We start from the raw sequence: 102,704 nt of genomic DNA, 5'->3' as shown, positions 1-102,704 counted from the left end.
GTGGTAGGTCTGATGACTGACAATGATGAAAGAGCCTACAGAGAGGAGGTGCACACTCTGACACACTGGTGTCAGGAGTACAACCTCTCCCTCAACGTCAGTAAGACCAAGGAGCTTGTAGTGGACTTCAGGAGGAAAGACAGAGAACACAGCCCCATCACCATTAATGGAGCACTGGTGGAGAGAGTCAGCAGCTTCAAGTTCCTCGGTGTCCACATCACTGAGGAACTCACATGGTCCGTCCACACTGAGGCCGTTGTGAAGAAGGCTCACCAGTGCCTCTTCTTCCTGAGATGGCTGAGGAAGTTTGGAATGAACCACCACATCCTCACACGGTTCTACACCAGCACTGTACCACCCACAACCGCAAAGACCTGAAAAGGGTGGTGTGAACTGCCAGAAATATCATCGGAGGTGAGCTTCCCTCCTTCCAGGACATCTATAACAGGCGGTGTGTGAAAAAAGCTTGGAGGATCATCAGAGACTCCAGCCAACCGAGTCATGGTCTGCTCTCACTGCTACCATCAGGCAGGCGGTATCGCAGCATCAGGACCCGCACCAGCCGATTAAATGACAGTTTCTTCCCCCAAGCAATCAGACTTCTGAGCACTTGATCTCTCATGATCAATATACACTAGCACTGCACTTTATTAATCTATTATCTCACACTGGACTGACATAATTATATTCTCCACAATAGAACAACTGCTATGTTGTTTGGAACATATACTTGCGTATATGGTCGTGTGACAATAAAAGTGATTTGATTTTGATTTGACATTAGTCATTAATCTTACAGTTCATACAAAATCTTTGTTTAAACACTGACCCTTAACACTTACTTAATTTAATAATGTTAGACAACGACTTGCACTATACATAAGTAATATTGGCATTACAGTATATTCATAATGTTAGCCAGAACTGGCCCCAACAGTGAGCCTGGTTACTCCCAAGGTTATTTTTCTCTAATCTTTTGGAGTTTTGTGTTCCTTGCCACAGTCGCCTTCGGTTTGCTCACTGGGGTTTTAAATACAATTATTATTTAATTACTTATTTTGAAACACATAATTTTTATCAAACTACACAATGATGACTCTAAGACATCATAGATATTACATTTGATAGTTTTACAGTATCTTCTGTTAATGCCTGATCTTCTGTAAAGCTGCTTTGAAACGATGTGTGTTGTGAAAGGTGCTATACAAATAAAATTGACTTGACTTGTCAAGGACCAAAGAAAAACATTTAGCACATTATGAAAAATGGTAGCATCTAGTTGCCCATGTTAACGTGGGATGTTGGTTTGAATGGGATCTGGTGATTACACTTGTCAAGAACAGTAAATCACATGTTGAATTCTTTAATTTGCAACCCTAAATTATCATATGCTGATATGTGTCAATAATATACTGTGGCAGGGCGGAGGTCGGGGCCAGGTTGTGATTATACACACCCGGTCCCTTATCAGGCTAATTAAGCCTCCGAGAGGGATAAAGGCTGATTGCTTTTGTTTAAGTTGTTCATTAAAATATTTTTTATATTGACAAGCCGGTTCTCGCCTCCTTTCCATTGAATTACGTTACACTGGCACCACCGGCCGCAATCGGCCTTTATCCCTCTCGGAAGCTTAATTAGCCTGATAAGGGACCATGTGTATATAATCACGACCCACCCCCGCCCTCCGCCCTGCCACATATACATTACATTTATTTAATTTCTTGATAATGAATAATGGCTTGATGAACTAATAGTTTGAGGGGTTTTGTCCGACAACGAGATGGGATAAGTCATATTGGCAGTAAACAAAACGACCTGGGTTCAAATCCTGATCAATTAGGACAAAGGTGATGCTTTGCTGCAGAATATGATGTATGTTTAACAAGTCTATTAAACACAATTTTGTAAATCACATACACATACACAATTTATTACATTGTTTTAAATAAATAAATCAAAATTGCAACTGAATCTAGCAGCCAGTAATTACAGTATACTCTACTGAATTATCTGAGAATTGTTGAATTACTGAGCAAACAATATTTTCAAAAGTTTACAGGCTTTTTAAAATTGTCAAAAATTTTAAGATTTAAGATTGCAAATCTCCGTTCCCTCTCGCCTTTCCACTGATGTCTCTACCTCTCTTCCCACAATACATTTTTTTTTCCACGCTGGATGTAAACACTGCCACAGACACACTTAACTCTACTTTAACAACCTGTCTAGACAACATTTGTTCTCTCTCTTCTAGACCAGCTCGTACTACACCACCCAGCCCCTGGCTGTCTGATGTTCTTAGTGAACATCAGACTGATCTCAGAGCAGCTGAGAGGAGATGGCGTAAATCTAGAGATCCAGCAGATCTAGGTAAATATCAACTTCTGCTTGCAACTTTTTCAGATAACATTAAAGCTGCAAAAACCTCCTATTACCAGACCAAGATCAACAGCACCACAGACACTCGTAGCTTATTTAGAACAATCAACACACTTCTCTGTCCTCCCCATCCACCACCTGACACATCACTGACAGCAGATAACTTTGCCACATTTTTTACAAATAAGGTTACAACCATCAGCAATACATTCACTGCACCACACCCTGTCAAACACCTGGCTCCTATGCAACCATTCTTTCTCTATGTTCTCTCCCCTGACTGACACTGAGGTCTCAAAACTCCTCTTCTCCAACCACCACACCACATGTTCCCTTGACCCCATTCCATCACACCTTCTCCAGGCCATCTCTCCGTCCATCCTACCAGCACTTACACACATAAATAACATGTAGCCCTCCTGCCGGGTAGAGTATTGTGGCTCACAAAGTATGAGTCTGTCTAGGGGATCTTAAATTTACCCACTACCCCGGTAAAGGCACATTTCTCTTCAGTTACAGTATCAACACATAACCCAGATGTCAGATCTTCACCTGATAGTGTCAGATTTGTGTTTCGATTTATATATAAGAAATACACTTCTGTGTTTACCTTTAAATTTGAAAATACAAATCCCTCAAAGAAAAAAACAAATTAACAAAACAGTTCTTTCCACAGGAAATCACACAAAATTATGACAGGTTAATAAACATGTATTTATTCTTCTCAATACTCTTTGGTTTTTGAAGACCCAAATAATTAAATTCACAAAGTCACAGCAATGAAACCTAAAAATCACTCAAATTTTACCCAGCTGGGATTTTCAGTACACAGAGGGTGCGCTAGTTGGAGCTCTTTGAGGCAAAACCAGTGTACTCACGAATCAGGAAAAATAAGAATTCTAATTGCAGAACAAGATGATAAACAGCATCCGTGACTCAACCCACAACGACATTGAGTAGATCTTGATGAACTCCTCCCTCATCGAACTGGGTAGATGCATCCACAAAAATCCACACAGATCTCCTGATCTCGATGATCTCTCAGTGTTAAAGATAGTAAACACGCACTTGACATGACCTCCCAGCTACATACACCACTGCGATACTTTTACCCAAAATGAATAACCAAAAATAAAAAAACACGGGTGTATTCTTCCGGATTTCAAACGAATTACACAAATTATTACAGCTTAAACTACAACACTGAACTTTATAAACACGGGAATATTCTTCCGGATTTCACAATCTAAAACTAATAAACCAAATCAACGTGAGGGGGAAAAAAAACACACAGATTCTCTCACATGAAATCTCCGTGCTAGATCTCCTCCATCTATCTGATTGACGCGAAACTGAAGTGCCCAGTCTCTCACCAAACTCTCTCGCAATAATAATTTTTTTCCCGTGCTGCACACTACAAACTTATGCATGAACGTTTCCAGTTCACACCATACTTTCGCGCAAACTTGGCTGCAGCTAAAAAAAATGAATCCGCGAACGATGACTGCGGTCAGCTTTCTCAGCGCCGAACTTTACTCATTCATCACGTTGCTTTTTTTTCTTTCTCTCTTTTTCTTGCACCTTGAACTTCCGAGGTCAAAGTACCCAGTTCTCATCATCAGACTGATGCTAACAGAAAACACAATAAAAAAACAGGCATTGTATGATTTGTTTTCCCTTACACACACGTCTGAAAAAAAACCCTTTTATAAACAGGTCTCATATATGAACATGAAAAAAAAACAAAGTCCATCAACACTTTGATTGCATAGGTATCTTTTCAGACACAAATACAAATAATAAAATTCTCTTCTCCAAAAAAAATGACAGTTATACATTTAGAAACCCTAACATTTATCCAGGTGTCTACAAACACATCTCTACTTACAGGCACTTTTCCCACTATATTTAAGCAGGCTCGAGTAACCCCACTGCTTAAAAAACCTGCACTTAACCCCACACAGATAGAACACTACAGACCAGTCTCTCTCATCCTATTCATGGCAAAAACACTTGAAAGGGCAGTTTTCAATCTCTCACAGAACAAGCTGCTGGATGACAATCAGTCAGGCTTCAAAAGTGGAGACTCCACCGAGACTGCCCTGCTGTCACTGAGTCGCTGAGACAGGCAAAAGCTGAATCCAAATCATCCATTCTGATTCTGCTGAACCTTTCTGCAGCCTTTGACACAGTCAACCATCAGATCCTTCACTCCACCCTCTCTACTCTGGGCATCAGAGGAACTGTGCTGGACTGGTTGACCTCCTATCTCTCAGATAGGTCTTTCAAGGCAGCCTGGAGAGTGAAGGTATCCAAGCCACATCAGTTACTTACTGGGGTACCCCAGGGATCAGTGCTTGGACCACTTTTCTTCTCCATATACACAACATCACTGGGACCCATCATTCAGTCACATGGTTTCTCTTACCACTGCTACGCTAACGACACGCAACTCTACTTGTCTTTTCAGCCCATCGACACCACAGTGACTGCTCGAATCGCTGACTGTCTGGCAGACATCTCGGCCTGGATGAAGGAACACCACCTGCAACTCAATCCAGCCAAGACCGAATTCCTTGTCTTTCCAGCCAACCCTGCTGTTGAACACAACATCACCATGAAGCTGGGTTCAACTGCAGTATTGCCTTTCAAAATGGTCAGAAATCTAGGGGTCACCATCGATAACAAGCTAAATTTCACAGACCACATCTCAAAAATTGCAAGATCATATAGATTTACACTCTACAACATCAGGAAGATAAGACCCTTCCTCTCTGAACATGCCACACAACTGCTTGTTCAGTCACTTGTCATAACTAGACTGGACTACTGTAACTCTCTCATTGCAGGCCTTCCTGCATGTGCAATTAGACCTCTGCAAATGATCCAGAAAGCAGCAGCACGTCTGGTTTTTAATGAACCAAAGAGAGCGCATGTTACACCACTCTTTGTCTCTCTCCACTGGCTGCTGGTTGAAAGCTCCACTTTGTTAGTATTTGGTAGCATTGCCTTTAAATTGTTTAACTTGGTTCAAACATTTTGGGTAGCCTTCCACAAGCATCTCTCAATAATTTGCTGGAAGTTTGGCCCATTACTCCAGACAGAACTGGTGTAACTGAGTCAGGTTTTAGGCCTCCTTGCTCGCACAGGCTTTTTCAGTTCTGCCCACAAATTTTCTATCAGATTGAGGTCAGGGCTTTGTGATGGCCACTCAATACCTTGACTTTGTTGTCCTTAAGCCATTTTGCCACAACTTTGGAGGTATGCTTGGGGAAGGCATTTGGAAGATGCCATTTGGAAGATCCATTTGCGACTGAGCTTAAACTTTCTGGCTGATGTCTTGAGATGTTGATTAAATATATAAACATAATTGTCCTTCCTCATGATGCCATCATTTGTGAAGTGCACCAGTCCAGGGCTCCAGACTGGAGCCATTGGCTCCTAAACTGAAACATTAAGGAGCTAAATGACAGATTTTCTCAATTTAGATTTAGAATTTAGAAAAGGAAGTCAGCTGATAACCCAAACATCAAAGGTTAATAAACAGTATATAGTTGAGAAGATAAGTTTGCATTCCCTTTTGCCTCATAAATGTTCAAACCCCTTTAATAATTTATACAAATATAAGAGAGAAAATATTTTTTTATTTAGTACTGCTCTTCAGAATCTACATTACAGATATTTATATAAAGTATAGTATGCATATAGTAGTGTGTTGTCTTCTTGAGCATCAATGAATGTTTGCACCTTGTGTAATAGTTGTGTACAAGTCCCAAAATGATATATATATATATATATATATATATATATATATATATATATATATATATATATATATATATATATATATATCAATATATCACATATATCAAGCTTTTGACACTCTATACTGTATATGGATTTGTATAACTCTGTCAATGTTAGCTAGATGTATTGCTGGCTCCAATTTCTGCATCGCACTGTATTTCCCCGCCAACTTGTTTCAAATCTGGCAACCCCGGGTGTCGGAATACTATTGTGAAATGGGAAGTGGCTAAAACACAAACAGAAGTTCCAGCCTTGAACGGACATTTCAAAGTATAATATACTGGCTGTAGCATTGTTATCGGAGAAGCGGATAACTTTCAACTTAGCATATTTCAGAAATCTCTGACAACATATTATGGTAATTGTATGCTTTAGTACAGTAAATACATTACATATTGCACCTTAAAAAAAAGGAGCAAAAACTGGGAGTGGGATCCAGCCTGTTCACATGGTTAAACTACACCAACAGACCTTATACATGAAAAGTAACAACTGCTTTATCAACTTTATCAAGCTATTGTTTTTTGTTTTTGTTTTTTTACATAAAAGTAATTTAAGAGTATAGGCCTATTGACACACATCAGCCAATGATACTTTAGTGCTGCAAATAAAAGTCTTCCACATGCGATTTACTACTTTGACAAATGTATTCGCCAATTCCCATTCAATACAATGTCTCACTTTAACATGGGCAACCAGCAACTGTTACAATGTGAAACCATGTTAAAATCACTCTTAAACTGTCAAATTTATTGGAACAGACATCGATCATACAAAGCAGATTAATAATGATACCAACATGTTTTATGATATGTAAAACGCCTTTTCTTGCTCCTTGGCAATTCACATTGAACGAATCTGCTGAAAAGGCAAGTCAAATTATTCACGTGCATGCGCACATTCTCAGTTACACAATCCCCAGTTGATCCATAACACCATTGAGAAACTAAACATGGAAAGCGGTTTGTTTGTCTATATAGCTGCTGTAATGAAGAAACTTGTGTCGCGTGTTGTGCTCATCGGCCCGTGACACTAACAACAGTTGTAAACTCTCTTACCTTGAACTACTATACAATGTGTCATCTTTAGACTTTGTGCAATAACATGATACCAGTTTTAAATTGTACTTTATTACACCATCGCTGTCCTGTGGTGTTGCCATAGAAATAGAAGGCGTTTTGCGCTTCAAGTTGAAAATGGTTAATGTTGATGACGGATGCCTGCACGAAAGTTCTGTTTGGTTGTTTTTCTCATCGGGTTAAATCGTGATTGGTTTGTCTCGTAATGCTGAGTTTACACTACACGAATTTAAGCCCGATTTTCCCTCGCCGACAGTTTTGTGGAGATCGCCGACAAAAGGCTGAAATCATAGGCAAATTGGAGCTCGCTCTTGTGAGCAACGATCGCAATATATGAACTATCAAATACGGGATTTGAGAGAAGTGCTGATGCGTCGCCGATGTCAGCAAGATATATAGAATGTTAAATATCTGGACCTGTCTGCGATACTAAATCGTGAAATTTGAAATATGTTTTGACTGAATACAACTGCAGCGTTGACCTACAGCCAATGAGAGAGCAAGAAACGGGGCACAAGAAGTTTCAGTGGCAGGAGTCCTGATGTACCTGCAACAGAACATCAACTAGCATGGCTGCGATATCAAGAAAGTCTCATTGGACCGAAGAAATGGAGGAAACATTTGTGGAAAATTGGCAGGAGCACCAGTGCCTGTTTGATGTTTCATCTGAACTGTACCACAACCGGTGGAGAAAGACAAGAGTTGGAGAGAAATTGCCAATTCTCTTGGACAGTCAGGTAAGCAAATAGGTAGATTTTTCAGTAGGAGGTACTTATTCATATTGTAACCAACAAAATTGCACATCATATTCTGAAATTCATAACATATGATCATGCATTTGTTTTCGTATCTCGTATCACTTCTCACATGTACTCTGCTGTGAAATGTAATTTGGAGTCCAGGCAGAGTCGTCGAGGATTCGTCAATAGTGAAATGTTTTGTAATGTGTTCACCCCTGTCACCGATTCCTCGTGTAATTTGAAAATGCTACGACTTATATGACAAGACAGACAGTTGTGTAATATGAACGGTACCAGGATCCGACGTCTTTGAAAATCATGTAGTGCGTAAGAGGCATTATCCTCTGTGCGGTTGTTTTTCTCATCACTTTAAATTGTTGATTTGTTTGTCTCGTGTAAGAACATTTTCCACTTCTCACAGTTTTATTTATACTTTCCGAACTCCTTACATTTATTAACTACTTCCAACCTGTATCAAACGTTTGTTGTAAATGTTTTCATGGTCAATAATAATTAAAAAATTCTGTTTTGTTTCACTGTTCTTGTTGTCCGCATTACGGAGTGTGTGATTTGACGCTTGAAAGAATTGAAAGATTTTTGCAGTCTTTCCATCTTTACACCCATTTTTCAATTACTTCACATACAGATAATATAATACAAATATAAGGGGGAAAAAAATCAGCTTTATTAAAGACGTAACGTAGCAGAAAATCATCAAATAGTCAGATAAAGCAGTGAGGAGTGAAGAAATTAATTCACCTGATATACGCATGACAGAAAAGTCTGTGGCGATGTTGGAAATAGTGTATTAACATACTACTCTTACTAATTCTGCACTATAGTGGTATGTATACAGTGCACAGTAAGCACATTTTCTGTATGGATTTACAGTACCAGGATAACCTACATTTGCAAAATGTACAGTGCAATGTGCTTCACTTGAACTTCAATATCTCATGTGAGTGAATCACAAATAGTTACAGCCACGACTTTAGCCATTGAAAGAATTTCATAAATTTTTAATGCAAACAGTTTCTATTTCCAAGTTGATAACTGGATGTGGATGTGATGAGGTCATGTGACAACAATGTAGCATATTACTGTTTGAAATTTTGATCATGGAAAAATAACTGTTTCACTTATTTTATTTGGTTAAATAGTAGGCAGTATTCAGTCTTACTGTATGGCTTAGTTATTTTATGCAACGTTTTGTTGACAACAGACCTTATATTGGACCTTTACCTTAATTTAAGATCTTTTAGTGTCATGTTATATAATTATTGCATTACTTACGTTTGCAGTACATTAGTAATGGCATATTTAATAGTGATAAAATAGCTTTAAATCAAGCTAAAGTAGCATGTTAGAGACATTGACAATGCTGCTTTATACTTAATTGGTTCATAAGCATTGACAAGAGTTTCAGTTCTGTTGCTGTGGAGACCCAGAGTGGCAGTTGCTTAGGCAGCAGGACAGGTGCCCACACCAACTGCACCGCTGACGAAGGCCGCTTTACTGAAGCTCACAGGAAATTCATTCACAGACAGGTTCCTTATGCAGCCTGTGTAGCCTCTCCCGCTGAGGAGGCTCTCAGGTAGCAAGGAGTCTGGAGCAGAGAAAAAGTAAAAGGGTTAATAAACGTATGTTGTAATACAAATGTATGTAATACAATACAGCTTCAAAATTCATGTTTCAGGTATGACTGTGTGTTATTTATGTTGTAGAACAAAACGTCCACATTTCGTCAAGTAATGTATACCACAGACCATATTTTTCTCATAAGTTCAAAAACCCCATTATCCATGGCAAATTATCTTCTGGGTTTGAGGTCTACAAGATGAACAGCTCTATATTCCTTCCATAAAAGCAATTCAAGCTTGTAGTACCACCTGTTTTCTCCAGGGGACAGTAAGCAAAAATTGCTGTATAGGCAATGTGTAGCTTTAATAGACAGAGAACAAACCACACTATTCGAGAGCAGACAACACAAGATGAAGATGCAGCGCAAATCCGAAGGCAGGTATCTCAAGACATGATTTTACAGTGACCTAAAGATGTTATGTTTATGAAGCATGGATTGTAAAATGGATTGCTCTGAACTGTAGGTCATTGATAGGCTTATGTTCAATTGCATGCCCCACCAGAGACAGAAATATACTGGATCACTGCTACACAGCATTAAAGGATGCATATCACCCTGTCCCTAGAGCAGCTTTGATCAGCTAAACCTGTGGTAAAGACTGGAAAATGATGAACCAATGAAGCAGAGCTGGAACTACAAGCCTGCTTTGACTGCACTGATTGGAGTGTTTTTGAAGCTACAGACACCAGTCTTGATGAGCTCACAGATATTGTGACATCATATATCAGTTTTTGTGAGGATATGTGCATCTCTGCTAGGACTTATTTAATATACAGCAATGACAAACCATGGTTTACAGCAAAACTCAGGCAGGTTCATCAGGCAAAAGAGGATGCTTACAGAAGTAGGGATAAAATCAAGTACAATCAGGCCAAAACCACACTGACAAAAGGGATTAGAGTGGCTAAAAGAAGCTACTCTGAGAAGCTGAAAAACTAGTTTTCAGCTAAAGACCCTGCATCAGTGTGGAGAGGCCTGAAAGTAACTACTAACTACAAGACACCATCCCACTCTAGGGAATCACCCACTTGTCTAAAATCCTGTGCTGAAAAACTGGCCCCCATCTTCACACAGATCTTCAACAGATCATTGAAGCAGTGTGAAGTTCCCCGCTGATTCAAATGCTCCACCGTGATCCCTGTCCCAAAGAAACCCAAAATCACAGGACTTAATGACTACAGACCCATCGCTCTGATGTCTGTGGTCATGAAGTCATTTGAGAGACTGGTGTTGGACCAGCTGAAGGACATCACTGGACCCTTTCTGGATTATTTTACTGGACTATTTTAATATAACTATGTCTACTTATATAATCATTATTTATTGAATTATTGTTGTTTATGGGGCATCCTCAGGAAAAATTGATTTATGCGATTAATTGCGATTAATTTGATTAATTAATCGGCATACAATTTAATACATTTTATTAAAAATGTAATCGATTGACAGCCCTAATTATCATAGTAACATATCAAGCTTTTATTTTATAATATAAACACGCTATATGTTTGCGGGAAATGCAGGAACGAACACCTTAAGAGTATTTGGTTGTAGCAGATTTCACAACATCTGTGTAATGTGCTGCTTATTTTAACATCAGTGGCATCCTAAACCGCACACTTCTGTGAATGATGGTGACTGACCTGGGGCTCCTCCAATAAACACTGGAGAGCTGGTATTCTGTGCTGTTTGATTAACAGGCCCCAAGACACGATTCACCTCTGAGTCTACGTCCAGCTGCACCATGTCACCATCTCGGGTCACTGGAAAGCACAACAATCAACCAATGCATAATGTTAGCATTGCACTGGTGAGGAGGCAATGAGCATGTAGACAGTTCGACATGTTTCACACGTGGGCTTCTGGAAGTTTGACGATTTGAAAATCACAAAGTACACAAGGGATACAAAGAAGAAACTTAAAAAGCTATTGCCAATGCATTAAACAATTTTTCAAAATAACACATTTATATGATGTTTTATAGTAAAAGTTTATTTAATTTTTGTCTCTACCTGTGATCTTGTGCCAGTTTCCATCACAGATTCCCTGTCTAGGAAACACGTATGTGGAGAACTCACGAATACCATTATTTACCACCACAACCACCTACAAGTATATATAATTCAGTGTTAGCACTCACTTTGGCAGCCCTAAAATAACTAGGAAAAAACTAAATATATTGAAAACTAAACTGAAACACCTAACACTAACAACCAGTTAGTTTTATAACAATAAGTTAGTAGCGATAACAAATGAAAATTAATGGGGGAAAACTATAAATAAAAAAATTATTAAAAACTTAATTAAAAATTAAAAGCTATAATAACCCTGGTACAAGTTTTAAGTATTTGTTCTGTATTAAATTGTGTGAATAAAACACATTTGATGATATACATAAAAACTGCTGCAATTCTCTTTTTCACAGAACTTTGACCACAGTGCATAAGGTGGTTTTAATAGATCTCAGATATGATCTACAGACCTTGTTTTGATACATGTACATGGTAAAATATCTCTTCTCTTCAGTGAAGATATGCAGTAGCACTCCTGTAGCCACACGAGGGCGCACTTCCATCACTAGCTCAAATCTTTGACCAGAATTGAGGGAGTCATCTGCAGGTCAGGTGAAGAAAAGCATGGTTTACATTAGAATACTATCCCAGGTTCTGTTTGTAAATTCAAGATGACTAATGTACGGGGTTTGGGAGTTATGGAATACATGTAAAGGGATTACGTATTTAAAAGTTACATTCAAAAAGTATTTTGATTACTGAAGAGATTACTTTGCATTTTATTTTCATTTGTTTCATTTAATATTTATTCCTTTCAGATGGAAAACATTTATACATATAAATGATGCGATCCAAAGTGCATTTGAACAGCGGTGAAACACTTTCTTATGATGTGTTACATTCATACGAGCAGACAGAGAAGGAAGTTTGAAGTAAGTTTGGAGCAGAAGAAATAGAAATAAACCTTGTGTAAATTGTCAGCTTTATGCTAAGCTAAAATGCTATTTCTAGCCATTTTACATGCATGTGTTATATGATCATATTTTTTTATCAAGAAAATTCACATTTGGATCATAATTTCTTTATTCTAGTAAGACCTTTGATATTAAGGCAAAACATCATATTCTTGATAATAATTTTTGTATTGCTTTCCTGTTAAAATATCTAAAAATCCTTAAAACAAGATCAGTTTGATTTATCTTGTTTTAGAAACAACACTGCATAAAATATTCAGGTTTTTCAGAGAATGTATTTTTAACATGTGTATTTTGTCTTACTGTACTGGCAGTTTTTATAGTCAAAACAAGTGAAAAAATCTACCAGAGCTGAAGAAGTAATCCAAAGTATTTAGTATACGTTACTGACCTTGAGTAACCTAATGAAATACGTTACAAATGACATATTACAGCATGTATTCTGTAATCTGTAGTGGAATACATTACAAAAGTAACCCTCACAACCCTGCTAATATATGCCAACAACAAGATATCTGATTCTTGATTGGCAATGTTGTGATTTAATTTGGCTCTTTAGCTCACCAAGTGGATGTTGGAATTGTGCCTTTGGCTGAGCTAATTCAAGTTATGTGCACAAGTAACCCCATGACCGCCACACTGGGGTGTGAAATATCTCTATGCATATTCAATAGCTGCAACTCTGTTTCCCAAGACCTTGAGGTCTGCTTAAATCTTCCTCAAACTATGCTTCAACCAATCAGATTGCTGCACCATGGCAGTATGGGGCAAACCACATTCCTTTTCTCTCACAGAAGTCTCTGTCTGTCAGTAGCACAAGGTTATGTCAAGGGTTTCAATGTTTTATTGTTGCTTATGTTTGAAAATGTCAGCTGACACTAGTTGATATAATGCTTTGGGTTTTTTCCATGCTGCATAATGATATATATTGACTGAAAATATGAATTTCTCTATGAATCACTCTTTCATGAATGTCTCATGTAACATTGAGACATTCATGAAAGAGTGATTCATAGAGACATTCATCATTCGTCAAGAATGTAATTGAATGAAGGGGAGAGACTAATGTCTACTCTGTTTTAAAACTAAAGCATTAATTTAATTAGGGAAATATGAGAGAGTGTCACATACCTCTGTTGTCTGCCCTGTGTCTCACTGCCATTTTGTTAAAGAACTACACTTCCCAGTATCCACCTGTCATCATCACTGCCATTTTGTTCATTGTTCTCACCTGTGTCCCATTTAGTCATCACTCCCTGTGTATTTAAGCCCTGCTTCTTGTTCTCTCCTTGTCTGTCGTTGTATGTTGTCATTGGATCTAAATGCAGACTTTTATTAAAAAGGTAAACAGGCAAAGCACAACGGAAAAACCCTCGATGGGGAAACAAAACATAAACAAGTAAACTCGGGCAGGGGAAGCATTCCAGGCTTGACAACATACAACGACAGACAAGGAGAGAACAAGAAGCAGGGCTTAAATACACAGGGAGTGATGACTAAATGGGACACAGGTGAGAACAATGAACAAAATGGCAGTGATAATGACAGGTGGATACTGGGAAGTGTAGTTCTTTAACAAAATGGCAGTGAGACACAGGGCAGACAACAGAGGAACGTGACAGAGAGAGAGTAATAGAGATGCATCATATTTTACCCAGGAGAACATATCCTCCCTCTTCAGTAAAGTATGTCCCAGGTTCTGAGGGGCCCTCGTAGCAGGGTGTGACTCCAAAAGTGTTGGAGGCAGAGGTGAGCCTGCGGCCATTCAGTTGGAGACTCTGCACGCAACCAGAGAAGCCAGACACAGACGTCTTCTAAAGGAGAAAATGTGAAAATGGTTATTTGTTTGTCAGCCCTTCGAAGGTCAGGAACTTCTTAATGCTAGAACAGAGGCAAATGCTTAACTTGTGCATTGCCAGTATCAAGACCTGTAGTTCATGTGCAAAAATGTGATTTCTTAAACCTCAGTCCTTAAAGGGGTGATAAATTTACCTGCAAATGTCTGTGTGATTAAACCAGAATTTCAAGCACTATTTTGCAGAAGAAAATGTACATTCATTTGCAGGAAACTTGAAGGTGGCCAGTTTTGTGCCAGACAGGCTGACCAGGCCCTAACCCTTACATTATTGAAAAAGCATGGCCGCTAATGCCCGCTATGGTTTCCATTGGGTCAACTCTTTGATAGCAACACATTCTTGAGATATGAAATGAATTTGGACATATTTGAGAACGCAAAGGCACAGAAAGTCAAGCTAGATACATTTGCATTCTAAAGTGCATTCAGATACATTTCAGAATGCAACAACACATTCAATTTCGCTAGAATAAAGTCCCTTTCCAGGCAAATTTGTCCACTTGGTAGCTCAGTTAGCTAACAGGCGATGTCTCTATCAAAAATTGATTTGGGTGGGACTTCCTTTTCTAAACCCGCTAGATTGGGCGCTCCAATTTCCCCTAATAATTTTAATACAAGTGATCCTTCTCAGCTAAACTGTCTGTGGCTAGAAGCATTTACATTCACATACTTGTATGAGTATGTTTCAGGCCCTAAAAAAAGCCTCCATTTATGAAATCAGGTTTATGGTGTTTTTTCGAAACTTTGCCTAGTAACTAAAAACTAAAAGTATTAATCAGATAATTAATCTTAAATAGAGAGTATAAGACCCTTAATCTTAGGGTTGTGGGTTAGAGCTTAGCTGGATAATAAGCTTAACTGAACTAAAAACATAAAACCTGAAAAGATGTAACAAAACAAGGAACAGATACAATAATTTTCATAAAATATTGATTATTAATTGGCACGTTATTTTATCAAAATATTTTTTAAGGCATAGATATATTAACATTAACAGACCTTTAAATTAGAAGCCTAATTTGCATACTGTCCAATTCAGATGGTGATCCAAGGGACAGTTCACCCAAAAATGAAAATTCTCTAATCATTTACTCAACCTCATGCCATCCCAGACGTGTATGACTTTCTTTTTTCTATTGAACAAAAATGAAGGTTTTTAGGAGAATATCTCTGCTCTGTTGGTCCTCACAATGCAATTGAATGGTGATCAGGCCTTTGAAGCTCAAAAAGGAGATAAAGTCAGCATAAACATAGTCCATATGACTCCAGTGGTTTAATCAATGTCTTCTGTTATGAGTGTGTGGGAAGCAGGAGAAGGCAGACGGGTGGTTAGGATCCAAAAGCGGCTTTATTATAAATAACAAACAATTAAACACAAAGAAAAGTCCTCGATGGGAAAAAACTAACACTAACACAAAAAAGGAACACACCGCTGAAGAACATAAACGAAGAGCTGGAAACAGGGGCATAGGAACGACATGTAACCATACAACGAACGACAAAGGAAAAGGAAAACAACAGGGTTTAAATACACAGACACAATGAAGACTAAACGAGACACAGGTGAGAACAAATATTCTGTAAAGCTGCTTTGAAACGATGTGTGTTGTGAAAGGCGCTATACAAATAAAATTGACTTGACTTGATTTGACTTGCAGGCAGTGAGGGGGGCCGGAATTGTGGGAATTGTAGTTTTTTTAGACAAAGACAAGTGAAACACGGAGCGGACAACAAGGAAAACGTGACATGGAAGGGGATAAGTGACATGTGAAACAGAAAACACGGGCAGACAACACGGAATCGTGACAGTCTTCTGAAGCGATCCAGTTATTTTTGGGTGAGAACAGACCAAAATATAACTCATTTTCACTGTACATCTAGCCATAGCAGTCTCTAGACATAATCATGATTTCAAGCTTGATTACACTTCCTAGTGCTTAATGCATGCACAGAGTGCTAGATGGCGCTACAGGAAGTGTAGTAGAGCTTGAAATCATGATCGCCAAGGAGATTGCTATCAAGACATACAGTGAAAAAGTACTTACCAAAATGTCTGTTCTCACCTAAAACCAACTGGATGGCTTCAAAAGTCATTGATTAAACCACTAGATGCGTGAAAAAGGCATCAATCCCAAGCATAATTATCAGACATGTGCTATGTGTTTGGCAGTGATTTGTGAGGGTAACAGTGCTAATGATTTACTCTGGTGCAGCCGCCTGCTTTCCAGAGTGCCATATACCCCACAGGTACTACTAGATTTCTGAGTAGAAACTACACTGACCGTTTCCATGACTGTTAAATCTTTCACAAAAATTGCAGCAAACCAATACTATTTTCTTATTCTATTTCTTTACCTGCAATAACATTAAATATTACATTAGGTTTGCTGTGACAGAGTGCTAAAGGTTGAGGCATCTGGATATTTAGTGTGCTTCTATAAAGTTCATCGGGTCTGCTTGTTAAAGCCGTCTTTGTATAACAAATCTTGGACAACAGAATTTGACAGCTGAGAAGGGTTATACAGTAATAACACATAGCACTCCCTAAACATGGTTAATATAAAACTATTGACAGCTCCAGTGATGATAATTACATGCATGATTCCATTTGAATGATTTTCTGCACCTGGGGGCATGAGGGAGTAACTTTGTTTTGGATCACTATACCTGAATGTTTTTCTGAGCCTGTTCAGGTGGTACCCCACCTACATAAAGAGGATCTTGGACAAGCAGTGAGATGTTCCCGCCTGGAGATCTGTCCTCTAATATTGTTAGACTGTCAATTATCAGTCTGCCGATACTACCACCTCTGATAAAGACAACCTAAAGAGAGAGAGAGAGAGAGAGAGAGAGACAGTGACAGATATAGAGTGTCATATAAACAAGGGCAAACTAAATGTCAATGCTCAGTATTTCCTTGAGGAACACATTTTAAGACAGACAAATAAAACGAACGTCTCAGCATTGAAAGGCCGCATCCCACTTGCCAATTTGAAACAAGCCGATTTTGGTTGGGAATGTCACACCTACTTACTGTTGCTAAAATCCCACCTTCTTCTGTTGGATGTCTTGAGAAGGTAAGAAGGGTGACATTTTAAACAACTGCCTCAAACATTTCTTTCCGAGTCCCTGTGACTTTTTGCTATGCCCCATTTAGCTAGAAAATCAATAGACAAATTATCCTGTGATTTACTTTACCCTTTAAATGTGTGTGATTTTATCTTTAACCCTTAGGACTTGCTATAGAAAGCATACTGTGTTTTCACACTTCGATTTAGTGAGAAAAAGATTTAATCACAGTCTGTTATACCTTTATTTTCTTATTTTATTAGTCATTTAAGTGTAGGGAAACTCCACAATAATGATCAGTTACACATTGACCATGGACAACAATCAGCATTTTCCATATGTGCATCTGTGTTTGCAGAGGAAATCTTTGGATCAGATCTTAGCAGGATGATGGCTTCTCAGTTCTTCAGTGTAAGACGAAGCTTATTGGTCACCAGGGCTTGACATTAACTTTTGGGCTCACTGGCCACTGTGGCTAGTGATATTCCAACTCACTAGTCTCTAGCCAATCATTATTTTCAATAGTCAAAATCCCCTGCACCACATAAAGTGATAAAGGTAACTGGAGACTGTAACTGCAGACATTTGTTTGGACATTTTATTTGAACAAGAATTAAATGAGTTCAGCAGGACACAGGCCTAATGATTTAAGTCATCTATTAGAATATCTGAAGGCAAACATGACCAGTTATAACAGGAGTAGGACAGAACAAGAGCAACACTTTGTTAATAATTTATCCACGTGTCCATGGAAGTCCAGATTTGAACCCTTTTAACCATTCTTAATTGTACTTGCCCTTATGAAAGTTTACCATTGTTCTTTTATTGTTTAACAGTGGTTTTTGTGGCTCCACATTACTGTTTTTGGCTAATGTATATCATCTCTCCAAAAAAATTAACTATGGTATTTGTTATGAAAACGAATAGCCTAAACACATAAAGAAATCTTTAACTACAACTTTCACAGATAATAATACCATGGAGTACAAACGGATATTAAACCATTTACAGTCTTTTTTTCCATTCATTGAAGAAAGTCCAAAGGATTTGGATCATGATAAAGGTGAGTGAATGATGATAGAATAATTAGGCTATTAATAATAAAAAATGAAGTAGACTCGTCCTAATCAGTTTAATATGACTCGATACCAGCTAGTGTTACTGGAATAAAAACATTTAAGTGTGGGTGATGTGCATTTTAAAAACCTTGTAATCGATGCTGAAGCTTGGCACACTCATCTCATTCCCTCGTCAGGGCTGTTTAGCAGTTTGAGAGGCTCAACTTCCTCCATATAGATATTTAAACTAGAACATTCTATGTTGAATTTAAATGGGTCACATACATTTTGTGGTCTCTGCCACTAAGGTGGTTCGCACAAATGCACGCTTCATTCACCCCATAGAGATGCGCATGTCAGATATGAGATGCGTGTTTACTGCTTATAAAGCACTGAACGCGAGATGAATACATTTAAATTTGCTTCGGCTGCGGCCACCTGCCAAAGTGGCTGGTAAAAGTGACAGAGTTACCCGCCACTGCTAGCCCGCATTTGGCGGGTGTCAAGCCCTGTTGGTCACTGGCCAAGTCCACAAAAGTTCACCCCACCGACTGTCAGCCATAATATCAAACATCTTGTATATTTTAAGTGTCGGCAGAGTTATTAACTCTGTCTACAGACTCCCTCTGATTCTTGAATAACTATACAAATGAAGTTTATGACTGAAAAGCAGTTGGTGGGATTCCGGCATAAAGGGGCTTCCATGTGTTTGGAACCAATCATTATTTCAGCAGTTACTTTTGGTGAAGGTAGTGGGGCAGATATTACATGTGCCACCTTTTAAATTCATGAGTGAACCTTTTGTTAGCTTTCTTACATCATGCCACTGTCCATCGTTGTATTTCTCTTTGGTTCTGATTCTGATGCTGTTTTGGCCTGAGCCAAACATAAACACCAGTCTGCCATGAGTGAGGAACAGAGCCATGAAGTTCTCCTCATACTCGTCAGCCACGTAAAAGACAAGACCGAATGCTGAACGTGTCTTTAGAGAAAGAGAAATGTGAGATCTAAAAGAGATGGAAAAATGGAGAACAATAATACGTTTTGTCATCACCAATGGGATTACTGGAAATATCGATAGAGCATAAGACAGAGTTACAGAGTCCATATTCAACCGTGACCACTGATACTCACTCATCTCTGATAGATTTGGCAATGCTTGTGTACTCATGGTGGCTGTGGGCAGAGCCTCCATAGTGGTGAGCATAGCGAGTTACTCTTGGGCGAGAGGACAGATAACAGGAAGCAACCTCTGTCTCTGGAACATCCAAAGGATTGCTCTTCAAGCCTTGTGGCAGACTGGGCTCATCCCTGCCCACCTGAAAGCCGGCAAACTGTTTGTTTAATTATGCATATGCATAATTATACATTGTATCTATGTATTTGTGTGCATGTCTGTTGCACCTTGCGGGAGTGCCCTGGCCTTTGTCTAGAGGAGTCCCTGCTATCTTTATTGAGCAGAGAATCAGGGGGAGTCTCCAGTGGGCAGTCCTGTAGTGATACCTGCACATTCTCAGTGTATCGCTGGAAATCTTCAGGCTCTATATCTCTATCCTGCCTTCATCACAAACACACACACACACACACACACACACACACACACACACACACACACACACACACACACACACACACACACACTTCCATAAATGACCACAGACTTGTTTTTTGAAAAAAAATAAAATTATTAAATCTATGCCTAACTCTATTGGAAGGAATTTTCAGTTCTGGAAGGGAGTTCCAAATCAGTCACATATGAGGTAGGGCAGTGCCGATCCAATAGTATATTGATATATTGTGACATTTTTTCTCTTGATATTGTATTGACACTTTTGATCCCTGTATCATTATTTTTTTTTTTATCTATTTGTGAATCAAATCATGTCTAAAAGTTCAATAACAAAGGAGGTCATCTAAGGTGCAAACGCTGAGACTATTTCCCAGTGTTGTCAGAGCCGCTTCTATGAGGTATGAAATAGATTGAAACAGATTCACTTTGCTATCCATTTATGATATCATGAGGCATTGCCATAATATGAGTTAATATTTCAGTTAGGATACTCCCTAAATCACAGCTGCCTATGTAGATAGATAGCAATACAGCTCACTAGGTTTTGGAACAATCCAAATGTGTTTTGCTGTGTGTGGTATAAAATGAGTGAGGGTTGTAGGTGTGTGGAATAGTATGCATTACCTGCTAATGTATGCGTAACTGATGCAGCCAGTGAAATTCTGTATAGAACTCGTAGGAGAGCCTCCATAGTAGAAGGTATTCTGAGTGTTATCTGACTGAGACGTAGAGGTTGGCTTCTTCTTCTCCTGCTTGTCTTTGTCATCAATGACAAGTTCATACCTACCAAAATGGTTGATGTAATGAGCTTACATATAAGGATACCTGGTCAGCTGCAAAAATACATTTGATATAAAGTATTCACTAGGAAAAGGTGGGACATTGATTGTAAAATCCATCAAATTACTTTTGATTGGACACTGTGGCAACTAGGAAATGAGATCGTCCATCATTGTAATTCTTCTTATGTGATCTTACTCTGGTCCCTTTGGATTGGAGTACCACAGCACCATTCTCCAGTGAGAGCGAAAACTCATCAGACTATTATGGAGAGTAAGAGACAGACTTGAGAGACTATAACAATATGAACAAATCCACCTTTGTATCAGAGAGGCAATAACCCAGCCCCTCCCTTCCTAACAAGAACAATTTCTACTTCAGTGGGATTCCTGCAGATTGATTTGAGGGAAAAACATTTCCTATGTGCTGTATAAGAGAGGGTAAAACAAGTATGTAACTCCATGTGTTTCAAATGACACAATCAAGCCTTTGACCTCCCTGCCTTTTATGGGTTTGGGTTAGGATTAGATCGCCTGCCTGTTATAAGTTAGAGAAAGGGCAAAACTTTATAAAAAGGATTGTACCCCATCTCTGTGGTAGAACAGGAGTCCATTTGACTGTAGTGTTCTGAAGTTTAGCCCCCCCTCAAATGATTGGAATGGTGAGATTTTAGCTGTGGAGCCCAGGTAGCCTTCACCTGTGAAATATGCCTTACGGGACATCTGCAGGTAGAAGACAACAAAAATAAAAAAGTTATAATAATACAAACAAATAGTTGTTTATTGTAAGTAAGCACTTCCCTAGATACACTGTTGCGGCCAACATTCCAATGTGGCTATAATGACAATATTGCCATGCTATTATTATAGGAAGGTGTGCTACATACAAATGATTCCTCTGGGCATCCACTGCTGATCCCTATAGTTCCTGGCTCCTCCAGGAGACTGAAGTCCTTCTTCTGGAATTGGAATCCCTTCACACAACCCTTCAGCCCAACCAGGGATGACAACTCTTGCCTGGAGGACATTCATTTGGCTGAGTTGAATATTGCAAATAAGTAATGCTCTGGAAACCTGTGAATTAACCTTTGGGTACCACTTTATATCAGGTGACTTGAACTACACTGGACTAACATTAAAATACGTACAATACAATGTACTTATTGTGTAACTACATGCAACATTCTCACACGATTCACATTTGCTGCTACTGAGGTTGAGGTAGGTTTAGGGGTATGTTAGGGTTCAGATTAGGGTTAGGGGAACAACAACTTGTGTACATAATAAGTACATTGTATCAAATACTTAAGTACTGCACATAGGAGTTGAAGACACCTAATATAAAGTGGGTCCAACCTTTGTATATGAAACAAATGATGGTCTTTGACTTTGATGATGCAAAGATTCTCACCTAGAGAGCAGAATGCTAAAAGGAGCTCCTCCAATATAGATATCAGAGAATGGCAAGGGTTTCTTCTCATTTTCTATGGACTTGACATGGCTTCTGTCCACTAGCAGAATTACCTTCTTCGAGTGATGATATATTACAGACACCTGAGTGAGAAATGTAAACACTACATTGTTAAACCTGCAATGCACATCCAATATCACATTTGTATTACTAAACAACATTTAAGGGATAATTTTACATTACACAAGTTAAATATTTGAAGACAAGATTTGATAGACATATAGGAAAAGGCTTTAAGATAGAATTCACCTCGTGATATCTGGCATCATTGATCTGGAGTTTAGGTAAGTTATTCTCCATGACAACAGGGCCATCGGTGAAACCAAAGTCATACATCAGACGTAAAAACCCATTTTTCAGCTCCAGCACGAAGAAATTTGCCTGAGGATGTTCGTCATGAATTCAGCAATACACGCACTGTCATTCACTTTGAATAATCTTTAGTATGGAGAATAAATAAATATTCAAAATAATTGCAGACCAAGATTTATAATGCAACCATTTTTACCTCATTAATCATGAGGAATAGAATACCATTGTTGGCAACAGTTCGCACTTCGATATCAAACCGAGTGACAATGCCAATTTTGCCCCTTCTCTCTATGTTTTGTACTAATCCATAGCCGGTACCATCAAATAAGTAACTTGTCACATGACTCTGAGAGAAAGCCAACTTATGCCTGGAAAGATAGAGAGAACATAATGTGTAAACAGACCAAATATAAAGTGCCACCTTTGACCTCAGGCTAGCACAGAAGCACCAGCAGTTTCAGTAAGAAATAATTGAGACTGCCCTTTGATATTTAGAGTTAAGAAACATGAAAACCTTGAGAAAAAAGTTCAAGGAAGTTTTTAAACTCTTTGCATGCTGAAACCTCACCACATACCTCCAAGTACATAGATGTAGGAAAGTGTTTCTTTACCTGGAACAAGGCACTGATGCCACAACATCCATTTTATGAAGTTCTTTATAGTTGTACAAACTGATGACATCACTGTTCAAAGTCTCTAACTCTATGCAACCAACAAAAGGAGCCAAGCTCAAAGCTGGAGGAAGCTGAAAGAATGTGAAGTCATCATTAGAATTTCCAATCAACTAAAACACTTCTATATATTTTAAGTAGAATGGCACTCTAAGAAATGCTAATAAATTATGGATGTACAAAGCCAGCAAGCTGTTGACCTCTTATGCCAGAACCAACATCTGTCTCAATATGGGAGGGTCTGTACCTATGTTCTGTGTTCTACAGAATACACATTGAACTTGTGCATTATCCTAACAGAAAAGAGTTACATCTATTTCAAGCACCTTTACATCAGCTGTCACTCCTCCGACAATGAAGACAGTGTCTCTGGGGTCAAGGTCAAACAGAGAGTCAGTTCCATCTGACTCTCCTTTCTGGATAAACTTCTGCTCTGCTGTGGTGTCCTGACTTGGAACAGTCAGGAACACTTTACCATGACGACCCAACCTACCAAAGAAGAGGACAGTTGGTTAAATCCAGAGACGGTAGAGATTTACACAGTGCCCCAAAAAAGTTCTCAATTTTACCATGATGACCCAACCTACCAAAGAAGAGGAAAGATGGTTAAATCCAGTGATGGTAGAGATTTACACAGTTATATGCCTGCAAAAAGTTCTCAATTAAGAAATCTACATGGAGGACCATCTTAATTGAGAACTTCTTTGGGGCATATAACTGTGTGGCAATACTTCTGATATGCATTTGATGTACTGTATCCCAGAAGGCAAAGCAACATAAACAATCTGAGACATTCTGAAGTTTTAAGTCACTTTTCTTTTTGAAAATGTTCTAAATAAAACTTATTTGTAGAAGATCAGATAAGTTGTTCTACCTCTCCACTTTAACAAGATTGAAGACAGGAGGCCAGGAGCTGACCGGCTTTGAGCTGAGGGGAATCTCTACATCTTCTCCTCCCAGATTGTACACAAACACCAGGTTATCATTCTTTATGGCCAGTCCCATGTAGTCCTTACGTCCCTAAATGGACAAATACACACAAAAAAGTGAAATCAACATGATTCTGGACATTCCTGCACATGTATTTAAATGCCCACAGATTTGCTGAACAGAAATCAGGACCAAAGCCCCATTGAGAACATTTTCACATTGGAACTTTTGGTTTGGACCCAAGTTGGGCGTGGGATTTGATGGAAAAAAATAAATAAATGTGCAAGTGTCATTTCAGTGCAAATGTTGCTTTCCAAACTTCTTTGGTCTGGACCAAAGTTTGTTTGAAACCTGTGCTCTAGGGTACTGTAACGTTAGTAGGAGGAGGCAGACGAGGAGTGAGGATCTAAGAGCGGGTTTTGTTTGTGTTCATGCGACGAACAACCGTATAAGTCCAAAAAAACAAAAATTGAGATAACCATGTGACTTGAATGTATGTGTGCCACTTTGTATACAGAATCACTTTGGGGGGGTGTTCACGCGACCAAAACTCTGTATTTAAAATTTTAAAATAGTCTCACGCGGAAAAAACGTTTATGTCCACTAACGAAAAATGGAGACGCCGGTTGCTTTCATGTCCGCTGCGGATATTAAAAGGCAAAACCTCGGCAAAAAAAGGAGAGCGAACATGAATGAATGGAAGGACAGAGCAAGGAAGTCTTTGAGGGATGCTGGGAAACCATATGTGAACCGGAGAGGAGAGCAAAAACGAGGAAAAAGTCCACCGAAAGAGGTGAGTGAAAGAACCCTATACAAAGTATCTACCTAACTTCAGAGGGGCGTGTAGGCTACTGGGCGTCATCTACTACAGTTTTATTCATATAGCTCACTCTGTTTAACGGATCAATTCATGAATGGGTCGAAATGAATGCTGTAGGCTACTCCTTATAACCACGGAGAAATTAATCGAAACATTTTAGCTTTGATGTCCCTAATTTTAGCTGGCTGGCCAGTTACTTTGTAACGTAGCTGGTTACAGTCAGGGGGCATATTACTGGGCGTCTAACGTTACTAATGTTCATACAGCTCGGACTGTTTAGCGAATCAAGTCATTAATAGGTCGAAATGAAAGCTAAGAAAATTAGACTTTGATTGCTTTATGTCTTCACTGAAATTGGTAAAAAAAAATAAGTCATTATTTTTAATAAGTCAAACAAGTCATTGACATGTTTAAAATATTTTGATATATTTTTTGGATCCCCTGTTACCATTTAATGCAACACTTTGTTTTGTAATATTGTATGCTATGCTATGTTTGTTACTCATTAAATACAATAAATAAATAAATAAAAGGTAATAATAAAAAAAATGCATTGATTGTGTAAGCTGTTATATATTCTAGCTAGTAACCTTAATAGCTGCTAATAGCTCTAGTGTTCTATAGCTAAAAAAAAAAAAACCCAGCTAATGTGACTTTGTTTTTGTTAAGGGCAAGGTGTGCAATGACACGTGTCCCAGGCAGTGTTCAAGCCTAACAGAACAAAGAAAACTCCAGCTCTTCACAGAGTTTTATGCTGTCTCTTATGAGAGGCAGCAGGCTATCATTCTCTCTGGTTTGGAGTAGGTAGGCTAACTTAAGCAATTCATGACCATATCATGTCAACAGTATGCAATGCATCACAATGTAGGCCCATGAAATAACCAGTGAATTGAATACTGTATGCCTTCAATTCACTAAGACTGCACATGTGCCTGATCATTGTAAATGTTAAATTTTGTGAGGATGGATGAAGGATGATCGGCATCAAGTAGGCCACCAAGTGCATTACAGACCACAGCGCTTTGGTGCCCTAAAAGGCATACACATGGCTTATTCATTCTCCTAACCAAAGCCTACTCATGTACTTAATGACCTTAACTTGACAGCTCTACACTACGGCTAGCCTGCTACGCTATGGTAAATGTCTTTTTACTTGATGTCTTTTTACTTCTAGCACAAGGTGAGTCGCAGACGACCACGTGGGCCTGACACTAAGAGGAAGTACACCTTCAAGTACCATGTGCAACAAGGAGGCCAAAGACTTGCTGTTTGTAAGCTCACATTTATGTCAGTCTTTCAACTGACCAACAGTTGCCTACAGGCAAGTTTTATATAGCCTAGCGTTTTCCGTTTGTTAACTTTTTATTACATGCATGATTTTAATTAGATACATTGTCCATAACATATTTATTTAAAGTTACTTATCTTTGAAAAGGTTATTCAAGAAAAGTTAGGCAGTCAGTCTGAGGGAACAGAGCAGGTAGATAAAGTCAGGTATCCATTAGAGGACTTCAGAGGAAAACATAAGAACAGGTAAGTAAAAAAAAAAAAATCTTGATGGACCTCATGCTCTCGTCCTGTTAGTTTTTAAAGCTGCACCATTGTCAGCATCCGTTGCCCTACAACATTCCCTGGTCTAATGGTGCACTGGACGCTGGCATTATAGGGCGTCGGGTGCCTTGCCACCCTATAACGCCAGCGTGCACGTACCGTAATGGTTAGGATTCAGCTCACTGTTGTTGCCCAGTCAGGAAACATATTTTTGCACTTTGAGATCGATATCAGAGGTAAAGTGCTATGCAAATGTAATGTATGATTATTCTTTGTATCATTACAACATGTGGATCTTAAAGGGATACTTCAGCTCTGGAAAGATTAATGTGTATTTAAAATGGGTCATTTATGTAGTAGAAATGTGAAATTATTTTTGAATTTGGAGCCTTCTAGACTGAGAAAAGCCAGAAAATTTATTTTTGATTTATGGGGATGAAAGACAACAACTCCCAGATTGCAATGCTAAAACGCACACATCAATCGATCACATGTTTAGCATTCATGTAAACACTACATTCAGATTCACAAATCGGAATAAATTCAGTTAGATTGAAACAAAATGTGTGCATGTAAACAATGACGATTTTTGCGTCATCGGAGGATTTTTTCCAGACAAAAAATACATAAATCTCTCATTTCAGGGTGATATGAGGGAGGAAAGCATGGTAATTCGAAAATACTAAAAAGAATTCGGTTTTCTAATGATACAAAGCTTAATGCTATATCCTGAAGTATCCCTTTAATGACTATGTGAAAAACAAAATCCTATAGTTTAGAGGAAGGTTTAGAATTATACATTTATGGTCACAGAAACAATGCAATTGTGCAAAACAGACCAGCATAGTTTATTATATTTCCCTTGTTCATGAGTTGTGTTGTTTATTTTTTAGGCCTCATAGCATTCATCCTGCAGTGAGAGAGGGGATAAGAGAGCATATCTTGAGCTTCCCACGCCAACCGAACCACTACTCACGGATGAGGGGAGATGTGGAGAGGGAGTACCTGAGCCTGAGGGAGAACCGGAAAGCTGAAAAAGCGTACACCCAGTTGCAGGCTGACACAGCGAGGGCCAAAGCCAATGATGACTGCCATGTCATTTGTATCGACATGCAGGGGGTAGTGTTCATGCCAAACCTGACACACTCCAACGTGTACTATCAACGACAGCTGGCCAACTACAACCTCTGTATCCAGGAGATGGGCACTGACAATCCTCCTACAATGTGCCTCTGGCATGAGGGCATCGCTCACAGAGGTTCCATCGAGGTGGCAAGCTGTCTTTTGAAGTGGGCAGAAACATCTTTCGCTCCCCTAGTCCAGGCAAAGGAACGGAAGCTCGTCATCTATAGTGACCGATGCTGTGGGCAGAACAACAACTGGCGAGTCCTAAACCTCATGGCCCTGCTCGTATCTAGAGGGTACTTCAGTCAGATAGAGCAGAAGTTCATGGTGTCTGGTCACTCCTTCCTTCCCTGTGACCGTTCCTTTGCCACGCTGGACAAGAGGCGTAAGGTGTCCACACTCCACACCCCCAGCGATGTCGCCGAGATGATCCGTGGAGCAAGGCAGCAGCATCCATTCAAAGTCATTGAGATGAAATGTACGGACTTCAGGCAGCTCCCTGATGCAACATTAAAGCGTCCACCTGGCTCACATCCATGATGTGGTTGAAAGTGACAGGTAAAAAACTAAAGAGTTGGTTTTCTGAGATTAACAGTGTTGGGGATATGGGCGTGAAAGAAGTATCTTTATTGAATTTCTTGTTGAATCATGATTTCAGCTGCTGATCCATGGTGTGTCCACACAAAAGGGAGCCACAGCCTCTACGAGGGATGGAAGACCTGGCTGATCACCAAACAGAGGAAGAATCAACCACCTCCAGCTCCCTTGTTCTCCACCACGTATGCTCGTGCTTACGAGGACCCTCTGCCCGTCAAGAAGGAGAAGCACCGGGATCTTATGAAAATGCTAGCCTACATGCCAGCGGAGGCCCAAGCATTTTATGGGACATTAGAATGTGAAGAGTAGCCTGGTATGTGTAGGTCATGTGCAGGGTAAGGTGGGGTGCATTGTGTATATTGTGTAAAATTAATCATAATAGTAGTTGTAGCTTATCTTGTATGCCTTATCTTATGTTGTATAATAGGAATATATAGTTATTTATTTAGTAAATGAATGAATGGGGTGATTTATGAAATGTATTATAAAATGGTAAACTAGCATATGGAACCATAGCATGGAATGATGATGATGTATGTCTGTATTGTAAATATGTATTGTTTACAGTTATTACTGTTGTTTATTGTTTGTATGTATTGTTGATTGTATGTACGGTTTATTGTTTGTACTGACATTTATTTTCTGCACTATAAGTAGGCCTATGTATTGTTCATTGTTCGTACTGTATTGTCGTGTTTTTGTTCTGTGATATACGTTGGCAAAAAATAAAAGAAATTCTTAATATTTTCTTTAAGGTTCTGTTACTGTATTAAAACTAAGATAAAGGAATCAAATCTCCAGTGGTTTAAAGTGATATGATGAATTGGACTTATACTGTTATTCCACATTAACTGGACATATACTGTTCTTCCACATTCCAGAAACGTAAATTACTCTAACTTTTTATTTTTAAGATTGATACTAAAAAAATCTTATCTCATTAGAATTGTGAAGCTTTTGTTGTCTATCTTCAAGTCAAAAAAATAATAATAATATAATATTCAGAGTCCAAATTAAAAAAATGTTATTATTCAAAATTTGAAAATATGGACTTATATGGTTCTTCGTCTCAAGCCCTCATTTATAAAAGTGAAAACAAGACAGACAGGAACAAAGGAAACAAAAACATGAAAACATCAAAGGGTACATGAACAGGGTAAACTGGCTGACACATCGACATCCAACATCTACAAACAACGATCGACAATGACTGGGGAACAAACAGCGTTTAAATGCACAAACACAATGATGACTAAACGACATGCAGGTGAGAACAATGAAGTGCATGGGCAGTGAAGGGAATTATGGGAAGTGTAGTTAATGACAGCTGACAGGTGAAACACGGGGCAGAAAACAGGGGATCGTGACAGGTACATTTGACATGAACTCCAGGATGGTCAATAATTGGTATGAAAGCAATATTTCCTAATTTGTGAAAGTAAACTACATTCAACTTAATTTGTGACAAAAACTTAAAGTACACCCCAATGTGTCATAAGTCCTCTATGTAGCTTATATATCATACTACAAATCTTATGAAGGCATACAATAGGTTTTGGTGAGCAGGCAATCTACTATGAATGAGCTTCACTATTAGCACTCGTGAGTGCACAACAGACACTAAGCTTTTCACTGAAAAATGAATTGTGTCAGGTTGTCTTTCACCAAAAGGTATGCTTTCAGAGTTGAAAAGTGATGCATGAGCTATATGGTCTACTTTTGTGTGCTTTTTTTCATCTTTAATGTGAGTATCACTTATCAACTGCAATTTTATTGAGGAGATGGACTGGGATATATAAAATTCTTCCTTTTGTGTTTCAGGATTAGAACATTAAATCCCTTTAATAGGGCATCAGACTCATTCAGTAAGTTCTGAATTCCCATAGTTCAGAGACCAAGATTAAAGATAGATGGATCGATATGGAACAGAGACAGTGCAGATAGATATCTGGCTTCATATAGTGAATGTGATGTCTAAAGAAGCTTATGTAAATGATCTCTTGTCTTTGGAGGGTTCATTCTATTGTGGGAGTAACAGAGACAGCCTGCACTCAAAGACTTTACTGTTCACATATTCACAACAATCTATTCCTCTCGTTTCAATGGTCTGTTCCTCCTTTTCTCCTGTTCTATTTGCCATGTCTGTCTGGAAAGTCCATCTGGGAGTGTGCCAGCCCGATCTCTTTCTCATTCTGTCTGTATTCTTTATTCATTTGACCTTTTATTCACCCTTGGCCCCTCCCTTTTGCATGTTCTCTCTATTTCACTATTCAAGTGTAACAATACTTTACACATTCAAAGTTGAGCAGTTCCGCCCCTTCGGCCCCTTCCTCACTTGCTGGTGCTCACCCGCTTGTCTCCCAGGTAGAGTAGGAAGCGGTCTTCTATAGGGTCTTTGTCTGGGTCGACTCTGATGTAGAAACTGATAGACGTGACAGTCTTGAGCTCTTCTAGGTTAGAGTGAGGATGAACCTCCACGGCAGACTGACCCTTAAACTTCATGGACACTTGCACCTGCAATCATACAGCATCATGATCGTATTCCACACCAGTGTTAAATAATTATATCATTTTTGTTAACTACAATAAAAACGAACATAGTTGGAAAATACAAAAACTAAACTATAATCAATTTATATTATATTATACAATTTGACACCTTTATAAGACATGTCAATGCTACTAGATAGCAAACATATTATAATTATATTAATAAACACATAAATCAAAACACTAAACTGAAACTAGAAAAAAATTTACTAAAACTAACAACTCAATTGAAATGACTGAAAACTGAACCGTTAATTGTTTCGTTAGACATTTCCTATATAGCAATGAAAATTATATAATCAAATCAATGTGGGTTTTGTGTCTTGGCAGAAAATCCCACTACTGTATTTACTACTACCCTACTAACATTGGGTAGGTAGCTAGCTAAAGTTGGTAAAAGTTATGTAGATAGCATCTGCTAGAAATGCCACAATTCCTGTCACAATGACAACAGTGAACTTCTTTGTTTGGTGGATTTTGATACAGGAAGGGTAGTGTAATGCATCACCCAGAATTCAGCAATGAAACACAATTAAAAAAGTTGAAATCACACTGACCATTGGCTTCAACAAAAACATATACCATTGTTTATGGTATAGAATGGCTTATGGTAAAGGTTGGAAGTTGAAACTCAAGGTTGGTTTCTCTTGAAAGGTTTATATGTTATCGCTAATATCTGTTTCTCTATGGAAACTCTGAATGGGATTTTACTTCCACAACCCCAGTGTTGCACTCTATAGGAAATGAGTGGGTGTGTTTTAATTCACTCAGACAAGAGAAATTTGTATTTTTATTGCCTGATGTACCTTCTTGGCGATGCTGCGTGCCTGTGCAATGAGCTCTCTGATTTTCATGATGTTTGTGGTGACGTTATTAACAGGTCTTTTCTCTTCGACCACACGCAGCTTATTGAGAAGCTCTGGCATAATCCCTGAAAGGCCCTCCACTTGACACACACAGTGAATAAGAAAACATCAGCAACACTCTTCATAGTCCTGCACAGATTCACTGACAAAAAAAAGGCAACATACACTATACTAAAGAATGTTGGATTGTATTGTCTGGAATGGATTTTATACACTCAGGTAGTATACAGAACATTTAAATGCTACTGTTCTCTGAGGGTGGTGCTGTCATACCCGCATCGCCAGCAGACATCACAGTGCGGTCAAAAGCTGCAGGTGAATAATCTTCATTTTTCATATTGTCATTCCACTCTTCTACTCTTTTTAAAATGGGTGTCACCATCTGCAACACTTCAGCCGAGCGGTTCAGAGTGCCCTCAGCCACTTCCTGAGTAAACTGCAGACGCTTCGGAGTCCGATCTGATTCAGAAACACAATACAAATGTTAAAAAAAAGCACATCAACAAACATGTAGGGGCCTACATCTTAAATGCAGTGTTATGCATTACATCATATGCACAAAGTCATTGGTCATGGCCAAAGATGTTTTGAAATAAGGCATAAGGTAAGTTCTCCCACTCCCATCCATGCCCAGCTGCATGTGGCACTGGCATATAAATTGCACTTAAATTTAGCTTTCTCATTAAATTAGATATAACGTATCCTTCTGTTTTATTATTACCAAAATCAAGATGTTTCAACAATGTGCTCATTGCTATTTTAGTCAAGGTTCTTTGTTAACTTAACTTGCTCATGTATGTTAGGGTTTTTCCAATTCTTCAAAAGGACTGTTGAGGACTGTTTACTGTTAAAGCTGCACAGTCCCTTGTTTTAGTGCAATGGATGATTGAAAGGTGAGTATGTGGTCCTTTGATGTTGTCAGGGACACATTAGGGTGGCACTCACGTTACAAATGCGATGTGGTCAAATATGGTTTTAGCGACCTCCCAATGTTTGTAAAAAATTTATGTTAATACCAGGTGTAAACAAACAGCAAACAATAAGATGATGGGAGACAATTTATTATTCTTGCCTTTCTGAATTGCATTGATGTCATTGATGATCTTAGCTATTTTTTTAGAGGAGCTCTCCATCATTTCATTGGTCTCCTCCATGTATTTCTTATTGTCGAGCACAACTGATTCAACCTCTGCAAAGGAAATAAACAGTATGCATTAACCTCGAAACACAATGGTGGCCAAAAGTTTGGGATAATGTACAGATTTTGCTGTTTCGGAAGGAAATTGGTACTTTAATTCACCAAAGTGGCATTCAACTGATCACAAAGTATAGTCAGAACATTACTGATGTAAAAAACAGCACCATCACTACTTGTAAAAAGTTATTTTTATCATATCTAGATAGGACCAATTTCCAGCAGCCTTCACTCAAACACCTTATCCTTGAATAATCATGCTAAATTGATAATTTGATACTAGAAAGTCACTTGCCATTATATATAACACAGTTGAAAGCTATTTGGTTAGTTAAATGAAGCTTAACATTGTCTTTGTGTTTGTTTTTGAGTTGCTATAGTATGCAATAGACTGGCATGTCTTAAGGTAAATATTAGGTCAAAAATGGTAAAAAGAAACCGCTTTCTCTAGAAACTCATCAGTCAATTAGTTTTAATTAATGAAGGCTGTCCAATGCTTGAAACTGAAGATTTCATACAAAGGTGTACACTACAGTCTACAAAGACAAAGGACAACTGGCTTTAACAAGGACAGAAAGAGATGTGGAAGGCAAGATGTACAACTAAACAAGAGGATAAGTACATCAGAGTCTCTAGTTTGAGAAATAGACACCTCACATGTCCTCTGCTGACAGCTTCATTGAATTCTACCCGCTCAACACCAGTTTCATGAACAACAGTAAAGAGAAGACTCAGGGGTGCAGACCTTATGGGAAGAATTGCAAAGAAAAAGCCACTTTTGAAACAGAAAAACAAAAAGAAAAGGTTATAGAGGGCAAAGAAACACAGACATTGGACAACAGATAATTGGAAAAGAGTGTTATGGATCTTAACCCCATTGCGTTTTCGTGGGATCAGCTAGACTGTAAGGTGTGTGAGAAGTGCCTGACAAGGCAGCCACATCTATGGCAAGTGCTACAGGAAGTGTGGGGTGAAATGTCACCGAGTATCTGGACAAACTGACAGCTAGAATGCCAAATATCTGCAAAGCTGTCATTGCTGCATGTAGAGGATTTTTTGATGATTACTCTTTGATGTAGTTTAAGAACTTCTGAAAATATTTTCAAATTGTAATTTTTCACATTATTAATGTCCCGACTATACATTGTGATCAGTTGAATGCCACTTTGGTGAAAAAAGTACCAATTTCTTCCATAAGAGCAAAATCTGTACATTATTCCAAACATTTGGCTGCCAGTATAAATAATCCAAAACTACTGTAAGCAATACTAGAGAAATGTAGAGTTTGACAAAAGCAAACACTTTACAATACGGTTCCATTTAATTATCATTAGTAAACTACTATTTGTTAACATGAACTAACAATTTAACAATTTAACAGCATTTGTTAATCTTGGTTAATGTTAGTTTCACCATTTGCAAATATGTTTTATTTCATGCACTATAACAAAGTGGCATAATATGAACAACTGTGTTTTAATCAATTAATGTGAACAAGGATTTATAAATGCTGTTTAAAAATACTGTTCATTTTTAGTTCACAATACCTAATGTTAACATATGTAACCTTATTTTAAAGTGTTCCCGGAAATTGTATTTATCCAGAAAGTTGGAAAAAGTAGGAAAAGCCCTCTCTGATTCACCTATCTGTTCAGAGTGTAGGGATGCTGCCTCTTTGAACACATTGTCACTCTGAGGACTCAGGACATTCAGTTGAGAGTTTAATTCATCAGTTGCCTGGGAGAAACATCAGGGAACACATGAGGTAATCACAGGAATCATTGTGAACAATTTGGCTGCAAGGGCTCAAAAATAAAGAGAGCCAGGGCAGTGTGGGAGTGTTTCGGACTAGTTGATGAAAGTGTCTATTGCCCTCTTGATGCATTGTCATTGCATCTTATGTCCGTGATTCCTGTACAATAACTGTGGTTTTGCCAAGTGAAACGTGTTCCTGGATGAACATCATTTGTTGGTTCCGGAAACAACATTCTTATCAAAGGAACATATGCTGCCTTCCATTCAAAGTCAGATGTGATTCCGACTTGAAATCTCTGAACTTGGAAATTCGGACTTTCTGAGTTGAATGTAATGCAGCTAGCAGCTATAGTCCTAACCAGGGGTCAGGAATTGGCTGGGTAGCATCACCCTCTGAGCCCCTGCTAATTTAATGCTGAAACTACACCATTATGATGGCAAAAATATGTTGCCCCATTGACGACTATTGAAAAGTCCCCCCCCCAAGCAACATATTAATTGCAAGTATTATATTTATTATTATTATTATAGATGTTTTAACAGTGACATATTGTTTTAGGAGGGCTCTTATAAGCATAGAATGCAATGACATTTTCTCTGTCTGCAGCCACTGACAAGTGAAGAGTCATAACATCATTATTATTGAGCCCTGGCTCCATCTTCTAAATGAATCTTTGCTGTAATAATCCCTTACATCATGAGTCTTGCTGGAGATGTTGAGAGTGGTCAAGCCAGTGATGTCTGCATCATCAATGTATTTGACTATATTGTCATATACTTTCAAGGCGTTCAGGGCTTTCTGCACATGTCCATTTATGTCACTGCGTTTCAGATGACTAAAGGAAAGATCAGAGTACATTTCAAACACCATACAAATGTTTTGTGCTGACTTTTCCTTTAAATGCTGGTTTTGCATGCTGATTGAAAGAAGTTGAATGAAACTCACTATTGGAGTTCTTCAGCATGTGTCTCCAGTTCACTGGCATGGTCTTCAGCTCTCAGCACTAGTTCTCTGTCTGACTGAGACAGCTTCTCTGTCTTACTTTCCAGTAGTACATTGGCCCCATCGAATTCAGCATGTTGTTGTCGCACATTCTAAACTCACAGTAAGAGTAGCATGTAAATAGTTAAGGAAAAAATAAAAATGTATATTATTTTTGCACAGTCATATTGTTCTAAAACTGTTAAAAAGTAGACATTTTTACACTGCTCTTTACAACAGAAATTCACAGTGCTAACAGTCTGTCAAAACCCACACCATATAATCACCATCATAAATGTGCAGTATTTTAAGTCTTCTAATGAAATTTTTATAGCTTTTGGTGTGAGAAACAGTCTGAAATGTAAGCCACTAATCAATTGCTAATCAATTGCTAATCACTGCTAATCTTCTATACTCCGTTAGATCTTGCATCTAGCCAGTGTTTATTAAATTTAATAAAAAATATGACGTGAAGAAAATGGAGCTTTTGTTTTGTGTGTTTCATAGACAAAATAACAGACTGGGTTTTGACTCTGTGGCCATACTAGTTATGTGTCATGTCATGTGTAAGACAGTAAGTTTAGAAAAAGTTGCTTTACCATCACCATATCTTCCACCTCGATGACAGTCAGATTTGCCACAGAGATGATTTCCCCAATCGTAATGAGAGTTTGATCTGCAGCATCGTAGGTCTCTTTCAGACGATGCTGCTGTGCCTGAGTTAATGGAAATTAAATGTTTCTCTGACATCAGATCATAATATAAACAATAAAAAAATGATAAAATAGAAAATGACTTCTATAATTTCAGACAATCAGCCAGGCAGTACAAAAGTATCCTGATGATATGTCACTAATGTAATTCAATTAACTGAATTACATTAGTTACATTAAAATGTTACTGAAATATTTAGTACGAAATCCCTTCAAAAAATCTAAACTAGCCACAAATTTGCAGCAAATTTGTCACTCGTTATTTTCTCATGCAAATGAGCTTTTGATTCACCCCAAATGTTTGCCAGAAGTTTGCAGCTCTTCACCGGTAGTGGTGGACCTCCGGCAAACCTTTGGCAACAATGGACAATATACCACAAGTTTGCCACAAAGTCATTTGCATGTGAAAATCATCAGTGGCGAATTTGTGACAAGTTTGCGGCAAACTTGCCTTGAACTCTTACTTTTTGTAAGGGTGGGGATTACTAGTAGGTTACGGTGGGTATTCCACGTTGTAAAAATAACGGTTAAGCGGTTTTACGATTATTTGCAAATGTTCTTATTATGCAACAGCAATGTGGCAAAAAAATCATATCATATCATATCACAATTGAATGTGTAAGTGGACAAGTTTCTTCTGGATGTATGGACACAGGTCTACAATAGGAAACTGATAAATATATAAGAAATAAATAGGATGTATATAAGAGACACTTAAACATATGGAACCACACCGCTTATGCACATTACGGGCACAGAATGACAGAATGATGCTTCAATGTAACTATATTGCTTTTAAAGTCAGACACCCCATCATAAAAATACTGTCCTTTAATCTGTCCTCAACACCTAATAAATAAACCTGTGGTCTATGCATAGTAACAGGAAAGTAGCTTATAACAGATATTTAAAGTCTAATAATGACTCAAATTTAAATTTATTGTTGAATGTGAGGAATTTGTACACAAGCAATTCTTTAAATAAAGAGGATGAATTGAGACGCAACTTTTCAAAGTTTACCACACTGATAGTAACTACATATTATCAGCAGTCTTTAATGTTCGTAGAAGTTGCATCTCTTTATTCACCCCTTTAAAAGCACCACAGATAAAATATTAATAGTATCAGCTCCACTAAACACGCAGGCACAAACACAGTGTTTTCAAATTTAGGCTTACATTTATTTACAATTAATGGAAGGGTGGTTGTCCCAATTATGCCCTCTTGGTGTGCCGCTGAAGCCCCCCTTAATATGTGACCGCTATGCATTGCATACATTGCAAATATGTTTTTGTGCATCTGAGTAGTAGTATATAGTATCACTTATCTTCATGTTACCAGCCATATCACACTGTAGCTCAAGACTGTATGCCCACTGAAGCTAAGCATGTTTGAGCCTGGCCAGTACCTGGATGGGAGACCTCCTTGGGAAAACTAAGGTTGCTGCTGGAAGAGTTATTAGGGGTGCAGGCAGGGGGTTCTCACCCTGCAGTCTGTGTGTGTCCTAATGCACCATTATAGTGACAGGGACACTATACTGTAAAAAAAACAAAAACAACTGTCCTTTGGATGGGACTTTAAACTGAGGTCTCTCTGTGGTCATTAAAAATCCCAGAGCACTTCTTGTAAAGAGTAGGGGGTGTAACCCTGGTGTCCTGGCCAAATTCCCCCCACTGGACCTTCTCAATCATGGCCTCCTAATAATCCCCATTCATTAATTGGTTCTAAAACTCCACTCTCCCCTAAACGTAGAGCCCTAAAAATGGAAAGCCCAGAGTGGAGTTGGAGTGGAGTCAAGACAGAATGCTTGAATGAGTGGGGAAAGTGCTATCTCTCTTCTCTCCTCACATAACCAGTTTATGTATTCACAACACGTGGGAATATTGTGTATGGAAGGTACCTCTCTCCTCAGCAGTTTGAGCTGGTTGGTCTTGTATTTGCTGAGTGTCTGCTGCAGTGAGTCCTCAGCATTGTTGAGGAGACCCTGAGCCTGGGAAAGTTTAGAATTGAATCGACCCAGCACCTCCCACACAGGTGACAGACGCCCCTTTGTAGTCATCAGAGTTTTCTCCAGCTGACGCACATGCCGTAGCACTAAACACACATGTGTGGATAGGTTGAGTGAGATAACACAAAGATACACCAAAGTAGAATTCAGTTAGAAACAAACTCACAATTATGGGCTTCTGAAGACTCGTTAGTAGCGAGCAGCTCTTTGGGTGAGAGGTTCAAATTTCTCATCCAGCCCAAGATCCGTTCAGCTTCTACCGTTTTCTGCCTCTTAACCTCGGGATCCAACTCCTGATAGACACTGTACAACTCCCACTCCCTGATCATATCTGAAAAAACACGCACATAATGATTTATAACAAGCTCTTTGTCTGCTGACTACCACCCTTGGAATTGCAAGTTTGAATGTGCTGATGTGAGTAACCGCACCACCACGAGGACCTAGTAAGCAGTGGAAACTGAGCATGCCAAATTGGGGAGTAATTGGGATAAAAAATTTATTTAAAAAACTACAAGGAAGACAAGAAGACATCAGGATCAAACTTAGGATCAGAACTTATGATCAAATAAGTGAGACCAGGGCTAGTTGACACACAGGGAAGTTGTCACAAGGGGTACATCATAGTAAATATAATTAAAAGTTTTTTTTCTCTAGCAGTAGTTTTGAATGTTGGTTTGAAACACTTGTGAAACAAAGCCCTCTTATTTTAGAATTATTCTGAAGGTGTAGATGGGTGGATGATGGGGGGATGTGTCTAGCCAAATGTTCACATGAAGCCTACACCACTAATGGCAGGTTCCACTTTGACAACGTACCCTATGTAGTATGACAAAGTAACTGTATCTTTTTTCCTGAGCAATAACGGTGTAAATGTTTTTGTTTTCTTGATTTTTTTACCCAACACTTTAAAGTACAGTATCTGGCTGTGCACAAATTGACTCTTAAAAAAGAATTCATTAAAGTAAAAAGTGTGACTAGCCCCATAGTCTTTCAAAGAGAGGCCATAATAAGCAATTTTTTTTAATGGTTTATTATGTGTCGGTTTGTATAAATGGGAGTGAGGTCTCAAATTACCCTCTATGAGGACATTGAGAGATGAGAGGTTAGCGCTAAGTGTCTTCGCTAGCATGGAGCTTTCCAGCGTCTCTTCATCCACCCGCTCTCCCAGTGAATTCAGTGCTTCCTCCTGACAAAGGAACACAAACAAACATCAGCATTGCAGACATGTTCTTCTTGTCCATCTGTTCTGTTTTTAATTGCTACACTACACTACCAACTTCTTAACCTCTTAACTCAAGAGGTTAATGTGCTGTCTTTTTTCAATAGTTGGTGCTTGAGGGAATGGAATATATGATAGGATGCAGTCTTTGAATAACCGGAGAAGACCTCCAAATTAACTGGCACTTGGCCACATCTTTTGTGTATACTGTGGCAGATTTCACCAAACCCACTTGCGCCTAGACTTAGGATATGCTCGTACGAAAATACCAAAACTTCATGGACATTCCCATTGACAGCACTTATAACTTAAGGCATTGCCTTGCACATAACGCTTGAACTCATAAAATAGAACCCCTTATTTGTCAACGACCCACAAAGGAGTTACATGCAACATGGTCAGTGGCACAAATTTGCTTATTTGATTCATGACCTAGATGTAGTGCAGCATCTTAACATTTTCTAATTAATTTGACATCATAATGTTTTATGATTCATTGTTTTAAATTTTCTAAACTTTCTGTTTGTTTCCAGGTTTAAATTAGATTCCCAGATTTTTAATCTGGTTACCAGGGAGTCGGCCACTTCTATGGCTGTCATTCACAAAATTGTTTTATTTTACTGACCCGTTTGCTCCCTAAAAAGTCTCCCTAAAATGCACTGTATAAATCAGGGGAGCATTGCTGCTTCCAGTATTCACTTACCGGAAATGTTGTCAAAGTCTCTCAAGTTGTTAGTAGATGAGTTCAAGTGTAAAATTATGAAGTAAAAGCCTTTCTCTCTAAAAGAGATTCAGTTTGTAATTATCTTACATCTTGTACATTAAAGAGAAACAATCTTCTAAATATTAGAGTTATAAGAAGATAAAAAATACACTCCTTTGTATTTTTATTTTTTTATTTACTGTATGTGTTTTATCTTTCATTATAACATCGTACATTTTAATATCTACCACGTATGACATGTAATTTTTACGGCGATGTTGTTGAATAATCTTAGGTACAATTTAATGCATGACCTAATAATCATGTCGCTGGCAATTAAGTCATAAGTCCCAATGTTCAGTGAATGAACACCTTTGCCAGTGCCAGAATTCCTGTTCACTATGTACTGAGCATGTTTACATGCATGTCCTTACACCTATTGTGTTTAATAAGCTGACAACGTGTGTGCTCATGTTAACGTCTTAAACAGATTTCCTTTAATGGTGTAAGGTAAAAATTAGCTAGAGGGTATTATTAATCTGTACTGATTAATCTGTAAAAACAATATATCGGTACTAAAAAGTTACTTTTTAGAACTATCCGTAATCTGCAAAAACATCTATAGATAGTTACTGATAGATTGTTCATAATTTTGTCATTTCAAAATAAGAGTCCCCAGTGTGTTTCGGGCTTGTTTATACTTAAATTCCAGTGTTATGCTCCGAATCTTCATTTTTTCTGTTTATTATTGAGATTTTGGTTAAAAAAAACTGCATCTGGGAGATTATTTATTTTCTGAAATGTGGCATTAGGGATGTTTGTGAGTAGCATCATGTTCAGAGGTTGTGCTAGAAAAAATCTTTATCAGTCACTGAGGGATTGAGTTGTAATATTTCTGTCATTGCCTATTTTTATCCGTCACACTTGTCATAGGGGCGTAGCATTTATTGGCATATACATGATAGTAGATAGTAGCCCCATGCTTGAGCTTGTTGAAACCAATGAGTTCTAGGGTAAGCGTTCTGTAACGAGGCAGGTGAGAAATGAGGATCTAAATGCAGCTTTAATAAACAAAGATAAACAAAGTAAATCAGAATATAAAGAAAACAAAACACATGGAACCAAGTACAGAGAATAACAAACACATGTGAAGACTGACAAAGAAACCAGGGGAAATAAGCCAGAGGGATGGAGAGCCAGAGCGATGCTGCAGGCTCAGAGGATCAAGATGGAGCCAGAGGTTCAGGTTGAGGTAGAGCTGGAGACCAAACAGGCCAGAGCAGATCAGGCGGATGGCCAGGAGACCACAGCAGATCAGGCGGACGGCCAGGAGACCAAGGAGACCAGAGCAGATCAGGCTGACGACTAGGAGACCAAGGACCTCAAGGTAGTGACTGGGTCAGGAGTCCTGTTAGGCGGCCACAGGGCCAAGACAGGGTCAGGAGGCCTTGGAGGTGGCTACATGGCCGACACTGGGTCAGGAGGCCTGGGAGGTGGCCACAGGGCAGGGACTGAGCCAGGAGGCCTGGGAGGTGCTGTAGGAGGGTTAAGCAGAGGCGCTGTAAGATGAGTGTCTTGGAAGGCGGATGGAGCTGCTGGAGGAGGAGCCTCTGGAGGAGTGTGCGAAGCCGTGGAAGACTCTGTGGGTGGTGCAAGGAGAGGCTCGACGAAGGCAGAGCATGGAAGGTGGAGCCGTGGGAGGCTCAAGGGGTGAATTCATGGAAGGCGGAGCCATGGGAGGCTCAAGGGATGAAGCCATGGAAGGCAGAGCTATGGGAGGCTTGAGGGGTGAAGCCATGGAAGGCAGAGCTGTGGGAGGATCGAGGTGCAAAGCCATGGAAGGAGGAGCCATGAGAGGCTCGAGGGGCGAAGCCATGGAAGGCGGAGCCATGGGAGGCTCGAGGGGCGAAGCCATAGCATGCGGAGCCGTAAGAGGCTCGGGGGTAAGAGTCCTGGATGACTAGCAGAGACTTGGGAACGACCTCTGTGGTTGTGAACACTGGTAGAGACTCGAGAATGACCTCCATGGTCGTAAACATGAGCATAGACTTGGGAACGACCTCCATGGTCGTGAACCCTGGCAGAGACTCAGGAATGACCTCTGTGGTCATGAACATGGGCAGAGACTTGGAAACAACCTCCTTGGTCGTGTACACGGGAAGAGACTTGGGAACAGAAGCTTTTCTTCTCCTCCTCCACCTCCGGATGGCCGAAGTTGACAACACTGTCTCTGGGACTGACGAGGCTAGTACACCTGGCTCTGGGACGGATGAGGCTGGAAATGCTGGCTCTGGGATGGACGAGGCTGGCAATGCTGGCTCTGGGACGGACGATGCTGGCAACGCTGGCTCTGGGACGGACGAGGCTGACAACGCTGGTTCTGGGACGGACAAGGTTGACAACGCAGTCTCTGGGATGGACGAGGCTTCCAGCTCGTTGGCCGTGGCAGGTGTGTGCATTGGCCGTGGCAGGCGTGGGTGTTGGCCCGTTGGCTGTGTCAGGTGTGCGCGCTGGCTCGTTGGTCAGGGGGAAACCAGTCATGTAAGAAAACAACAAAGGACTACAAATCCAAGAGGAAACAGGAATGGGGAACAAAACAAGAATTTCATCATAAAAGTCTAGACAAAAAACAGGAAATGTGACACGTTCTACCTGTCAGTTAACCACTGCCCTAAAACATGGTTTTTAAACTTTGCCGGTTAAAGAGCATACATACATGCAAAAGTTCACACTAAGTTAACACGATTACTGCACTAAAATTACCGAACATTCTGCTGTAATGCAAATATAATTGGCTGAATGGATGGCTATATAGATTTGTTATTATGCATTTTTGTGCTTTATTATCATGTATTAAAACGCTGAAGTAATGATTGATGTACGCAGTCATGATCTTCACAGACCCTCCACAAAAAATCCAAACACATAAAGGTGCATACACACTGCCAGCGACTTTATCGCTCCAGGTCGCCAGTGAAGTCGCTAGTGGGCGTTCCTACTACTGGTTGCCTAGTAACGTTTATAAATGACATTCACGGATGCCATTCCATTGCTGTTGACAGCGAATCTCTTTTCTTGCCACTAAAAACAAACATTTTGGAGGGAAAAGACTAAATATAAATGGAATCAGTACATAAAATGCTTTAAATCAAAGATGAATGAGAAACAAGGCATGCTGTTTGCCATAGCGGCTGTTTATCTGCGGCGAAAATGCAAATGCCGGTCCATAAAATCCCCGCGATCTCAGATACACCTTTCCACGCAGTATTTTTCTTAAAAATGTCCTTGTACGTGGGAAGAGACATATCATAGAGCACTGGGAAATTTCTAACAGCAAGAATTAGCCTTTCATCCATCTTTCCGTTACTGCAGGAGCTGAGAGAGAGAGAAGGATCACGTGAGCTCTCCCGTCGTCTCTCCTATTGGCTGTCGCTTCCGTTAGTCGCTCCAAAGTTGAACTTTTCTCAACTTTGTCGCGTCGCTGGACACGCCCACATCTAGCGTCAACGGTCACGACAGCTCGTGTCGCCGGAAGTCGCTGTGCTCGCATTAAAAATGAATGGTATTGAGTTGCTGTCGCGCGCGATGTCGCTGGCAGTGTGTACGCACCTTAAGAGATGCACGATATCTGATCTAGATTCTGATGCTGCCTGTTAATATGCATTTTAATACCAGGGAATAAACAGGGAACACACAGCGGGAATGTGAGAGACAGAGAGTGAAGTAAAAAAAGATGCACTAGATTACAATGTTTATCTTGTTTCTTTTATATCTGTCGAAATGACTGACAGCATTTGGAATTATCCATCAATGTATAAAAAAGTGGTAAAATCGGATTAAGTGGTTGTTTGTGCCCTGCCAGAAATAATGACACTAAGACACCACTGGTAGGAATACAGATAAGGAATTAATTAAATGAGGATATGCTGAAATGATATTCACCTCTCCTGCAAGCAGCTCCATGTCAGTAAGCAGCTCTTCCGTTTCTTCCTCCAACTGCCCAATATCAGATCTCACCGCTGCAGACGTATTCCTCCAACCTATAAACTGAGCCTGTTAACAACACAGTAAAAACATGCCTATTATTTAAGGCAACCTGGTTAAATAACCTTGTGTTCTTCCTGAAATTTGTGATGTGTTGGTGCATTTCCTTGTAATCTGTGCTGTTTAAGTGTTGTTACCTGTAGTCTGTGTGCAGTGTAGTTGTAGTATTTTAATCGGTCATTGGCAGCAGCTCCAGTAGAAATGTTCAGCACTCGGTTCCTGACCTTATCCAGAGTTTTGTTGGACTGACGAATGTCTCCAATCAGATTCCAGATACACACATCACAGTCTGCACAGGTGGGGAATTATTGGTGCAATATTTTAGCAATGAAGACTTGTCTGGGAATGTCTGCCTGTCTGTCAGCCTGTCTATCTACTTGTAAAATATGCTATTGTCACTGTCTGTCTCCCATGTGTTCCTAGGACTCTTATTTTGAAATGTTTCCCCCGGACTATGTTACCCAGTATGCACTGTCCTCATCACTGCCATCTTTTCCTTATTGTTCTCACCTGTTTTCCATTCCCTCATTAGCTTTTGTTTGTATAAATACCCTTTAGTTTTTGCATGCCTTTGTCAGTTCTTGTTTGTTGTTTCACTGTCATAATTTTTATTAAAGCCTGCAAATAGATCCTACATGTCCTCTCTATTTTGAATTTCCTATTTTCTTTTCAATATAAATAATATTATCAGCATAAAAAACAGATTTGCTTATTTCATTAGTGTCCTAGAAAGTTTATTTCCAGGTTTAAATTATATTTTGAATCCCATATTTCAATGTTGACTTTTAAACCCCACTGTACATTGAATTATTTAAATTGTTCAATTGTGTTGTCTCATTGTACTCACTGATATTGCACTCATTGATTTGTGAGGCCTCAGGTAGACACTCTCCTGTGTGCATGTCACAATTGTCCTCTGGACAATCACACTCTGAGTGAAATAAACAGAATTACAGTACACAATGAGCATTTTACACCTCTATGCATGCATACTGAGCCACTACACAAACTTGAGCACAAACAAAGTGTTTTAATTCAAAGAAAGAGACACATACTATGAATAAAACATTACCATCCCTCTGCTGACACACTTATGGTAATTCATTAATTAATCCCTGAGCAGCCTGAGAGAAAGTAAATAATGCAAACATTTACCCAACAAACAATTATTACAGAAAACTTCAAGCATCAGCACAAATCCACAGCATTCAGTGCAAATAAGAGTGCAGATTGACAAACTTCTGCACATATGTTAAAAATCTCTAAGGTTGGAGACATACCAAACAACACACACTCAAAAACCTCCGTAGACCATAACTGCAGTAAACTGGGGCTGATGATGATGTCATAGGAAATATATCATTAGTGTTAATCCATGTGCTCATCTACAGGTGGCCATGGAGCTGTGTGGGTGTGCAGCTGCCATCATTATATCATGGGTGATGATGGGGTGTGGGAACATCCCTGTTCTGCTCAGGAGGAGGGGGAAAAATATTGACCCCATTCATTGTCCCACCATATTCAAAGGCCAGAAGGAAGAGTACAGTACAGTAGAGAGCAGGGAATGGCTATGACAAGATCATAAACTAATAGTTCATCCAAAATGTTTATAAAAAGTTTAGATTTTCATAATTTATTCACCCTCATGTTTTCTCCAAACCTGTATGACTTTCCTCTGTGGAACACAAAAGGAGAATTACTGAAGTATGTCCAGGCAACTCTTTTCCATTTAAAAAAGTTAATTAACTCCAGAATGACAAAAGCACAATACACATATCATAAATATAATACATATTCTATAAGTCTTCTTAAATCATATGACTGAATTGTAGAATTGAGAGGATGAACAGAAATCAGTGAGTTCAAACCTGACTTTGTAGGGTAATGGCATGGCAAACTTCATGGCAAATACATCACTGTTAATTTTCACATACTAACTAGATTTGCAGCAAACTTGCGGCAAATTGTCCAATTTTGCCAAAGGTTTGCTGCAGGTTCACCACTACTGGTGAAGAGTTGCAAACTTCTGGCAAACATTTGTGGCAAATCACAAGCTCATTTGCATGTGAAAATAATGAGTGTGAAATTTGCGTCAAATGTGGCAAGTTTGTGACTAGTTTGCAAGAACTCTAGAATTTTTGTAAGGGTATCTATTTAGATGTAGAATTGAGAGGACAAGATATTCATTCAGTAACAACATTTATGGTGCTTTTTTCATTTTGGAAAAGAGCAGTCTTTCCATTCTTCAATATCTCTTTTTGTGTTCCATGAAAGAACATGAGGGTGGGTCATGACATGATCATGACAGAGTATTCACTTTAGGTGAACTATTCATTTAGCTGTTGCTTGGTGCAGCTTTAATTGCTGACATATTGGGTGCTTTCAGAGTAGAGCTTTTGTTAAGGCCTGAGTCTGCTTCAACCAATTATGATATGGCTACGGTTCATGTACACTTCACAACGCTTGTGAAAGCAATCTGGTCAAACTTGCAGAAGTGAACTGCTACTAATGACAATTTTTAATTTGCACGTTATAGTATACTGCATTTTTTTTTATTGCTGATTGTATTTGCAAAAAATGCCTTCGGCGAGCAGCTCACCATGACATACATTTTGGTAGTAAAAGTAAAGGGAAAATCTACCAAGTTTTCCACTTGAGTCACTATATAGCAACAGTGTTAGATATCGACTGCTAACAATTGTGGTACGTACGTTGATGACAAATTAAATGCTACAATTTCTAAAGAGCTTTACTGGCATCAGTGTTTGGTTTGTTTGGTTCAAGTAAACTTTGGTCTCACTGAAGAACTGCACCCAAATTACCGTGAAAACAGGGGTATGGGGTCCAATATGCTTCACAAATGAAAGCTACAGTTCTTAGTCTGACCTGCCTAGATTTTGAAGAGTTGAGGAATTTGTTGCAAGAGTTACAAAATAGAAACTAAACTTTGAAATGGGCTGAACCTGCTCCAGCAATGAATCAGGCCATTTGCAGTGAGACAGCTCATACTCACTCTGGCAGCCAGATGGGCTGTAATCCCAGAATCCTGGCAGACAGCGTTCACAATACCGGCCTCCGGCCCCAGGGTGGCACTGGCAATTGTGCGTAAGAGGGTGGCAGGTGGCACGCATGGCAGCAGAGGCACATTCACACCGACGACATCCCGTACAGCTGCCAAATCCATAATAACCCTCCTGCACGTGAAACATTAGAAGAGTCTCAAAAGATGTTGCAGAGTAGATGTGCTCGGTGCGTATATGCATGTATTTGAGCATATTTGGTGTTTCTACAGTTATAGGCACTTTTGGCCATGACACTGTAAAAAAATTTAAATCTTATTTTTTCAACTTAACAAATAAGTGTTCATGCTGCCTTCAAGTTGTGTCAATTTAAGAGAGAAATTTGTTAAAACAGAACATGAAGTTGACTTCAGACTAATAAGTTTAACTTGTTATATGACCTTAACGTCTTTTTAAGTAAACTTGACTTTCTAAGTTCAATGAACTTTCAATCGGCCGGCACACCCTTCCCGAGCCTGTAGGACGACGTCGTCTCTGGCGACGAAAGCCTACAGTGCTGCCAGTCAGGCCACCTATGCCTTGCCCATGGTTCTTCTACAAGTCCATCGGGCCAAGGCACTAAGAGATCTGCATAAGGGTAGTTCTGATCCCGATGTGCTGCAAGAAATGCGCTCGGCGACCGATCTTGCCCTCCGAGCAACGAAGGTCACAGTGCTGGCCATCTGGCAGACGATGTCCACACTCGTGGTCCAGGAGTGCCACCAATGGCTGAAGCTGGCTGAGATGAGGGAGGCAGACAAGGCATGATCCTTTAATGCCCCCATCGCCCAGGCCGGCTGTCAAGACCCCTAAAAGGGCTCCCAAGCGTCTCTGAGATGGGCCACCTGAGGAAGGAGCTGACTGCTGGAACCCAGGAGCTGGTATAAAGACCAATCCCTCCCCTGATGGAGGGCCGGGAGGTAAATCTTTTTTTCCCTTCTTTTCTGTTCGCGGCACCCCACATGGGTTGCATTACCCACATTGTCAAGAAAAGATTAGTCTCCTCTCTCCTCAGGTTGGATCGCCTTTCCAGCCCCAGCACCACGAACGTGGCCCCCCGTTTTCTTGTGCCCGGCTGCACCATACAAACCACATCCCCGGCCGGCCGCCGGTGATGAGTTTCGAGGACGTCCTGAGAGGATCTCCTCCTCAGTCGCCGGCCCACCTTGTGCCGGACGCACTAAGCAAGGTAAGTGATCAGAGGATCCCCGCAGCGCTCCCATCTCGGGTCGGAGCTCAGGTTGCTCACATTCTGGGTGACCTCAACATCAGCAGATGCTCTGTCGCGGCAGGTAACGCTCAGAGGAGACTGGAGACTCCACCCTCAGGTGGTCCAGCTGATTTGGAGTCGATTCGGCAGGGCACTAACAGACCTGTTTGCCTCCAAAAAATCCTCCCACTTTCGCTCACATTCTGGGTGACCTCAACAACCAGCTGATTTGGAGTCCATTCGGCAGGGCACTAACAGACCTGTTTGCCTCCAAAAAATCCTCCCACTGCCTGCTCTGGTATGCCTTGATGGGAGCTCCCCTTGGCACGGACTCGCTGGCACACAGCTGGCCCTGAGGGCTGTGCAAATATGAGTTCCCCCAGTGAGCCTACTTGCACAGGTTCTGTGCAATGTCAGGGAGGACGAGGAGCATGTCACCCTCGGGGCTCAATACTGGCCAACTCAGACCTGGTTCTCAGACCTCACACTCCTTGTGACAGCTCCTCCCTGGTGAGTTCCTTCTTTCTCAGGGATGCGGCACCCTCTGGCACCCACGCACAGACCTCTGGAATCTCCATGTCTGGTCCCTGGATGGGATGTGGCGGACCTAACTGGTCTACCGCCCGCTGTGGTTAACACGATCACTCAGGCCAGAGCCCCTTCTACAAGGCAGCTCTAGTACCTGAAGTGGCATGTCTTCACTAAGTGGTGTTCTTGCCGGAATGAAGACTCCCAGAGCTGCACAGTCGGGTCAGTGCTTGCCTTCCTAAAAAAAAAGTTGGACGGGCAGGTGTCCCCCTCCAGTCTCAAGGTCGACGTGGTTCAAGGTAAGTCCCTCAGTAAGCACGACCTGGTCATCAGGTTCCTGAGAGGCGCCAGGAGGCTGAACCCTCCTAGACCGCGCCTCTTTCCCTCATGGGACCTCTCCGTTATCCTCTCAGGCCAACCGGAAAGAGCCCTTCCATTCGAGCCCCTCGAGTCAGTTGATTTAAAGGCAGTCTCACTGAAGAGTGCCCAAGGTTCCCATGACCCTTTTAGGAATCAAGTGGTGAGCCTACAAGCACTGCCCCCGGAGGAGGCAGACCCAGCCATATCGTTGATGTGTCCGGTGCGTGCTTTGATCTATGTGGATCGCACGCATATCTTTAGATGCTCTGAGCAGTTCTTTGTCTGCTTTGGTGGACAGCGGAAAGGGAACGCTGTCTCCAAACAGAGGCTTGCCTTAGCATTGGCCTACCAGGTCCAGTCACCCGCCCACTTGTGGTGTGGCATCCTTGTGGGCACTGGCCAACGCCACCTCTCTAGCAGACATATGTAGGGCAGCGGGATGGGAAACACCAAATACCTTGAGTCGGTCTCATCTTGTGTTCTTTCAGGTGCGAGCAGGTAAGTACGTTTTGTTGAAGGTGAAGCCGTGTGCTCTTCTCACCCATGCGTGTTGATGACTTGTGAACCATGGTTGTTCTTCCTCCTAGCCTTCTGACTCACGAATTCTGTGGAGAAGTTTGCGGTCGGACCCAGTACTTGTGCTGGTAAGTGCTCCACAGGTTTTCGGTTCCTTGTTAACTTTCTGTGATGTTTCTTCCATGGCATGGTCTCCCCCTTCCTCGTGGTAGACCCTCATCTCCCTTGGCAGAGCCTCTCTGCCCTTGTCGCTGTGTTCTAGAATCCCCCACGAAGTGCGGGACTTACCACCACGCCTCTCACATGTCCGGCCATTGGGCCCGTATGGTGTATTTGCTACTTTTTACCCTCCCCTCCTCTTCAGGGCAGGGTGTGGCCTCTGCAGGGTCTTTTCCCCCTGAAAGAATAGGAACGGAAAAGAAAGCCTTCCCCGGCAATTTTTTTTTAGCATTTTATGCCCCAGCTGAATCTCAGCTGAATATCCCACATCGTACGTCTCCTCCCACCCTCAGGGTTATGGGGAAGAACACGATGTCTTGGGACATCTGGGGAGCCTCCATGCAGCCCGAATGCATCTGTTCCTAAACTCATAGTAGCTTTCCTACACCTGCATCGGCAGTTCACGTGACCAAATCAGTAATTGTGGCGTTTCGTATATGGGACCCCTAGTGTCACTTCATTGACACAACGTCGAGTGAGTGACAGAAGGGGAATGTCACAGGTACTGTCATAACCTCCGTTCCCTGATGGAACAAGGGAACGAGACATTGTGTCCCTCTTGCCATAGACAGAACTTTAACACTGTAATGGCCAGGACATTGTCTCGGCTCCTCAGTGCAAAACCTGAATGAACTTGCATGCTGGCCTCACTTTTATACCTGTATGTCGGGGGGAGTGGCATGCAAATTCAATTTTCATTGGCCTTTTCTCAAAGATCTGAAGATGTTTTGGGCTCTCAAGATCGATCCCTAGCATCACTTCATCGACACAATGCCTCGTTCACTCCATCAGGGAACTGAGCTTACGACAGTAACGAGATGTTCTCTTGACATAATTGTTTTTTATTTCAGCTGAATAGTTTTTCTAAGTTCAGTAATTTTTCATTCAGCCAACAAAAACTTGGATAATTTAGTTATTTCAACCAGATCAATCCAGGGGAGTTATTTTAACTTTCCCCTTTTCGGAATACCCAATTTCCAATGCGCTCTAAGTCCTCGTGGTGACGTAGTGACTCACCTCAATCCAGGAGGCAGAGGACGAATCTCAGTTGCCTCCGCATTTTAAACCATCAATCTTATCACGTGGCTTGTTGAGTGTGGAGGCCCACGCTATTCTCCACGGCATCCACGCACATCTCACCACATGCCCCAACGAGATCGAGAACCACACATTCTAGCCAACTTGGTTTCTTAGGAGAGCTGGCTGGAGTCACTCAGTACGTCCTGGATTCGATCTCGTGACTCCAGGGGTGGTAGCTTCAATACTCGCTGAGCTATCCAAGCCCCTGAACTCTACATTTTAAGTTATGATAACTAAAAGGTGAAATAATTTTTACAGTGATGTGCACTTTTAGAAATTAAACTTCTTTGGGTAAAGCTAAGTTAAACTAAATCACACTAAACCACATCATAAAGCTGAAGTATATAACTTTTTCAGTGTTAAAATACTTTCTTATATCCTAGCTTAATATGCAGAGACATATATTAAAACTTTTTTGAAAAGTAGAAAATATAAATAATGAAGGCATGCTAAAAAGTTTCCAAGAAATGTTTTAATGAAAGTTTTAATGTGACCTTCGCATGAAAAGAAAGCTGACATTTGCTTGCGTCCATAAAAATCAACCTGTCTGACATAATAGTGCCAGTAGTTGAATAAACACCCATATGCATGCAAAGAAATAAGTGATTGTGATTGCAGAAATGTGATGTTTATGTTATGCTCTGATACACTACACATGAATGTGTAATTAATGGTCATACCTCACACTTGTCACACAGGTGACCTGTGACCCCAGGCTTACAGTGACATACACCTGTCCTGTCATCACATGATGCAGTACCACACTCATTACACAAACACTCTGAAACAGAGAGAGAGAGAGAGAGAGAGAGAGAGAGAGAGACTTCCAATCAACTCTCTGATCAAAAAACACTTTACTGAAATGCACTGGAGACATTTTTATGAAACACATTAAGAGCATTCACCAACTGTAGAATTAACCTCATGCAACCCCGTCCACATGCGTGGGTGTTATTTTTGGGCTTTGCTATACACAATGCATAATTTAAATTAATTTCAATTGACTGAAAATTGCTCAAAAGTCTATAAACTGTAAGGGTTAAACCTTTGGCACACTATGTCACATTACACAACAACATGATGTGATTCCGTAAAGAGCTTCTACAGGCTCAGAGTCAACAAAAGTGTCTCTGGTTACTTTTTCAGTGAAACTTGTGGAATGAGTTGTGTCTTTAGTTTTGTTTGATGTTCCGCTTTAAAAAATGTACACATTTTTTGCACGTCACTCCGCTGATAAACCTAATGTCCACATACGTGACGAGGGACATTGTTCCCACAAAAGTAAAAAAATTATAATAATAATTCATTCTTTTGAATAACTTCTAGAAGTGGCTACAGTTTGATTGTGAGCCTATTTTAGCCTCAGCAGGGTTGTTGATTCGAAAGATGTGTCCACAAGAATGTAGATGATCTTGGTTCATTCACAGTGTTTTGTGTTAACAGTTAGCAAAGCACATTTTGTCATTCTAACTGAAGATGAAAACATTTATTTTTGTTGTTTAACATGCATAATTTTCTAATTTTGCTTGATCCTGCTTTGGATTTTTTTGGAATTATTTTTGTTGGCAGGGAAAGAAAATCTACAAACTAAGTGTCCAAATTTTATTAGAATGTAAGCTACTCAAATTTAGAATTGGAGCTAGCCAGACGCCCCTCTTATCAAAATATTTACACAACTTTTTCAGTTTTCTATATTAAGGTTATCAAATGGTCAGCAATTAATTGCTACTTCACTGGCTCCTACCCAGACAGTCCTTGGCACTGATGGCATCACCATAGAAACCTGGTGCACATCTCTCACAGTTGTCCCCGACGGTGTTACCCCAGCAGTTCAGACACTGGCCCGTCACATTGTTGCATTCATTGAAGATCAGGTTGGGGTCAGAGTTACCATTACAATCACACTTTTTACAGGAGTCGCCCAACTTCATGGGGTTGCCATAGTAACCTGGAGTGCATCTAAGTGGTGAGAGAGAGATTAATGTCATTAAGGAACAATGTAAATAAAATCACGAAACTAGCTGCCAACAGATATGGCGATACCGATATCTAGCTGGTATATATATATATATATATATATATATATATATATATATATATATATATATATATATATACAGTGGGTACGGAAAGTATTCAGACCCCCTTAAATTTTTCACTCTTTGTTATATTGCAGCCATTTGTTAAATCATTTAAGTTAACAGAAAAACACAGAATTGTTGACATTTTTGCACATTTATTAAAAAAGAAAAACTGAAATATCACATGGTCCTAAGTATTCAGACCCTTTGTTCAGTATTTAGTAGAAGCACCCTTTTGATCTAATACAGCCATGAGTCTTTTTGGGAAAGATGCATCAAGTTTTTCACATCTGGATTTGGGTATCCTCTGCCATTCCTCCTTGCAGATCCTCTCCAGTTCTGTCAGGTTGGATGGTAAACATTGGTGGACAGCCATTTTCAGGTCTCTCCAGAGATGCTCAATTGGGTTTAAGTCAGGGCTCTGGCTGGGCCATTCAAGAACAGTCATGGAGTTGTTGTGAAGCCACTCCTTCGTTATTTTAGCGGTGTGCTTAGGGTCATTGTCTTGTTGGAAGGTGAACCTTCGCCCAGTCTGAGGTCCAGAGCACTCTGGAGAAGGTTTTCGTCCAGGATATCCCTGTACTTGGCCGCATTCATCTTTCCCTCGATTGCAACCAGTCGTCCTGTCCCTGCAGCTGAAAAACACCCCCACAGCATGATGCTGCCACCACCATGCTTCACTGTTGAGACTGTATTGGACAGGTGATGAGCAGTGCCTGGATTTCTCCACACATACCGCTTAGAATTAAGGCCAAAAGTTCTATCTTGGTCTCATCAGACCAGAGAATCTTATTTATCACCATCTTGGAGTCCTTCAGGTGTTTGTTAGCAAACTCCATGCGGGCTTTCATGTGTCTTGCACTGAGGAGAGGCTTCCGTCGGGCCACTCTGCCATAAAGCCCCGACTGGTGGATGGCTGCAGTGATGGTTGACTTACTACAACTTTCTCCCATCTCCCGACTGCATCTCTGGAGCTCAGCAACAGTGATCTTTGGGTTCTTCTTTACCTCTTTCACCAAGGCTCTTCTCCCCCGATAGCTCAGTTTGGCCAGACGGCCAGCTCTAGGAAGGGTTCTGGTCATCCCAAACGTCTTCCATTTAAGGATTATGGAGGCCACTGTGCTCTTATGAACCTTAAGGGCAGCAGAATTTTTTTTGTAACCTTGGCCAAATCTGTGCCTTGCCACAATCCTGTCTCTGAGCTCTTCAGGCAGTTCCTTTGACCTCATGATTCTCATTTGCTCTGACATGCACTTCTTCTTCTTCTTCTTTCCAATTTAACGGCGGTTGGCATCCAGCTTTTTGGTGCATTACCGCCCCCTCTGCTCCGGAGTGTGGATCAGATACTATAACTACAAAAACATCATTGTCCATTCTCTTTCCTACACTTACATAACCTTAATTCCCTTCAAATAAACACTCACACAAACAACAAACTTTATTTATCAATTAAATCCTATTGAAAACTCCCGCCTCCCTTAAAAAAGTCATCAATATTCTATTCTGTGTCCCATTTACTGCTCTTAATAACCCTTTTAATGTAATCTCTTGCACCCCAATCTGCCTCAACTTATTCTTCATCACCTGCCTCTGCATTTCATATCTCCTACACCTCATAATTATGTGCTCCACTGTCTCCTCTTCTTGACATCCCTCACACAACCCTGTCTGGTGCTTCCCTATCATCTTTAGTGTTTTGTTCAGCTGAACAGTGTCCCAACCTTAACCTCGTCATCACAGCCTCTTCTCTCCTATTCCCACTTCCCACCCTATCCTCTTTTACATTTCTCTGAATTTGGTATAAGTGCCTCCCTTTCTTCTCTCTATCCCACCTCTCTTGCCACCTTTTATTTATTTTCTCCCCAAATTATGCTTTTAACCTCTGCTTTACTAATATTAACCTGCATTTCTACATTCCCTTTTGTTAGCGCCCTTTTAGCCAGCCTATCTGCCATCTCATTACCTGTAATACCAACATGTGCTGGAACCCACATAAATTTAACCTGACATCCCATATGACTTAATCTTGTGTTTAATTGAAGTACTTCATACAGGATATCTTGCCGAGCTTTTGAATGGAATGACCTTAAACTTGCCAAGACTGATAAAGAATCAGAGCATATTAAAACCTTTTCCTGTCTAACCTTTTCCACCCATTGCAAAGCACTTAAAATTGCCAACATCTCTACAGAATATACCCCTAAATTATTAGATGTTTTTATACTCATTTCTACTTCTTTCCCTGGAATTGCCACCCCAAACCCTGTTTCTTCCGTCTCTGGTTTTTTGCACCATCCGTATAAATCTGCATAAATTCATTATAGTTTCCACCTACTCTGATATTAAATATACTTTTCAGATTAACTTCTTCCTTTCCCTTCCTTTTTTCCTCAAGCACATACCAGTCTACTTCAGGCCATGTCATCTTCCAAGGGGCAATCTCTGGAAAAACTACCGTAGGGCTTATTCTAAGATTAAATACTTCTAACTCTTTTGCTATATTATTTCCAATCTGACCAAAGTTTTCCTTTAACTTTCTTCCATTTTCCCAGCAATCCTGCAATACTGCTTTCGTGGGATGCGAGTCATTATGGCCCTGCAATCCAGCCCAGTAATTTGCCATCAATTGATTCCTTCTTAATTCCAGTGGCAGTTCTCCCATTTCCACTTGTATGGCAGGTACTGAAGACGTTTTAAAAGCACCACAGCAAATTCTTAAAGCCTGATTCTGAATAACCTCCAGCCTCATTAAAAGAGACTTAGCTGCAGACCCAACCACTATACTACCATAATCCAACACTGATCTTATCAGAGCCACATATATACTCTTAAGCGATGACCGACTGGCTCCCCACTCTCTTCCTGTCAAACATCTCATCACATTAATTACTTTTTTGCACTTGTCTTCCATTTTCTTTATATGTTCTGCAAACGTCAACCTTGCATCTAAAATCACTCCCAAAAACTTAATGGAACTTACCCTCTCCAACTCTCTCCCATACATCATTAGCTTAACTTCTTCCTGAATTATTTTCCTGGTAAAAAGACTGTCTGAGTCTTTTCTATTGAGAACCTAAATCCCCAGTCATAAGCCCATTCTACCACTTTATCAATTGCTTTCTGTACCTTCCTAATTGTGTACTCTATATTCCTTCCTCTTTTCCACATAGCCCCATCATCTGCAAACAATGATGTTCCAATGTCTTCTGAAACATTTGCAAAGACATCATTTATCATTATAATAAATAACAAAGGACTTATCACACTTCCTTGAGGAGTCCCATTCCCAACCTCATATTGACTTGACACTTCTGCCCCTATTCTCACTTGAATTTTCCTACCAAACAGAAAATCTTTTATCCAGTTAAACAAATTCCCACCTATACCTATTTTATCTAACTTGATTAATAGCCCCTCCTTCCACAACATATCATAAGCCTTTTCAATATCAAAGAATACTGCAACTACAGTCTCTTTAATTGCTTGTGCCCTTCTTATTTCAGTCTCTAATCTCACTACTGAATCCATTGTGTTCCTTCCCTTCCTAAAACCACTCTGATAACTTACCAGTAATCCTCTTTTCTCCATTTCATACGACAATCTCTCTGTTATCATCCTCTCCATTATCTTACACAAGTTAGATGTTAAGGCAATTGGTCTATAACTTATGGGTTTACTTGGATCTTTGCCAGGTTTCCTAATTGGAATCACTACTGCTTCTTTCCATGCAACTGGCAGTTTTCCCTCCTTCCATATCTTGTTAAAAGTTCCAGTAACTTAAATAGTGATCTTTCACCAAGATGTTTTAACATTACATAACACACCTGATCCTTTCCTGGAGAAGTAGGCTTTGCTCTTTTAATCGCTCTAACCAATTCCGCCAGAGAAAAAGGCTCATCAATGACACTACCAGTCTCTTCCTTCCTATTTAACGCATGCATATTTTGATTTAAAGTTACTGACCTTCTCCTTCTCTCTTCTTCTGATAAATTTTCTGAACTGTGTATCTTTGTAAACGACTTTGCCATTATTTCTGCCTTTTCCAGATTGGTGACACCTATCTCCTCCTCTAATGTCAATACTGGGTACTCCCACTGTCTCCTATCTCCACCCATCCTCTTTATCATAGACCATACCTTACCCACCGGTGTTGACCTTCCAATTTCATCACAAAATTTACTCCAACTTGCCCTCTTTGCCTGCCGAATAGTTCTTCTCACTTCTGCCTGCGCTTTTTATACTGAATTAATGACTGCATATTGTGATCCCTCTTTACTAGTTTAAACGCTTTATTTCTTTTCCTCACTGCCTTTTGACACTCTTCATTCCACCAAGGCACCAATTTCCGATTACCTCTGTTTTTCCCCTTAGGAATAGCTTCTACCGCTGCCATTATGATTGCTGACGTAACTTGGTTACTTATCTCCTCTATACTTCCTGCTGTTTCAATCCTAGTCATTATTTCTTCACTCATCCTCTTGAATTGATCCCAGTCTGCTTTCCCAAATATCCACTTTGGGATCCTTTCTTCTACCCTTATTTCTTCCCTCCCACCTACTCTGCATAAAACTGGGTAGTGATCACTACCCAGTGTAGTTGTTTGCCATACCTCCCATCTAGTATTTCCAGCCAAAGTGTTAGAAACTAATGTTAAGTCTAATGCAGATTCCATTCCTGTTACTAAATTTACCCTAGTTCCCCTTCCATCATTCAGACTGACCAATTCTCTTTCATCCATCAATTCTTCAATTATCTTACCATTTGCATCTGTTTGTCCTCCCCCACACAGGGCTATGAGCATTAAAGTCTGCACACCAAATTACTTTTTGTCTATCCTGACCTTGAATACTTAATAAATTATCAATCATCAACCTTTTACATGGGTTATAGTAGTTAATAACACTTATCCCTTCCCTCTTTCCCACACCTCCACCGCTATATATTCCTGCTCATCTCCCATTTCTATTAACCTATAAGTCAATCCAAGCTTTATAAATGTTGCACACCCACCTCCTCCTCCATCAATCCTATCTTTCCTAATCACAGTGTATCCATGAATTACAAAATCAAGACTTGGTTTCAGCCAAGTTTCCTGTATACACATCACATCTGGTTTCTCTTCCAATTCATTTATGAAATGCTTAAATTCTTGACCATTCAGCCATTAAGCTTCTAGCATTCCATTGTAAAAGAATTACCATTAAAATGATTAACCAACCCATGACGCTTCTTGACTTGACTGAATAGTAAGGTTCTCTCTTACTTCTTCCCACGTCAGTCCTACCAGTCCTAAATGATTAACTGCAGCTTTAACTATCAACTGGATTTTTTCATTTTTTGATTTAACTTCTGCAGTGCTATTAATCACCCCTGCTATGAATGTAACTAGATCTCTTTTTCCCACATACATTCTTTCATTGGTTCTTTGATATTGTACTTGTTCTTCCACAACTTCTGGCTCTCTCATTACATCTACCCTCTCTTTTGACACTCTTACAGCTTCAGCATAGGATATCCTTTTCTCCACTATTATCTTTTGAATATTAGTCTCCCGTCTCATAATTTCACACCCTCCATATGCCACATTGTGGGCACCTCCACAACTGCAACATTTTGGTGGAATCCCTGTACCACACTTCCCATATTCATGGTCTCCTCCACATCTAGCACACCTTCTCTGCCTATTACAATTCTTTGCTGTGTGCCCAAATCTCTGGCAGTTAAAGCACCTCATCGGCTTTGGTACAAACATCCTGACTGGATAACTCATAAAACCCAAGAATACTTTCTTTGGAACATGTTCTCCTTCAAATTCTACTGACACCGATTCACTATCTCTCATCACTCCTTCCTTTGCTGATTTCAATCTTTGTACATTAAGTACTTTCCCTCCTTTAATATTCCTTTTTAATTCTTCCATGCTAATACTTATTGGCACCCCGTTATCACTCCTATGTTTCCACCTCCCATCCGAGTTCCTACCCTTCCCGTATTTTCCACCTTGCATTTTCCTATCTCTTTAACTTTTAGCGCTTTTTCCATTTGCACTGCATCAGCACATCTCACCAATAAATTGCCATCATTTAGAACCTTTGCATATTCGATATCCCCTATCTTGTTTGCCAGAGTTGATGTTAGCACTAGTGGGCTAACTTTCTTCATACTCCCCTGATTCTTTTCATTAAATCTTATTATGACTACATACTTTTCCTCTCTTTCTTTTTGAACCATACCTTGCCCCTCTACTTCACTTTCTGTATCATTATCTTTCTCATTCCTGACTCTTTTATTCCCTTTGGTTCTTTTGTCACTCATCCGTCCCCTACTTTCTTCCCTTTCTTCATCTTCTCCATCATAATCCATATTATTCCAGCCACCTACCTCTGATCCATTCACGGAGCAGTCGTGCTCAACCGCCCTTCCAATTCGATCACAAGAGTTTGGTCTTACTGTAAAGTGTGATTTATAATCGTGTAAACACCCTCTTCGGCGCAGTCACGCTTCAGGCTTGCAACATAAACTTCCTCGAAAGTCCTGTGTGCCGTCACGTGACCTTCCTGACATGCACTGTGAGCTGTAAGGTCTTATATAGACAGGTGTGTGGCTTTCCTAATCAAGTCCAATCAGTATAATCAAACACAGCTGGACTCAATTGAAGGTGTAGAACCATCTCAAGGATGATCAGAAGAAATGGACAGCACCTGAGTTAAATATATGATTGTCACAGCAAAGGGTCTGAATACTTAGGACCATGTGATATTTCAGTTTTTCTTTTTTAATAAATGTGCAAAAATGTCAACAATTCTGTGTATTTCTGTCAATATGGGGTGCTGTGTGTACAATAATGAGGAAAAAAAATGAACTTAAATGATTTTAGCAAATGGCTGCAATATAACAAAGAGTGAAAAATTTAAGGGGGTCTGAATACTTTCCGTACCCACTGTATATATATTAGGGCTGTCGATTAAACGCATTAATTCAATGTGATTAATTTGACTAAAAATAACACGTTACATTTTTTTTACGCCATTAATCGCAATGCCCCCGGAAGGTAATAAGGAAGATTCCTGAGAAATGCAAGCTTTTAGTACCACCTGTATACTCCAGAGGGCAGAAAGTGAAACTTCAGCTGTGTGGTAACGCGCAGTATATATAGTGAATAAAAACACCCTTGAGCAGCAGAACACAAACATGCGTTACGTTCTTGCGTTCTAAACACTTGATGGAGCACAATCCGAACTAAGCGATCTCAATATGTGTTCTAAGTATTAAACTATATTTAACTTGACACAGTGACCTAAAAATGTTATGTTTATGACGCAACGCATCCAAGACGCTACACAAGCATGTCTGATGCAGCTTTTCATTGACGGATCCTTAAACAAGCCCTCATAATAAATCTCCAACTGATTGAAATTCACTTGTGAAATGGATTGCTGTGAACTGTGTGTCAATGATTGACTTATGATCAATAATATGGTAGTAAACAATACATTGTAATCTAAAACCACTTTTTGTATTGTCTTATGAATGATTAACTCTTCTGCCACAAGAATGTAATGCATTTTAATTATCTGAATATGTTTTTATTTTTTATATATATATATATATATATATATATATTATATTTAAAGATAACTATGTATCATTATATATTTAATTATTGTTATATGAGGGGCTTTCTCAGCAAATATCTGTATATGCGATTAATTAATGGTGACACTATGTAATTAATTAGATTAAAACTTTTTATCGATTGACAGACCTAATATATATATATATATATATATATATATATATATATACATATATATACAATGTTTATTTTACACAATCACTAAAAAAAAAAAACACAAAATCACTATCCATCACCATACCAGTCTATCACTACACAAAAATGTATATACTGTATAATATGCTGTATGTGGGTGGAGAACTAACCTCTCACAGTAGTGTCCAACATACCCTTCCTGGCACGCACATCTCAGAATATCACCCCTCTTATCACAGTGGGCTGCAAAGCTGTGGACACACAACAACTTTCATCAGAGGGACTGCTGCCCTCTCTTTCAGAGAGAATGCTGTTTATATGGCTAAATCTTTTTCTTGAAATTTACTTTTTTTCTCAGTGTTAGTAACTTTAAGGGCACATGATCCAAAATTACCTGCCAATGGTGAGTTAACTCTGTCCATGAATATTTATTACAGATATTTTGCATTTAGTTTTTAGTCCTTTACTGTGAGTAATATTACACATATGTGATGCTGCATTGAGTTCTAGATGAAGAAATTCATCATGGTAAATTTCCACAGAGGAAAAGTGAATGTGTGTTTTCTTTAGTAGATGGTATATAATGGCTTTGATTTGAATCACTTACATACAGTAGTTAGAAAAAGTACATTTAGAACTTTTAATTTCACAAGTGCTAAAAACACGAGCCCCACGTGTACACAGAACATCGCATCTTCTGAAGTGTACACAGAAATGTTTATCTGTATTTCACTTCAGCTTTTTGCAGTTTAATAATCACATATGGCCATAAAACCATTTTGAGGTTATTTTGATTATTTGTGCAGCCCTTGAGGATTGTTAAATGAGTTAGCTGATGCTCTTTATAAAACTTAATGGCCAATAGCAGCCTTTTAAAATCATCGCAATATACACGATATTGCTTAATTTTATATTATCAGCAAAGTTGTTGTGATTATATTGTTAATACTTGAATATATCGCCCAGCCGTATGTCTAAATGTTACTGAATTGTGTTCTTAAAGGACTGCAGAGCAACCAAGTCAGATGTCCAAACACACAAAGTTGTGCTGATCATATTGAAAATCACTAACTATTGCTAGCTGGTGCCTTTTAAAAGTATTATGCATAGCACCAGTATTTATGTTATATTTAATGGCCACTTTGCATATATTGTAGGTTACTGTAGCACCTGTTTCATCTTTATCAAAGTAAATTAGAGCCACTTCTCTCTTCAGCACTGAGCCATCGGCCTCCACACCTGCTTGTAAGTTTCCAAAATGTAGGATAGCAGGGGAAGAGTCATTTATTTTCATGAGTAAAGCGATAAATAATTTGACGATTCAGCAATATTCATCTTGAAAGTGCAACCTGATTGGTCAGAGAAACGAAAACCCAATCCCTAAACCTAAGCCAAATAAATCAGTTAGAGCATTCCTCATTAATATGAATGAATCTTTCCTTGCCATCCTACATTTTGGAAATCTGCCATTCGCTGTACAGGCATGGTTTGTAAATCACGTGGAAGGCGACTAGTCAACTTCAGGCTGACAGTGTCGACTACATTAGTTATAGTCAACTAGTCAATGTAACCCCTATTAGAGATGTACTAACCTTTATGAGTTCTCTGACAATTGGTACGAACTGAAATTCCAACAATGTGAACAAGTTTTATACTTACTGTAGACACAATCCCATAGTTGACTTTTATTTATCAGGGAATGTTGGAAAAACTTTGTCAGAGAAAGACCAAGAACTGTTTGCTTTTGTTTACCCAATGTATCACCAATTCTAACATTGGGTGTATTATTATTATTATTATTATTATTATTATTATTATTATTATTTCCATATGATAAGTGTGATTCTGTTTCCTGACGTTGCTGTTATGGTTTTGAAGTGCAGAAGTCTGGTCTCACTTGTTAGACTCCAGTGAGAGCGGACAGGCACATGGGCTACACACAAAGGTGTCGTCAGGAAGAAATGCAGGTAAAAATCTGTCTTCACACTGTTCACAGAAATCTCCAACAGTGTGGTCCTGGCATTCCTAAAGCACAACAGGGCATACAGAAGAGGTGCAGTTCAGGAAAAAAACAAAAACAAAAATAATTTGAAACACACCAAATTCAAATCTGCAGCATGATCACAGTATTCCTGAGGTTTACTGGAAGCTGTTACAGTCAGATAAGCTTAAACATGATGGCTCCACGTCGTTTTTATTAGAGCTTTCTCTCAAGAGCAGTTTGGTTTCAATATGGCATCCAAATACCATCTATCATCCCACTTTAGAGTACACATTGACTCATTCCACATGATTACATTGTTTGCTGTTTAAAAGTAGTTGGCTGTCATGGAATTTAATGTTCAATAAAGATAGCTAAAAAAGTTAAATGCACAGCAGCTTTTCCACCATCGGGCCGAATGATTCCCTGTCAAAAAGCTACACTTTGATGCTGCGCTGATTTAGCGCTTTGGGAACAACTTTAGGTGTGACCAGCTGTGAATATGTGTGCAACATGTCAATGAAATATACCAGAATGTATAGCTTCTGCTGGTGACATCATTGGATGCACCTGTGGCAGAGCTATAAATAGATGTGTCACAGGTGCATCATCTGATCATTCTGTGTGTGTTGTGCTTCTTGACTGTCAGAACTTTCTACTTTCCTCTGTTAGGAGTTAGAATTGTTAGGCAGTGCACAGAAAAGATTTGAAAGATGGTGCAGTGCACATAATGCAAATCCAGTTAACTGCCAGATTGCTTCAGTTCTGGACTTTCTGCAGGAAAATTTGTCAGCAGGCACCTGCCCCGCCACACTCAGGATTTACGTTGGCCGCTCTATTGGCTTGCCACACCTTGATTGACGGGGTGCCATTGGGGATACATCCTCTGCTTGCTCGCTTCATTCGTGGATCCATGCGACTGAGACATCCTTCTAGGACCAGGATCCCTTCATGCAATAGTCATCAAGCAATAGTCCTTGAGGGTCAGGTTGAGACTCCCTTTGAACCTCTAGAGTCAGCATCAAACGAGCCCCAGACGGACCCAGCAGAGATGGATTTAAATAAAATCTGATTCTCCTGTATGGTAGTGTGCAGCGCTTGTTAAGAGGCTGTTCAGGCTATAGAAGGAGGACAAGTCCGTGGGGGGGTATACCTTTGAGCTTTTGGCTTTATCCTCGGGTCTGGGATACAATCAGGCCTTCCTTTTTGAGATTTTTAGGGCAGGTCTGACTGAGCCCATTAGATATTGCATCCCAGATCAGGGTGAAGGTGGAAGTCTTCTCGGGACGATTAGGCTGGCCATGAAATGGGATAAGTTCATCACAGCCTGTGCCTCAGAAGATTTACAATCTTCATCCCACCCCCGATGATGACACCTCCACATGGAAATGGATGCCTCAGCCACTGCCTAAATGACTCAGATGAGGAGGAGAAGGAAGACACCCAGTCCATCAGCCGAGCCTTCCACTGCCGGCCAACAGGAGGCTGCCCCCCCTGCTGCTGACAATGGCTACGGAGGCCGGCCCCTGTCAGCATTCACGGCAACGGAGGCTGTTCGGCTGCACTGCCAGTGGCCACGGAGGCAATTTTCCTGCTGCTGCCAAAGTCCATGGCCACAGAGTCTGTTCCCCAGCTGCTGTCAGCATACACAGCCATGGAGGTCCTTACCCTGCCACAGCCAGTGTTCCCGGCCTCGAAGGCCGTTCCCCAGTTCCCTGAATCTGTCAACGAGCCTGTCCACTCTCTATCTTAAACCTCCTCCCAGACCTCCGGACCCTGCTCAATACCTGGATACAGATCCCTTGCTGCCAGACCCTGTCCCTTTCCTGAGGTCCCCTCCCATGCCATATGACCCTACTCCCTTCCATAAACCTCCTCCCTGGTCCCTCCCACCAGTGCCAACTTGGACTGCCCTGTTGTTTCCTCCCTAATTTCCCTCCTTTCTTTTGTGTTAGTGGCTGTTCTGTTTGTCTTGTGTTTTATGTCTCCTTTGTGAGACACCAAGAGGCATCCTTTTTTTCCTTTTTAGACTCTCTGGTCTAGTTCGGTTGTGGTTCTGGTGTCGGGATCCAGACACTCATGCTCCATGTCTTGTCTTTCTCCCAACACTCCCTCCCTGGTCAGGCCCTCTTGTGTTGGTGTGCCTGTTGTGGGGAGGGGAGGGGTACTGTCACAGTCTGACCTGATTGTGCCTCCCCTGACTGTGTGTGCCATGTCTGTATGTGTTGGTGTTTTCCTTCTCGTTTCTCACAGGTGCTGCCCAGCAGCAATCAGCATTGCTATAGCAATATTGTAGGATACAAAGTATAAAATACTAAGTAGGATAATGAGCAAATATTGATTTGTATAAATTTGAATGCAATATACTGTTTTAAAAATGGTATAAAACACAGGGAATATTGTGCTTGTGTAACATTGTTGAATGCAGACACAAGCAATAAAATGACTTAAGTCAAACGATTTAAAAGACACGTAAAAAGAGGGACTGATACACCAGAAAATGCTGTTAAACCAATACAGTTTACCAGTAATATCCTAAACCGAAGACAGCTGCTTCATATAAGGTATGTGTGAACTGTGAATATAATGACAAGTGTATAGACAGTCTCTCTGTGTTTCAGTGTTGAATCAGATTTGAATCTCTTTAGTTAGACTACTTCAGCATTCAAACTGTGAATGTTGATAAATAACTAGTCAGTCTTGTAAATTAGCCAGATTATTATTATTATTTTAAATGTATTTGCCATACTGACTTTGCTGTATGTGTGTGTGCGTAATTTCACCGTCTTTCTTCTTTCGTTCTTTGATGTGTTAGACTCATGTCAGTGTCGATTGTTTGTGAACCATCGTAATATGATTTAAGCATTGCAAAGGAACTCTTATTGAAGAATGGGGCAGTTAAAAACACTTCAAGAACCATTTCATTCATGAATATTTCAAATTTCGGTTCAGAGTGTTAACAGTTGTGCTTGAGAAGAACAGTTTAATATATTCAGATACAATGTTTTCGATGTGCATTTTGTGTAAACCCTGCAATTTTGGTTTATAATGTTATTCTGATTGAGTTTGCTGAATTTGAGGAGCTATATGATGTTAGCCAATCAGAACAGTGGGTGTATACGTAGAAGTTTTAAGGTGGCACTTAGGCCAAAACTGAGACTTTCAGACAGAGGGCCAAACAGGGTGGAAAATAATCATATACAGTATTACTAAATCGTGACTTTTTGAAGCTAAAAACTTTCATAAAATTATCATTGGACCTAAGGGAAGATAATAAAATGATAAAAAATAGCACTTCATGACCCCTTTAAGGACTGCTTTTCCCCATCATTTACTTTGCTTAGGAAAGGCAAGACATGGCCCATTTTGCAAAAGGGAAAGCAAAGAGAAAAATGCGAGAGGTTTACCATCATTTTACCACCGGACAAAACACAAAGAAAGGAAAAAGTTCCCAGACAAGCCAAAAAAAGAGTTTTTTGTTAAACTGTATGTAGATTTATGATTTTTAATGAGCTAGCTATTCGCCCAATGTTAGCTGGGATAGGCTCCAGCCCCCCGCGACCCTGTACACAGGATAAGCGGTTGACAATGGATGGATGGATGGATGGATGAATGAGCTAGCAAGTGTAATTTTCCTCCCTGATGAAAAAGGCATGTGGAAAAATAATGAACTATACTAGTTAAACCTTAATCATAAAATCATGAAAAGGCATTAAAAATGTCAACAAATCATTCTTTTATTGACTTGGCCAGCTACCAAGACGTAAATGAGTAACCTTGGCATTGGCAAATTGAAAATCATGAGTCACCACATACTAAAATCAAGTGCAGTGATATCTTGGCTGAGAACGGTTTGCAATCGTATTAAGCCGAAGCATGCACAAGTTGAAATGCGGCTGGAACCGTTCCTCTCAGTGCTCAGAACCATTCGGCCCAATGGTGGAAAAGAACTTCATGATGCAGTTTAAAGAGCTTTGAAACCAAACTTACAATGCATATCCCAGTAATGTCCTCGCAGCTATTGGCATGGCCTTTACAGTTACAGGGCAGACAGCTGTTCTGCTCATTCAAGAAGAAGCCTCGTGCACATACCTGCAATGAGGAAAAAACCAAACCTGAGCTATAAAGTACTAATATCACAAACTGAGACATATAATCTATTATATACCTTATATAGATCGTAAGTGTATGTTTCCGGAAGGAAAAATCTCATTCATTTCTCCATAGTAAAAATATGTTTTAACAATAATGTGTAAACCTTTTGCAATAGTCTTACCATGAGCCACACATTTGTTTAAGTCATAATATCTATAGAAGTCAGATATGATTTAAATTGTATTTTTCAACTATTAATCCAAAATGACAGCAAATATTAAACCCCTAGGACGAATTTGGTTTCCACACTACAGTGTGACTCAGCAACATGAACAATCACAAAGACAATAGGGTACTATAATCACTTGAATGGTGCATTTGGGTGAAAACAAGCTACAGAAACAAAACAAGACTAGACTAGAACTATGTACTAACTACCTGAGGAGGAACAAACTTTGCAGTAAGTCCCTCTGTTTTATTCATGAGAGGGTTTAGTGATTAACTGGAGGAAACACTAAAATCACACTCAGCCGCAGTGCCTGCTGGTCATGCCAGGCCATCATATGGGAGAAATCAAAACCACAACACAGTCTAACGGCATCAAAGAACAGCATCTGGAAATACTTAAGCATTGTACTTTCATATCAGTTTTAACAAAATGGAGTCTTTAGCCCCATTCAGATGGCAATTGTTTCTCAGAGTGACGTCTGTAAAAGTTAATTATCATGGCTCCTCTTTGATAAAACTCATGCGTTCAGATGAAATCACGGGGGCGAGCGATACTTTTTGTCGATCACATGATTGCAGTTGCACTTGTTATATAGAAAAATCATCAATACACAAACTGTGTCCTCTGTATTTGCATTTAAATATGTTTGGAATTACGCTAAAGTGAAAATTAAATTTTCAAAGCATGAGGGAACAGCGTTGCAAAGCGCTGCAGACATTTACAGTGTACGTTTTCACATACGTAACAAGCTAAAATTCTTGAGAGGAGCAATTAAACAAATAAAAAAACTGTAGGGACAAGGCTGTTTATCAGTGCAGCCAAATAAATCTGTCAATGGGGGTACGCATGTTTCGTCACCTGCATCTCCTCAGTCTCTCTCCTAAGCACATGCAAGGAGATATAGGGCGAATTCCAGTCGAAAGTGATCACCCCTATGTCCTGCTCACTACAAAAGACAGAGCTCTTGATGTGGGCACTCTGAAGGGAACATGTCATAACAGTTTAAATGTAGCCTTCACTAAAAGTCTTCTGAAAGTGCCCAACAAAATGTACTTTCTTACTTTTGTTTGGAACAACCTTTCGAGTGGCATCCCCTTCACGAAGTGCCCTTCAAGGGCGCCAAAATGCAATTTGAAAAACACACGTATGAAGGACAGTAAAGATAGTTCAAATGAAATTTGAGGAGTTTATTATGTTCTACTGTATATAAATGGTGGACATCATTTGAAGTTATCTGTCAGTGTTTAAAAAGTGGATGTGGAAATTAAACCTTTTAAATAAGATAATCATTAACCCGGCAACATTTCTGGGACTACTCAAACCGTATAAACAAGTAGTCATTCAAGCCATTTCTGATTATTGTGAATTAAAAACAAAAATCTGTTACACAATCCTCTTTCAATTTCACAACTGTCCATTACCGCTAGCTGTTATACCACATAGCACAAACGTACAGCACTTAGCAGTGGTCGAAAAGTATTTCCTAAACGACTTTTAGATTATAAACTCAGAAATGTGGATTCGGACAGTAATTAAATTAGCACATGACCTTGGTGTTTAACAAAAAGCAGTAGGTAATTTGTCCAGGAATTTTCTCATGGGAGGTGGGAGAAAAACACCGGCATTTTGGATTCAGGTGGCAATAAAATTAATGACTACCCCTGTAAATGCTGGAATTGCCTCACGTCCCCATGTAAAATAATTGCTGCCTGAATAGGGCTTTTTACCTTGTTCTTAAGGATCTATCTCTGTATGTCTGTCCAAAAAAATCTAATCAAAATGTGACATTTATAAACTCATTTACTGATTTTAGCCATTTCTATTCTTTCAACCAATCGCTGAACTGCACGCACAATGCAAATACAGCCAGCGAATTCAGCGTTACTGAGCTTTTGGAAACAACCAATATGGCGGCTGTAGGAATGGAAGTCCCTCCTTTCTGATATTTCCCACACACCTTTTCAACTTTTTACACACACATACACACACACATGTTGGTCTACCTATCATTATGGGGACTTTCCATAGACATAATGACTTTTATACTGTATAAACTATAGATTCTATCCTCTAAACCTAACACAACCCCTAAACCTAACCCTCACAGAAAACCTTCTGCATTTTTACATTTTCAATAAAACATTGTTTAGTATGATTTTTAAGCGATTTGAATTATGGGGACACTAGAAATGTCCTCATAAATCACATTTATAGCATAATACCCTTGTAATTACTAATTTGTAACTTACAAAATTGTCCTTGTAAATCACAAAAACACACACACACACACACACACACACACACACACACACACACACACACACACACACACACACATACTAACTGTAGGCTAGTGATTCTCAACTTTTTTGACTCCAAGGCCCCCCACTGTCCAAGACAATATTTGAAGGCCTCCTTGCCTGACAATGTATGTGTCTGATTAAAATAATTAATCATGGATAATTTTTGATTCTAGAAGTTTCAGAAAGAGTCTGTTTATAATTGGTAGGAATACATCTTAAAGTATTTTTTAACATTTTAATTAAGTTAAAAGTTAAGTATTATTACAATATTTCTTATTTGAAATTCATTTTAAGTCAAATTGATGCCCCCTAGTGGGTCCCGGTCCCCTGGTTGAGAACCACTGCTGAAGGCTACATTCACTCAGTCAAGATTGACAACTGTGTTTATTAACCGTGTTTATTCACAGGTGTGACTTTCAAAATTCCTGTTCACACAACAGGTTACAGTAGCGGTTCGAATACCTTTTGCATAAACCAATAACTAAAGTCAAGCTCCTCTTCTATATGAATAACACCTGTAACCATATGGATAGTAACAATGACTAAAGTAAATATCGAAAATTACAACATCCAAAAAACAAACAAACAAAAAAGTATTATCACAGTTGACGTTATTTAATAAATGAGCCCAATCAAGGTGCAAGAATTAGCCGGAAGTGGCTTTGAATTATTTTTAAGTGTAGAGTGCAGAATTTCGGTCGAGCCTAGACTACAAACTTAACTGATGTGAGCAGCTCTGGTGGAAAGGAAGCAAATGGATCTAAAACCTTAAGAAAAAACACAGCTTATTCTGTATTTCTGTCTCTGTAATTTACCAGAACCCCACATGAAAAAGCTCAACAAATACAAGTATGCATCACACTGTATGATATCACAGAAAGCTAGTTGTTCAGTGCAGCTCTGTTCACACAGCGCAGGTGTTTCGAAAATACTATTCTGAGTCCTGAAAGTTTAAATAAAAACATATGACTTTCACTCCCATTGAGAAAAATCCAATGATCCAATGAACAGTGTTATTATGATTTGTGGAATCTTTGAGGAATATTTATGGATCTACATATTGCATTACGTCAGGTGTGGGCTTGTTTTATCGAGAGCCATCTGCTGTAAGTTGTGATATGCCATTTTCTACATCATGTTTATTTTTATAACCAATAAACCAAAATGTGAAGATGATTCTGTTTTCTCTGTTTATCATACAAATGCATTTCACACTCAAATACAAACTGTAGTTTGATCTCTGAGTGAAACAAATCTGCTTGTTATATTCTACTAATCAAGCCATTTCAAAATATAAATGACACATGGCTGTGTGATCTTTTGATCTTTTTACTGATTCTAAATATGATTGTTGCGATCGCAAATTGGCGAATTATTTAAATGGAACAGTTCTATTTCATCAGTGAATTTAAAAGCAGTGATTGAGAATTGGTCAGATCAGCTATATTCATCGTAAAGATAACAGGCTAAGCTTTAAAACAACACCTATTTTGTGCAAATCAAGCAAGTGATTGTTCAGTAATATTATAATATATATATTTATTCGTGATCAGTGCCCCCTCTCGGCCCGGTAATAAGAGGTTAAAACAAACAGTCCCCATATTCTAAACGGTATTGACAAAGAAAGCAGGAGAAAACAGAATTAGAAAAAAGGCTTTTCAATTCTTAGATCACAATGCTTGCAAACTGTACCATGGATTTACTACAGTAACACCAACTGTGCTGTATTACTTATGGTAGTTGTGGCAGAAAAAACTTTCTAATTTGTATTTAGACTGCTGTTTTTTCATTACAATATGCCATAGATCTTTATATAGAAACCATAGTTACTAACAATGGTAGTGAGGAGCCATGCATGGTTTTACCTATGGTTACCATGAACTATTACAAATATAATTGTTAAAACTATGGATACTATGGAAGAACTATGGTGCATTTTCATAATTATGGACCAAGCTATCAGTTATGCATCAGTGTAAAATCTGTACTCTTGTAATTCTCTCTGATTGTAGGAAAATAAAAGTTGTTTTGTTTGTCTTCAGAAATTCCAAGGCATGGCTATAGTTTAATTAGTTGGAGCCTGATGAAAGGAATCTGTAAAGAAGACCCAACTTATTCACACTGTCAGAATATTTCAATTTAGCCAAATAAAAATTAGGTTTTCATTTTTAACACAAATGTTGTTGTTAATATCATCATTTTCATCTACATCCTAACCTCAAAATCAACGCTGTACTGTCAAATGTGCATTTAAATGCACATAACATGTAATATTATTTGCATGGGTTCTACCAAAGTAGGTGCTGGTGCCACATTTTCAAAGGGCCCTTTGAGGGCACAAATAAACCCTGATGTTACCCAGGCTGCAATTTAATTTGACATCCCTGTTTTAATCTATTCTTATCAGTCATTTGTATTGTATAAATAAATATGGAATGAGTTACCAGTTAAAATGTTGGATAGGAGGCTTTTACATTCTGTTTGTTGGTTGTTTGGTCTCTATAGGAATACAAGTTGTACCTTTTTGTACAAGCCAAGTCTTGGGATAACTTCCTAGCTAAGTAACACAAAAGATAAAAATAACTAGGGTTGTCAAGTTACCAAAATTTCAATAGTCTGTACCAATACCAGTATAATTTCAATTATTTGCAAAAATAAGTAATATAAGCCACACATTTAGCCTATTTAAAAAATTAAATATCAATGTTAATATTAAATAAAAATTATAGACATTAAATTAAACTACTTAAACTATATTGGATACCTTTGCTCGCTCTGACTAGTTTTGCAGAACTTCCCATAGGAATGAATGGAAAAGTGCAGTGAACTGTACAGTTTTTGTCTAAATATGATCATAAATGGAATTTAGAATATTCTTATGGGGGCTGGAATGAAGAGTGACATTCTAAAGCATATTTATCTGACATTTTTTGTAAAATAAATTGTTTCATTTACACAGTAATATGATAAAAAAATATGGAGAGTGTGAATCAGAATTGAGGCAAACGATTATCACTGTTACTTGAAAAGAGAAAAGTGTCGTTTGATGGTGATTACACACCAGAAAACATAAGTGAACTGAACTGCTCATAAGATCTCATTACACACTCACTATGATGCTGTGTACTCTTTATTTACTATTGCCTTTCTAAGACCTGATTCTATACATAAATGAATTAATGTTAAGTTATTATCTTTAATTTACTTTGGAGCAAATGTTGGTATACTTGCTGATGTTATACATGTTCGTTAAGGAATGAGGGCTGACACAGTTTAATCTATTATATAATCGAGATTTGTTTAAAAAAAAAATAAAAAGAAAGAAAAAATACTGTGTGTATCCTCTCTAGGTACCTCGTGCCACTATACATGTGTAGAAAAGTAATCTATACGAATCAGTTGTTTAATCCATGTCTTCTGAAGCGATATGATCTGTTTTGGGTGAGAAAAAAGACTAAAATGTAACTCCTTCCAGAAGAAAAGTAGTTATACAAGTTGGAGATTGCAATACATTGATGGTCTTAATCAGAGCTTCTTATCCAGTTAACAAAATTACATACAGTATATGTGTAAACCTAATGTACACAGCGTATGCACTTTCCCTTTCGATTCAGTTCACTCGAATTTGCCTTAAGAACTATGGGGAGTGTCCTTCTACATGACCTTGTTGAAACCATTATACAATCACACCAATCTTCTGATTCGCAATGGAGCTTGAGTCCCACCCCTCCAGGCATGCATTTGGCATATTTAAGCGGGCTCTCAATCACCATTTCTTCAGAATTTTCTTCCTTCAAGACTGCAAACTTCGTCCTCGTCTTGGAACCCTCTTTGCTTTGCCGTCGAGATACACTTACAGCAGACGGAACTTCTCGGCAAGATGTGAACAGTGACGACTCGTCAACTGTACTCAGCGCTTGCACCAAGAGACTCACCGCTCCCCTTGTGTTCCATTGAAGAGTTCCACATCGTCGTCAAAGATGCTCTCAGTGAACGGGTTCTTCACTTCAGCCATTCATTGTTGATCAAGGCGGCACTTCAGCAAAACTACTATCTGCTTCCCACAGCGCTCCAGTTGGAGTTACTGTATCCTTTATATATATTTAATATTAACTAAAGAGCCGCTTGCGTGATATGCATCTTTTTAAAGATGTTGTTCCGCAAGTGTTCCCTATGCAAACAGCACATCCCACTGCCCAATGAGCACGAGAGCTGTGTTCACTGCCTGGGCCACACCCACGCACAAGGAGCACTCATGGAGACAGACTGCCCTCGCTGCGAGGGCATGATTTTCCTGAAGTGCTCTAGGATTGACCACATTCTGAGGGAAGATCCAGCCCCTCGCGCCCTCCCACCTGCCTCTTCTGTGTTAAGTCCCGAGGGATGAAATGAGGAGGCTCGGCATGGCAGTGTGGTTGAGCTGGAAGAATTACAGGAGGATCTCTTGTTGGCTTAAACCCTGAAAGCTCCCACGAACTTCTGATCTAAAATCCTGGCCTGTGCAATATTTGCGTGATGACTTCCAGCCCTCTATTGGAGCGCACGGCCTCATTATATTGGACGGCACTGACGATGGGGATGATGCTGTGTCACTCGCAGCTTCAGGCGAGTGGTCCATGGAGGATGTTGCCGGCCCTTATCCCAGAAAGGGTGAAGAGCGTGCATGATACCACGGACAAGGAGCTTCTTTGTGGCTTCACAAGGGCAGTTGAAGAGTTCGGTCTTGAGTGATCCCCTCCAGCAGAACCAGAACTCAGAACACTTAGGTTAGAGGAGCTGCCGTCCTCACTAAAGTGGACCACGCAGAGGAAAAAGGCTACTCTAAGCTTCCCCCGGTGGAACAGGTGGTCGCAGCCCACATCTGCCCTAATACTGCCATGGGATGGAAATCTCACCCCGCCCACCCCCCAAGCCTTGTCGAATGACGTCCCCACTGGCTGGAAGAGCTTACACAGCAGTGGACCAAGCTGGTTCAGCACTCCACAGCATGTCGTTGCTCCAGGATTTTCAAGCTAAGCTCCTCAAACAAATGGATAAGCAAGGCCCCGATCCAGAACTGTTCAAAGAGCTCCGCACCATTACAGATTTGGCACTGCGAGCCACGAAAGCTACCACTCAGGCCATCGGCAAAACAATGAGCAACACAATGGAAAAAAGCAGCCGGGCAGCAGAAATGCTCCTGACATGCCCAGCCCTGTGAAGAGTTGCCCAGAGCTTGCCGTTATTGATTTGAGGCACACACTGTTTCAGAAAAGATGGCCACACGAGTACTTCAGAGGTACATAATATGGTGACTCACTTTTGTCCCTCAGTCAGAAAATTCTAAAGAAATGGTGACTGAGTGCCCACTTGTATAGGCCAACTCCACGCCTTGAGGGGCGGGGCTCAAACACCATTGCCAATCAGAGTATTGTCATGATTGAATAAGGGTTTCAACAAGGTTGTGTAGAAGGACACTCCCTATAGTGCTTATGGCAATATCTCATTCGCTTCATCTCCGGAAACAGAGGTTACATGTTACCGGAGACATTTTTAATATATTTTTTGTCCATGTCTCAAGAATCGGTGAGTATTTACCTTCATATAATGGATATAACAAAGTACAATGATTTAAATAGTTTAGCAGCCCCAAATAATAAACCAAATGTTTTAAAAGAAAATGCCCTCAGAACTCTTTGATATACTATTGAGTGGCATGGCAGCAGTGAGAACTATTTAATTCAATCATCTCCCACTACAAGGAACAAAGGCAACCTTCACACAAACTCTCACTGCATCACTTCTGAAATGTGTAGAATGCACTACAACTCGAAATGGAGTAAATTAACAATCTGTTATTTGAACTGTTTCCTGAACATAGGATGGGCTGCTTTAGAGATTTAAAGATGTTTAACATGAGTCAATAAGCTCTAATGTTTCTGAGGATGCCTCCAGAAAAATAAAGGCAGAAGTCAGTACAATCCTCTAGGGTAACTGGTTAGCTTTACCAGAATGCTGTGTGTTTATTCTGCTAAACAGCTGTCCTGAGAACATGTCCACAGGGACTCTCAGAGCAATGGATCTCTGGAAGCTGGAGCGGATTCCTTATTTGAGTCATTGCTGAATAGTGTGAGAAACCAAACCTCAGCCAAACCCTGTGTGTTTGCATTTGATATTTGAGTCATGATTCATGATGTTTAAGTTGTGACATGTCAAAACAGGTGTTTTAGGTATTTCTTTATTTATTTTTAATGTATCATCTAAGTTTATGTATCAAGGATTTATTTAGGATTAATCTGTTAACACCACCCCACTAAATGGGACATACTCAATATATATGGTTGTAGTTCATCAAGTGAATTTCAGACATAATTATGGTCTGTTTTAACTGAAGGTACTTGTTAGTTTGTTGTCCAGATGTCAGAATTTATTAAAGTCATAATGGAAAATAGTTAGAAAAGTTCAAATTTATTGGAAGTTTACAATTTAATAATAAATAGTTAGAAAAATAGGTACAGTAATTGTGGACAGTTTTGACACAGGTATACACCTATTTTGGGGGTTATATCAATGCAATTAATCTTCTTAAATGCCCTCTCTGCTGTACTATTTAATGGCATGACAGCAATGTATTGAGAAGTTTTAATTCAATCATCTCCCACTGTAAGGCAGAACAAGTCTGACCTTCACACACCATCACACACTCTCTTGACCGCACAGAACACACGACAACTTGAAACAGAGTAAATATGTGAGCAATCTCTACTCCAGTTACTCCAGTTTTCTTCTCTTCAGAACATAATAGGGGCTTATTACAGAAATACATTTTAGTACCTGTTCATTTTACATGATGGCGCCGAAGATGGCTACCTCGGTGTGGAGCTCTCCAATTCTTTTGTTGTTTTTGTTTGTTTGTCCAGTGTTTAGTAATCTTTTTCCAGTCAGTTTTACCAGGGACGAACTGCTGAACATTCGGCAGCACATACCAGATAATCTTTTCCAGTTTTTTGAATATTCAGACGTTTTGCTGGACATTTTAGTCAGAGGCGCATGCAAGAAAAATGAGCCGGTGCGCTGGTTAAACTCCATCAGCACGGCGTTCAAACAGCACTGCCGAGCATTCATCTAGCGAATCTCCGCTCTCTTCCCAACAAAACGGATAAACTACATCTCCTCACACATACAAGTAAGGACTTTTCAAACTCTGCTGCACTGTGCTTCACAGAAACCTGGCTGAGTGAAGCCATTCCGGACAGCACATTACATCTACCGGGCTTCCAGCTGTTCAGAGCAGATCGCATCACAGAGTTAACGGGGAAAACGAGAGGCAGTGGAACATGCTTTTACATCAATGAAAGTTGGTGTACAGATGTAACAACATTAAAGAGGATGTGCTGCCCTAATTTGGAACGCTCTTTATTAACTGCAAGCCGTTCTACTCGTCGCAGGAGTTTTCCTAGTTTATTCTGGTGAGTGTCTATATCGCGCCAAATGTGTCTGGGAACTTGGACTCAGTTATCATTATTCTTGGGGATTTTAACAAAGCAAATCTCACACGTGAACTGCCCAAATACAAACAGCACATTACATGCCCCACCAGAGACAGGAATATACTGGATCACTACTACACAACCATAAAGGATGCATATCGCTCTGTCCCACGTGCAGATTTGGGACTCGCTGATCAATGTCTGGTTCATCTTCTTCCGACCTACAGGCAGATATTAAAATCAACAAAGCCAGTTGTAAGGACTGTAAAGAGATGGACCAATGAAGCAGAGCTGGAACTACAAGCCTACTTTGACTGCACTGATTGGAGTGTTTTTGAAGCAGCAGCTACAGACCTGGACGAGCTCACAGATACTGTTACATCATATATCAGTTTCTGTGAGGACATGTGCATCCCAACTAGGACATTTTTATCATTCAACAATGAAAAACCATGGTTTACAGGAAATCTCAGACAGCTTCGCCATGCAAAAGAGGATGCTTACAGGGGTGGGGATAAAGTATTGTATAATCAGGCCAGGAACACACTGAACAGGGAAATCATAGTGGCTAAAAGAAGCTACTCTGAGAAGCTGGAAAACAAGTTTTCAGCTAACAACCCTGCATCGGTGTGGAGTGGCCTGAAACAACTTACTAATTACAGGACTCCTACCCCCAACCCTGTGGTGGACCAATGACTGGTTGCCGACCTGAATGTGTTTTACTGTAGATTTGAAAGGCCCAGTCTCACACCCCACACCTGCTCTGACCTTCACTACACACAAACACCAACATCTCCTGCAACCCCCTCCACCCCCCTCCTGCTACACAACCTGCTCTCAAGATCTGTGAAGATGATGTGTGGCATATCTTTCGGAAGCAAAAGATGAGGAAGGCTTCAGGCCCAGATGGCGTCTCACCAGCATGCCTCTGATCCTGTGCTAACCAACTGGCCCCCATCTTCACACTGATCTTCAATAGATCACTGGAGCAGTGTGAAGTCCCATGCTGCTTCAAATGCTCAGTTATTATCCCTGTCCTTAAGAAACCAAACATCACAGGACTTAATGACTACAGACCTGTTGCCCTTACATCTGTGGTCATGAAGTAATTTGAGAGACTGGTGTTGGCCCACCTGAGGGACATCACTGAACCCTTTCTAGATCCCCTTCAATTTGCTTATCGTGCAAACAGGTCTGTGGATGATGCAGTCAACATGGAATTGCATCATATCCTGCAACATCTAGACAGACCAGGGACATATGCAAGGATCCTTTTTGTGGACTTCAGTTCGGCTTTCAACACCATCATTCCAGCTATTCTCTGGAATAAGTTAAACCAATTCCCTGTTCCCATGTCTATCTGTCAGTGGATTACCAGCTTTCTGACAGACAGGCAGCAGCTTGTGAGACAGGGGAAATTCACATTCACTTCCAAGGTCAAGGTCAAGTTTATTTATATAGCACCTTAAAAGCACCATGAGTACTAACCAAGGTGCTGTACAACAGTCCTAAAATAACACATCCCCTACAATAAAACCCATTAAATGAAATAAGAAAAAAGAAAATATCAACATAATACAATGCGTCACCAGACAGGAGAGAAAAAATAATAATATTTAATATTAAATAATAATTGTACTAATGGTGAAAACAAGTTACGAATAAGCCTGAGAAAAAAGTATGTTTTAAGAGATGATTTAAATATAGATAGAGTAGTGGATGATCTAATAAAAAGAGGTAGGGTGTTCCAAAGCTTTGGAGCCTGAACTGAAAAGGCCCTATCACCTTTGGTTTTTACAATCAGCACTAGTGCCCCCCAGGGATGTGTGCTCTCCCCACTACTCTTCGCCCTCTAAAGCAATGACTGCACCACCATGGACCCCTCTGTCAAGCTCCTGAAGTTTGCAGACGACACTACTGCCATCGGCCTCATCCAGAATGATGATGAGTCTGCATACAGAAGGGAGGTTGAACGGTTGGCTCACTGGTGTAGTCAAAACAACCTGGAACTGAACATGCTCAAAACAGTGGAGATGATTGTGGACTTTAGGAGGAACACCCCAACACTGACCCCCCTCACCATTCTAAACAGCACTGTGGCAGCAGTGGAGTCATTCAGGTTCCTGGGCACTACCTTCTCACAGGACCTGAAGTGGGAGATCCACATTGACTCCATTGTGAAAAAGTCCCATCAGAGGCTGTACTTCCTTCACCAGTTGAGGAGGTTCAACCTGCCACAGGCGCTGTTGATACAGTTCAACTCAGCAGTCATTGAGTCTGTCCTCTGCACTTCAATAACTGTCTGGTTTGGTGCAGCTACGAAATCAGACATCAGAAGACTACAAAGGACAGTTCGGACTGCTGAGCGGATTATTGGTTGCCCTCTATCCCTTTTCTAGAACTGTATTGTTGTGCACTGGAAGCTCCTGTCACCAAGACAAATTCCTTGTATGTGTAAGCATACTTGGCAATAAAGCTTATTCTGATTTTATAATTCCACTAAATCCTTAGAATAAGGAATTGAATATGCATTTCATTTTGTCACATGTAAATAACTTAAGGCGTGTAGCTGTTCAGTAGAAACTTCCAGATATAGCTACAGTACAATGTAGGGTTTTCTTTTGTCTTTCCCAGACAATATATATTAGTTATTATGTAGCAAACTAGCAAATGCATAGTTTCAGCCTCAGACTGCTCATCCACAGACTGTTAAAAGACAAAATTCCTATTGCACACACAAATAGCAAGCACTTGTCAAAATCACAAGCCCTGATCTGATTGGCTGGCCTTACACAACTTTCATGAATTGGAGTGTACAGGTTTAAGTCTGGACCAGACTTAATGTCTATAGCCAAAAGCCTGACTACAAAATAACACAGCTATTAGACATGATTGGCTTCTGCATTCATTACAGTCCAATTTAGAATGGTTGTAAACGTAGCAGATATAGTGATTCAAGCTTAACTATTTCTGAGGTGTCATAAGTCCTTGCTGGAAACATATAAACACATTTCAGGCCTTTCAGAGACACCCTTGCTAATGGCAACAACCATTTCCTCCTCGCTTGTAACCCATTTCTCTCCTTCTCTCTTTCTCACACTGTTTACATTGCTTCAGTGAAACAATTAATTTACTAGTTACTTACATTTCCCTTTTGAGGCAAAAACTCACAAGTGACCAGCTCAGGAGAACTAAATCATTACTGAATTTTAGACTGACTACATTCACATGAGAGTCTCTTGTATAGTATAATCAAACTAAACTCCTTTTTGGCCTTAACACTCCTTTCATTAGAACTGAATAGCTTAAAGGTGCACTCAGTATTTTTTGGTTTATGTGGTCTTGGACTTGGAATTGGACTTGGACACCAAGCTGCTTGGATGCAGCATCATTCAAATGCAATAGATTTTTAGATACTATTGTCATTGCAGAAAATCATTATTCACTGTCAATCATAAAAAATTTAATCCATAAGTGAAAGTGTTCAGTAACAGAGTGGTTACTGAGATTAAGCGAGTAGTATTTGGCTAGCGATGTGATCCTAACATGGAACCCAAAAAGAATGAGTTTTCAAACATATTCCAGAAAACTCCCCTTGTAAGACATTGGTTGTACAAACAGATTATCCTGCCCTAAACTCACAGCATTGGTTGAGACAATGTTGCTGTAAGGAGTTGGATGGGCTCAAAACATGGAATGTTCAACAGCACCAGAGTGATACAGTGTTACAATTTTCATGAAAAATCAATCTACAAATGACTTACTTAAAGTTTGCATATCAAGCTGGGATACAAGAAAGAAAGAGAAAATTACACACATTGGTTTTAAAAATGCTCTGTAGGCAGGTCACTGGGTTTTGGAACAGGGCTTGTATCTCTTCTGATCCACAACAAATGCATCGATACAGATATAAGTGTTCCCACTCTCATAGCTTCCCACTAGAGTATTACATCCCCCCACCAGATGGCCTCCATTCACCTCCGCTGAGGTTCTGGTGGGGAGTGACATTGCCCTTAGACTCTCAGGATCTAGACGATCAACAGCTGCTGGGGGGAGCTAATTTTTCAGACCATGACACACACACTTACAAATATGCATAAATCCCTCTCTCCATTTAGAACTTTTTGCAGCTTGTTTTCATGGCATAATAAAACCTGAACCCTGAACAACATAATATAATGCAACATTATATTAATCTCAACAAGTCGACACCCAAACAGACAAGATCAACTTATGCTCTTGATAAATCTTGTGTCCACAGTAGCAACAGGAAAGATGAATTGCTCAAAGATTGTTCTCTCACAGCTCAGAAGTCTTGACAGTGTTCTGATTTATATTTCATTCATGGATTAACATTGTTTTCCTGGAATTCCTTTGGAGGAATAAAGTGGGTGCTGGACCCACTTTATATTAGGTGGCCTTAACTACTATGTACTTAACCATTTGAGACAATGTACTTATTATGTACGCACATGTTGTTAAGTACTTGTATTTAATTACATTTGAAGTTACACTGTTAACTTTACCCCTAACCCAACCCTTCCACCAAAACCTAACTGTAACCCTTAATCTTAACCCTAACCCTGCCCTTCCTCCTAAACCTATCTGTACCTCAACTTCAATAGCAATTAATGTGGGAATTTTGCAGAACAACATGTAGTTACACTGTAAATACATAGTCTTGTATGTATTGAATGTTAGTACATAGTAGTTAAGGCCACCTAATATAAAGTGTGACTGAAGTGCTTGTCCACATACAGTAAATGAGTATAGAGCGAATTTGATGAGACATGGTTGACTTTGGTATCTTGACAAATCTGTGCGCCACTTGAGACATTGTCGAGATCTCCTCTGAAGTAAGAGAAGTCTAATCTTCATTTACTCTCCATTTAATCTGGGATAAACAGTTGACGTATTAAAAAGATCTCAGTTGTGGTGTTTCTTTCATATGGGAGAAGACATGGCACACTTGCAACTCAGTGTAACAGAGTGTGAACGCAGAGCCAAAGAGTGTGCAGTACAATTAAAATACTCCAGAATTTGCTCTGAAATCTAAATCATATGTGCGCATAACACTAGACCCACAGCATGCACTTTAATACTTTATAATACATAACCTTAGTTCTGGGCCCATTCTGAGACCTTTGTTATATGACATTTATTCAGATGAGCAAATGTTTCTCTTTTCTCAGCCATAAAGACAGAACTTACCCTGTTGACTGAGTTAAGCTGTTGCGAGTAAGCTGCGAGTATAAGCGCTGACAGGATGCCAAGAATACAGACCGATTGCAGCAGCAGAGAGGCCATGATTCCACCCGCAGTGAGTTTGGCAGCCCTGGCAATGTGTGTGATTTTGTTCCCTGCTGTTGAGTTCTCCCACTGTCCTTACGTGTACTCCTCCTCTGGAGACTTTTTCTTCTTCTCACTCCAGCCTCTCTAGACTGCACTGCACTCAACTACTCTCCTGTGCTCTCACTTGCACCAGTCCTGCCCAGCTCTGAGTCCTGTAAAACAAACTCTTTGGTCTTCCTCTCTCACTCTCCCCTGGCCCCCCTCTCCCTCACACAGCCACACACACACACACACACTTCACTCACAAGATCTTCACTGGATATCACAAGCGGCTGACAGAAAGTTAGTGTGAAGTATCCAAACTAAGCAAGAATAATAAAGAAGGCTTGTGCTTTCTAGTGCAACGTTGGTGTTTTGGCCCTAAAGGACTTTAATTTGACTTTGACCCCCCTACTATGGCTGTCTCTTAACCTATTGAACCCTGTGGAAACACCATCTCTGCTGACCTCCAGCAACACACACATACATTCAGACACAGGACAGCATGTCCGTATATCAACGTACACACAACAGGGTCAGTCTCATTTGTTGGTTGCTCTTTGCTGCATAGTCACAAATTGGAGTAAAACAGCAATTAATAGGAGTTAATAGGAGTTTGTACACTCCCATGAGGTTTTAAAGAGATAGTTAACCCAAAAATGTACATTTTCTTAGTATTTAGTCACCCTCATGTCATTCCAAACCCTTTTGTTATTACTTCTGCTGAAGCTTGCGTCTAGCCCCTGTTCCCATCCAGAATAAAAAAATGCCACATCATGTTTGGTTACTACACTGAATAAAACCAGATGCTGTCCATAAAGCTTAAATTGTATTGAGCCAACAATATTCATTTAAATTAATTATGTGTATACAACATAGACTGAAATGGAAAGAAAGTCTATTTATAGACTCTGAAAGGACATCTGTAAGAGGGTCATGGGAGTTAAGTATTTGGATGTGTGTGTGTGGTACAGGTTTTGCTTACATTGTTGGGACCAAATATCATCTACATTGTGGGGACCTCTATAATGAACATTTAAAAGTGCAGGAAGGTTTGTGTGAGGGTCAGGTTTAGGGAATAGAACATATATTACATAGTTATCAAAAAACAATAGAAGTCAATGGTCCTCACCATGATAGACCCAATGTTGCTATCAGTGTTACAGCTGGTTGCGTTATGCTTGTCTAGCTGTGTAAAAATACAGTATTTGTGTTCACAGCCTATATGGATTATGTACTCCTCAGATGACCAATAAGCTTCCGATCTTCCTGTTTCAGCCCATCATGCTCTGAAAATTGTACACTGAATAGAAATAAACAGATACTAGATTCACAGAGCCAGACTTTTGACTATGGACACAAGGTCTGGTCCACTTTTCAGTGTATTCTGGCCAAGAATCACCCACTTGGACTGGTAGAAACCATCTGATTGACATTTAAAGTGACCAACCACAATTTGTTTTGTTTTTATATGCACAATAATATTCAAATTCTAAAATAAATCCAGTTATTATCCTTTCCTTTAAAGCACTCAAGCCTCATACCTTGAAAACCTTACTTAGATGAAGCCCAAACATGTTTTGGTCAGGCGCGAATGCTGAGCATCTGTGTTCAGAACACGTGATGCAAATTTCATCATCAGCAGAGTGCACGAGCACTGAATGCGTGCAGCCAAATTTTTCTAACCGCGCATCTTTGAACGCTCAGAAAGCACATGCCCCTGGAATTATTAGCACTAATTAGTGGGTTCACAAGGTGGCAACACTCACCGTTGAACCATTGCTGTCACAAAGAAGCGCTAATAGAAGATGTTATTGCCAGTAAACAACAGGAGACTAATGTGGAAACAACAACAGTGGATGTGCACATCAAGAACACATGTGTGAGGAGGTCAGGAAGTGCCTGCATATGTGAGATAACATAGTTATTGACGTGAAGGTGTCCTGTGGTATTTGGCTCCAAGACATTACAGGACTTGAAGCAGATCCTTCAAGTCCGTAAGTTGCAAGCTGGAGTTACCACGGATCTGACTTGTTGGTCCAGCACATCCCACAGAGCTCAATCGGATTGAGATCTGGGAATTTGGAGGCCAGAGCAACACCTTGAACTCTTCATCATGTTCCTTTAACCATTCCCGAACAATTAGTGAAGTGTGGCAGGGCACATTATCCTGCTGAAATAGGCCACTGCCATCAGGGAATACCATTGACATGAAGGGGTGTACCTGGTCTGCAACGCTGATTCGGTAGGTGGCACATGTCAAATTGATGTCCACACGAATGGTCTGACCTATGGTTTCCCAGCTGAACATTGCATAGAGCATCACACACCCTGTACCAGCTTGTTGTCTTCCCACAGTGCATCCTGGTGCCATCACTTCCCGTGGTAAACGGTGCAAACATACACGGGCATCCACATTATGTAAATGAAAATGGGACTCATTGGACCAGGCATCCTTCTTCCAATGCTCCAAGGTCCAGTTCCAACGCTCGCATGCCTATTGTAGGTGCTTTCGATGGTGGACAGGGGTCATCGTGGTAACCGGTCTGTGGCTACGCAGCACGGTACGATGCAATGTGTGTTGTGACCCATTCCTCCCATAACCATCATTCAAATTTTCTGTGACTTATACCACAGTAGAACTTCTATTGGTTCAGACCAGATGGGATAGCCTTTGTTGCCCTCGTGCATCGATGAGCCTTGGGCACCCAACACCCTGTCACCAGTTTATGGTTTGTCCCTCCTGGATCATTGTCAGCAATACTCACCACTGCTGACCGGGAGCACCCCACAAACCTTGCCTTTTCAGAGATGCTATGACTCTCCTGCATTCAACATGTTTACTAAGAGAACTGATTGTTCGCTTACCATCTAATCCACCCAGACCCTGACATGTGGCCTTGTTATGACATGATCAACGTTATTCGCATCACCTGTGAGTAGTCATAAAGTTTTGGATCTTTGGTGTATATTTGAATATTTTGCAATAAACCTTAAAGGTTTTTTTTTTTCTATACCCATATACCTATTCTATACCTAATTTGATTACATCATTCGAAATGCTTCATGGAATTGCAGTTCTTTCCCTCATGATTAGTACACAGTCTTGTACCTTTTTGTCAGATTTTCAAATACTTTTTTTTCATCAAATCAAAATTTGTGTCAATGTAGTGATTTTCCTCAGAGCTGGAGCTTAGTTCATGTCTTTGAACTCTTTTATGAAGGATTAAAAAAATAATAATAATGAGAAAAATACTACTGGAGCCAAGACAGCAGGCACTGTTGCATTCTATAAATGACGCATCTGATTAAAATTACATTGTTGAGAGAGAGATAGGGGAAAAAAACCATACACAGATAAGTTGCATTCGTGTAAAAAGGTGCTTCACAATGGAGAAGTTTTATTTTTGCCCTCAGAATTGTCTACTTATGGCATATACCTGCTGGGGCTAACTGTCCATGCTAACCAGGCAAAACCTGATCCCTTGGTCTATTCATGCAAAGATAACTTCCCAGCTGTCATTACTTAAAAAATATTCCATTAATAGATATATGAGTTTGTTTCCTTGCTGTTTAGGGCACCTGAAACAACAGGAAACTTTTTCATGAATCTGCAGCTGGAGGGGATCTTCACAGCTAAAAATACTGATGTCTGCAGGTTATAAAAAAACACAAACACTAATGTCTGCTTAGCATCTAACCATCCTGAGGAGCAAATATGTCCCCAAAGTATGGCTAGGTTTGAAACATACAAAATATTCTTTTTTTGAGTGTTCTCAAAAAAAAAGTGTTCTCTCTATCACTCCAACAACAAACTGTAGATAATATTAAATAATTTAATAGTAACTCTAATAGCACACGTACATCACTCAAATTTGTAATTTAAAAAAAAAATTGTTTTGCTCATATGCAATATGTCCATGAGATGTCTCCTCTCTGATTCAGTAATTGACATAAGAAATTCATCAGGTGTCTTTGAGATGTTTATGATTTCAAATATTTCTAAATCTGATCTTTTTAAGGTGTTAAGCAGATGTTCATTCGAATGCGTTGCTTTTGTTTTAGAAAATATCTAAAACAAACATCTCGGAGATGTACATGTGCTATCTGGGAAATGTTTTTGACATTTGAACAATTAAAGTTTAAACTTTAGCAATTTTGGCTTCTAGAGGCATGACAACTGGTTTATCTATCTCAGGGGTGCTCACACTTCTTTGAAGTTCCCCAAAACAAGCTGAAATGTGGACTCATCTGAACGAGAAGCACGTCACACGTATTGTGGGGAAAATAGAAGGGTTTAATAAGCACTGCAAGGTGATAGTGCCAGAGACCTGAACTATCACTGAATAGGCTCTGGAAAGAACTGTACCGGCGTGTGAACACTTTTTTTTAAGGCTTAATCAAGAAAACTTGAAGCATCGCCATCTCAGCTGCCGTTTTGTCCCATTTTCCCACCTGCGGGGTTAAATTATGTTAAGTTAGCGTTTATTTGGAGATAAGAAATGCAGGGCTTGTGCTGGTTTCAAATCATCCTCAACTTCTCCATGATCTGTATCCCATCCTCACGCGCCTCCCTTGTGCAGTCCCTTAGGAGCCGCAGAATGACTGTGGTGGGAGGAATGGGGACCAACTTCAGCTTTCAGAACGAAAGCTAACCGAGAGCAGAGTGTTTTGAGTTTTTTGTGCCCTTTATGAAACGCAATCAAACTTGGCAAGCACTGTGTCAGTGTGGGCTCTTCACAGGCAATCACAGTGCTTGTACTATATGTGCAAAAACACCTGATGTGAAGGAGAAGAGGTACACCAGGCTGATCCACAAGAAATCCTCCTCAAATTTCCATGCTCGGTTCCCCATCCTTACGCGTCTCCCTCGTGTGGTTCCTTGGAAGCCGCTGTAGGAGTATAGTGGGAGGAGAAGGGGATGGCTTTGGGTTTCAGAGCAAAAAACGAGCTGAGAGCAAAGCATCTTGAGATTCATGATTTCACAGTGAACACACTCAGCCACAACGAGCTTCTCTTTAGGCAAAGCAGTCCAGTGACATCCAGTGAGTACGAGAAAATTCTGAGGAGATAGCGCTGTGTGTCGCCGTATATACATGCGGGGAGGCTAACTCCTAGCATCACCAATGACGCAGTATTGAAATGACCGACTTGAAATGGAACTAATTCCACGGTTCCTGATAATGTTTCCCAGGGGAAGCATATACTGCATAAGGAGAAAAGCAGAAGCCCTAAAACTGTGGCACTCCATACTTAACCTTAGCTTGATCTGACAATTCCTTTTTTACATAAAGTGGTGGTGGCCGGATAAATAGGACCTAAACCAAGCTAATGCCTGTCCACAAAAGCCAACATAATTCTTAAGCCTATCCAAGAGAATGTCATAATTGATGGTGTTGAAGGCAGCACTGAGAATTAAAAGCACTAGAAGAGGTGCAGCTGTGATCAGATGATAAGAGTAAGGAATTTATAACTCTGATAAGTGCATTGTCTGTACTATGATGTGGCCTGAATCCTGACTGAAATTCTTCACAAATACCATTTCTCTGTAAAAATGAACATAGTTGGGAGGACACTTCCTTTTCTAGTATTTTCGACATAAATGGGAGATTTGAGATCGGTCTATAATTAACCAACTTTTTGAGCATTTGAGAACTGCCAGCTTAAAGTTTCTTGGGACATGCTCTAAAGATAGCGAGGAGTTAATAATGTTAAGAAGAGGTTCTAAGATTACAGGAAACACCTCTTTCAGGAGCTTAGTTGGTATTAATTAGTACTAATTCTCTTCTAAGGTTTAGGACTCCAGACTGAACAGCTCTTTTCAGAATGACTGCAGACTACTGTTTTACAATGTTTTTCTCTCTACTAAGCACAAAATACTGGATATCCAAATACCCTAATAAAAACCGTATTTCTTTGGAGGTTTAATAGTTAATTAAATTTAAGACCCATTTGCTGCTGATTTGCAATTGAACATTCAGCACACACACTTGACGCTGTCTTTTCATGACGCAATTGCCGACTTTACATGTAAATATTAGGATTTTTCCAGAGACATACAGTATTTTAAAATCGTAGTTTAGTAATAGTAATACCCTTGAAATCACCAGTTTGTAACCTAAAAAAAATTCCTCGTAAACCACACAAACTGCAAATGTCACAAATGTTGATTAGCAGTGGTTTTGAATGTGCCCCCAGAAGCTTATGGTCAGTGGGTGAGCGATGCCTCATGGTGCCATCTCACAGAGGCACAAAATCACTTTCCCGGACCTGCCCTTTAACTGTTCCTCCATGGTGGAACAACCTGCCAAACCAATCCTGAGCAGCTGATTATTTAGCCAACTTCAAGAAGCATCTAAAGATGCATTGCTTTTGCAAGCACTTGATCCAATCCTTCTAATACAATAACTGTCTTCTTTCCTCTAAAAAATATTAGCACACTACAGCACTTCTCTTATTACTACCTCCTCAGGATGAATCGCTTCTGTTGTATTCCTCATTTGTAAGTCGCTTTGGAAAAAAGTGTCTGCTAAAATAATAAATGTATAAATGTATCTGGCTTTCAAACACCTAATTCAAAATGGTCTTACCCCTTGAATGCAGTAACAGTCAGTCAGTTTGACCCGTTAAACCTATAACAATGATTTACACTCATTGAGCACTTTATTTGGAACATATGGTCCTAATAACCTGCCCGAAGTGGTCTTCTGCTGTTGTAGCCCATCCACCTCACATTCTAAGGCTCACTACAATTGTACAGAGTGGTTATCTGAGTTACTGCAGCCTTTCTGACAGCTCAAACCAGTCTGGCCATTCTCCTTTGATGTCTCTCAACAAGGCGTTTCCGTCCGCAGAACATTCTCAAAATGACACCATGGCCCAGAACTGTTTGAAAAAAACTGACTTTTATAAAAAAGACTATTATGTTCTGCAGTGGACAGTTATTCCAGATTTGGGGAATTTGCGGTGGATTTGGAAGGGTGGAATGTTAACACCAATAGTCAAACTGTTTGTTTTGCTCTCTCCCTCTCTCTCAAGGTTTATGGAGTTGTTTACCATTTGGAATTACAGGAATTCATATGTCTAAATAAAAGCAGATTTGTGAGGGATGATAGTGAAGAGAGAGAGAAAATAGACCATAATGCACAGCAGCAAGCCATTTTACAGTATTTGTGTGTGTGACAACTGTAATGGAAAGTACTGACAGAAGAAGTGTACAATGCCTTAATATCACTGTCAATGTGTCCAATCATCTGGAACAGCCAATCGTTTCCAAGGTCAGAGGTCAGAATAAGCACCAGTATGCAGCTGCTGTCAAATTCAGTGTGTCTACTATATCACATAAAACGCTCACACATTTGCAGAAACTCTACAGCAGATGTTTGTATTTTATTTTAACACAGTCACCTGCCTTCCCCTCTGTGACATTTGAACTCCAACCCCACAGCCGGGTTCAGCTATCAGTGGCACTGATATTTAAATCTATGGTTTAGAATTCACTCAAGGTCTATTGTCATCCTGTGAAACACTTCAGATGCTGTGCCGCTGAATATATCTAATAATTTGCTATTGCAACTTTAAGTGAAGTGTGTAATTTCTTTCGACGTTAAATAGGTCATAAACAGAGACAACTATAAGGCCATTCATAGGTTGTGAACACTGTGCTTCCCTTCTTACCCTGACGTGCCCATCGCATTGGAATAGGGTAAATCTGGACTCATCAGACCACATGAACTTTTACCATTGCTCAACAGTCCAAACTTTATGCTCCATAGAATATTGAAGTCATTTTTTCCAACAGTTATTAATCCAATTCCAGTGATTTTGGCAATCTCATTAGTTGTTTTCATTGAATGATGTCGGACAATAGTTTGCCCCTTCTGAAACACAGAAACATCTTTTCCACGAGCACAGGATATGTCTTCTGACATGGTTGTTTAAGAAATGAGAAGCTACACACTGAATCAGTTAGGGTTAAAATAATTATTGCCAGCTGAAACATATTAATCACTGCAATAATTATCAAATAATTATCTGCTTATTTAAATCCAAGCAGTGACTTTTATTTTGCCTAGGCTGTGAGTTTTGTAATATTTTGAGAATGTGAGCGTTAATTGCAATACAACACTGCCCCCTACTGGAGATCAATTCTCATCACATACACGCCATTTTAAAGCAGAGCTTATTTTTTATTCTTAAATGTAATTGTTCATAATTGCTGTTTCATATTGGTCGCACATAGTGTGTCCGTAGATGTTTTATCAAATTAAGATAAAACGATAAATTAATGTAAAAGGGAATATGTATATCTAGGATCTTAGGTCTTGTAACTGTTCACTACATTGGGACAAATTCATTTTTAAAAGTACAAATTACAATACAATTACAATAGTGTATAAATTAATATAAAAGGTTATAAAAGCTGCATTCATAATACTTATAAAGAATTAATAAAATACTTTTAAAAATAGGTTTATATGGAATATCGCATGTCACACTGCAGGACATGTCGGCGTCCCAGAAGTATTTCATGTCAAATAGAACGTTAGAAATATTAGAATATTATCATTAATATTAAACCAGACAGTCTTATTGATCAACACGTCTGTTAAAAATGTTCAAGCCTGCAGTTCCCTCTCAGACACTCTAGATGGCAGTGCTGCTTTCTCTCTGCGCTGAGGGTGTCTGAAGGTGCAGTTTACTGCTGGATGAGATGTCTGCCAGAACAACAGAAAGAGACAGAGAGACTGGGAGAAATAGGCTACATTTTTTAAATCATAAAAAAGGAATAAAGATCATTTTTCAGGCAGCACTGATTCTGTTCAATCAAAACAGAAACAGATTAATCCGAATGGAATGTGTTTGCATATAGTTGAACAGAAGGGAAGTAATGAAGTCAGCTGTCAATGTCCAATCCACCATTCATTCACAGCGATTAAAAAGAAGAGAAAAGAAAATCATAATTGAACAGCTACATTTTGGGTTCAATCTGGTGTCCCTGAAAACAATACTGTATATTAGAATCATAAAAAGAATGACATAAATGATAATAATTGTAATATTTTGGGCATGCCCTGTAGCTGTTATTGCCAACTAGGGGTACATATACTAGAGGGGGTACTTTTTTTATTTTGATTACTTTGTTGCATATTGTCGATGATGAAAAACACATATCTCCAAAAAATAAATAAATAAATTTCAAGAGCATGGAAAAACTATTTTTCTCATAAACAATCTTACAAGATACTTGTTAAACAGACAGCCTGATTAAACATCTTTCATTGGTCATTTCTAGGCACAATTCAAATAGTAGGAAGAGGTCATTCAGCACATTCCATCTATGGTAAAGAATTATTTTCCAAAAGTGGAGATATAGGTGTTTTTCATTGGAAAGCGACGATATCCATACATCCATCCATCCATCGTCAACCGCTTATCCTGTGTACAGGGTCGCGGGGGGCTGGAGCCTATCCCAGCTAACATTGGGCGAAAGGCGGGGGACACACTGGACAGGTCGCCAGTAAGCGACGATATATAAAACAGAAATGTAAAAATATGGTTGTCAAAAGGTTAAAATAATTAGTTATAGTTAAAGGGTTAGTTCACCCAAAAATGAAAATCTTCTCATGATTTACTCACCTTTAAGCCATCCCAGATGTGTATGACTTTCCTTCTTCATTAGAACTGAAGTGAAGATTTTTATAAGCACATTTCAGCTCTTTTTGTCCACACATTTGCTTCTGAAGACATTAACTGATCGACTGGAGTCGTGGGGATTTCTTCTATGCTGCCTAAATATGCCTTTTGGACCGTTAAACAGACAGCAGCCTGATGGCACTCATTTACTTGCATTGTATGGACATACAGAGCTGCATACAGTTCTGCTGAAGAAGGAAAGTCATACACATCTTGGATGGCTTAAAGGCTTGGGTGAACCCTTTAATATCATGATTGTTTTGTAGTGAAGAATTTAAAACATAAATTTCTTCATTCAGTTCTGCATTCATAAATTCAAATTCTTTCAGGGTGAAATTGTTAATTGCAGTGTGATTGTGCCTTTGTGATGCAAGCTGAAAGACCCATACAGACACACATTTGTCACTGTTGGTTCCTGATATTTTACATTTTATTTAGAAAATGGGATGTATGTAAACCCTTTGGAATTACCTGCATTTATGTATAAATTTGTCTTAAAAATCTGGTTTGATCTTCATCTAAATTACAATAATGAACAAACACATCAATTTTAACTATTAACACACACATAATTGTATTCTATTTGTACATATTGAATACATCATCCAAACATTAACAATGTAGGTTGGAAAAAGTATGTGAACCTCTAGGATAGTGATGTCAACAAAAGCCAGTTAGAGTCAGGAGTTGGCAACCCTGTCATTAAATTAATTAAAAGATATTGGAGGTGTGGGTTAAAGCTACTTTGACTTATAAAAAGCACCCAAACAATGAGTTTGCTATTCACAATAAGCATCTGCTGACATGGACCATGCCTCACAAAAAATAGATCTCAGAAGTCCTATGATGAAGAATGGTTGTTTTGCATGAAGTTATCTCAAAGACCTTAAATATTCATCTGTCCACAGTTAAACAAATTGTTTATAAATGGAGACGATTTAGCACTGTGGTTAATCTCCCTAGAAGTGGCCGTCGAGCCAAGATGACTCAAAGGGCACACCGCAGAGTGCTCAATGAGGTAAAAAGAACCCTTGAGTGACAGCTAAAGACTTGAAGAAATCATTGGAAGTGGTTAACATCTCTGTTCATTAGTCTACTATATGGAAAACATTAAACAGAACACCATGAAGTAAGCCAATTCTTTACAACAAAAGCATTGCTGCGAACCTGAATTTTGCCAAAGACCACAATGACACTCCACAACGCTACTGTGAAAAATGTTTTGTGGACTGAAATAACCTGAGGTTGAATTGTTTGGGAAGAACACACAGCACTACGTATGGCATAAATAGGGCACCACATACCAAAATCAATACATCATCCCAATGGTGAAGAATGGTAGAGGGAGCATCATGATTTGGGGCGGCTTTGCTGTTTCGTGGGCCTGGACTGCTTGCCAACATTGAGGTAAAAATGAATTCCCAAATTAATTAAGATATGGGGAGGCTGTGTGCCAGCTGAAGCTCAGTAGAAGTTGGATGATGCAGCAGGACAATGAAATCTAAATATCAAAGTAAATCCACTACAGAATGGCTTCAAAAAAAAGAAAATCCACCTTTTGGAGTGGTCTAGTCAAAACCCAGATCTTATCCTAATAGAGATGCTGTGGAATGACCTCAAGAGAGCAGTTTACACCAGACATCCTAAGAATATGGCTGGGCTGAAGCAGTTTTGTATGCAAGTCTAATCAGCAGCTGCCGGAAATGCTTGGTTGAGGTTTTTGCTGACAAAAAATGATCAACCAGATATTAAATTTGACGTTTTCCACAGCACTGTGAATGTTTAACAGAATTTGTTCAACAAAGACGTGAAAGATTATAATAGTTTTTGTGTTGTTAGCTTAAGCATATTGTTGTTTGTCTATACTAGTGACTTTGATAAAGATGAGATCATATTTTATGATCAATAAATGCAGAAAACCAGTTAATTCCAGAGGGTTCACATACTTTTTCATGTCACTGTAATATAATACAATTGACAAGAAAGACAAATTAAATCTGAATAGTTAACATTAAGTGCCATCCCACATTATTTCCCACAAAATATTGTTTCACTTAGAAATGTGTCACATTATGGAGGTTGAATTGTCTGATTTATTATGGGGTAGGACTATCTGTTAATACAGCTAGTGGAAGACAGGAAGTTTTCTGGATTTTGAAATTCTGCATGGTAATGCCAGTGATGCAAAAATTACACACTTCAGCTTTAAAACTTAATGATCCTCCAAAGAGCAGTTTAAGTTTAAGGACATCAATGTCCTCACAATCACATGAAACATTTCCAGTACTGTACATGTCAGTGTTTAATGGATCTATTACTCACTGAGGACCTCCAGCTGGGCTTTTTTTTGCAGTGCTGGCAGTTGGCACAGCTCCCCCAGCACTGTATGCTAATGGGTGGTTTGCTTACATTGTCTTTAGAAAGCCCAGTATGCAAATTGTAACTGAACCTCTGTGTAAATCTATTTTGCCATTTTACCAGTACAGCAGTTATGTCCAATCTGTTTAAAAGCAGAATGCATGTACTGTATGTGTGATATGATGTCTTGGTTTGTAGATATGAATAGCAGCAGAATTATAATCAGGGTTTAACTTCTTGTAACACCTGTCAGTGGAAGCTATTGTTCTCAACTTTTATATGTATAAACAGTAATAATAATTTGTATTTATATAGTGCATTTTCAATCCTCAAGGTTGCTTTAAAGAATAGTCATACTGTATAACAAATATAAGAAAACAAAACAATAAATGACCTGGGTTATCATAACACAAAGCAAACAGGTGAGTTTTAAAGAGATAGTTCACACAAACATTTAAATTCTCTCATCATTTACTCACCCTCATGCCTTCCCAGATGTGTATGACTTTCTTTCTTCTGCAGTAAAACAACGATTTTTAAAGAATATTTCAGCTCCTTAGGTCCATACAATGCATTTTAATGGGGTTCAAAATTTTTATGATCCAAAAAGCACATAAATGCAGCAAAAATGTAATCCAAAAGACTCCAGTGGTTTAATCCATGTCTTCTGAAGAAATCCAATTGGTTTTGGGTGAGAACAAAACAAAATGTGAATTAATATCTTCAGTCTCCTTGGCGATCATGATTCCAAGCTTGATTACACTTCCTCGCGCCATCTAGTGCTCTGGGCCATTTTAACGCATGGGTTTACTAGTTTAAGCCCGGGGCCCACGATAGCGGGAGTCCCAAACAGGGAGACGCTGATGTAAACACAGAGAAGGTGTGCAATGGTTAAATCTGTCCTCCACCCCCATCCCCCACCATGGCTGACAGAGCTAAAGGTTAAGCCCCTAGGCCCTGGTACACCTTAACACTACCCTGCTAGCGCTCTGCGCATGCATCAAGCACTAGGAAGTGTAATCAAGCTTGAAATCGTGATCGTGCCAAGCAACTGCAATGGCAAGATATACAGTAAAGTTTTTACATTTTTGTCTGTTCTCACCAAAAATCAAATGGATTGCTTCAGAAGACATGTATTAAACCACTGGATCTAATGGATTACTTTTATGATGCCTTTAATTCCTTTTTGGAGCATCAAAGGAAATGCTCCAAATATGCTCCAAGTATAATTCAAGTATAAATGCTCCAAGTATAATTCACATGCATTATATGGACCAACAGAGCAGAGATATTCTTTTTAAAAATCTTTGTTTGTGTTCAGCAGAAGAAAAAAAAGTCATATACATATGGGAATGGCATGAGGGTGAACAAATGATGAGATAATTTTTGGGTGAACTATCACTTTAAGTTGAGATTTAAAGGAAGGGCAAGGAGCAAAGTTCACAGTGAGAGGGTGGGAGAGAGTTCATGGCATAGGGCAACTACTGATAAAGACCTGCCACCCATGAAAGAAAATATAAACTCAGGGAATGTGAGAAGATTAGCTCCAGTGGGCGAAGAGTTCGAGAGGGTGAGTAGGATGATAGTAATTCAGACAGATAGACAGGGGCAAGACCGTGTAGAGCCTTAAAATTTATGGTTAGAATTTTGAATTGAATGGAGATAGGATACAGGTAACCAGCGTAGCACTCAATATGCACTTCAAAGTTTAGTGAGGGGTCAAGGAACACCCCTCAGTGAGTAAAGACCAGTGGTGGACGAAGTACACATACCATGTGTTAAAGTAAAGATACTCAAGGTAAAATATTACTCAAGTAAAAGTAGAAGTGCTGCCTTTAAACATTCACTTCAGTAAAAGTACAAAAGTATTTGCCTTCAAATGTACTTAAGTATCCAAGTACTATGATTTTTTATGGCCATCATGTCCTATTATAATTTGTCACAAGACTCTTGCTTAACTCAGTCTACATGAAGACTAATGTCACTCTTGGCACACCAATCTATTAATAAAATGACATTAATTAGTCAGATGTATATATATATATATATATATATATATATATATATATATATATATATATATATATATATATTTGAATTGAATACATTTTTTGTGTGTTTAATTTTGGAGGGAAGGGGACTGTTCCCATAAGGTATAATACATTTACAGTATTTACTGTATATATTTTTCTCAGTGTCTATGGTCATGATTATTAACATCCTAATGTTATGATAAATTCACATAAACCTGCACAACACCATTAAATATATATATATATATATATATATATATATATATATACACACACACACACACACACACACACATACACGCACACACATGTAGCGCTACTACACACATACATAGATTATATTCTATGTTATGGGAGCAACCAATTTCCTCAAAATTAAACACAAAAGCGTATTAATGCAGTGTTTCTGCTACTCCCCAGAAAAAAAATGCTATTATGCAAGTCATTTTAGTGTCAACATAATAAGCAATGTACATTATGTGTCAATATTTACCGATAATTGCTGCAATAATAGCTGCTGCTCTCTGCCCCGCTTAAAATCCTTGGCAACGCAATTTGTTTGGAACTATTGAGAGCTACACGAATCACGTGACCGCGCGGCGGCGAGATCACTGTCGCAACCGTCTATGTTCGCAACTCTCATTTTTAATGGCTCTGGGGTGCGTTTCCCGTACAACGATGTAACTTGCTGCTCCACTACCTTAGTACGATGCACTGTTGAAGAAATCAACTTGCTAGTCAGGACTGTTTCCCGAAACCGTATTGTCGCAAATTGGTTGTTCAACCACGTTGGTTAATGATGTCACACATGTGGTGGAGTAAAAACTACTTTTAATGAATCTGTTTGCGATCGAATTAATGCTAGATGTTTTGCTATAAATTACGGACATGTCATCTGAGGACTATCTCATATTTTTCTCAGTTATTTGCTTTATTTCCAGATTCAATCATAGGCTCGTTCTTACGCACTAGAGCACGTTCACAAATGCGCACTCTTCAAAAACTGTGCTTTAAATCTATTGACAAACTAAAAGACGTAAAGGACATTTGTATGTCTTCTAAATAGAAGATACTGATTGTACTGAATGTCATCTTGCTTATTTGGCTCAAGATAATAATTTATTAAGCCCACGTTATAATAACAAGAAACTCTGCTTCTAACCACAGGTCGAGAGCTGTCGTTCCAACCACACAACTCTGCGATGCTGTTTGCGAATGTTCGTTGGAACGATGGTTTCGGGAAACACCGACTCGTTGAACTATGATGATAACGACGGAACTTGCGACCATAGTTGGCTAACGATGCTTTTGGGAAACGCACCCCTGGTTCGCGCTTAGTAGATGCCGCCAAGGCAAGTTCAAAACAAAGCGCGTGCGCGCTGTACCGTGATTGGTGGCTCGTTTCACCAGTTACGTTTTTATCCACTCATAAATAAAAAGGAACGACTGATTTTGAAAATGTAGTAGAGTAAAAAGTAAGATATTTGACTTGGAAATGTAGTGGAGTTAAAGTAAAAGTCTCCCCAAATTTAAATACTTCAGTAAAGTACAGATACGCAAAAAAGCTACTTAAGTACAGTAACGAATTACATTTACTTCGTTACTGTCCACCACTGGTAAAGACACCGACTACCACCCCTGGACTTGCGAGTTCGAATCCAGGGTGTGCTGAGTGACTCCAGCTGGGTCTCCTTAGCAACCTAAATTGGCCCAGCTGTTAGGAAGGGTAGAGTCACATGGGGTAACCTCCTAGTGGTCGCTATAATGTGTGGTACTCACTCTCGGTGGGGTGCATTGTGAGTTATGTGTGGATGCCGCAGAGAATAGTGTGAAGCCTCCATGTGCGCTACGTCTCTACGGTAACTCACTCAACAAACCATGTGATAAGATGCATGGATTGGCATCTCAACCTAGATTGTGGCAAGTCACTATGCACATTGGGAATTGGACATTCCATATTGGGGAGAAAAGGGGAGAAAAAAACAGTGGAAGAGGGCTGAATTGCAACACCATCTATGTCCAAACTAAGGTTGTGTTAGAGGAAATAAGAGTTTTGGGGCCAACATGTAATATTTCAGTTTTTTTAGCATTGAGTTTGAGAAAGTTGGAGACTAACTGGTGTCTGAGATCTTGAATGCATGCAGATAGTGATGGTGGTGCAGGAGCTGATGAGGAGTGATAACTAATATATGTTATTATACTGTATATGTTGATGTTTTTAATGAAGTTACCAGCCACTGGCAAGTTTTGTTTACTTGCCAAAGCCATTTTTCTCACATCTGGCACTTGGTGAGTGTTACTTTTGGACCCTGCATATAAAAGTAAATGTGGCAAACAGGCTCTTTAAACCTCTTCTAAACTTTCCAAAAAAACAGAGCACCAACACACACCCAGCCAATCAGAGCAGCCAGAGGTGTGGAGTGACCGCTTTAACCCAACAGCCCAGCTGCTTCCTGGCCCACCTGACCTTGGCTGTGTCCTTCCACACACAAGATGATGCACCAGACGATACACCGGAGGACAGGTCTGTGTGTGTGTGTGTGTGTGTGTGTGTGTGTGTGTGTGTGTGTTTGTTTGTGTGTGTACAGAATGTAAGAGATGACTGTGAAAGTGTCTTTGTGGTGGTGTGTATTGCATCAGTAAAACCCCAGTTGTAGCTGTGTGATGTGTGGTCTGTGTGTTTGCATGGACAGATACACGGCAAAAAAATTTAAATTAAATAATAATAATTGTATTCAGTATTTTTTTTTTCAAAGCATGATGAAAGAATTGTGCAAGATAAAAAAAACTTGTTTTCAGATAATATATCTTGAATTAGGTAAATGTTTCTTACAAAAAAACTCAGCATAAACTTTACCAAATGTTGTTAGATTTATGTTTAACCCTTAAATGCATGGTTGTTTAAATGCACTATTACATACCTCATATTTTGATATTTAATTTTTTTTAAATCTAAGAGATGATGCAACAAATAATATAATGGGATTCATTACAATCACGTTGAAATTTGATCTCACATAACTGGCTGTCAAACACATATTGAGCTACACATAACACATAAGCTATACATACTCTATGTGTTTTCTCTGGCACTTATTGAGTTTTAATAGATAATACAACTTCAGTATTTCAGTAGTAGCCTACACACATGTAATGGCTATTTCAGTTTCCAGGGACTCTGATAATTCACCAGCGTAGGTTTTATGAAAAAAAAAAAAACATTCAAATATGATTTATGGAAACACAAATATATATATTGCAACACTATTACATATCTCGGGTCACTAACGACCCTATACACTTTTGATAATCAATCAAATAGATTTTTTTTTTGTATCTATCTAATCAAGTCCATCAATTTTAACACTAACATAACTCTGTAATGCCAGTTTAGTGCTCTGACACCAGCATTACTCAGACAGCATTCCAAAATGAAAATTCTGTCATCATTTACTCACTCATATTGTTCCAAAGCTGTATGTTATTCCTTCCTCCATAAAACACAAAAAGAGATGTTAGGGGCTGCCAGCCTCAGTGACCATTTACTTTCATTGCACCTTTTTGCCCAAACCATAAACGTGAATGGTGACTGAAGCTAAAATTCTGCCTAACATCTCCTTTTTTGTTCGTCTGAAGAAAAATAAAAGCTATAAGGGGTTTGGGCACCATGAGGGTGAGTAACTGATGACAGAATTTTCATTTTTGAGTGAGCTACCTCTTTAACAGCCCACACTCTGACCCAAGTAAGTGAGATGTGCTTAGTGTGTGTAGGTGTGTGTCTAAATGTCTTTCTAATGCTCTGTGGAGGAACATTTGGGGGGTGTGAACATTATGTGGGTGCTGAAAGTGTCTCCGTCTGCAGCCCATGAAACAGGAAGTAACTCCCCGGCCCGCATTCCTCGGGCAGCTGGCCAACAGAGAGAAATATTTTCACAGCTGGAGGAAAGAAGGAAAAACATATGTTTCACCATATATTACACTGGAGGTGCTGAAGGCACAGCACACATACATCATAATACTTTGGCTCGATATACTGAGTGTATGGAAATTAATGGCTTGTTGGTTTATTTCACAATATCCACTGCTGGCATGAAATCTTACAGTAACCTGATATAAATTATATGCTTTGTACCAACACTCACTTGCCTTCAGCATCAGATGTACATAAAACCAATATATCACCCATAATCACCTTTTTATCATTCATTCATTAAAAAAATTAAAATAAATGTCATCCACTTGTGAGGTATACACAGAAATGTTTTCGCTTAGATGTTGCTCTCTCATATCTCAGAAGACTTTATGGAGTTCTCAGTTATGCATCATTTAAAGAAATGTACTGGGTTCAGAAAAAGTTAGGCACTTACAATAAAAGTGAATGATGCCAGTCCAAAAACATTGAAATTTACAGTCACAAGTATAAATGAACAGAATGTGCTTGCAGCACACAAACATTATAATTTTCTTTATTGAACACATCCCATTAAACATTCACAGTGCTGTGGAAAATGTAAGTGAACCCTTGGATTTAATAACTGGTCGATCTTCCTTTGGCAACAATAACCTCAACCAAACCTTTCCAGTAGCTGTGCATTAGACCAGCACAACTTTCAGAAGAAATTTTGGACCATTATTCATTACAGAACTGTTTCAGCACAGCAATATTTTTAGGATGTCTGTTGTGAACGGTTCTCTTAAGATCATTCCACAGCATCTCTTCTGAGTTATGGTTTGGGCTCTGACTGGGCCAATCCAAAAGGCAGATTTTTTTCCAAAAGCCATTCTGTGCGGATTTACTCCGATGTTAAGGGTCATGGTCCTATTGTTGGGCATCACACAACTTCTACTGAGCTTCAGATGGCACACAGCCATCCTGACATTATCCTGTAGGATATCCTGATAATGTTTCCTTCGATGATGGCAAGTGGTCCAGGCCCAAAAGCAGCAAAGCATCCATAAATCATGATGTTCCCACCACCGTACTTCACCATTGGGATGATGTTTTATTAACACGATGCAACCAGTGCATCATCATAACAAAATGCAACCAATGCATCCATTTTACAGAATGCAAACTATGCATCATCTTCATATAATGCAAACAATGCATTAACTCAGAATGGATAACCAAATGATATGTGAAAAGCAAGTTAAATTTCTTACATACATATGACTGTATAAAATGTGTGTGTGAAACTACAGCTCAATAAAATCAAAGTCCACTGAATCATCCTCAATTTCCTCTCTCTCAAAAGCTCACTACGGAGCCAGTGGTTGTGGTACAAGAAAACAATGGCTCTGAGATTTTGGTTAGTAGTTGACCTCCTATGGCTTGACAACACCAGTTGTAGATGCTGTTGCTTCTTTCAGCATTAGCTGAGTTTGAGACAGCATCTTTGTATTGTTTGACCAAGGTACTCAGTGCAGGTATTCTCTCATGTAGGCCATCCAAGAACACATGCAAATCCACCACTCCAGATGATGAAGTTCTGAGTGCTGCTGGGTCAAGTAAGAACTCATTTCATTTTTTAGCACGTCACTGAAATGTGGAATGACCTTGTAACTTGACACATTGTCATCAAGTTAGCAATATTACAAGGGTCAAACACCCTGACCTCCTGAAGAAACCTTATGGCTGGTTGCCCATCTGCCATGTACTTGCTGAGTTTGTCCTCTGCATTGCTGTATACCTGGCTGACTCTGTCGAGGATCTGAGTCTTAATAGCAAATGGGAGGTCAAAGTTCTCAAAGAATTGAGCACATGCCTCATACTGCAGCTCTATATTGGCTGCAAAGCATCTGCTCTGGAAGATGTTGAGAAGCTGAAGGAGGCCTTGCACTTGTCAGCCATGATGATTACCTGGGCATTCATGGATTGAGCCAGATTTGGGTCTTGAAATGTCTCATCG

The 102,704-nt window shown here is 39.6% G+C and overlaps 1 protein-coding gene across 2 annotated transcripts; it reads right to left on the bottom strand.

Annotated features, from left to right (window-relative positions):
* Positions 1-8,672: 8,672 nt before the first annotated feature.
* On the bottom strand, positions 8,673-82,862 carry lama4 (laminin, alpha 4). 2 transcript variants are annotated; one of them, XM_052096486.1, is made up of 40 exons: positions 82,589-82,862; positions 67,272-67,373; positions 63,198-63,325; positions 61,471-61,551; positions 53,193-53,407; positions 52,129-52,229; positions 47,490-47,670; positions 45,324-45,407; positions 44,614-44,765; positions 44,375-44,485; positions 39,585-39,696; positions 38,674-38,838; positions 38,400-38,593; positions 36,386-36,502; positions 35,751-35,899; positions 35,499-35,640; positions 34,693-34,786; positions 32,927-33,043; positions 32,128-32,313; positions 31,795-31,934; positions 30,788-30,952; positions 24,290-24,435; positions 23,742-23,904; positions 23,356-23,489; positions 22,941-23,112; positions 22,682-22,813; positions 22,373-22,515; positions 21,849-21,978; positions 21,547-21,684; positions 21,090-21,223; positions 20,807-20,965; positions 20,017-20,170; positions 19,747-19,931; positions 19,430-19,619; positions 17,153-17,308; positions 14,285-14,444; positions 12,127-12,257; positions 11,657-11,750; positions 11,288-11,407; positions 8,673-9,608 (listed from the first exon to the last, which is right to left on the bottom strand). In XM_052096486.1, the coding sequence occupies exons 1-40, from the start codon at positions 82,682-82,684 to the stop codon at positions 9,463-9,465; spliced, it is 5,619 nt and encodes a 1,872-aa protein (XP_051952446.1). In that variant the 5' UTR covers positions 82,685-82,862; the 3' UTR covers positions 8,673-9,462. The 2 variants fall into 2 exon arrangements, with proteins under 2 accessions (XP_051952446.1, XP_051952447.1); XM_052096487.1 differs by having other exon boundaries at positions 14,285-14,441.
* Positions 82,863-102,704: the final 19,842 nt, after the last annotated feature.

Source organism: Xyrauchen texanus, chromosome 28, assembly GCF_025860055.1.
Source record: "Xyrauchen texanus isolate HMW12.3.18 chromosome 28, RBS_HiC_50CHRs, whole genome shotgun sequence".
Classification (NCBI taxonomy): Eukaryota; Metazoa; Chordata; class Actinopteri; order Cypriniformes; family Catostomidae; genus Xyrauchen; species Xyrauchen texanus.
This window is presented reverse-complemented; position numbering and strand designations above follow the sequence as displayed.

What these genes read in the sequence shown, in the direction of transcription:
- lama4 (XM_052096486.1), bottom strand. Translation starts at nt 82,684, where the DNA reads ATGGCCTCTCTGCTGCTGCAATCGGTCTGTATTCTTGGCATCCTGTCA. An exon ending in GTTGGACACTACTGTGAGAG is followed by an intron (nt 53,408 to 61,470) that starts GTTAGTTCTCCA and finishes CTCACCACTTAG; the next exon opens with ATGCACTCCAGGTTACTATG. An exon ending in TGTACATGTATCAAAACAAG is followed by an intron (nt 11,751 to 12,126) that starts GTCTGTAGATCA and finishes ATATACTTGTAG; the next exon opens with GTGGTTGTGGTGGTAAATAA.